Raw genomic sequence first — 137,486 nt, 5'->3', positions numbered from 1 at the left:
AATAAATTTTCAAAGGAGCTTGATTCGTTTCAGAAAGGATATTTCCGAGCAGCACTGGTTTCAATATTGGAATGGGTTGGCCAAGGGAGTGGCCTGTGGGGGCGGTCTTCTCCTCGGGAGATCCTGTAAATTAATGGGCATAGTTTCGTTTAACCACAGGGGTGAGGGACCTTTCTGATCCCTGGTGACCTTTTTAATCTCTTTTCAAAGATCACACCAAAAAGGAAGAAAGGAGCAAGTGGAATGAACTAAACACCAACAAATCATGGTTTGCTAAAACTGGAACAATTTGAGCAAAAAAGTGAATGACGATGGTCCTGAATTATAACCCCAAAGAATAAAATACATTCACGAGTTCACACTAACATAACTAAATAATCCATTAAATAAATAAATGGGGGAGGAAGGCCAGCCCTTCCGTACAGTGGAATTCCAACTAATAAATGCATGAAGGAAAGAGAGAGGTTGAAAATCAGCCCTAGACAAATATCACCATGATAACTGTTGTAGACAAGACCCACCAATGAATGCTAAAATCAGTGGGTGCAAGTTCGAGAGGGACAGAGTTTACGCAGTTCCAAAGTATTTTCCCCAAGATATTTATTAAGTACAAGGGAAGATAGGAACTTCACAGGAGAGCAAGCAGAACGCAGTAGAGGTGGCAGAAGCCACCTGAACTGAGTGACCGAGGTAACAAGACATCAGTATCCACATCCTGAACCGTGTGAGACAATTACTAAGAAGGACACAACGTTTCTGTGGCATTCTTGCCAAAAATGTACTTCACTCATGAGAAAACATAAGACAAACCCAAAGTGAGGGACATTGGGCAAAACAACTGACCACGAACTCTTCAGGACAGGGGACTAAGGGGAAATTACAGCTGAGTGCAGCGTGGGTCCTGGGTGGAGTCCTGGATGGGATGCCAGAACAGAGAGGGATGTCGACGTAAAGCGGTCTTACGTTTAGTTGAATCGTACTCTACCGGTGGTAATATCCTGACAAACGATGCAATAGTTACATGATTTGTTAACACGGGGGGAAGATGGGTGGTGGGTGTATGGAAACTCTCTGTACTATTTTTGCAACGTTTCTGTAAGTCCGGAATTAACTGAAAAGAAAACTTTTTAAAAAAGATGATGTGGTCCTGACTGTTGTCGTGCCAAGTCCTTGCCTCTGCTGTGAAAAGCTTTGATGTCACGCTCGGGAACCATGGCTGTTACTGTGATGTGTTCTCTTGTGCTGTGTTTGATTCCAGATAGGACAATTAGCCTAAAGTCTATAAGCCCAAGTCATAAATAAAACCCATGACACCGAACATTAATAACATCAATCGTCACCATGATTAATGTCTCCTGAGCACCTCCGAGGTGCCAGGCACTGTGCCCAGTGCTACGTATCCACGCACCATCCCATCTTATCCTCAGAACAAGCCTGTGAAACAGGGATTGCCACTATGGCCATCTTAGAGATGAGAAAACATAGGCTTAGAGGGAATTAAATGACTTGCCGAGGGTCACGCAACTTAGAAAACGGTAGAGCCAGAGTTTGCACTCAGGCTTGTAGGATTCTGAGGTCCATTACTTCTACCTACCATGCTCCACGCTACACTTTAACCCCAGGGGGAGAAAGACAAGAATAAAGGTTAAGAAGAACAGCTCCGGCAGTGTGTTTTTTTGGCCTATGGCTGCCCCCTGGGATTAAACGTACTTTCTTAGGATAGAAGTGAATAATGAAATGACAAGAAAAATGTTGTTTTCACTGAAAACTTCATCAGATCTGAAGAATATTCTTAAAATCTAATGAGAAGACTCATTCCAATCCTGGTGTGTTCTGCAATCTTCCCCCACCATTCCGCCCTCCTATCGAGGGAAGGAAATCATACCTTCTCTTTAACTCCAGAAAATTAATTGTAGTTCTTTTCCAGTTGTATCCAGTTTCTTCTGATCCTGTCACCCTGATTCCTTGCCTGATTCTCAGAGCACAGAGAGAGGAGAGTTTGCAACATTCATGTCACTAATCCCGGCAGGAAGCTTGAGGCTGATGAACGGTTGGCCACCAGGGTAAATGGGGTCTACAAGCCCAGAGCTCTGGTGAGGGATTAGGGCCAGGGGACAGCATGTTAAGATTCATGCTTGAAAACATCAGTAGTTGGGGGTCTTTCATCCTAAACATTTTTAAACACCACTGCAGGAGTTCGCAATGGGCAAGACATATGTTGATGCCTGATCGCTTAGCTGATGGGTGTCTCTCGTCTCTCCCTGCCGATGACTCTTCTCATTCCAGAGAGGGGAGGCAAAGGGGGCCATGACCACAGAGCTCTCTCCGTCCTGGTTTCCCTGAACAAAAAAACCACAGGGCCCCTTCAAACGTGCCGTGCCAGCAACCTCCAGCCGAGGCCCACCAGGAACACACCTGTGGTTTACTAGTCGCAGCTGAAGGGAGGATGCCCACCACGTGTGTCCGTGAGGGGCCGTCAAGGAAGGGTCTATTGTGAGATCAGTGTGTCAGGTGGCTGTGAGGAGGGATCAGGGAGCAGAGCATGGCTCTGGGCTTGCACGCTATCTGGAAGCCGCACCGCAGGGCATGTGGGATCTTAGCTCCCCAGCCAGGGATCGAACCCACGGCCCCTGCGTTGGAAGACGGATTCTTTACCACCGGACCTCCAGGGAAGTCCCTGGAAGCAGGGATATTTTATGATTGGATTTCTTAATGAATCTTGTCTAAAAAGCAGGAGGAATGAAGTGAAGCTAAAACCTGGAATCGGTAAGGAAGCAGCAGTCACCCACGTGAGCCAGCGTGGGGTGCCGGCTTGTTTTGGGGGTTTGGACCACGTTCACGTTTCTGTCTTTGTTCCATCTTTGGTCACTGACTGGGCTTCTTTTTTTCTTGATCCACCACAACCACGTGGCCTTGTCTGGTGCTGACGTGGAACCAGGCCTGGCTTCTGGCAGCACCAAGGCCTGGCTGGCAGGGCCCGACCCATCTCCAGCTGTCAGGGGCCCCTTTTCTTCCCTCAGCCACAGCGGCCATGCACTCAGAGGGCTGAGCTGAGCGGGTGGGAGGTGGTGACTCGTGGGGGAGGGGGATCCCATGTTTCTGCTCAAGGCCTTGGCCACAGGCCTTCTCTTCTCTCTTCCTGTATCCTCCAGCCTTCAGACTAAGCCCAGTGTCATCCTTCTTCACTCTTATTATTGCCTGCTGCTGAGACACGCTGGGACCTGGCACCTGGGACCCTCTGCTGCAGTGCTTGCACCTGGAGAGACGTCTCCTCCAGCAACAAAGAAACTATGAGGGACTAAAAATACCTGCGTGCCTGCAGAGCTGGGGCAAATTATGGACAACATGATACAAAAAGACCAAAAAAACCCAACTGCCACTTCTGAAGGGCCGGGAGCAAAAGCAGGGTACTGGGCATGCCCCCTGCTCTCAACACCAGAAGGGGGAGGGCAAAACACCTAAGCCGTGCGTCCAGCCCGACCCCTGGACACACCCCTACCTTCACCCCATATAAGGAACCAGCTCGCCTCGCCCCTACACCCCCCAGGGGGTGAGCAAGGGAACCTGTTGCTCTCACTCTCTCTGCCGCAGCAGGGGCCCCAGTAAAGCCTTGCCTGAGTTTCTTGTCTGGCCTCTTGTCAATTTCTATTGACTGGGGAAGGCCAAGAACGCGCGCTGATCGGTAACACTGCTACACCCTCCGTTAAAAAAATTTTTTTAGAGTAGATGGACGTCACTGGGCCATTTTCCTCTTGATTCTTCCACAAGATTAAAATGTAAGCTTTTCGGGATCGGAAATGGCAGAGCACTGATGGGAAGTCTGGTGGAGCCTGGTTTTAGTGGCCTCGTATCAACTAGGAGGGAAGGACGGTAACAGGACAGCCTCCTTGGCGTTGCTGACGCCCCTTTTCACTAGCATCCCACCTGCTCCAGGGGTCACCTGCTTTGTTAAGGGTCCTTACGTCATGGCTGATGGCCACACACGTGGTAATCTGGTCCCACCCACCCCAGTTCCCCCTCTAGTAAAACCCTTTTCCTCGACGTACCCCGTTTGCTCCTGTCTCGCGGGCCTCCCTCCTCCAACCCCCTCCTGGCGCTTCAAGACCCAGCTCGCACCCCACACCCTCCATGCAGCTCTCAGCTGCCCCCCTCTCAGCCAGCCTTCTGTGCATTTAATTCAGCCCTTAGTCCTTCCTGTGTTGCTCTCTAACTGGTTCCATTGCGGGAGTTTGTGAACTCCTTAAGGGAGAAAGCTTAGTTTTCTCTATTCCAAGGAACACCATGGTGCTGGACACACCCACTGATTGATCCATGTCAGGCTCCCACCCCGGGGTGGGATACGCATGTGAAAACTGAGGAAGGGGGAGGCGGGGGTGAGCATGCACTTCTCCCCACGCATCATGCAGCTCATGCTATCGCACGTGCAGTGCCTTTCACAGAGCGCCTGCCGACGGAAGGGACAGCTAACCCAGGAGCACGTGATCCTTCCCTGGAAAGTGATTCCCAGCACGGACCGCAGCAAAATCACTGGAGAGCTGTAGAATGTATAGAGAGCTGCGTGTAACTACCTATACACAGCTGTCTAGCTAGCTGGCTACGTATACGTATTGTCCATAACTTATGTATAATGTATAGCCTGGGCCCAGCCTGAGAGCTTCTGAGCCAGTACCTCCAGGCTGGGGTCCAGATCCCTCGTACTTTCTGAGCCCCATGAGGTGCTGTTAACGCACAACCAGGGTTGGAGCTACTGCATCTGAAGAAGTTCCCACGTCGAAACCTGGCTCTCAGACGCTGTCCTAAACACCCACAGAGCTAAGAGTCTAGTATCTGCTGACGTCATTTGCAAAGAGGAAGGTCAGATCACACACCCCACTCCATGTTCCCCTCCCAAATCACACGATCCTTAGCAGTTAGGAGTTTTACCGTCACCCTTAGCCTATGTTCGCAGCCGTGGCTGCCCGCTGTAATCACCGGCGAAGCATGAAAGAGTGACTGCTGCCTGGCTCCCAACCCTGAAGACTGGGAGCTAGAGCCTGAGGTGTAGCTTGGACACTGAGGTTTTTTAAGGCTCCTTGGATGACTCCACTGGGCGTGGAGTTGGAACTAAAGTCAGAAATCTCTGTAGCCTAAATCCTCTGACTGCTGTTCCCTGTTTCTCATTCTGTCCTCAGGGAAGATGTACTACAGCTGGTCTTATATTTCAAACTCTTTTTGAAACCCACTCTCAGCTTTTTCCTCTCCAAGATAAATAATCACAAACCCTCTCATCTTTCCTAAGAGGCCTTCTTTCTTACCCCACCCACTGTTCCCTTCTCTCTTCTCTGGACGCTCTCCAGGCGCTAAACATCCCCGTCAGGCTGCAGCATCCAGGACGTCCTCCTGACTCCCCCAAGCCGTGTCCTGCTGACGCGCTGGGCTGTGTTCGCTCCAGCAGTGGCTCTGAGTTGCTGACTCAGTTCTTGGTTTCCAGCGATGACGATTTCAGCAATTGAGGAACCCTCTGTACACACCAGCGGACTACCAGGCAGACGCCTGAAGAAGTGACTATTGGAACAGGGCAGTGAGCTCTGCAAGGCGACCAATGTGGGGGGAAAGGCAGAAATAAAGGGCATAAATGGAAAATGAGGCAAGAGCACATTTCGGTGTGATGAAAACAGTGGATATCCTAGAGGCAGAAGCCACCATTCAGTCCTGGGTCTGACGACCTTGGGCCATCCACTCCACCCCTCAGGCCCCCCGTTTTTCACATTTGGGATAAGAGAGTGAGACTGGGTCATCTCTTGGTTTCCCTTCAGCTCTGAATCTTCCACAGCTGAGCTCAGGCTGTGATAGAAAAGAGACGGTCTGCTCATTCCGCGTCTCCCTGACCTGCCCAAAGTCTGTCTCCCAGTAACTCCAGTCATTCCAACAGTTATCACTGTCCCAGTTCTGAGGAGCAGGGAGTAAAGTCCAGACCTAGCACCACTAGAATGAGCTTCTGTAAGGCAGTACACTGCGCCCTCCCGGACACAGAAAAGTCTCAGAGCACTCAGGCCATTCAGCAGGTACTTGAAACATTTGAATGAACTGAAGATATTTTTCTCAGTCTCCAAGAATTAGCGCTGTAGATAATGACTACAGTAATTAGTGTTCACCTCTTCATCAACAGCTATACCCACCGAAACGCAGCACCATAGAAAGCCATCCATATTGCAGTGATGGCCACTGCTGGGCACTTCAACATACTTTTTCCTTAGTCTTTATTGACAACCCAGGAGGACTGGCGTCATCCCTGATTTATAGGTAAGAAACCGAACTTCCGAAAGGAGAACCAAATTGCCCAAGGTTCCAAACCTACTAAGATACACAGTTAGGATTTGAGCTCAGGTCTCGCGCAGACCCTCCTGCTTCACCCAGCAGAGGCAGATATGCCGTTAACGAAAGTTAGTAAAGTTAATAAAGCTTGAGCTCCACGGCCCCTCCCTTGCATAGGGTGCCTTCCAATCCCGTGGCTAATTTTGAATTCTTAATTATGCACCATTTTGCATAAGGAGGGCCTCCACAGTTGACTAAACTTCAGGTCCTAGAAAACCTAGATCTAGCCCTGCACGCAGCTTCCTGAGTTCACAAAAACACCATCTTGTGTAGTAATTTCAGGCTGAGGGCATTTTTAACACATGAATTCAAGAAGAATCGTGCTGGCTTTCTGCTCTGTGAGTGATGCTGGTACTTTAACGAAGCAACAGAGTGAGAATTCCCCTTGTACCATTTGAACGTGGGTCATTCACTACTCATTCTTTTCCCACCCTTCCTTGGTACCCATGGGATGCTTCCCCCATGACAGCTGTGGGTTTCCTTCCTGTCTCCCTGGGGCAGGCCTGCTGGAAGGAGTTTCACCCCATGGGCTCTCCACTCTGGTTTTCACAGCCCCCTTATTCTGCCCCAGTGCCGGGCTAAGGACTCGGCTCCGCCCCTCCTGCCGCCTTGTTCTCACAGTCTGCTCTTTGGCAGAGCCTGTGGCTGATGGGGACTGAGCCTCAGCTGCTTTTAGTAACCATCAAGGCACTGCCTCAGTCACTTGGAAAGGAATGACTTGAGAAAAGAGGAGAAAAGAGAAAGCATTCTATACCTCAATTTCTGTTACATGGGCCCAGAATTTTTCACATTTCATTCCACCTTCTTCTCTAACCCCATCAAAATGTTCTCGTTTTTGGCTGCGTTGGGTCTTCGTTGCTGCGCACAGGCTTTCTCTAGTTGGCGAGCGGGGGCCACTCTTCGCTGTGGTGCATGGACTTCTCATTGTGGTGGCTTCACTTGTTGCAGAGCATGGGCTCTAGGCGAGTGGGCTTCAGTAGTTGCAGCATGTGGGCTCAGCAGTTGTGGCTCGCGAGCTCTAGAGCACAGGCTCAGTAGTTGTGGTGCACGGGCTTAGTTGCTCCGCGGCATGTGGGATCTTCCCGGACCAGGGCTCGAACCCGTGTCCCCTGCATTGGCAGGTGGATTCTTAACCACTGTGCCACCAGGGAAGTCCCCCCCCCATCAAAATATTTTAACACTACTTTTTATCTAGGGTTCCCTTCATCTAGACCTTAGTTATCAGATCCCTCTTCTTTAGATTAAAACAAATTTTCCCTCTTTCCTCCCCTCTCTGCAAACCAGAGAGTGCAGATACAACTTTGGAAAAATACAGCTTAGAAAAGAAATACCTTGGAAACTGGGGATTTTGTGTGAACTCAGAACACCACCTGCTTCTCCCCCCACCCGTCCACTCACTGTCTCCATAGCCTCGATACCCCTGCACAATGGCAGCCATCTCATAAATCAGAAAAATCTTAGGAAGAGAGAACTTAGCTATTCACACATCATATTTCCCAGACACATTTTTCACACAAAGATTAGCCATCTTTGAGGAATAATTTAGATACTGGGTTGGCCACCAAGTTCATTTGGGTTTTTCCATACCATCTTATGGAAAACCCAAACAAACTTTTTGGCTAACCCAATCCTATCCTACTGGCAGCAGAAGCATGGAAAAACTGATACGAGGATGCCTGGAAATCTTAAGACTATATAATACTAAGATATGATTTAGTACATCTATCTAGATCTAGATAGACAGGTAGATAGACAGTTACATATCCATAGAACCTAGAACAGTAGGGGACTTCCCTGGTGGTCCAGTGGTTAAGAATCTGCCTTCCTGGGGCTTCCCTGGTGGCGCAGTGGCTGGGAGTCCGCCTGCTGATGCGGGGGACGCAGGTTCGTGCCCCGGTCCGGGAGGATCCCGTATGCCGCGGAGCGGCTGGGCCCGTGGGCCATGGCCGCTGGGCCTGCGCGTCCGGAGCCTGTGCTCCGCAGTGGGAGGGGCCACAACAGTGAGGGGCCTGCGTGCCACAAAAAAAAAAAAAAAAAAGAATCTGCCTTCCAATGCAGGGGACGCAGGGTTCGGTCCCTGGTCAGGGAACTAGATCCCGCATGCCACAACTAAGGTCCTGCATGCCGCAACTAAAAGATCCTGCACGCCTCAGTGAAGATCTCACACGTGTCAACGAAGATCCCACGTGCCGCAACTAAGACCCGGCACAGCCAAATACATAAATAAATGTTAAATTTAAAAAAAAGAAGAAATGCAAAGCAAACACACACAGCTAGCCCTGACACACTCTCTGTTGAGGGGAAAAGTTGCCATAGTCAAGTGAATGTGCAGGAATTGCCTGTCAGTAGCAGAGATGACAGTCTTATCACCTTGGAAAGGAATTATTACTTATTAGTTTACAAACCTGGGATGAGATACTTTCAAACTCTGAATTCTGCTTCCAGTCTCCTCTCTCGCCTTATCCTTTCTCACCACATACCAAGAAATCAATTTACTAAGCGGCCTTACCCATCCCTAGGAACTAAAAAATAGGAACTCTCAGGATGAACGGGAAAGATAAGAAGAGTCATTTCCGTGATGAGGGAATCCTCCCATTTCCGTATCTGTGAATGGAGCTCGGGAATGGAAAATAGAACCATTTTTGCTGACAGCCTCCAAAACCATGAGGCTACAGAAGAAAAAAGAAAAACGTACAGAGAGGAAACACATTTGCAAAGTCTCTTAATTACACATACTGTGAGTCTTATGAATTAAAAAATTCAAGGAAATCTGATTCCTTCATTCAGAATTGTGACTTAAAGATTAAAAGAACACTTTGCATAGACATTAAAAGGGATATGAACAATTTGGAGTGTGTTCAGAAGAGAACTACCAGTAAGATCAGGGAACTCAGAACACTAGAAATAGACTTGATGAGATCTGGAGGTTTCTGTTTCTCTAAGAAGAGAAAATGTTTGTTCTAGTGAATGCCAAAGAGCAGTTATAATTATCCCAAATTGCGGCGGTCGTATAAACGTTCAGCCCAAGTGAAAAAAGTTACTGCTTTTCTTCTCATGAACGAGAGAAACAAAGCCATCGTACTTTTCCTTTTCAATCTAACGTGAACAGAGTGAGCTTCGTTGCGCTTCCTTTCTCGGGCACTGCAGTGTGAATCTGACGCAGCGTCTGGCTCACAGGGACTGTGTGAGGTAGGCAGACAGATCCTGGGGACCCCTGCCTCCTGGGGTTCACGGCTTCTGGGACCTCCTCCCCTGAAGTGTGGGCAGGGCCTGTGACTTCGAACCAGGAGAATGTGGCACAGGTGACAGGACGTATGTGATCGCGTGTATGTGACCGTGTTATACACGATTGTGACGTCTATTTTGCTGGTCACCCCCCGCCTTGCTGGCATTGAGGAAACAAGTGGTCCTGTTGGGGAAGCGCATGAGCCCAGGAGCTGAGGATGCAGCCCACGGGACACGGAGGCCAGGCCCTCAGTCCGACAGCCTACAAGGAGCTAAATGTGATAACCACCACGTGGGCTTGGAAGCGATCCCTCCACAGCCAACATCCAACAGCACCTTGACAACAGCCCGGGAGACCCCGAAGCAGAGGTCAGAGCCCAGCCCTGACTCCCGACCCACAGAAACTGTGCGGTAATAATTGTGCTGTTTTATGCTGAGACGTTTGTGGTAATATCGTTACACAGCAACAGAGAGCCAACGCAGTGGGTACGTTGAGTGTAAACACACACACACACAGAGCAGGTAGAAGTTTAGGGATGACCACATTTACACACGCGGAGACATGCTAGGTAGATGCTCAAATACTTTGAAGAGGGGCTTCCCTGGTGGTGCAGTGGTTGAGAGTCCGCCTGCCGATGCAGGGGACACGGGTTTGAGCCCCGGTACATGAGCCATGGCCACTGAGCCTGCGCGTCCGGAGCCTGTGCTCCGCAACGGGAGAGGCCACAACGGTGAGAGGCCCGCCTACCGCAAAAACAAAAAAAACAGAAAAAAACAAAAAACTTTGAAGAGTGAATGCAGACGCTGTAGACACCTGAGAAACGTAGCCAAGAGAGGAATAATCTAAAGAAACGTGTCATTCTTCACATCGATTAATTCAAGATGGAACAAAAATTTAGTGTAGACAATAAAACTATAAAAAGTACTAAACAAAATCGTGGAGGTATTTTTATTATCTTGTAGAAGAGAAAGTCATTCTAAGCATGTCAGGAAAATTAGGAATTATAAAATTAAAGAGATTAAGTTTACAGCATGAGATTTAATAACGTCTATAAAGAAAAAATATAAATAAGGTTAAAAGACTAATAAGGTGGTCAAAATTTTGCAACACAAGACAAGGAAATAATGTCCTCAATATACATAACTCTTAAAAATCATTAAGATTCCATTGAATGCAAAACTATACAGCCATTAAAAACAATACAAATCTATATTTATTGTCATATACAAATGTTGACATTAAGTAAAGGAAGCAAGTTACAAAGCGGTACATTCATGTAAAGGTGTACATATCTGTAGATACGCATACCTAAATATACAAAGGGAGCTGTCTGAAAGTAACTTTGCTTAAATCTTAATGTGGTCATTTTTGGGTGGAGGATGACTTTTCATTTACTTCTTTTTTTTTAATATTTCTGAAACAAATGTTCATGTACTGTTTATTTAAAAAACAAGAAATATATTTCCCCCCCAATTTTTAGAAATATTAGTGTATTTACAAAGAAAAAAATCTATATTTGGCAGAGAAGTTAGTCAGACAGCAAAACATCTGATAAAGAAACACCAATGTGAAGGATTCTTAAAGGAAAGTAACTTTATGCATGGGATCGACACAGATACTTCGCAATCATCTTTGGAGACATCATCATCTCAGGGAGAATGCTCTAAGAGAACTTCCGTCGCTGTTAATTCATGAACCAAAGGGGAAAAAGCAGACTAGAGATGTTTTTAAATAGCCTGGGGAGAGCATGGGAGGCAATTTTGAATTTGATACTACAAGGTATAAAGGGAAAATAATAGAATGGCCCATCAACTCCCATTATCAAGTTAATGATCTTATACTAGTAATGGTTACGTGTGCCGGCTAAGAGGGAGACAAAAATGTGAAAATGTGTGAAATACCCTCCTTACACACAGTTCTGAAAAAACCACTGATTCCTTATCATGCATTTAGTGCTGCGATTCTCAACCCTGGCTGCATTTTTAAAATCACCTGGAAGCTTTTTTAAAAATCCTAATGCTTGGGTCTAGAAAAGGTAAATCTATAGAAACGTAAGTAGATTCGTGGCTGCCTGGGGTTGGGGAGTGGAAACAGGGAGTGATATGAATGGGCATGAAGTTTCTTTTTGGGGTGAGGGAGACATTGTAAAGTTAGACTGGAGTGACGGTTGCACAATTCTGTAAATTTACTGAAAATCCCTGACTTGTACATAAGACAGTTTCATGGTACTATACCTCAATAAAGCTGGTCCAAAACATACTCTTGCTTGGGCTCTCCTCTGAGGTACTGTGATTCAATTGGTCTGGGGCGAGAGTGGCAGGAATGGTTTTTAAAAGTTCTCCAGACGATTCAAGTGTGCCACCACGGCTGAGAACCACCAATGCAGTGATATGAAACCACTTTACAAAATGACTTGCAGGACACCACGGCCAGGTTCTCTGAGATGGAGCATATACAGAGCTTTGGACCACCCTTGGTTTCCACTGTCCATCCCCAACTCTACAACGGAACCTTGTCATGGTCATCGCGAATGCCACCGTGTTGGGCTGACTATACAGACATATGGCTCCACTTTTAGAACTGTAGTTTGAAAGCTAAAAGGATGCTCTGAATATATATGCTTAAGGTGGGTATGAAGTACGTTGGCGTTTGTTGATAAATCCAATGAGTTTGAATTTGAAGGCACTCAGTCACAGCACATGAGAAAGAATATTAAACGGGAAGATTGAGGATGAAGGTCGGGAAGTAGAAATAATGGCTATCCTTAAACACTGAAAGGCTACCAAACAAGGGCAGTTGAACTAGTTTTCAGATTCTCTAAAGAATCAGGATTGCCGTGGAAGGCCACAGGAGGATGGATTTCAGTTCTCTGCAAGGAAGATCTTTACAATAATCTTGTTCTAGGCATTGTGCTAATCCTGGAGATACAAATGCAGTGACTGCGTGGTTCTCCAATGCCAGCAGGCACTGCAGTCACCTGGAGGGCTTGTTCAAACGCAGGTTGTCGGCCCCGCCCCTGGAGTTTCTGACTCCGAAGGTCTGGGGTAAGGTCCAAGAATCTGCATTTCTAACAAACTCCCAGGTGATGCTGATGCTACGGATCCGGGGACCACACCTGGAGAAGCTGTAAATCTAAATGTTATCAGAGCTCCATGAAAGGCCATCTAAACCAGATCGGGAGGAGAGGAGTGATGTAAAAAGACTTCTCAGCAGAGGTTTGGGGTGTGCTGAACTTTGAAGAAAGAGAAAGTACGAAGGCACAGAGTAATGTACAGGGTGAGCGAGAGTGAAGGTACAGCGAGGAACACAGGCACAAACCAGCAGCCTCTCAAGTTATTTACTGGATGTTTATTCTACACAGGGTATTGTTCTAGGTGCTGGGTATGGAGATAAAGGGAACAAAGCCCCTGCTCTCACGGAATTTATAAACAATCATGTCGCATGCTGCAAAGTCCCATGAAGGAGCAGAACAAGCTGTTGTGAGAGAACAGGGGCCTCTGAAGAGGTGGCATTTAAGCCCACACCTCAAAAATGAGACAGAAGCCTGGCGTGTTTAGGAAATGAAAATCCATGTGTCGGAAGTACAGCGGCTGAGAGTGTGTGGAAGCAGATGCATGTAGAAAGATAAACACGAGCAGATTCCGTAGAAAAACGCACTGAACATATCAGCTCTTTAGACGGTTTATTCTGTAGAAATTTGGAAGATCAACTGGAGATCGACCAGACTAAAGACTAGCCCGAAAAAACAGGCGAGAGTGGTGAGAACTTGAAGTGATGCATCACAACAGGAACGGAAGAGACGGAGATGAAGATGGGAGTGAACCTAAAGGACTTAGTGACCACCTCGTTGCTCACGGGAAGCGAGCGGTCAGCAAGGACTTAGGATGGCTTGCAGAATTCTGGCTTGGGCACCTAGCTGTGCTTTCGGTTAGGGTATAGAGAGGAACTGGTTTGGGGGTGAGAAGGTGGTAAGTTCAGGTTTTGACACAAAGAGTTTGGAGTGATTAAAACAAATACAAGTGGAAATGTTTACCAGTTGATTAAAGAGCAGAGCAAGCCAGCCTGGGCAGGTGACTTTGGTTTGGGAAACAGCTGACTTAAAGTGTTAGCTGGCGGGGGCGGGGAACGAGGGCACCCGAGAAGGAGATAGAGGATGAGCCTCTGATGACACTGTTCGAAGGGTAAACAGAAAAGAAGACTAACGAGCAGCTGCAGAGCAGAAAAATTAGGAAAATGTAGTGGCCAAGAAGCCAATGGAGGTCTCTCACCAAGGGAGTGGACAAGTGTCAGATGTCATATACGAAGTGGAGTGCCCACTAGACTTGGCAACATGTGGTCAGTTATGGCCTCCGTGAGAGCAGCCTCAGTGGAATGTGGAGAGGAGGGTCCAGGTTACCGTAGATTGAGGGATCTTAAAGTGAGGTGTGGGGACAAACGGGGCTTGGCTACAAAGGAAGGACCAAGAGAGCAGGAGAGGGAGCCAAGGTCAGGAGCACGTCAGAGGGAGAGACCTGAGCTCATGCGCTGAGGGAGGGGGCGAGGTCTCTGAGGAGGTGACGTGGGATGGGACTCACGGCTCGCCCGTTTGCCTACGGTCTGTGTTGGCCGGAGGACAGACACCTGTTCTGACACAGATGTGGCTACCGAGCCCCGCTGCTGGCTTCAGTTTCCTCCGTGTTACAGGGGAGGCCTCTGCTGAGGGAAGAGAGGTGGTGGGATGGGGACTGGACAAGAGACCAAGGTCTGAAGTGTCTTTAAGAATGGAAGGGTTAGGGAGTCCGCCTGCCGATGCAGGGGACACGGGTTCGTGTCCCGGTCCGGGAAGATCCCACATGCCGCGGAGCGGCTAGGCCCGTGAGCCATGGCCGCTGAGCCTGCGCGTCCGGAGCCTGTGCTCTGCAGCGGGAGAGGCCACAGCAGTGAGAGGCCCGCGTACCGCAAAAAAAAAAAAAAAAAAAAAAAAGAATGGAAGGGGTTGCTGGACCTTCAGGGCTGCTGCCCTGCTCTGAGAGCCGGCCTCCTTGAGTCAGTTTGTAGAGCTACCCATCAAGGGCGTGTACTCGGCAGTATTTAGCAGCGACGACATCGGATGGCGGAACCGACCGGGGACGAGCTCCTGCAGGGCCAGAGTGACGGAGAAACAACCGACCACAAAGCTTAGTGCCAAGTAGAAAGGATGGCAGGGTTCAGTCAGGAGACTAAAGCCACCAGGGCCCGGGTGGCCTACTGATCTCAGCAGAAAGCGGCCCAGAATGAGGAGGGAAGGGGCCGATGCTTTGGCGGGCAGGGGGCGGGGGGGTGGGGGGGGGGCGGGCGCGCGAATTTCTCACTAAGACCAGGTAGCTACCAACTCAGGAGGAGGGAGGGGCACGGTTAGGTCTGTCGGAAAGTGTCTGATACACTCGTCTTACTGAATAGCACAGCAAGATACTGGTCTTGGGGCACACGTCAAAGTGCCTGATGAACTCCGCAAACTTCAGACCCAAGTGGAGACCACGGGTGTGCTCTAATATGAACGTTAGTGACCGAGACTTACATTTTCTAACAACAGAATATTCAGTAGAGCCTGCGCGTTCCCTCCTCAGGAGTACGGAATGGGAATTTGGACATGTCCCAAACCTCTCTACTATCCTCCCTTCTCAATTCCATCAAAGTTTTTGTAAGAAACATCCTTAGAAACGTCTGCCTTATCCTCCTTCAAGGAGAAGGGCTATAACTTAAATGTCTTTGTATCCACAAGAACTAACCCACACATGGTAGGAAACAGATTCCAAAAAGGGAAGTAAGCAACAGAACGTCATACAAAGAGCTAATACCCACATCAGTGCATTCCTAAATCCAACATTCTTTCTTATGTAACCCTGAAGTCCTCACTTGGGCTTTTGAAGTTTTTGTTTGTTTTGAGGGGGTGTTGTTTTTGAACTACATTAGATTCTGAGCTCACCGCTACGTCCCTGGCAACTCATCAGAGTTCCTTACTACAAGGTTCACCAGCTGGAACCACCAAACCATCTTTAAGGCTGTCTGTGGCATCTTTATTTTGCATTAACAAAGATACATCCTGGTTCCACAGACGAGCTTAGAGAAAATCCTTGCCTAGTAAAGAAATTTCATGGGACTTTGTCACATGGAAACATTAAATCATCTTTCTGCCTACTAAAAGCAGGGCAGAAACACACTTTAAAGAGCAAATAGGTGAGAAGAGTCAAGAAATTCCAAATTGTATCGTCACAGCACACAGTCCTCGAGTGTGTTCTTCCGTATTGTTCGCTCGTCGTGTTATCTGAGACTTCCCAATGCAAGGCTGAGCTTCCATGAAGAGATTCTGGATCTTCAACGTACTGGTATCAACCACAATGCCAAGGCCCCAAGAAATACGTGGTCTAAGCTGGGTGGATTCCACACAACTTTTAAAAAGAAAAGAATTGGGCTTCCCTGGTGGCGCAGTGGTTGAGAGTCCGCCTGCCGATGCAGGGGACACGGGTTCGTGCCCCGGTCCGGGAAGATCCCACATGCCGCAGAGCGGCTGGGCCCGTGAGCCATGGCCGCTGAGCCCGCGTGTCCGGAGCGGCGGGAGAGGCCACAGCGGTGAGAGGCCCGCGTACCACACACACACACAAAAAATTTGTCAATCTTACGAAATTTCATGGTTTTTTTGTTGTTGTTGGCAAGAAAATTCCTTTCCAAGTTCAGATACCAGTTTTTTCTTCCTCCTTCTTCCCACTAATTCTCCTCCCTAACACATATATACACAATCAAACACTTCATGTTTGAGGCCAATTTCACTGCAGGCAGAACCTTAACATTTTCAGCAATGATCTGTCCCTCGCCTGCATGACCTGATAACCTCGGCAATGAGCAAAAAGGGCCATTTACTTCTCTGAAGTGTAAGGTGCAGTTTGAGCTAGTTTTAAGTACTAGGAGGCCAAAGGAAAAAGGAAGTATTTCTTCATCTTTCCTGCTTTTATCACTGGTTCGCTACAAAGGGATAAACAGCTTAAGAAATCAACGGTGGGGAAAATGTCTGTTGGCCATCGCTGGACTCTTGCTGAAAACAGAGAGACATGAAATCTGCAGGAATCACTTCTACTTCACGCTTTCTGCAAACACTATTCTCAGCAATGTAACAGGCTAATCACACCACTGGTGAAGTTATTTGAGGCCAGTTCTTTGTTTTATAGAGAGCAAATGCACATTAGAAACTGTTCTGCAACAGGTTAAAAGTGACTCTCAGATCAATTACCAAAATCTACCTTTACTTGGTTACCACTTAGAGTTGCCACCAATATGAATGACAGGGTAGGGGGGACCTGAGCACACACACAATTTTTAAAAATTTTTTAGATGTAATGCAAATAACTATACCTAACGTTCTTTCAGAAAACAAAAGAAATGCAAAACATGCTCAGAAAACAAGAAATCAAGTTATACTTTTCATAAGGCACCACCAAAATCCCTGGTAAATTAGAGTCCATATTATATTTAAGTGTCTCACTAACAGGTAACTAAACATGTAAGAGAATAATCAATAGGTCTTGAGGCTTACAAAAGACATTCCTGTTTAGACATCTTGGAGTATTGCAAAAGTAAGAATAAGCAGGACACATCTTTAAAAACCCGTCACATCCTTTCCCAGTGCACATCATTCGTTGCATAGTGGTGACTGGATACGATCCAGACCAAGAGAAGACTAGAATTCCAAAATATACTAATATCCATTCTTTCCTTCTCATGCTATAAATACTAAATGCCACGGCACATCCACATCCAAAGTAATGATATGCCTTAATTAAAAGCAAACAAAAAAGTGGGATTTCAAAAGGTAAAAGGCAAACCAATTGCCGGCTTTTAAAAATTTATACTTAAGGACGTACTGCAAAAGCAACTTTTTACACACACATGAAGCTAGTTCATATGTATACCTTTACTGAACCTGGTTACGTGTGGGTCTTTGCTTAATTTTCCCACAATTTTCAAATTCCCCTTCAAATTGCCACTTTCTCCTTAAAAAGTGGATAATCCCTCCCTCTGAAAGAAGGGCTTTCTCAGTTTTCCGTTTCACCCTCCTACTTTAAGCACTGGCTGATATTCACACAAATGTACTGTAGAATTAAAATATTGCCAAGTAGGGAGTTTCTCTTATACCCACTGAATTGCATCAGAATCTAAAAATTAAGAGAAACAAACAAACTGACATTTCTTGGACGTGTGTCAAAGACAAAAGTAGAGAAGTGAAGCACAGGTGAAATCGTTCTCATCTCACAGGTCAGCCCTCGCTGGGGTTTTGATTATTCAAGTACATCGCGGGCGACCCAGGTTTCACATCTGCCGTTTCAATTATCTGAAGCGTAACTTGCAGTAGCTGTTGTTCCGTGATGCCCACGTGTGAGTCAGGAAGAGCTGGGAGGCAGCAGCTCGGGAAGGAGCCTGGCCCTGCGTCTCCACACATCTCTGCAGGGTCACTACAGGCAGCGAGGCCAACCCCGGCTGGAGGGACCACAAGAGAGCTGTCGTTGCACTTGCGCGGTTCCGAGGACCTACTCTTGACCTACCAGTTTTCATCTTCCTTCCTATAACCTTTGCCAAAATGGTTTATAATGAACGTGGTGAGAAATATCTTTGAAAGAATTAACGAATAAGTTAAAGAACGAGTGGTGCAGAATTGCGACTCTGAGGAGATAGGAAGGGTAAAGAAACATTTTAAATCAAGTTTTAATATGAAATGTTACAACACCGCAGAATGGAGTTACTTTGTAAAATAAGTACTTTCCTCTAAGTGAAAAAACATCGTCATTTCTTTAACAGATGAATCTTAGTTCACTAATTACAAAATTACACATTTCTATATATTTTTCTTTTCTCTTTCTTCTTTTAAACTGTCTCTCATCTGTTCTCAACCTTTGGTCTAAATGGTCAAAAGTCAGACCAAATCCTCTGTGACTTTCAAATAAATACAGAAAATCCCACAGTATCAATTAAATGATATATTTGAGTTTCAAAATGTCAGAAGATAAACAGGGAGCTATTCATGGTTGGAGAAGATAAACAGGGAGCTATTCATGGTTGGAGACTGCCTTGCGTTTTTCTCTCAGTCAAATATGCAGGCAAATACCTATTATGAACATAAATTATTCCCTAAACAGCCCTCTATCCATCCACCACACTCCAAGCAGCAGAGCACCTTAGCTGTCTTTCTCAGCACCTCATGCCCCTCCACTGATAGCTGAGGAATGAAGGAAAAACAAGATATTTTAAAATGTATTCCGGGCAGCCATCACTTAAGACTGCATTCAATTTTTAACCCACAAGCACTTGAAGACTTTTACAGAGAAGACCAAACGGCAAAAAACATTGTGCTTTCTTCTATAATATCAACCAGATGAAATTCTTAACTAAGTAGTAATATCTTTATGTATTGAGAGACTGGCAAAATGATAACTTATGAAACTGGTTACTTAGTTACCTTGTACTTTCCATTGAAATCTTAAATCATACACACACTTGAGATGAGATTTTAAGACCCATGCACACCAACACTTATGAACCTCTTAACAGGCCAAGACACTCAAAACGTTATATGATATTAAGGAAGAAATGACTAAAAAATAGGTAGTAGAACCGTAGAGAAAGCATTTCCAGAAACTAGATTTTATAGGAAAGGTTTTGCTTTTTTTAGTAAGATGCCTTTTGAGTTAAATCTCATACCCACGCAAACTGTGACTGGACAGTACATTTCACTTCTAGTTACTAGAAGACATTTCTTTAAAAGAGATCGGGGCACAAAGGGAAGACAAGACTAAAAGCTGCTCTCTGGGCCCACCCTGCTCCCCCCTTTTAAAAGGAAAACTGATGAATTTAAGTCAAGCCACAGATCTTTAAACCAAAATAAAGGGACACAGGATAGTGAAGACAAAACACCATTTTTAGTTTGTTTGGTGGGTTTTTGGGTTTTTTTGTCCTAAAAAAAAAAAAATTAGTCCCCTTCTAATAAGAGTTTCCATACAGCTTACCTAACACCTTCACAAGGACACAGAACACACAGGAGGGAGGAGAACACAGCACCGTAGTTCCAAACTTTCACGTACAAAACAGAACTACCATCACAGATACAGTATGACCAGGTTTCCCCACAGAAAGGGACACAAGTCCCAACACACAAACGAAATATAATTACCTATTTGAACAAAACCAAGATGGAAGATCTGGTCGGGCTAGGATGGAGAAGGAAGTGCTAACTCCTTGTACTACAAGGAAGGAATGGGATTCCTTTATTAAAAAGCAAGACGAGAAAGCAAGCCCCCAAATGGATTTTTGATGCTGAAACTCTGTCATAAGCTGCTGGTAACAGTGTGTGTGTGTGTGTGTGTGTGTGTGTGTGTGTGTGTATATATATATATATATATATTCATATATGTATATTAAAAAAGGAAAAATAATCTATTTATAGAACAGTCAGTAGTCAGAGACATTTAGAAAAAAGTAAAAACAAGTCCTTTTTTCTTTTTTTAAAAAATGGATTTACTAAAACAACTTTGTCACCCAGAGGTACTCTAAGCCCACGTCCTCTGATGAAGCCACGTGCTGTGCGACAGCATCTGCCGCGGGCCACGGTCAGAAACGGCCAGTACTGGAAACCACAGCCAGTGGGGGCCGGGCTGCAAGGCAAGAGTTGTTATTTGCTGGTCTTGCTCGGGGCCATGCCTGAAGCCTGGTGGCACCTGGTGCACTTGTGAATGAAGGGTTCCCCGAAAAGCAGGCACCGCTGCGGCTCAGTAAAACGTTCTGACTTGTCTTCTTTGCTACCGCAGAAGCCTGGATCCACGTACCTGCTCTTCTTTAAAATGCAGACCCAAGGCAGCAAGACTTCTCAAAGCCAAAAAAAGGCTCCTTGCCTTGAAATAAAATCTCTTCTTCCCAGAATCCAATCTAGTCAGACTTCTGAACTAGATGCCATCCTCCTCCTTAGGAAGATGAGGTGATCTGCCTCTCAGCTGGGGTTTTCTTCTTGGTACAGACAAGCACATGGAGCTGAGGTCTACGGGCTGTGCCACTCACCACCCATGGCCTCTAACAGGACTATCTTCAGCCCTGGCCCTCTCCTAGCTGGATGTGTAGGGCGTCAAATGCCAGGGCAGGTGGAAGGAAACTGCTACTCTACTCCTCCCCCACTGGCCTAACTAAGGAGATCCAAGGGATCAGCACCTCTGGGTGGCGCTGGCTGCAAACCTCTAACTAGTACCAACTGGCCAGAAGCCGCAGCCTACATGCCCTGCCAGCACACCAACGCATTAATGCCAACCAGCCACCCTAGCGCTCAAATGTCTGGCCTTAATGTGACAAGCAATCTCAGAGGAGACATGAACTGAAACACTGGCTGCTGGACCAAAGCAGACACCCTCGGCACAGATGTGCTGACAGAGAACGCAGATCCCACGTCCATGCAAAGAGGAAGTCGGCTGGGAGGACTTGCTCAGAAGGCCATTCGTCTTTGGAAGCAACATTCTGAGTGGATGTAAACCACTCTACTGACTACGGTCTCTGTGTGGTCCGTTTTCCCCCATGTCCCAAGCTAACCCAGCACCTGCTAACTGGTCTCTTTAAGGTCCTCCACTGGTAGCTTGTAGCTCATTATGAAAGAAGGAGGTGCTGCTGGACCTGGGCTATCTGGCCCCTGCTTCTTTGCACAGTTTGTACAGATGTAATCTTCATTTTCAGCCATTTCTGGAGATACACCCACACAAACTTGGTGAAACCACTCATCACAGCCACCATCACACTGCACCCAGTCTACCTGTTGGAGACAAGATCAGGGAATGTTTAGGTTACATACACATTAAGCCTGGAATACAAGCAAACCAAAGAGCTTTCTTGGCTTAAATGATAGCAAATAATTGGGATGCCCAGAGATAGACAATGACTTCTTACGGGGTTATTTTTTAAAGAAAGAAGCTGGGAAGTTAATACCCCCAAATTATTTTTTCCATAATATGTCCACAAAATTAGGCCTCTTAGGTACTCCATTACCTCATAAATACCTGGGGCTCCTAGTGAGGCAGAAACATGTTTGAGAAAATCTGACAAAAAAGGAACTTCTAATAGAGCAGCCAAGTAGTTTTAGCTAATATTAACAATTTCTAGGCTCTAAGACAATGCAAGTATCAATCAAGAAGAGTACAACAATGTGAAGGCAATCCTGTGTATTAGCTTTATTTCAAAGAGATAAGCCAAAGTACTAAGAGCATTAAATACCTTTTTAGAAAAGCAGTCACATAGGCCACTTTTTAAACTAATATTTTTTATTCTTCTCTTCTTCCGTTACAAATACAACTCCCTATAAAAAGTTAGCAAATATCAGAGGTCAAATCTTACAAATTAGCCAATTAAAACAGTCAAAGACACAGGTCAACAGATCACTCTGAGGTTTCAAATTAAAGTCTGGGTAACTGACAGGTCGGTGGCAGCTCGGACCCTCCAGAGAACACTGTGATTACAGGAGGCTAGAAAAGGACTTGTTGTTTGCTGACTTTAAGCCTGGGGCACACAGTTAACAGTGAGGTGAGCTGGGGCTTTCCTATTTGGCAGCTGACTGGGGTCGTTTTTACAGCTACGCCACTGCGGATTAGGACCTTTAAGATCAAAGAGCTGCTTGCCCTTCTCTCCCCAGTGCAGAAGTTGATAACTTCACTAGCAAGGAAGTCACTTACAACAATGAGCTTTGCCAGAAAACAGGGCAAAGTATGGAGTATGAAGGGATCAATTAAGTTCTTCAGTACAGCTTATGGGAAAGAACAGAGGAAGGAGGTTTGGGCTGTAGGGAAATGAGTCTCAGGAAAAGTGAGGAGTTTTCAAAATCTGTCCGTATACTATAAAACTTATCAAAAGTGTGATACTCCTGGTTAGTAGTTTCCAGGTTTTTAGTAAAGGGTGGGAGAAATCATCTGTCAAAATAATCTTTTTGCTTTCACCGTTCCTCGAGTTCTTTTGTAAAATTTGAGGCAAGTCATTTAATCTCCCTAAGGCCCCATTTCTCCATCTGTAAAATGGAGATCAAATCTTGCTCACAGGATATTTAGAGGATCAGGCAAAATAATGTCTGGCAAGACACCTGGTCCCCAGCCTGGGACACTGAAGGCACTTCTTAAGATCACAGTCTCCTGGCTCTACTCACTGTCCTACCTTCCACAAAACATTCTGCACCTTCAAGTAACTGCCTGCGGCACTACTTGCGTCAGAATCACCTGTTGCGTCTGTTAAACGTGTAGCTGAAACCCAGCCCAAACCCACAGACTCAGAATATCTTGGGGGACAAACCAGAATCCTGCACTGTGACCAGCTCCCAGGTAATTCTTAAATATTCTAAATTTGACCATCGCTGGCACTACGTGGTCCTGCTTTCTGTAAGTTCGGAGTGACTTAATTACTTCCTGACATAAGTTGTGGTTTTGTTCTGCAATTGTTTGTGTGATATTTAGCTTCTGAAGTCTGTGCAGTGAAGAAAACAACTGATCTAAATGTCCCTGCTGTGGCAAACTGTCCTGGAGACAGAAAAGGGAGACAATGACTCAAAAATACAGATGCTACCAGCAGGTGAAGATTTATAAAGTGCTAATCTGACAGGGGGTGAGCTCAGCCCAACTGTCCGGCTATTTGGAGCTGATCAGCGGAACTGGGAGAGCTGTGCTTCTCTGGGCCACCCAGGCTGGAGGTGCCAACCTGGTTATGACAACCCTGAGTCAACAGGTAACTACTCCTGCCTCCAGTTATCTAACCCAGTCCAGCCCCCACCGGGTAAGAGGTTACCAATTCACCACTATTTGCTGCCGAGAAAAGCGGCCCCATGTCTTTTAGAATCTAATTGTGCACTACACGCCCTGGCTTCCGGTCTCCCAAAATCATATCTATTGCTGTCTTTCAAATAAGGAAGACAACATTTCCTTTTGTGATTTTGGCTAGAGGTCCATTCCTAAGCCCAGCTCTCCCACCATCCCAAAAAAGTATATAACTTTTCTTGAGATACTATCCCAGCCTACCTGTTACACAACAATTTACCCTAATAATCTAGCAGGGAAAAAATAGCCCTCTTGGACTTCCCTGGTGGTGCAGTGGTTAAGAATCCGCCTGCCAATGCAGGGGACACGGGTTCAAGCCCTGGTCCGGGAAGATCCCACGTGCCGCGGAGCAAATAAGCCCGTGCGCCACAACTACTGAGCCTGCGCTCTGGAGCCCGCGAGCTGCAACTACTGAAGCCCATGCGCCGCAACTACTGAAGCCCGTGCGCCTAGAGCCCGTGCTCCATAACATGAGAAGCCACCGCAATGAGAAGCCCACACACCGCAACGAAGAGTAGCCCCCGCTCGCCACAACTAGAGAAAGCCCACACGCAGCAATGAAGATCCAACGCAGCCAAAACTGAATAAATAAATTAAAAAAATTATTTTTAAAAAACAGCCCTCTTTACGAATATCTTCCTATCATGTTCATCTACTTACAATCAAAATCCAGTTCTACTTTTGTCTGGAATGTCAACTGAACCTGCAGACTATGCAGTAGCCTGAACACTCAAGAACAAAGAATTTGGCTAACCGCACAGGAAGTTCTAATAGTCATTTCCCCTTTCAGTATTTCTGGGAGATATACTTATCAAATCAAAAAACGTAATTCCTGAAAAGCTTCACAGCAATGAGCTGTTCAGATATTAACTGTAAGACATTTAACTATAGTAAAAATAGCTTACTGGGTTTGGATTGGGGGAAATGTGTGCTTCAATGAGAAATACAATGTTAGTTTGACATTTCATGTTTTGCTATATGGTTTCATATTTACACGTAAGAAAAAACATTTGGCACATTACATTTTTTGTTCATTTCTTAGCGCATATTACTGCACTGGGAAAAAAGAAAGCCTCGTGATTTAGTGACAGTCTTAGCTTAGTTACCCACCTGAGCTCTTTTTATTTTGGCATTCAATCTCTTTTGCACCGAAGTTTCTTGCAAAAGCCAGATTTCAAAATTAAAACAATTTAATCAAGTATGACATATGTTCACAATCCCTGTGTATGTTTTTTTGGTGATCTTAACAGTAAGTAACCAACCCTCCCAGTCTGCCTAAGATTAACAGGTTTCCCAAAACACAGGAATTGCGGTGCTAAAACCAGGAAAGTCGCAGGCAAGTTGGGACAGTTGGTTACCCTATCATAACATCACCAGTTTGTGTGTGTCTCTCATTCAGGTAATCCAACCTTTGATTACCTATGCCAAAAGGAGATATGAATGATAAAGCCACTGATAACGCAAACACTTTTGCTGAGACAACTCTCCACAAAAATCTTTTAAAATCAGAGCGGCTGGGACTTCCCTGGTGGTGCAGTGGTTAAGAATATCCACCTTCCAATGCAAGGGACACGGGTTCAAGTCCTGGTCCGGGAAGATCCCACATGCCGCGGAGCAACTAAGCCCTTGTACCACAACTACTGAGCCTGCGCTCTACAGTCCGTGAGCTACAACTACTAAGCCCGTGCGCCACAACTACTGAAGCCTGCATACCTAGAGCCCATGAGCCACAACTACTGAGCCCACGCGCCACAACTACTGAAGCCCGCGCGCCTAGAGCCCACGAGCCACAACTACTGAGCCCACGCACCACAACTACTGAAGCCTGCATGCCTGGAGCCCATGCGCCACAACTACTGAAGCTCGTGCACCTAGAGCCCACTCTCTGCAACGAGAAGCCACCGAAATGAGAAGCCCATGCACCGCAACGAAGAGCAGCCCCCGCTCGCCACAACTAGAGAAAGCCCGTGCGCAGCAACGAACACCCAATGCAGCCAAAAATAAATAAATAAAATTTATTTATTTTTTAAAAAATCAGAGTGGCTAACAAATAGTAAAAGTGAAGACAGAAGTTTATAAACAGTTTCTCTTTATTTATCGTGCCAAACTTCTTAGGGAGGTAGTAATGGGTAAGGAAAAAGCCCATAGTAAGGAGGTTAAAAAAAAAGTAAAGAGAAAAAAAATCTATTTTCATAAGTAAGATTAAATATTTATTTTAATGCAGAAAAAATGTTACTTAAATATTAGCTTGAAAGAATTTGCTCCTTCAAATTAACTCGTTTTACTCTTAGTACCAATAAGATTGAATGAAAGTGGAAAAATTCATGGAGAAAAGGATTCTGAACCTTAAAACTAATTTTTTGAAAACAGTTCTTCATTGTTATTTTTAAAATTAATTTCAACTTGAATTTGATGATGGAAGAGATAGTTTGGGGTTTTTTTAAACCTTTTACATTTTCTGATAATATTTTTCTTTTTTCTTTCTAAAGCATCTTGAAATTGAAGCTAGGTACATTTAAGTAATCCTTCAAAGTTTTCTCAATCTGCACATTTTTAGGTAAAAATAATAGTAATTACTAGCTAGAATACATTTACCTAAATATAAATGAACCCAAGAAGTTGTGTGGGTTTTTTGCTACATGATATTTAAAGAACACAGACTTCCTTAAAAAACATTCTTTTCTTGTCATCCTTTTGCTCTGAAGATGCGTACCATGCATTAATTTGTTTTCCTTAGAGAAACACTATACTTCAAATTGAGAAAGTTGTAAAATTCTTTACCAAGTTTCTAAGGAAACACACCTTCCATTTAGTAAAACTGGTGTCAGAAACAGACTTGGAGAACCATAAAAATTGCAAAACAGAAATGATGGGCAAAATGCTTATAATCTGAAATAATTTGTTTAAAATTAAACACATTATAGAAATACATCATTCATATAAGTGTCTTTCATGTAGCTATTGACAGGTTAAGGCATACCTGCTCACCTGTGTATGTGTTCTGACAATTTTTGTACTAATCTTAACAAATTAATGTGTACAAATCTTTGTACGTTTTAAACAATAGACATTTTCTCTAAATGTTCAGCTAAATCTACTTTTGCTCCATCAAAATGTAGATGATAGCTTTCCAGATTTTTTTTTTCTTGGCCACGCCATGTGGCATGCAGGATCTTAGTTCCCCAACCAGGGATTGAACCCAGGGCCCCTGCAGTGGAAGCGCTGTGGAGTCCTAACCACTGGACTTCCAGGGGATTCCCCTTTCTAGATTTTTTTTTTTAAATACCTATAATGTTAGAAGTAAATCCCAGGGTTCATCTAAAAATAATGATCACATCTTAACACCTAAGTTGCATTTTTGGTTAACTAGTGCTTTCACATACAGATGATCTCACCTTACTCCTTGACCACGCTGAGAGGAAGCAGGACATGTGTTAACAATTTTATGGCAGCTGAGAAAAAAACTGCCTGTAGCGTTTATATGCTACAGGAAAAGAACAGGGATAGTAGATGAACTGAACTGTATTTTAAATGCTGAACAGAGGAGAGGCGAGAGGTTATTAAGTGAAAAGGAGAAAAAAAGAGAAAGGTTCATGATGGATATAAACACTGTAGGAAGGATGACAGGAAAGCTTGAAAAAGAAACATATCCTGTTGCCAGTCCTCCAACTGCCATACAATTAGTTAAAGGAGGAAGAAAAGGGAGAAGGTCCTGCCAACACTAAGCTGCTAATACTTCAGACCCAAGGAGAAACTGCTAACCTGTCATCAGCCTCTTTAATAAACAGATTCAGATGAGAATAAATTCAAATGAAAGATAAAAATAATACACGCACATATAATGCATCTACCAAAATGCTTTAAAATATTTATAATATAGAAAAATACTTACGAAACTAATAAAGCAGATACAAAAGTGGACAGTATGACACGATATAAAACAAACTATACAGGAAAATAATTGCAAGGGAACACACTAAAATATTTACAGCTGTGGTCCTCAGAAAGCTGGACTATGGGATATAAATTTTACTATATATTCATTTTCCAAAAGTGAGTAGAAAACCTTTAATAAGTATAATTTAAATACGAGTCATTTAGTTTTGCACTGTGTTTTTGTACTTGCATCTCAGTTACCGGAGGGGTGGGGATATTAGCGGAGAGGACCTGGTCTGGGAGCCAGGGTTCTACTTTCGGTTTTGCCACTAATGAGCTCTGTGACTTTGGTCACATCATTTACCTTCACTCAGTCCTGGCTTCATCATTTGTGAAATGAAGAGGCTGGACAAGGTGACCTCTTCAAGCTCTAACAAGTATTTAACTGAGAAGGAAAGTAAGGGAATAGTGATGCAGCTGTGTTTATTCTGTTGATATATTCAAATTGAGGAGCTATTAAAATTCTAAACATCAAGTGGTGTATGGAGATAATAAAATTAAAACCATGAATTTACTAATAATCTTGATGGGAACACTATAATAGATACCTTCAGCCATTTAATGAACTAGGATTTTTCATGAAGTCCATCCGTCTTTCTCAGAAGTTTATAACATCAATTATTACCTTAAGAAAGACTATCATATCCTTGCTAATATTTAGAATTCAGGGCTGACATTTCAAAAATAATACCTTTAAAGGTCTTTATTTTTTGCAAGAGATGTGAAAACAATCATATTCTATTTAGGAGAGTACACATAGGGCTGGGTGTGGATAAGACACAGACCAAAAGGGAAGATTTAACCTCCTAGTTTTAGGTCTTCAGAACTGATCTCAATGCAATTTGCCACAGCTCTTAGGATACCGGCCCAGGACTTTTCGGGCCACTGTGGCTAACTGACAAGATGTCTAGGCCCCCGAGGCACCCTGCAGGGAAGGGACACAACTGCTCTGAGCCCTGCTGTGCCCACGCACGAGACACACCGCTCCTGGTACCACACAGCTTCTCTCTGCTCGGTCAGGACGATCACCACATATACGATTTCTAAAACACAACATTTCTTCTACTAAAAGCCTCATAACTGAAAATGTTTCTAGAAACTGAATTAAACATGTGACGTCACAAGGCCAAACAGACCATCATTACCTCAAACCCAGGTGTGCCCGGCCGCTGCTCCACGTCCCCGCGCATACTTGGCGGGTACAGCTAGACTCACCTTGTCCTTGCAGGGCCTCTGGCAGTTCTGCGCGGCACACACAGCGTTCTCGTCGTCAGACTCCTCTGCTCCTGACCAGTCATATTTGGAGGGGATGTCCAGCACCTTCTTCTCTCTCTTCTTCTCTGAGCTCTCCTTCACAAGTTCAACTTTGGCTGCAGCAGCCTTCTCCTTCTTTTTCTTCCTCTCTTCTTCTTTTGCTAGTTTCTTGGCCAGTTTGTTCAGCTCTTTTGATTTTTCCGCACTTAATTTTAATTTCTTCTTTTTAGGTTTATCCATTTTCTTTAGCTCCTTGGACTTCTGTTTTCCTTCGCCAAAAAGCTGTTCTTTTTCTAGCTTCCGTTTCCGTTTCTTCTCTGAAGAGTCCTTTCCTTTTATTTTTAATGGTTTCTCTTCCATGCTGTCATCCTTCATAAGTATAAAATTAGAAACAATTTTAAAGCAAGACATTTAAAAACTGTTTTATCCTCTTACATGAGGTATCAGGAATAGGCAATTTCATAGAGACAGGAAATAGAATATGAGTTACTGGGGCTGGGGGGGAGGGAAATGGGATTATTTAATGGTACAGAGTTTCTGTTAGGAATAATTTTAAAGTTCTGGAAATGGATAGTGGTAATAGTTGTATAATATTATAAATGTAATTAAAACAACTGAATTGTATACTTAAAAACAGTTGAAATGATAAATTTTATGTTGTGTACATTATACCACAATAAATATTCTGAAGATATTTTAAGAAGGCAAATATAATATTCAAAGAAGATAACAGTAGAAAATAATGACAAGCCCTAAATAAAATATCTGACTTATTTTTAGCTTATCAGAGGGAAAAAAAAGGCAAAAAAAAGTGTCTGCATATATTAGTATAGTCTGTAGCACCTCTACGTAACTGAGATGAAAACATACACAGAAAGCTAAATGTATACTAACTAATTATGTAATAACTCTTTGGGTCTCCATTTACCAGTACTAAAGTTCTTTATTAACTCAATAAATCCTTGGTGGTTACGAAGTTATCAAAACTGTCAGCAAAACACAAAATTTTATCCATGATCTCATTACAAAGGGTATGTAGTGACTTTCACAAGAAAACAGTTGCTGTCACGAAGCAAAAACACTTGCCTTTTTTTCCCTCAACTGTCTAATATTGTTGCTATTTATGTGCCAAGGTAGTAAACATTAAAGATCTTAATAGTAAAAGTGTGTCCAGTAACAGAAAGAACAAGGGGTAAGGTAGAAAAAGAAATACTGAAAAACATAAGCTTGATAATTACTTAAGAAATAACACTTGAGAATTTATTTTCCCACAGATGTGATACTGGAATATCTTTGACAGGAACCTCAGAATCTGTAGATTCGTAAAGAACACTGGGTTACAACTGTCTTAAGTCTATCACATCTTGAATAAGATATTTAACTTCTCAACACTTTGTGTTTCCTTATATGTGAAATAAAGATCAGATGAGATAACAGATGTGAAGAAAATGCTCTGCGACTGGAAAGTACTATCTAAGTCAGGCACCCTCAATCTGACTTCCAAACCAAAGACAAACCACAGTGCCCCAGGCGTATCCGTGTCAACTGCTGCTGACAGTGTACCTTCCGCCTCATGGAAACAGTCATGGAAAAGAATAATGAAAAGGATACTGGAGTCTAATGCCAGAGAGAGAACCCAGGTCTCTGTTTTTACTCCACGTGTGACCTCAGGCATGTTTCTACGTCTCTGACCCTTACTTTCTTCACAGGCAGAATGAGCTAAATACTCGCCATGTCTATCCTTTCTCCCTCCCCCTCAGGACTATGGTGAGGACGAATGAGATCATGGATAGAACAACACGTATAAACTGTATAAATAAGAAACTGTGTGATTTATAATTGTACACAAGTGTGTAAATTGTATAAATGTATGTGGACTCCCCCTCCCACCCAATCCACTTCTATTTAACCATTCCCTTGCTTCCTGTTTTCAACCACTATATTGCCCCCTGCCTAACTTTTGGGCCTTTCACCAGTGTGAGTCTGGGCTAAGGAAGTTGTTCTCAACTTGTGAATTACAGTACCACCCTTTCTTTTCGGCAGAAATGGCCTTTTTAAAAACTGAATATTACATAAAATCTCAATAAAGAAAACCACAAAGCAGAACTACTTTGGCGTAATGAGAAAGTAGGACAATCAGAGTCCTACCCACCCAGCCACCCCTTGTGGCAATCTGTGGTACCTCCAAGGAACCTGGACGTTCTAAGTGGTTTTAAAACCACTGTAAGTAAGCTTCAGATCCATACCTCCATGATGTGCAGGAATCTGTCTTCAGAGGGTGGGTGTGTGGCCTGCAAAATCCGCCATATGTGTTGAGTCTCATCCAGAGACACCTCCAGGAGATCTCCAATCATCATAAGTTCTTCCAGCTGGGCTTTAGCTCCAGGCGATAACTCTAGCACCGGAGGCTCCAAACTACGGGGCACCAGAGGGCTCTTCCGAGGTTGTTTCCTTGTGGTGCTAGAACCTTGCCCCCAAAATATAAGACAAAATAATGAAAACGATTGAAAAAATGTAATGTTTTGAAAGTAAATATTTAGAAGAATGGTCCCTCCTCCTCCAACATTTAATTTAGAAGTTTGGGTTCACTGCATCAGTATGAAAGTGAAAATAAAATTTTTAAAAATACAGAACAGAAAGACCTAGAATTCTAATGACCACTCTAAAAAACTGGTTTAGAGTAAAAAAAAAAAAACAACAGGTTCCTTATTGATTCTTTACCTTGTGACTGGAGGGGAAGGGGAATGGGAGAGAATCTCCTACCCCGCGCTCTCTCCATTTCAGAGAATACCAAACAACTAAGCATATAACTGCCCCATATGAATGCTATACGCTGCTCCATAAAATCCTGAATTTCACTGCGAAGAGAGAAATACTCTCCCTTTTCCAGAGGTGTGACCTAAAGCAGTCGGACTCACTTTCACTAGGGACAAAGAAAGTGAACATAACAGAGAAATTACTTACCAAGGGATGAAAAACTAACAAAGCTTTCCAAAACCAGAATGAATATTCTTAAAAAGCAGCAAGTTCCTCAACAACCGGTAACAAACAAATAGAGGATAAATAACTACCTATCGGGGATTTGATCAAAATAAAATGGGACTAGAATGGGACCAAAGGGCCTCTAAAGTCCTTCTAATTGGGATTCAATAATGCTATGGAAATGTTCAGGTTATGACCTAATGACAGAAAAATGCTAACAGAGACTGGCTTTTCCAAAGTTGCATTTTTTCAGGTTCTATCGCATTTCACTGCCAGGGTTTGTACTGAAAGAGAGATTCAGTATGGTTTCAGGCTTCTCTTCTCCATGCCGCTACCAAGGGCCGTAATACCTTGAGAACAGCTCTTAGAAGCAGACGAATAAGCATGCTCAGCACAGAAGGAGGGTGCCGTCCACATGTGCGTGACCACCTCCTCGGACTTGATGGGAATCTCTTCATCACAAAATAGGCTGGGCTCCAGACTGCTGGAGGATTTCACACTGGCTGTGTCCTGTAGAAGAAACGAAGCAGGTATGGAGAATTGGAAACAACTTATCCCGTGACAAGAATCTAAATACAGGCTTTCAGGTTAAAGTTTCTAATATAACACAGTATATATATTAAAAAAACAAATAAATAAAAGATCTTAAAATTAAATATATGGTATTTAGTAAGACAGAAAATGTCCATTGGGGAAAAAAACAGAAATCACCAGAGTTTCAAGCCAAAAGGGAAAGAGTAAAGCTCAAAAGTATCCTCAGGGCTTCCCTGGTGGCACAGTGGTTGGGAGTCCGCCTGCCGATGCAGGGGACATGGGTTTGTGCCCCGGTCTGGGAAGATCCCACATGCCGCGGAGCGGCTGGGCCCGTGAGCCATGGCCGCTGGGCCTGCGAGTCCGGAGCCTGTGCTCCTCAGCGGGAGAGGCCACAGCAGTGAGAGGCCCGCAAAAAAAAAAAAAAAAAAGTAATCCTCAGAGATAATAAACCTACAAGAAAATTACGATTACGTAATCAACTTTCTACAGTCTAAAACTCATAAAAACTCCTGTAGTCACAAGTTAAGGAACTTTGACCCTTTAAGAAAAATAAAATGGACTTAGGAGGGGAATAAAGGTTTAGATGTGACAACTTAAGGACACAAATTATTTAATCCTCTCTAAAGGTTTTCGAACCTAGATGCTTACCAACTGCTCTTAATATAATAAACAGCCTGACAGTATTCGAGCTATACAACTGTGACAAGTCTAATTAGGGCTCAGACGATCCTCCCCTGTAGTTAGGGGAGAATAACCCACAAGTACAGCTTCAACGGTCACAGTGCAATCAGGGAGACAGAAATCACAAAAAGTTCAACAAGGAGAATTTAATAAAGTGAACTCGTTAAATGTACATTAAAGTCTTGAAAAGGCAAAACAGAAACACCAAAGTAACACTAAGACAACTGCAAGAAAAGAGTTGCCATCCCTAAGGGTTGAGGTAACAGAGAAAAGAAGTGGGGTTATGAGAACCAAGAAGCTCAGAGAAGGGGCCTGCAGAGTTGGGACCCAGACCTCTGAGGAGGAAGTGCTGGTTCTGCTATCCCTAACAGAATACAATGTGGCTGGCTTCTGGAGTGTGAAAAAAACATCAACTAGAAATTGGAACCAGTTGCCACTGCCAGGGTAAAAAAACAAAAACAAAAATCAAACAAAAGCCCCCCCAAAACGAAAAACAATTGTAGTTCAATGATGACAGGAATGGAGAATAAAACAGGGGAAGGATCAACTCCCTTCTCCCTGCACAGGCCTTTTAATTTTCTCTAATGCCCTGTGCTGGCGGGGGGAGGGGGAGGGCAGCAGGCAAAGGATAAATGTGTAGAGCAGGGGTTGGCAAACCACAGTCTGCGGGCCAACCCCAGCTGGCTGCCTATTTTTTCGTTTGGAGCGTGAGCTAAGAATAGTTTTTACATTTTTAAAGAGTTGTTATTTAAAAAAAAAAAAAGAGGAAGGAGGAAAAGGTGTAACAGAGACCAAATATGGCTTGCAAAACCCCAAATATTTACTTTACATAATATACCTAGAGAATATCACTACATATAATGTATGCTAATATATACATATATTACTTTACAGAAAAAGTTTACCAAGCCCTGGTGTAGAGTCCCAGACCTAGCATCACCAAGCAGAGTATAAATGAGTAGCTTAGGAGACGAGAGACAACAGCTCAATGACTAATGCAACACCTGATTTTCTTTGTAGGGTGCATGAGAGGAAGGTCTATTGTTATCATGAGCCTATCCTTAATTAAACAAGATACTTAAAAGGTTTCATAAGAAGATTCTGGAAGACAGTGTCACTCACTGAAAATTCAGGAACAGCACAGTTCGTGTAAGTCTTATTTCCTATTGAAGAATTTAAGTCTTAAAAGGCAACAGATAGGAGAGTACTTTAGTACTCGCCTACTGCAGTCCCCAGATGTGTCATCTCACTGACTGCAATTTTTTTTTCTAACCTTGACTCTACTCATTTCATTGTAACTCATGCAGGAAACTTTCTGTTAAGCTTCCAAACTAGGAAGGAAAGTGATCAGAAAATAATGATTGAGGATTTCCCTGGTGGTGCAGTGGTTAAGAATCCGTCTGCCAATGCAGGGGACACAGGTTTGAGCCCTGGTCCAGGAAGATCCCGCATGCCATGGAGCAACTAAGCCCGTGCGCCACAAGTACTCAGCCTGCACTCTAGAGCCCGCACCACAACTACTGAAGCCCGTGCACCTAGAGCCCGTGCTCCGCAACGAAGAGAAGCCACCACAATGAGAAGCCCATGCATTGCAACGAAGAGTAGCCCCCGCTCGCTGCAACTAGATAAAGTCCGCGTGCAGCAACGAAGACCCAAGGCAGCCATAAATAAATAGATAGATAGATACATAGAAAATAATGATGGAAAGTAAAGACAGGTAAAGATAAATTTAAAAAAAAATTACTTCCCCAGGGTGAAGTATGAAATATGAAGAAGTACTCACTGACTTTGGTAAGTTAAAGAGGCATTGTTAGCCCCAGAGCAATCACTGAAAAAAATAAAAAATAAAAAGGGGTATAGGTAAGAAGCCAATAAAGGAAATAAAATGAAACCTTAAAAAAATTGTCAATTAACCCAAAAGAAGGCAGGAAAAAGCAACAGAGGAACAAAAACAGAAAAAAATGAAAAATAAAGATGGTCAACTTAAATCCAACCATGTCAACAATTACATTAAATGTAAATGAACACTCCCAATTAAATGACAGAGATTGTAATACTGCCTAAAAACCAAGATTTAACTGTATATTCTACAAACGCATATATATGCAGAATGACACACCAAAAAGAACCCTACCACATGTGCTGTCTACAAAAGACACATTTTAAATATAAAGACACAGATAGGCTGAAGGTAAAACAACTGATAACAGCAAGCTTAAACAAATTACTCTTCTTAAGAAGGAAAATTACGGTTCAGTTGCACTAATGGCAAATATGCAAGAAAGGAGGAATGGCTTCTCAGTGAGAAATGTGTTTCACACACAGATCTGTCACTCCACCTTATCTGATATTAGCAGGACTAAAGTCTCAGACAAAATCTACTCTACAGTAAGTCCCCTACATACGAATGAGCTCTGTTCCGAGAGCACCTTCCTAAGTCCAACAAAGTTAGCCTAGGTACCCAACTAACACAATCGGCTATACAGTACTGTACTGTAATAGGTTTATAATACTTTTCACACAGATACATAAAAAACAAACACACACACACACAAAAACATTTTTAATCTTACAGTACCTTTTTAAAATACAGTACCTTGAGAAGTACAGTAGTACCAGCTTCTACACTTGCTTCTGGACATGCTGGGCTTGAAATAAAGACACTGTACTACTTTACTCTATACAGTACTATAGAGTAAAGTACACAAAAGCACAACCACTTGTAGATCCCACATGCCGCGGAGCAACTAAGCCCATGCGCGGACTTAGCTGTCACACACGTGACAATGTACGCCAGACACGTGAACAAACTTAGGTGACTGGATACGCAAATGCACGTTCACATCTTTCAAAGTAATATTTCCACCAAAGCTCAAGCCACCCAAGTGTTAACAAGCATAGAGAAGAAAAAAAAATGAAAGAATCCAACTGCTTAACTTGCCTTTCTGTAAATTAAGAAATTACCAGGATAAAAAAAAGAACTTCCTGGGAGATAATACCTACTACTATTTTATACCCTCCTTTCTGGTGTGTAATTGTACACGTATGCATTTGAAAAATATAAACTGTAATATGGACAGACAGTTCCAGTAAAGGTAAACACTATGCCTTAAAAGGAAATAATCATATGAATATCTGAAAGGTTATCCCAGACACAATCACAAGACATCTGTGACAGATTTTGTTTCATATAGATTTTCCTAACTAACGAGTTTTTTGAATTGCTTGCTCTGATTATTTTAGTGATCACAGGGTATCACATGCAAAATGAAGTCATCAAACAATGCAAAGCACACACTGTCTGTTTTAAACATTTCAATGCTACGATAACTAGGATCAATGACTGATTTTATTTTTCTTTATAATTACCTACTCTTCTTCCTAAACCGGCAGGGGCTCTTCATCCTAGCAAAGACACTAAATTTGAACTATTTTAAGGATGATTTCATGGTCACAAGCAGGGGAGATCATATAAAGGGAAAAATCACCAAGCCAACTGCAAATAAACTGGCAAATAAGATTTTCATTACACGATCGGTGCTTGCGCTACAGGAAAATCCTCAAGAGTGTAATTTTTTTAGTGCGAAGATACCGCCGTCAAGGTAGATTTGACCTTGAATTACCATGTCTTGCCACCATTCTTCCACTGTCCTAAGCTGTCAAATACACTGCTAACATTATAAAATCCACAATCTCATCTTTCTACCCTGCAAACACCGTCTCCTCAGACTGTAAGCTAAGACCCCCGTATATATTTTGCAAACAGAGGACTACTCCACACAACCGCATCCACCACTGCTCTGACCCCAGCCCTGAGACCATGTAATACCTGGCATGTTTTGCTTTCACAGGTTACCAGTCTTTGCCTCCAAGCGAAATCCATCCTGGTCAGCAATTCTAGAGTGCTGGTTGATACCTAATGTGCTAGGAAGATAACCGAAGTACCGAGGGCCTCTAAGCCACGGCAAACAGGCAATTCTAGTACTGGCGAACTTATACGTGGCGTGGGCAGCATTCCCCTTCAGCTGCTCCTGGTCATTCTACCAACTTTATAAATAAAGATGGTCATTAACCACAAGGGTAACAAGGTGCTTAGGAACCTTATCATTATACTTTTAATTAATTTATTTTATTTTCGGCTGCGCTGGGTCTTCGTTGCTGTGCACGGGCTTTCTCTAGTTGCTGCGAGCGGGGGCTACCCTTTCTTGCCGTGCGCAGGCTTCTCATTGCAGTGGCTTCTCTCTGTTGCAGAGCACGGGCCCTGGAGCGCACAGGCTTCAGTAATTGTGGCACGTGGGCTCAGTAGCTGTGGCTCACAGGCTCTAGAGCACAGGCTCAGTAGTTCCGGCACACGGGCTTAGTTGCTCTGCAGCATGTGGGATCTTCCCAGACCAGGGCTCAAACCCGTGTCCCCTGCATTGGCAGGTGGATTCTTAACCACTGCGCCACCAGGGAAGTCACTTAGAACCTTTTTTTTTTTTTTTTTTGTGGTACGCGGGCCTCTCACTGTTGTGGTGTCTCCCGTTGCGGAGCATGGGCTCCGGACGCGCAGGCTCAGCGGCCATGGCTCACAGGCCCAGCCGCTCCGCGGCATGTGGGATCTTCCCAGACCGGGGCACGAACCCGTGTCCCCTGCATCGGCAGGCAGACTCTCAACCACTGCGCCACCAGGGAAGCCCTAGAACCTTATTTTAAATGCTAATTCAAGTTTCAACTTTTCTCGTCTTTAATTCATGTAATTTTAAAAAATTCCCTCATTAAAACATCCCCTTGATCCATTTTTATCTTGATAAAAACATTTTCCAGTGGGTAATTTACAAGCATCTATGATAGATGGTTTAACTTTATATCCTGGGAGTTCTAATGCCGATGGTATTCATGCTCTAAGAATGAGCTTATCTAATATGCTGAAAAGACAAAGGAAAAGACACTGAACAGACTGGGAAGAGAAGGCACCCTAGTTTTTTCATACATCAGAGTACGAACTCCCCGGTTACTGGCATAGATGCTAAACATTAGCTCAACAAAGAATAATACAAAACAGATCAAGAGATTAACTGTAAGCTGGCAGAGTGTCTGCCTAGATCATGATGTTATTACTAGACAAAAGGCAAAGGTCTTGGGCATGACACAAAACAACAATAAAAGGCCAAAAGGATCCAACACAAAACCTTGCCAAAACCTTCCCTTCATCCCAGTGTGGTGTCATTATGAAAACAATCATATTGGGGCAAATATTTTGTTCTAACTGTGACTGTAACTCCACAAATTCGAACCATGGGCCCAAGTATAACCCATCCCTGAATATGACCTGCTGTCTAGCACCATTCAGATAGGAGATCAGAGAAAAAGACTCAAAGCAAAGCTAGAATGGGATTCTTAAAACTACAGAGACTTTAACAACCCAAAGGAAAAAACAATGAAATCAGCCACGAAAGTTTTCAATAACTTAAATGTATAATTTTTCTAGTCCCTCTAAGCCTCAGGGTGAGGAAAATAAATACAGATTTTAAAAAATTCCATCCTTTAAAAAAAAAATTAAGTTTCATCAATCTATATATTTTTTGGAGCACTGAAAAAATGCTATCACCATCACCTAGGATAGAGAGATGACTAGCTTTCTCTTCCACTTTCAGGCTTCAAACACCAGTGTTCAACAGTTTTTTTGAACAAACTCAGTGATCAGGTATGTGCCCACACGGCCTGCCCTGTACTTACCTTCGTGTCACAGCCATATGTCTCCCGAATGTCTTCATCAGAATCCGTCTCTTCATCATCATAGTCCACCGTTTGCCGAGGGGAAGAAGATACACTGCTCACCACCCGGTTAAAAGCAGACTGCTGGAAACTAGGCAAGTGTCCCTAAACAACAAGCAATCCCAAGATGAGCAGAGAGACACACTACAAAAACATGCGTAATTCATGTATGCTTAAGACCACCAAAACCTAACAAACCTGCAAACTGGCTAACAGAATTCAACAGTTAGTACAGATCAAATTATTTGATTGTAACGCTAAGGTCCACCTGAATGATATTTCCAGGTAATACTTCACTGAAACGACCTTACGTATATACCCAAAGAAAATCCTATGGGCGTACGTGCAAAGAGGAAATTATGCGTAATATAGTTGCTAGCAACTTACTGTTATTTTCCTAATCTACTGGTAAGACAGATTTGATTTACTACTTACACACTGACAAATATTATCCCCATGAAACAGGAAAAAAAAGAAAATTCTAAACTTGCCTGTAAGTCTGGATTGGCAGCGGCTTTCTGGAGCTCTGCGCTGATGATCTTTTCAGTTTTCTCCCGAGCTGCCTGCTCCACCATCCGCTGGCTCAACACAGAGAGCTTGGCCAGGGCAGAGGACAGCTCATCGGTGGCCAGGGCTTGCCGGGCCCTGTCCTGCCAACTCATTGCACGTTCTGTCAAACACTGAAGGGCCTCTCCTTCAGGCAGCCGTACAGGCAACTTCTGAAGGGATACCAGGAGGGACAGAATGGTCTCTAGCCTAGGTCTTCGAGACCGCATACAGAGAGGGCAAAGGAACTTTACTTCTTTAGCCTGCCAGCTAGACCCTTTCTTCTGGGAACTTGACTTAGGAAGAGGAACACAGCTGTTATGAAACCAGTCTTTGCAGAGCTCACACTGGAGCATAAACCCACTCGCTGTCTTGCGGCAAATGCAAAATTTTACTTCTTCTATGCGGTCTACCACTGACATCTTGGCTAGGTTGGCTGCTCTGAGGGAATGCATGGCTTCAATCTCTTTTTGCTCCCGTTCTTTGAAAACTGCCACCTGTGTACAAAAAACATTTAAGTGAAGGGAGTCACTGCAAAATACCCCAAAAGTACCAAATCTTCAAGGCTAAGGGATCACCTCCATGTTGTAGCCTCACGGTGACAGAGCACTGTCTTTTTTTTTGGCCACACCGCACAGCATGTGGGATCTTAGTTCCCTGACCAGGGATCGAACCCGCCCCCCTGCACTGGATACACAGAGTCTTAACCACTGGACTGCCAGGGAAGTCCAAAGCACTGTCCTTTTAAAAAAAAAAAAAAATCAGTAATTTCTTAAAATTTGGGGCAGCATGACAGTTTCTGTGCAAACATTCCTCATCTGCAACATTCACAAGTACTCACAATTCGCATCAGTAGAGTACTTTTTAATTCTTCTATAGGGTGCAGTAGAAAGATGGTATGCCTTGAAATCAAGCAGCCTTGGTATGAGGCCTGGCTCTTGCACTTAACAGACTCCTGATCCGGGTTACAAGTTTTCTGAATCTCAGTCTTCCGAAAAATGAGAACACTACTAACCTCTTTTTGCTGTTTTAAGGATTAAATAAGATAACGTATGGCAGTGCCTAACTTGGTGCCTGGCACAAGATAAACATTCAATCAATACTGACTCCTCACCCCCTTGTAATTCATGTAATTCATCAAACTGGGGGAAAGTTTGATACAAACCAATTTTTATTTCTTTCTAGGACTTTCCAACTTATGTAGAAGAAGAAGAACAAAGCCCGATGACTAATTATAACAAGGTTTTATGTAACTCATTTCAAAGAAGTATATAAAAACAAAATTTAATTATTATGAATATTGTCAGGGCATTTTCTTTTTAAACTCCGGTAGCTTTGAAGCAGTTCTGAAATAACTTACAGTGCTATTTTTCTGGCGAGACTAACTTATTGGGCAGGTTCTCTAACAAGAAATTATTTCCACCGGCCTCAAAACAGGATCATTTAGGCAGAAAGAGCCATATGAACTCACTTAGTATATGCGATTCACTACTACTACATATTGCCCAAACTCATTTTATTTTCTACTTCCCCAGTCTCCTTGTAATTGTAACATATTCCTCCTACTCTCCAATAAAACCCATAATTTTAATTAGCTACAAACATCTTATTGCACACTCACTATACTACTGAATGCTGCTAAAAGAGGTAGACACTGCAAATTGCAGCTGCTGTCAGTCAGCTGGTAGAAGTCCTTTGAAAAGCACAACAGCACTAAGCACCAAATGCTCTGAAATTCTAGCCCAGTAAATCCCATTCCTAAGAGTCAAGTGCAGGAAAATGATGTGAAGAAAGGACAAGGCTATACAAAGCAGTTCACTTTGCTATTATCCATAACAGCGAACTCCTAGTAACAACAAAAATGGTCAATATTAGAAAAGTGTTCAGCAAGTTATGGATAATTTGATGGAATATTAGATGACTACTAAAATAACAATAAAGAAGAGAGATGGAAAAGACAATGTTAGGGAGAGAGAAGAGTAAACTTTTTATATTCTTTGATTCCAAATATTAAAAAAGATGTGAAATATGTATAACCATAAAGCCAAAGATAAAGTACACAAAAACAAAAATAGTTAAGAACATAAAAAACAGTGATTCTGCTAATACCTTCACAGAATTCTGTATTCACCAAGCAAATTCAAGATGCACTACATAATTTCTTACCACTGTGGCTGTATCTCTGGTTTCCTCCAATCCCTCCTCCAGATCACTCAGAGGTTCAAGGTCCAGATCCTTTTCTTTTTCTTTTTCTATTAGTTCTTTTACTTTTTTCCTTCTATTTTTTCCACTCCCATAAATACCAATGTCAGTTCGGGGACTAAGCACCTACAAAAATAAAACCAAATATGGAGCTCTGGTTTAAAAAAAAAAAATCTCAAAACTGAAAATAAAATGAACCATTTACTGACCACTCACACGTCTTAGACACGTTCTTATGAACCTCATATGCATTATCTAATTCAAAACTGCCAACAAGCCTCTGATGTAGGTGGTATTATCGGCACTGTACAAACGAGGGAAACCAGAAAGGCAACAACTTGCCCACAGACACAGGGTTAGCACTAGGAAGCCAGTCCTCAAACATGAAAATATCGTACTCCAAAGTCTATGCTCTTAACTACTATGTTCAACTGTTCAATAGGAAAAGGGTAATGAGTATTGAAATTTGTGCTTCTCACTATTCACAATAGCCAAGACATGGAAGCAACCTAAGTGTCCATCAACAGGAATGGGTGAAGAAGATGTGGTACATATATACAATGGAATATTACTCAGCCATAAAAAAGAATGAAATAATGCCATTTGCTGCAACACAGATGGACCTAGAGATTATCATACTAAGTGAAGAAAAACAGAGAAAGACAAATATTATGATATCACTTCTATGTGGAATCTAAAAAACATGATACAAATGAACTTATTTACAAGACAGACACAGAGTCACAAACATAGAAAACAAACCTATGGTTACCAAAGGGAAAAGATGGGGGGAAGGATAAATTAGGAGCTTGGGATTAACAGATACATACTACCTATATATAAAATAGATAAACAACAAGGTCCTACTGTACAGCACAGGGAACTATATTCAGCATCTTGTAATAACCTATAATGGAAAAGAATCTGAAAAAGAATATATACTTGTGGGACTTCCCTGGTGGCACACTGGTTAAGAATCTGCCTGCCAATGCAGGGGACACAGGTTTGATTCCTGGTCCGGGAAGATCCCACATGCTGCAGAGCAGCTAAGCTCATGCACCACAACTACTGAGTCTGCGCTCTAGCCACAACTACTGAGCCTGTGAGCCACAACTACTGAAGCCTGCGTGCCTAGAGCCTGTGCTCCGCAACAAGAGAAGCCACCACAATGAGAAGCCAGGGCACCACAGTGAAGAGTAGCCCCCGCTCGCCACAACTAGAGAAAAGCCCACGCACAGCAACGAAGACCCAATGCAGCCATCAATCAATCAATCAATCAATCAATTTAGAATATGTATGTATAACTGAATCACTTTGCTATACACCAGAAACTAACACAACACTGTTAATCAACTATACTTCAATTAAAAAAGATTTTTTTTAAATTTGTGCCTCTGAGAAATAAGATCTTTCAGTGACAGAGTCCATTATAACAGCAGAGATAAGATCAGGCTGACTTCTTTTTCTAGACATAGTATTAGATGAACTGGAAACAAGTCTGCCCAAGGCTCCAGATTACTGGTCAACATCTGATATTACCCAAAACGGAATCACCTGTGTAACCATGACCTGATAAACTGAAAACAACCCTCACCTCAGGTATTACATCAGCAACTTCTGATGAGGGTGCTGAAGTGCACACACATAAAGTAAACCGCCCCTCACCTGGAGCAACGTGTGGCTGGAATTCTTCTTAAGAAAGGTCCTCCCAGTCCGTTCTCTCCAGGCCCGTGCTGCCGCCACTTGTGACTCCACCTGGGGCAACGCATCAAGACGCACAGGGAGAGGGCGGCCTTTGGCAGATAAGCTTTCCAGCTGCTCCAAGTAAGCATAATTGCTGCCACTCTGGAGAACAAAGGGCATCCTTACACAATTTGCAATCTCTTAGAAAGTCTGGCAATATATTGTTGGTAGACCTCACAAAGACTTTAGCGTTAACTTTTTCATTAAATATTATTCTTTGAACCTAACTGTATCAATATCTCTTGAATTAACAGAGCCTTCCAACGTCCTTTAAAAAAAGTTTGCGTAAATTCACACTGTCAAAGATTTTTGTTTTATTAATAACAAGGGACCCAGTGAGATGTAAAAACTAGTTCAAAGGACAATCTAAAAACAAACGTATATAAATGCAATTAGGAATGAGGAAAGGAATTTGCTAGTAGATGGAAACAGGTATTTAATATCATACCCATCAATGGAATCATCTTTTCTACAGTGTGGAAAATCATTTGTTCCTTACAAATTTAATTACTTTTCTACAGACTAATTCATTCACATTACTATCATTTTTAAAGAACTGAGAGAGTTGTAAAATAGCTTGGTCAAAGAAAGTCTAAGGCATACACTCCTAGAATCAAATCATCCTGGATGGTTCGCTAAACGACATCCACCGTTCTACAGACAGGACATAAGTAATCTCTTCTGCCTGTTTCAAAGTCTTTCACAATTTTTCCAACTACTACAGAGCAGTATTTTAGTTCTGGTAACCACCTCCATTTTACATCCTACAAACACAAACAAGAATGGATATTTTCCTTCTAAGTCACAATGTTTCAATATTTCCACATAATGAAGTAATTATTGTTTTTCGAATTTATATGGCTTTAAATTTACTAAATAACTGAATCATTACAGGAAGTGAGAGTTAACGAGTAATCCATTCCAGGGACTCGGCAAGAATATCAGAAGTAGTAGGTTGGCAGCCTGTAGACAATAATTCAGCGCGACACCTCAGAGTGCATCAATCCCCCAGCAGACAGAACACATAACCTTTCCTATAAGAAACTGTGTATATCCCCATAACATTCATCACTACTCAGAAGCTATGAAGGAAAGGCATAGTGTTTCGTGCTAAACTGACATTCCAATAGTTACTTCCCACGTATTACCTGACATATTTGCCTATATATCCATTTTAGAAGTTACAATGAAACAGAAAGACAAGAAACTTAAGTCCAATTTTTAAAAAGAATGAGAAGGTTCTAGCCATAAGAGATATTATAATGGTATCATTAAATCACTATGGTACTAGGATAAGAATAGACAAAGAAGAGAATAATTGAAAGAGAAAAGAAAGCTCAGATACAGACAGGCTCAAGAAATATATTTACTACTACTCCCTTTCGTGCCCAACTACAGCCATCTGACTATAGAATACCTTCTGGCTAAGCCCAGACATAGACAGCCTCTCCCAGGCGACGTACCCTAAAGGGCAGCAGAAGCTGTCCACTCTCTTAGAGCTGACAAGCCAGTCCTCCCACTGAAGGGAAGCGTTTGGTGAGGAACAGTCCTCTATAATCACACAGGAAAACCATGACAGCTACCTCTACCTGCAGGCTCGGTCCTTCAATCAGAAGCAGCCAACTAAGGATTCTCAGTCATCTGCGAACAACCAACTGCCTGAAATAGGTCGAAGATGAAACAAACAGAGGAGCTGTCCTGATGAAAATAGATAATTTTAGAAAACAGAACAGAAAGAGTAGCAGTTAAGCAGGTCTCAGAAAAAGTCGACTGAAAAGAAAGTAACAGAGAAGTCATTAGAACTTGACACTTCGAATACTCTTTCTAAGGGCACCAGCTTAGGGGGAGAGGTGGCTTCCTTTTTCTTTCAGTGTAGTTCTACGATAAACAGTATTTACATACTCAATACGGTAAATGCTGCTTAACGGTTTTGTAATTCAGAAGAAAAATTATGTATTCAAGCACACTTTCATCTCTATCTAACGCTTAGCTCATTGTCTTGAACTACAGATGTATATGTCTCGCCAACTAGAATACGCAATGTTGAGGTCCAGGCTTCTATCTTTACACCCTTCCCTTACGTTTCTGCTCCCAAACAACCAGAAGAGTACCAAGAGTATTGTGGGGTTCAGTAAATGTTGATTTCAGTTTCTTTTTCTGCCACTTATTTTAAAAGTAGTTGGGGGACAGCAGGGCGGAGTGGGGGGAATAAATTAGGAGTTTGGAATTAACATATACACACTACTATATATAAAATAAGTAAACAACAAGGACCTACTCTATAGCACAGACAACTATACTCAATATCTTGTACTAACCTAAAATGGAAAAGAATCTGAGAAAGAATACAAATATATGTATAACTGAATCACTTTGCTGTACACTTGACACTAGCACAACGCTGTAAATTAACTATACTACAATTAAAGAAAAAAGTAATTGGTGTACATGGCAAAAAAGTCAAAGAACACAGCAGGAAATACACTCCTACTGCTAAGCACTAACTAAATGGCTAATTCTGTCATCTTTCATAGCAGGGAGTCAACAGAAACAAGTAAAGTTTAAACAGGTAATATATATTTTGAAATAAAAATCAGATGGAAAAACAAGTGAATTTTAAGTACATAATTATTTTAGTCCAGTTATTCTATTCTAAAGAATTAAAGGCTTAAAGGATTCATCTATGAGACAGCATTACCTGAATGGTAGGACAATTCAAAAGGCTCTTTACCTGAATAGCTTCCACTTTAGTTGTCCATTCTCGAGCCTTTTGTAAGGCTTCTTTCAGGGACAACACATTGGGTAGAAAGGCTGGAATATTCTTAGCTTCATTCACGATGCTTTCTAAACTTGCCACACTGTGCCGTGGTCTTAAAAAACACAAAAATAGGGTGGATGCATGAGGAAAAGTCAAAATACTACTACCAACACTTAAATAACATTTTAGAATGTGTAATGAACTTTCATACACATGACTTCACTTAATTCTTACCATAATCCTATAAGGGAGGCAAAACAGGTATTACCTCTATTTCTATTTTACAGACAAGAAAAGTTTAAGTCAAAGTAGACCAATTATTTTCCCCGAAGTCATTTAAAGTAGTAAATGGCACACATGAAACACTGACTCAGAATGAATCTCAGATCCCATGCTCTTTTTTTCACTACACTAAATTACTTCTACTTTAGTTCTTCACAATATCTGAAATTGTCAGAGATGCATATTAAACAGCTATGTAGAAAGCAGTAGTCTAGAAATCCATTAACGTTGACCAAGTATATTTAATTCAGCTACTTTCATTAACACCTTGTTACACAAAGATGAATAAAACATAGACCTTATCCTCAACTCATCAAGAATGATACTTGTACTGGAACTAGGAACAAATTACTATAGGTTCACTACCACCGGAAGCAGTAATTCTGCCTGGGGGAGTTGAGAAGGGTTTTGAATTAGGCCTTAAAGAAGAAGTACAATTTGGTCAAGTGAAGGGTTAAAGGAAAAACAACAGGAATATAATGAACAAAGACATAGAGAAAAATTTAAAAATAAGTTAAAAATAAGTTTAAGATGGGGAATGGTGAGAATGGGAGGTGGGGCAGGAGTAAAAGCAAGAAGCAGGGGAACTTGGCAGGAAAGAAAGACGCAGATTGAGAGGTCTTGAGAGACATGAATTTTCCTATGCGAGCAACAGGAAGCTACTGAGCGTGGGAACAGTTTGACCATCCATGAATCCTGCTATGTGCTGGGCATTGTGCTAGGTCCTAGAGATGATGAATGCACAGACTGACAGAGTCCTTGCCTCAGAAACTCTTTCATCTGGGGGGAGGTGATTATTAATAAAAAGTTACAATACGCTGTAAGTGCAATCCTAAAGGAAAGTAAAGATGCTATCAGAATATACAGTACGGGAACTTAACTGACTTGGCAGTGAAGGAAGAATTCCCAGAAGTGACCTCTAAGTTCGCTTACCCTTTCTGAATAGGAACTAGTCAGGAAACCTGGGACCAGACACTGGGTAGGGGTGGTGGAGGTGCGCCATAGGGGGTGGGCAGAGGGCAAGAGTGTTCCACAGGGGAATAAAATAAACATGTGCAAAGGTTCAGAGACAAGACAGAACACGGCAGGTCTGAAGAACCGGGCGGAGGAATCACTATGTTTAGAACACAGAATGCAAGAGGGAGGATGGCAAGGAGTGAGGGTAGATATTTAAGCAAAGGGCTAGATTACAGATGGCCTTATAAGTCAGGTTAAGGAAATGTGAACTTCATCCCAAGGGGAATGGGAAACAGTGAAGGGCTTTAAGCAAGGGAGTCAAACAGTCACAGCTGTATTTTAGGAAAATACTAGTTTCAGTGCGGACAATGGCTTACTGAGGGGTGAGGTCATAGACAGGACCTGGTGCTGTGATCCAAGCCATCCGTAACAACAGTCCAGAGAAAAAGAATGAAAGTGAAAAACACTGAGGAAATATCATCAGCATGACTTGGTAGCTAACTAAGTCTGACGGCAAAGAAACAGAAGGGTGGGGTCAAAGTTAATTTCCAAAGTTCTGGCTTGTTCAAATGAGTGAAAGAGGGTATAAGTCAAAGAAAACAGGAACAAAGGGAAAGAGCATGGGAAGGAGTTAACAAGGGTAATTTTGAATATGGGGAATTTGAGGTACCGATGGGACATCCTATGGAATTATCTAACAGGCAGACGGTATCTATAAAAAAAAATCTATGTTACAGATGAGAATTTGACATTAATCAGTATAAAGGTGGTAAATGGAGACAAGAAATTAAGATGAAATTTCCAAGGAGGTGTAAAGAGCGAGAAGTGGTCTAGGCCAGAATCTTGAGGAAAGTCATTCTGAAAGAGGCACAGAGAGATGGTCAAAGACAAAGGAGGCAGATAGCCAGAAACGAATGGTGACAGTGAACCAATGCTAAGAGATGAAGAATACGAAGTATGCGTTTCAGAAAGACAACTCAACAGGAGCTAGAAAAGGGAGGATTCACCTTCCCACTATCCCCACCAACCCCATCAGTCCTCTCTTTACCAACTTTATTCCCTTCACGACACTATCTGAAATTCACACACTCATTCACTTATTCACCTGTCTCTCCCCACTATGTCGGCTCTATTTTAGAGCAGGGACCTTGTGTCTTTTCCCTATGGCCTCCACTTAGAAACAGCACCTGGCGTGTAGTAGGTACTCCATAAATACTCACTGAATTGCAAAGATCGAGGGAAAATGTAACAGTTATGTAACTAGGTCAGTGACAGTGGAGTTGAAGAAGAGAGATTCAAAAGGCATTCTGGAGGCAAAAATCACTAAAACTGGTTAAATGTAGGAAAATGGGAAAAAGAAAATTTTCAAGTATTACTAGCAATAAAATCTCACTCAGCAGACTACTATCAGTTGTATCAGGTGTACCAAATCATGGTCTGCACTCCAAAGTTATTTAACTTTTCCCATTTAATATGCTCCCACCTCCTAGAACCACCATGAATCTGAAGACATAGAGTGATCTGAATGCTTCAGATAGGAAAAGCTATAAACTTTATTATATATTCTCAGTGGCATCTGGCATCCAGCACGTGTGGAGCCTTCTCCTGGCTGAACAGAACCGTGTTGATCAAATCATCTGAGGGAAAGCCTATCAAATGCATGCAAACTACGTGACTGGCGAAGCAGTTAAGTACATGGAGACGCTGGAGTGAAGCGGAAAAGGCTTACGCTTGTGCTCTTATTTGACAGCTACGTGATCTCTGTAAGCGTCCCGGCTTCCTCATCCTCACAAAGGAAATTACGCACACACTAATCTTAAGTGCTGAAAAAACACTTTCATAAAGAGCATTACCGTCAAACTGATGGGCGCTGTACTTCAATCCCACCAGTCCAACGGGTGCCGATGCTAACCCCTCACGCTCTCCTGCCTGATTGCCGTATCTCCCTCTACTTTCCTGCATGAATCCCCCACTCATGTGAAGACCACTTCACTTTTGTCACCTAAGCACATCCTACACATTCCTTAAGCTTAGCTTAGGATATTTCTCTTACCTCCCCTTCCACTTCAATCCCACTCATTCTTCAAGGCTCTATGTAAGTTCTTACCTTTCTCTCAAGCGTCTCTTCTGACCACCTAGGCTAGTAATGACCTCTCCTCCTCTGAATCCCTCTAGGATTTTTCTGGACCTCTCAGTTAACAACATACTGCAACACAGCTTTATATTTCTTAGCTCCTAACTAGAGTATCAGTAATGGAAGGGCTCTTATTAAAACAAGTACTCTGCACACAGTGTGCACACAATACTTGAAACTGTCTGTATACAGCCCGATCTGGTAACTTAGTCACCAGTCAGGGAAGGCACAAAACATTTAATTAAGACCCTCATGTTCCTCCTCCCTTTCCACTCTCTAATCTAGTTATTAAAGACGTGACAGTCCCCAACGTATGTGTTCACCTTGCCTGCAGGCAGACCTTGGCCTTTTCCTCCCATCGCTCAGAGACCGTGAGGAGCTCCTGAAGCTCAGCCATCGCTTTCTCCACCGCATGGTGGGGCGCCAACCCCACCCCAGAGTCTATCAATTTCTTCATGACATCCAAAGTGACCTGTTGTGGATCTGACAGGGTCAGTCGTACTTCGTCCAACCATCGAGCCTGCTGTAGCTCTTGCTTGAGTCGGGCTAATTCAGGTAGCTCCACGTAGAGACCAGAGCCCATATCTATCAACATCTGCAGTTTGGAAGAATCTGGGGTTTCATCCATCATGGCCTCCTGAGCACGTTCATGAAACTCTTCCACATCATCCAGTAGATTCTGAAAAGATCAAAAGAAAAAAAATAAAAAACAAACTTAAAAGACACAAAATGAGTATGGAATACATACAGTTCAGGCAAACTACCAAATTCTAGACTATCTAATAATCTCAGCATCATAGCACCAAACAGATATGATAAAGGCAAAAATATGTTTCTCTGTAATTACATACTCCTACTTTTAAATATGATTAATTCACTCAGAAAATATTTAATGACTGCTGACTTAGTTACAGGCACTATTCTAGGCATACAGCATTAAACAAAAATACAAAGCCTTTGTCTTCAAGGAACACATATTTTAATGTAAGTGGCCAGACAGTGAAGACATGAATAAAATGTTTCGGTTAGTTTTAAGTGCTATGAAAATCAAATGGGGCAATACAATACGATACAATACGATACAATACAAAGTGATCAGAGGGAATGGGGGGGAGGGGCATATTACTTTGCAATGATGGTCACAAAAGACAGATGAGCCAAAACTAAAATGAGGAGGTAGAGGAGGAAACCGCATGGAGACCTGGAAGAGAGTAGTTCAGGCAGGGCAAATAATCACTGCAAAAGCTTTTAAAGAGGAATGAGCTTGTGTCTTGCTCCTAAGTGGCTGATGGGGAGCAAAGTGGAAGCAGGAGAAAGCAGTTAAGGAATAAGCAGAGGTCAGATTACATAATGCCTTGTAGATTAATTGCAATGAGTTTGCATTTCATTTGAATGGCTTTGGGGAACCAAAGGAGGATTTTAACCACATGGTAGTGGTATGATTTTATTCCTATTTTATTACATAATCACTCTGGCTACTGAATAAAAAATAAACTTTCGGGGACAAGAACAGAAGAACAGAGACCAGTTAAGAAGTTGTTGCAGTAACCTAAGTGGCAGATTCCAGTGGTTCAGAGCCTAACTGAAGCACTGGAGGTGATGACTAGTTCACTCTGGGAGACGTTTTAGAAATAATACAATAGGAACACCTGTTTAGAGATGGAATGTGGTGCATAAGGGAAACAAAGGAATCAAGAATTTTGATTCATTAGAAGGCTTTTGAGATGTCTTTTAGTCTGCCAAAGGCAAATGCAGAGTATGCAACTGGATGTACGAGTCTGCAGAAAAGAAGAAAGGCAGAGCTGGGAATCAGCTGGACATAGGTGATATTTAACGTCGCCAAAGAAGATATTAAAGAAAGGGCCAAGACTCCCAATATACTCCAGATTTAGAAGCCAAGCCAAGGAGAAATCAAAAAGCTTCCCTAAAGAGAAGGAACTGGGAATTGTGAGTCTAAGAAAACCAGGGAGTACGGTGTCAGATGCTTAGAAAAGAAAGTCTCTCAGGAAGGAAAGCATGGTCAACCAGCAAAACGCTCTTATGACATGGGCTTAAGACAACACAACTGATACTGGATTTCATGGTTGATAATCTTGGTAAAAAACATTTTAGATACACAGCCATCGCCAAATCACAAGAACACACCACAAACTATCAGAAGATTACTAACTATGCAGATTCATGTATTTGGTACTTTTGAGATTTTACATATTCATTAAACCATGAGGGCCCTGGTAATTTCAGAGTTCTGCATTTTTAAAAGTTCATGAACTAGTAATCACTGATACATTCAGATTCCTTTAACTAATTTTTTACATTTCAATTACATCTAAATTAAACGGAGGGTCTGGCTTAAAATTAATATAGAAAAAAATATTCTAAACTAGGCTTAGTTCCAGAATTCTAAAGGGGGAATCAAAGACTAAGAATGAAGCCAAGAGTTCTTATTGCCTACTAAAAATCCTTAAATAGCAGCACTTATTTGAGAAAAGAAACAAACAGAACAAAAAAACGAATCTCGACACACTATTCTCTTTACCCAAAACAGGAGCCCATACTACAAAGGATATTACCCAGAAAAGAATGTGATACTCCACCTTTACTTGTCGAGCTTGGCTGATGACACATGGAAGACTAAAAAGCTGTTGGACAAAGGCCTTCAACTCTTCCACTGTCAGTTTGGTCCGAGTCCTCCCACTATCTGGGCTCTGCCTGATGTGAAATAATATTGAGACGTAAGTAAGAAAAATTCACAGTCATTCCCATATCAAAGGGGTTTCTAGTCTCTTTAGAATTCTAACCCAAGAAATCCCAGAATACTAGTGTTTGAGGGATTTCACTGCAATGGTGATCACTTCCAAATTAAGTGTTTAGCTCTTCGGGTAATGACTCAAAGATTCAACTCTCCAAGTTACAGTTCCTCCAATCTCACAAGTATTAAACATTTCAAACATTTAATAAATTCCTCACAGTAAAATGTTAAGTTCACTGATAAAACTAAATCTTCTACCTCAAGAAACTTAAGATATAGAACAAAGACCTTTAAAACCTGGCTTAGGAGACTATAAACCCTCAGAAACTGATTCAAAACTATGTCAGTATGTGCATTTTTCTAAGAAAAGGGTCTTTAAGCTTTCACCAGATCCTCCAAGGGGGTCAGTGACCCAATGACAGGTGAAGAGTCACTGATCAATGTTGCTAAGAAAAGTTCTCTGATAAAACAGAATATAAAAAAACATATAAAGTAATTAGAGACCCAATGTGAACTGCTATAGAAAAAGGCATTCAGATACAAGAAACGTGTTGGAATTACTAAGAAACAATACCACAGCGAATTAAACACACGTGAATTACATGAAATTAAGGGCACATACTTCCAGCTCTGTAACAACAGCCTCCCCGGCACCCAGGTTACTCTTTGCTGCCACCTGCCTTCAGCCTGCAGTATCGTTTATTTACAAATGCTTAGTGCACACCTACGCAGTGCCAGGCATTCTTCAAAGCACAGCAGTAAGAAAAAGGATGAAAATCCCCAACATTCTATTCTAGCATACCTTCTAGTGGGGCTGGGAAAGGAAGAAGGAGATAAGATAATAGATAAGTAAATTCGTCTATCAGGAGGTGACAGGGACAGAAGAAAAACAAAGCAGGAAAGAATAAAAGGCTGCAATTTTACAGGGGTTATCAGAGAAGGCCTCTCCAAGAATGCAACGTCTGTAAAAGACATGAAAGAAGTGAGGGAATAAGCCACCTGGGTATCAGGGGAAGAAAACTCCAAGCAGAGCCAAGAGCAAGCATGAAGGCCCTAAGCAGGAAGACACTGGTGTGTATGAAGAACAGAGGGAGAGGGTTCAGGGTGGAGCAAGAAAGAAGGGAGACCAGGAGACATGGTTAGGGCATTACTGGGGGAGGGAAAACACGGCCTCAAAAGACAGGGCAGGGCCTCACAGGCCAGTTAAGACTTTGCCTTTATTCTGGTCAAAACAAAACAAAACAGAAAACCACTGGAGAACTCAGCTCTTCTTAGTCTTACCTGTGCTTCTGCTTTTTGCTCAGAAGCAGCTGAGCCACAGAAGCACAGGTCTCAGCTTCTTTTACAGCATCCCTGAGTTTTCGAAAGAGATCATTTTCTGGATATTTCCTATCCTCAGCATCTTCCAGCATTACTCGTAATTCAATCAAATCTGTAAAAATAAATTAAAAGCCATATACTATGACCACAGAAAATAAAAAACCATTCACCAAGCAATTAGCAGAAACACACCACAGCTGTGAAAATCTCACCAATACATAATACTTTTGCTTATGACCAGGTGCTCATTTCTAATCCTTATAGACAATTTCTCTTTCTCAATAAGCCTTTAATGTTAGTCCACTGGTAACAATGGGGTTCCCAAAAATATATGATACATCTACTGCAAGTTAGCTATTTGTCCCATTTTACATCCACTTTTTCACTTAAAAGAAGATTCTCAAACAGGAAATTAATTCTGTAGTGAACCAACCCATTAGTCTCAAATCTCATATGAAGCCTAGGATTTTTCCTTCCTGGAGGAAAACAAAACAACGCCTCTTGCAAAGTGACAACCATTTCAGTGTGTGCTTAGAAAGGAAGAAACGTAACCTTTCTTGTGGTTGAAGTTGGCAGCTAATGCTTCTGTAACACGACTGACCCAAGTGTCATACGACTGTGCCCTGACTTTCACACCATACAGCAGAGAAGGGAGGTCCTCTAATGGGTAGCGATATCTAAAAAAAAAAAAACACCACACAAGAAAATAAAAACTTCCAAAAACCAACAACTTGAAAATAAATTAAAATTGACATACAATCAGCTTAAGGAAAGTAAAATGGCCAGGGGAACGGGGTTTTGGTAGATACATAAAGAGAAAATCTAAGCCCACAGAGTTTTAATTCAGGGAGAGACAAGGAACATGTGAAATCAACTTGATAAAACAACTAACTTTAGGTGCCAAGTTTCGGGCCAAATTTAATGGGCTGGTCCTCAAGCAAGGAGGCAAACAGACAAGAGGTTACCAGTCCAAACACAGGGAAGGGCTTTACAAAGGACAGGACTGACATTAATTTTAAAAGACGGTAACAGAAGTTTTACAAGAAACTTCTGGATACCTAAGACATTTTTTCTGCATGGGGCAGGGGCACAGATCAGTTGGATGGTAGAGACACACAAGCCGCTCAGGATTACAGGAACACGTGAGAGCAGAGAGAAAACAGGTGGTTCTGCATGCTGAACACTGTCGCTCATCATCAGGAACAAGTTCAAACACTTCTTCTTCCGACATCAGGACGCCCTGAAATACAATTGATGTCACTACATCAAGTCTTTCCAGTCTTTCGAGCATCAGAGAACTTCAGTTGTTAAATTTTTTTCTACTCTGACAATATAAACATGGGAGGTACAATGGCACATCATCAAAATACTTTCTAAAAACACCACCAATTTTTTTTTTATGAGCAAGACTAAACCTTGGTGTCTAAGAATGCACATGTGACTGAGGAAACATCTTTAAATGCAAGAAATGATTACTACAAATGTTAAAAGTCATTTTTTGAGGGAAGGAAAGGAATCTATAATTGGGAGGTACTTTGAAGATGGCTGACAGATTTTTTTTGCACAGTAAGCCAATATTTTTGTATTTACTAGTATTATTTTCTAATATATTTTGCCCTAAAGGCCTTTTTGTATATACAATTTTTAAAGGTTACACTCTATTTATAGTTATTACAAAATATTGGCTAGCTGATAAAAGTTCTATTTCCTGACCATACTGTGATGACAACAAAGTTTACTACATAATAATTCACGAAGTTCTTGTTTGTCTTATGTGGTTTTGTTTCCTATATAAAATAAGAAAAAGATCAATCGAAAATAAAAATTACTGTCCCCAGGGACAATATACCCTTGAACCAGAAATATTAGTAATCTATAATCTAAAAATAACACTGATCAAACATATGCAAGGATAAAGAAATGTAAAATTAAACTATGCAAATCTAAATATAATCTACTTCAAAAAGGCATCGAAAAGAAAGCTAATCTTTTTTAACAAATTTTATTCTATTTTTTTTTTTTTTTTTTTTTGGCCGCCCTACTGCAGCTTGCAGGATCTTAGTTCCCCGACCAGGGATTGAACTCTGGGCCCTCAGCAGTGAGAGTGCGAAGTCCTATCACTGGACCACCAGGGAATTCCCAAGAAAGTTAATCTTTTATATACAGAATGGATAAACAACAAGATCCTACTGTATAGAACAAAGAACTATATTCAATATCCTGTGATAAACCATAATGTAAAAAAGTATATATGTAAAACTGAATCACTCTGCCATATAGCAGAAATTAACAACATTGTAAATCAACTATATGTCAATAAAAAAATATCAAAGTTGAAAAAAAAAGCTTATCAAATTCAGCATGCCACTTAAAGTAAAGGCACTTGAAGTGCATTTTACAAAGACTTCCATTTAATAGACAAGGGGGTTCCGTTTACAGTTTCTACTTACTTGAGCAAGGTACTTACACACCAGTAAATAAAGAAGTAAATCTGGCGGAAGGTAAATGCTGTGTATTATATCCCTTCCAACTTAGAGCTTAACAAATACCAGCATATTAACAGATCAGAGACGTTTTACAGTAAAGAATTCCAGTCATTGTGCTTCCCTGGTGGCGCAGTGGTTGAGAGTCCGCCTGCCGATGCAGGGGACACGGGTTCGTGCCCCGGTCCGGGAAGATCCCACATGCCGCAGAGCGGCTGGGCCCGTGAGCCATGGCCGCTATGCCTGCGCGTCCGGAGCCTGTGCTCCGCAACGGGAGAGGCCACAACGGTGAGAGGCCCGCGTAACGCAAAAAAAAAAAAAGAAGAATTCCATTCATTTTTATCTTGGTTCTTTGAAAAATTCAATAAAATTGATAAGCCTCTAGCCAGGCTAACTAATAAAAGAGAACATCACAGATGCCATGGACGTTAAAAGGATAATAAAGGAATACTAAGAACAGCTCTATGCCCACCAATTCCTTGAAAGACACAAGCTGTCAAAACCTACACAAGAAGAAATAGACAACCTGAATAGGTCTGTATCTAGAAAGAAATTCAAACAATAATTAATAACCTCCAAAAACAGAAAGCACTGGACCCAGACAGGTTCACTGGTGAATTCTACCAAAGATTTATGGAAGAAATTATACCAATTCTCTATAATCTCTTTCAGAGGATGGAAGAAGAGGGAATATTTCTTAACTCATTCTCTGAGGCCAAGCATTACCTTAATACCAAAACCAGACAAAAACATCACAAGTAAAGAAAAATACAGGCCAATATCTCTCGTGAACACAGATGCAAAAATGCTCAATAAAATGTACGCAAATTGAATCCAACACTGTATATACACCACAATCAAGTGGGATTCACCCCAGGTATGCAACACTGGTTCAACGTTCAAAAATCAATTAAAGTAATCCTACTGATAGGCTTCAGAAGGAAAATCACTTGATCACATCAATAAATGCAGAAAAAACATTTAACAAAACCCAACTCCTACAGCTGGTAAAAACTCTCAATAAACTAGAAATAGAGTGGAACTTCTTCAACCTGATAAAGAGTATCTATTAAAAAAACCTATAGGGCTTCCCTGGTGGCACAGTGGTTGAGAGTCCGCCTGCCGATGCAGCGGACACGGGTTCGTGCCCCGGTCCGGGAGGATCCCACATGCCGCGGAGCGGCTGGGCCTGTGAGCCATGGCCACTGAGCCTGCGCGTCTGGAGCCTGTGCTCCGCAATGGGAGAGGCCGCAACAGTGAGAGGCCCGCGTAGCACAAAAAACAAAACAAAACAAAAAAACCTATAGTTAACACTATATTTAATGAGAAACTTCCCCACTAACATCAGGTACAAGGCAAGGACGTCCTCTCCCATCACTCCTTTTTAACATCGTTCTGGAAGTCTTAGCTAAGCAATAAGACAAGGAAAGGAAATAAAAGGTATACAGATTGGGAAGAAAGAAACAAAACCATCTTTGTTCACAGATGACAAAATCATCTATGTAGAAAGTCTGAAAGTATCAACAAAAACACTCTTAAAATAAACAATTACAGCTAGGTTACAGGATAAAGGTTAATATACAAAAGTCAATTTCTGGGCTTCCCTGGTGGCGCAGTGGTTGAGAGTCCGCCTACCAATGCAGGGGACGTGGGTTCGTGCCCCGGTCCGGGAGGATCCCACATGCCGCGGAGCGGCTGGGCCTGTGAGCCATGGCCACTGAGCCTGCGCGTCTGGAGCCTGTGCTCCGCAATGGGAGAGGCCACAAAAGAGAGAGGCCCGCGTACCGCAAAAAAAAAAAAAAAAAAAAAAGTCAATTTCTTTCCTATATACCAGCAATGAACAAGTGGAATGTGAAATTAAAAACATAATGCCATTTACATTAGCACCCCTAAAAATGAAATACAGTTGACCCTTGGACAACACAGGTTTGAACTCTGTGGATCCACTTACATTCGGATTTTTTTCAATAGTAAATACTACAGTGCTGTACAGTCTGTGGTTGGCTAAATCTACAGATGCAGAGCCATGTGTGCAAAAGAACAGCGCATACGGAGGGCTGACCATAAATTTCTTTTAAGTAATTTTATTTTATTTATTTATCTTTTGTCTGCATTGGGTCTTCATTGCTGTGCGTGGGATTTCTCTCTAGTTGTGGCAAGTGGGGGCCACTCTTTGTTGCAGTGCGTGGGCTTCTCATTGCGGTGGCTTCTCTTGTTGTGGAGCATAGGCTCTAGGCACGCAGGCTTCAGTAGCTGCAGCACGTGGGCTCAGTAGTTGCAACACGCAGGCCCTAGAGTGCACAGGCTTCAGTAGTTGTGGCTCACGGTCTCAGTAGTTGTGGCTCGCAGGCTCTTGGGTGTGCGGGCTTCGGTAGTTGTGGCATGCGGGCTCAGTAGTTGTGCCTTGCAGGCTCTAGGGTGAGCGGGCTTCAGTAGTTGTGGTGCAAAGGCTTAGTTGCTCTGTGGCATGTGGGATCTTCCCGGACGAGGGCTCAAACCCATGTCCCCGCATTGGCAGGCAGATTCTTAACCACTGCGCCACCAGGGAAGGCCCTGACTATAAATTCTATGTGGATTTTCAATTCAGTGGAGGGTTGCCACCCCTAACCCCCACATTGTTCAAGGTTTAACTGTACTAAGGTATTGAACAAAATATGTACAAGGAAGAAAACTACAAAACTAATGAATGAAATCAAAGAACTAAGTAAATGGAGAGATATTCCACGTTCACAGATAGAGAAACTCAATACTGTCAAGATGTCACTTATTCCCAACTTAAATCTGTAGATTCAGTGCAATCCCAATCAAAATTCCAGCAAGTTATTTTATGGATATTGACAAACTAATTCTAAAATTTATATAGAAAGGCAAAAGACCCATAATATCCAACTCAACACTGAAGAAGAACAAAGCTGGAGGACTGACACTACTCAACTTCAAGACTTACTATAAAAACTACAGTAGTAACCAAGACAATGTGGTGGTATTAACGAAAAAATAGACAAATAGATCAATGGAACAGAATAGAGAGCCCACAAACAGCTGAAAGATTACGTCCACACAATAACCTGCACACACGTTTACAGCAGCTTTATTCATATTACCAAAACGTGGAGGCAATGGATGTCCTTCAGTAGGTGAATGGTTAAATAAACCACCCAGACAACGAATTATTATTCAGTGCCAAAAAGAAATGAGGTATTGAGCCATGAAAAGACACAGAAGAACCTTAAACACATATCACTAAGTGAAAGAAGGCATTCAGAAAAGGCGACATACTGTATGATTTCAACTATATGACAATCTGGAAAAGGCAAAACTATAGATAGTGAAAAGATCAGTGTTTGCCAGGGGTTTGGGGGGCAGAGAAGATAAACAGGGAAGTGAAAATACTCTGTATGATACCTTAATGATGGATACATGTCATTATATATTCATCCAAAGCCATAAAATACACAACACTAAGAGTGAACCATAATATAAACTATAGATTTGGGGTGATTATGATGCGTCAGTGTAGGTTCATCAATTATAAAAAACGTCCCTCTCTGGTGGGGGATACAGGTAACACAGGAGGCTGTGCAAGGGTGAGGCAGGGGATAAATGGGAACTCTCTGGACCTTCTCTCACTTTGTTGTAAACTTAAAACACTCTAAAAAAAAAAGTCTTGTTAAAACAAATAATAAAATACAAAAGGTTAATAAAAAAACATGATCAGGGCTTTCCTGGTGGCACAGTGGTTAAGAATCTGCCTGCCAGTGCAGGGGACACAGGTTCGAGTCCTGGCCCAGGAGGATCCCACATGCCGCAGAGCAACTAGGCCTGTGCGCCACAGCTACAGAGCCTGACCTCTAGAGCCCGCGAACACAACTACCAAGCCCGCGTGCCACAACTATTGAGCCTGCGCTCTAGAGCCCGCAAGCCACAACTACTGAGCCCACGTGACACAACTACTGAAGCTTGCACGCCTGGAGCCCGTGCTCCACAACAAGAGAGGCCATGACAGTGAGAAGCCCTCGCACTGCAACGAAGAGTGGCCCCTGCTCACCGCAACTAGAGAAAGCCTGCGCACAGCACCGAAGACCCAACACAGACAAAAATAAATAAATAATTTATTTAAAACAAATAAATAAATGAACATAATCAAAACAAAGCTTTAAGAATACAGGTATAAAGTGAGAATAGTAACTATCAGGCATATGTTAACATATCCCCAAAATGTAAAAAAAAAAGTTTTAAGAAGATGCATTTGCATCTTACTCTTGTTTCTTTCACAGGTAATTCAAGTAAATAGAAAAAGAAAGCTAACCATTTAGCAAGTATTCTTATTTCTAAGTCAACTTAAATTCTTAAAAATAACCAGCATTTAAATATTTTGTAATAATAGTATTTATATCATTTCTAAAATGTATAGTTTTATATTTTCTTTTATAGATTTTTCCCCCCATTTGTGCCAATGAGCAGAGTAGTTAAATTGGATCAGCTTTACTTTTCAGATCCAAATTGCTAGTCCACTGTATTCTTCCTTAGCTTAAAACTATTTTCACTGTCTTAAGACTCTTCAGGTCTAGGGCTTCCCTGGTGGTGCAGTGGTTAAGAATCTGCCTGCCAATGCAGGGGACACGGGTTCGAGCCCTGGTCCAGGAAGATCCCACATGCCATGGAGCAACTAAGCCTGTGCTCCACAATTACTGAGCCTGCGCTCTAGAGCCCGCGAGCCACAACTACTGAGCCTACGCACCTAGAGCCCGTGCTCTGCAACAAGAGAAGCCACCGCAATGAGAAGCCCATGCACCACAAGGAAGAGTAGCCACCACTCGCTGCAACTAGAGAAAGCCCGTGCACAGCAACGAAGACCCAACGCAGCCAAAAATAAATAAATTTATTTTAAAAAGAAAGAAAGAAAGAAAGTGGACTCTACGAGAGCAGGAGGAAGCATGGTACAAACCCAGTGAGGCTACCTATGTAGGGAGGGTTAGGGAAAATGGGCCTAGATGTGGCTGAAGACACAGATTTTCTCATTTACTACCCATTTCAATATGATCAATGTTTAGTTTATTCTAAGCATTCAAAATCCCAACACTGGGTTATTCGGTCCTTCTTATAGTCATTAAAAACTTAGAATGCAGGGAAACACAGATTGATTAACTCTGACAGTCTGCAATCACCAGAAACATAATTTTTATTCAATTACAAAGCTGAGAGAGAAAAAAAAATTTGAATTTTCTTGCTTAAAGAAGTAATACTATATGTAGGAGATTTTAAAAAATACATACATACCTAAGAAATTCTACCTGATAGGACTGCATTTTTAAAACTCTGGAGATGAAGACATCAAGATTCCTAAAACTTTTTCAACTTAAAGAAACCAAAACGGCAAGTACAGAAGTGGGAAATCTTCTCCAAACCAGTAATTTTTGCGTTCAACTTCTAAAGGGATCAAAGATGAAAATGGATTCTTTCCACTGGTTTAAATTTTGGTATATCCCGTGAGCAGTATCAACTACAGGAAACGTACTCAGCAAACTCACCATCTGCATAACAGACTCCCTTAACCGTGTCTCCTCTTCAGTCAGGAGAGTCAACTCCTTGCACACCATGGCGGCAAGCCCCACGTCCAAGCATTCCGGATCTGCTGCCATCTTGAAAATTAGTTCCTCGTGCGAGAAGACACAATGGCGCCTCAGCCGACGGTAATGACTGACACACTGACGGCCAATGGGCAACTGAAAACAAGATTCTCAAATTAAATTACTTGCTTATAACACATTCCAGAATAGAACCACTACTTGCCCCCCAGATCCTCTCTTTTATTATAAAGAACAGAGAATAACAACGTCCATTTGAACATAAGAGGTAACTGTAAGTATTAAACCCTTACCGCCCAGCAAGAATTTCAAAGGCCTTCCCACAGGAAATTCCCATAATGTGAGATGTTGAGCTTCTGGCCTAAGCTGATTTTCTACTCATTATGTACCTCAAGAAGTATGAGTTCCTTGATATATAAATGAGGCAGCAAACTCTTTTAGACCAGTCTAGTATGAGACCACTCTTATAGGAAAAAGAAAAAAATTTTTCAGGCTATCAAGGGATAACTGGACATATTCAGCATTGATGTTTCCACAGAACAAACAACAGATGCTACTATCAATACAAGGTAGGGAGGGAGGGAGGGGAAGAAAGCACTACTTAAGCAGTTCACATGGACTAACTTTATTTTTTATAAGGACCAAAGCAAAAGACAATTTAGATTTTAGCATCTAGAGATTATTTTTAAAACTACCAGTCTGGCCTAAAGAGAATTCAAAGTGAAACCATGAGATTATATACTTTAATTTTCCTAAGTGAAATAAATCACTAAATGATCACTGTTCATGAATCAACAGCTACACTTTTTAAGAGAACTTCTGAGAATCTATCAAGCTTTAAAACAAATTGATACTAGCTATGCTACACAAACTCTCTCTCTCCAGCTTCTTTCCTTCCCTCAAGTGGAAAAACCCGGGTGTCTGAAGTTTTGGTTTGTATTTGAAAACCATAATATAAAACAGAAAAAATTAGAAAGTGGACCTTTAAGAACACCTTTTAGAGCTCGCCTCCATTCTGAGAAAGGCAGAAGGGAATCACAGGAATCAGAGTTCCAGAGTACAAGACTATCTCTGAATCAAGCATTATTTCCGGACTCTTCCAAAGAAACAATCTTTCCCAAGAAAATATATATACTGAGCTTATGATTGGCGACTATCTTGTCTAATAACAATATACAATTCTTTCATTTCTTAATTCTCAGAAATTTACTCTTTAAACATTTCTCAAATACTTAAAACAAGAGCAAGAAGAAAAACAAAACTGTAGGATTTGCAGTTTTTAATTATTATTGATACAATATACAAGGAAGCCACATAAAATACAACTGATTGTCCATTGTGGCTTATAAAAATCAGTACCATCACTTCATTCCAGATACAAAGCTGCTTTTACTTTTCATTTATATCACCCTTCTCTCACAAATATCACCTCACTTGTTTGAGGTTAAGTGAACCTTAGCATCTTTACACAGTAGGTAAAAAAAAATTAGGACCAGTGAAACTGAAAGTGCTGTCCCGGGACTTCCCTGGTGACGAAGTGGTTAAGAATCCACCTGCCAAGGCAGGGGACACGGGTTCAAGCCCTCGCCCGGGAAGATCCCACATGCCGTGGAGCAACTAAGCCCATGCACCACAACTACTGAGCCTGTGCTCTAGAGCCCACAAGCCATGACTACTGAGCCTGTGCACCTAGAGCCCGTGCTCCGCAACAAGAAGCCTGCGCACCACAACCAAGAGTAGCCCCCGCTCGCCACAACTAGAGAAAGCCTGCGTGCGGCAACGAAGACCCAACAGAGCCAAAAAAATCCACAAAAAACAAAAAAACAAGAAGTGCTGCCCGGGCTTCCCTGGTGGCACAGTGGTTGAGAGTCCGCCTGCTGATGCAGGGGACACGGGCTCGTGCCCCGGTCCGGGAAGATCCCACGTGCCGCGGAGCGGCTGGGCCCGTGAGCCATGGCCGCTGAGCCTGCGCGTCCGGAGCCTGTGCTCCGCAACGGGAGAGGCCACAACAGTGAGAGGCCCACGTACAGCAAAAAAAAAAAAAAAAAAAAAAAAAAAGTGCTGCCCAAGGGACTTTCCTGGTGGTCAAGTGGTTAGGACTCCATGCTTCCACGGCAGGGGCTGCGGGTTCGATTCCTGGTTGGGGCACTAAGAGCCCACATGCCACGTGGCACAGCCAAAAAAAAAAAAAGTGCTGTCCAAGATCAAACATCAATAATAGTGATCACATTAAAGGCAGAAATCATCTCTAACTCATCTCTGAATCACCTCCATTTCCCACCCTACACCTACCTAGCCAAGGAACACCTAAATCATAAATACATAATACATGTTAGCTGAGGTTTTAAAATAGAGTTCAAGTCCAAGGCAAAGTCCTAACCTCAGTCTTGCTCCTGTTGCTTTCTAACAAGAAGTTTAGAATTACTAGGTCATGTAAGATTGTTCATTATACAATTTCATTCATTAGCCAAGGAAACAATATTGTTAATCATGAAATTTAACAAATTAAGGTGCCCACAGAAAATATAAGATCCAATATTACTAAAAAATATCCCCCCAAATGTCAGGAGAGGTGACAAAAAACAGCTTCACTGAAAGAAAAATAGAGTCAAAGAGTGTATGCTAGGGCTTCCCTGGTAGCGCAGTGGTTGAGAGTCCGCCTGCTCATGCAGGGGACACGGGTTCGTGCCCCGGTCCGGGAGGATCCCAGATGCCGCGGAGCGGCTGGGCCCGTGAGCCATGGCCGCTGAGCCTGTGCGTCTGGAGCCTGTGCTCCGCGACAGGAGAAGCCACAACAGTGACAGGCCTGCGTACCACAAAAAAAAAAAAAAAAAGAGTGTATGATAGGTTTGCAGTCTTTTCCCCACCGACATGACATAAAAATAACTGATTACTTTTTGATATCTACCTCATTTAAAAGCAAAATAGCAATCAATGGCAATACCATTTACACAAAAGTGCAGCCCACAGAGATCTCAATATTATAGCTGCCCTTTAAAATAAATTTTTTTAAAAGAATATAGAAAACATAAAATAGCAGGAAGAATAAAATCACCTAATTATCAGAAGGAAAAAAATAAAGGAATATTTTAACATAAATATCAGAACTGGATATTTTAAGATAAAAATCAGAGCTAGATATTTGTAAACGTGGTACAATTAATTCTTGAAAAGATGTGGTCACCCTTCTAAAATCCAAAAGCGCTCAGAGAAAACAAAGACTAGAGGAATTACATTCTCAGAAAAAGATTCAGAAAACATCAACTGCCCATTTAAAATTCAAATAAAATGAGAAAGTAGCAAATGAGAAGTAACGAACTATAAAATCTTCCAAATAAAAACTACCTGGAACTCTGTAAATGGCAAGAGACATTCCAGTTTCCACTGAAATATCCGTGGGCCCTCCCCTCCCCAGCTAAGCAAGCACAGCAATTAAGATGCATTTTCCGGTGCTGTTAGTAGACACAACAGCTACTTGCTATCGAACAGACCCAGTCAGCAGTACAGAAGTTCACAGCCTCAGCGAAGTTGTAGCCTTGATTAAATCCAGAGTGATAGGCCCGAGGAAACGTCACAACAAACTCGCCAGCACACTGATTCGTCCTATACACCTAAATGCAAATTGGGAACAGGGTACAAAAACAAAACAGAAGAAAAACAACAAAAAAGGGAAACATTTTATGTCAATTTCAGAAGCATTTTTCAAACTTTAAAACAATAAAGCATTAACCTACACAGACCAGAAAACAGTATCAGGCTTGAAGAAGCAGTCAGTTTCACCTTCTTAAAATAGTCACTGTAAATTATAGTAATTCATGACAAGAGTTTACAGCCTAAAGAAATTTTCAAGGAGAAAATGCTGCTCTCATGAGCTACTAGTTTCCCAACCTAATAAAATTTTTACAGTTAAGAGAATTTTTCTTTTATTCCTTTCATTCCTGTGTTGTAAACAGTGGGAAAGGATGTAATTTCATCCTACTTTTGGATAGTTTTTTCTGGAAACTAATTGATTAGCTCATATGTCATATGGAGAGACCCCCCAAATCAGTTTTCCTGAATCTCTTTGTTTTATGACAATACTATGTCTTCTGAAAAGTCCCAGATTCTGCATAAATTTACTCTTTAAAGACAAAGTAACATTACTACTATCACTCGATCTACTTTCTTAATAAGGTTATGATGACTACTTGACTACATGTAGCAAACATTAAATTTATACTTTATCAGGTATTCGTAGCTTAAATTTAATAATCATTTTCAAACCTAAAAGTTTAAAAGCAGAAACGGTATTCATTGTATATTTTTACTTCATTATCTCATGTGCAAAAGAGGCTATGAAATCTTTATACGAAATATGGGAATATGATCTCCACAAGGATAAGCATTAGTTATTAGAACAACCACTTAAAATACTTATACTTTGGTTAAATGGGGATAATAAAGAATATGAGATTTTTATTAAAAGCAGGATATACTGAAAACATGGCTATTCTGATAGGTTGCTATACATAAGGTAAATGTGATTCATACTTTACAACACCCCATTCTTAATCAAATAAATGTTGTTCCCTTCAGAGTATAAATTCTAATTTGGCTTGAAGATGATGTGATCTTTTATTTCCCATTACAAAACAAGCATATACTGTGACTCTAATCAAAAGCGTACATAACTTTAAATTTAAAATACTGAAGGGAGATGCAAAAAGACTCACAGGCACACCATGCTCCATTAGCACATTGGGGTTCATGATGGTGACTAACTGATGTAGGAGATCAGGCTGGGATTCAAATAACTCAGGGGCCAGCTCCCTCATCACCTCCTCCAGTTGTTCTGCAGCATGAGATGGCACACCATACCATGTCTTTGGCTCCCCCCTAGCAAAAGAAATAACTGTTTATCTAGGTAGAGCATGGTGCCAATGAGGCCAGGGTCTCTGATTCAAATCCACTAAATTATAATTAACTTTGTCTTGCTCCATGGCCATAGATTATATGCCCTGAATCCTAGCAACCATCTCAAAAATCTGTGCTATTATTCATAATGGGGGTAAGGCAAGAGTATATGGATAGGTAGGTACGTACTTATCACTACAGAAAAGTAATTCAAAGTACATAAACTCTTTAAGGTAGATCACTAAACAGCATCTTCAAATAGGAAAGATGCTATATGAAAAGCAAGCATTGTTCCAAAGGATACTGACATACTGCCTGATTCACAGGTCCACTGGACATTCCAATTATCCCCACAATGATCAAAGTAAAAGTCACTGCCCTTTAGAGTACTTTTACGTAACTTCATTGAGTTCAATTTTACTATCCAAGGAAATAAGCCAAGGCGAGAAATTGTTGAAACCCTGAATATAGTTCTGTCTATGAATCTTAAGACCAAACACTTGGCATCATTAATACACTAGACTTTAGTGGACTAGAGTTTTATTTATAATACTAAGTTGAACTTTAAGGAACTGGATTTAATTAGTCATGCTATCTACAGAATAGCTGAATTTCTTAACCCTCATACAATTAACCGTGCTGTCTCTACAGAAACTTACTGAGATGACTGAAAATGTTCTGCATCGATGCTGGGTAATACAGGAGCCACTAGTCACAAGTGACGATAAAGCACTTAAAATGCGGTTAGTGCAACTGAGGAAGTAAACTTTAATTTTACTTAATCTTAACTAATTTAAATAGCCACATGTGGCTAGAAGCTATCATATTACACAGCACAGCGATGAAGCAGAGAAAGAAAATCATTAGCTTTCCAATGCATAGTGTGATCTGAGCAGTATCTTTCAAATGGAGAGGAATACATCATTTGGTTAAGATGAGAATACTGGACAAGGAACTGGGTAAGTAAATAAAAGCTGTGGGTGTGAAACAAAAAAAACAGCGAAAAAATTTAATGAATACACATGTAACATAGGCATTTTTAGAGAAAATGTTATTAAAAAGGAAAAACAAAAATTTCAATTTGAAATTTTTCAAATTTCAACCTTAAATACTGAAGGTTAGTCAGACCTTAATTATATAAACTTTAAAAAATATCCTGCCTTGCATTTCAAAAGTTATACCAGAGAAATTTTCATGTGCGCTAAATGTAGCATAGTTGGGTCTGAAACTCGAGGCTCTGCTGCATGCACATACTTGAAGAGGGAAAGTGTCTGACGTGTTGTACCCTGAGACCTCTACACAGCACATTATCCAACTTTGGGGTACAAAATACTTTCAAGTAAGCTCTCCCTAACACACCATCTAACACTGTTACACCTTTAGAAAGGTCACTAAGTATGTGTGCTGTTAACAAAGACTGTACATACCAGTGCAAGTAGTTGATGGAATAGCTCCAGTGATCTTCGATGTGCCAGCAAAAGGAAGAGAAGCACATTCCCACATAAAGCCATGGCACCTTCATGCCAGAGATGTCCACATTGATATGTGCAAGAACAGACTGCTCCAGAACAGGCATGTTATTCAAGTTCCAACCAGAAAGCGCATATTCCTACAAAAGGAAAAAAATGTAAATAAGAGATCAGAAATGACAAGTGCCCAACAGAAACCTCAAGGGAGTCTTCAAAAACAAAAGTAAAAATTTTATAATAATTACAATAATCTAGTCCATAGAATCTATGCTCTTTGCTCTCTACATGTAACTCATATTCCTAAATATTTAATCCTATCTCCTAAGTGTTATTTATATTTCCCTTTAATTATTTTAGATATCTCTGGTTTACTCTGAAGCATATAAGGCTTTTTATTACTCCCCACCTGCCCCCATAGCTTACCAGTAAAATACTCTAAGACTCATTTTAATAGGTCGCTATTATATTTCGACTTTATCCCCGGTAACATAACTTCCCAAAATGTTTACCACTATATTTACAGAATGGTGCCAGATACTGTGAAGACAAAACATAATAAGATACAGAATCCGGAATCTGTGGCAACACTGAAGACCAAGATGGTGCAGAAAGCACCCCCAACTCCCACAAACACATCTATTTACAACATCAAAAAAAATTTTGCTTCATAGATGAACTCAAGAGAAAAAAGAATTCGCAGTTTCCAAAAACAAAGAAAGCACAGCCAGAATGAACACGGAAAGCTGTTGTCTGAGTTTTCATAGAGGTTTCTAACTGGACATAAGCTCCAGACATGGGTTTCAAACAGCCACCTCTGAAGCGGTATGCGGTACAGACTCAAAGTGCTATTATCCTTGTGCAGAGCAGTCCTCAAAGTGGGGTCTAAGGAACCCAAGCCTATTTCAGGGGACCTGCAAAGTCAAACTACATTCATAATAATTCTAAGATGTTATTTGCCTTTTTCACTCTCATTCTTGCAGAAATGTAGTGTGAGTTTTCCAGAGGATATGTGATGTGATATTGCAACAGACTGAATGCAAAAACAGGTAAGAGAATCCGCCTTCTATTAGAAGGCTGATAACTGTTGAACCTGGATGCCAGGTAGGGAGGGAGGGAAGTGCATTACTATGTTTAGTTTTATACATTTGAAAGTTTCGATAATACAGAGTTAAAAATAAAACCCTCAAATTAAGAGGCTAAATAGCCAGTGACAAAGCTGAAGGGAGAATCTGTGAACCAGAAGACTGATTTGAGGATATCATCCATAATGCGGCACAGAGATAAGGAAATTATAAAAGTGTAGCTAAGAGTTACAGAGGATAGAAGAAATTCCAACAAAGGCTTAACTAGGAATCCCAATACGGAATAATAAAGAGATATGATTCCTACCCTCAATAGGCTTTCAAAAAAAAAAAAAGCAGTTTTCAAAAATACTACTCAATATATTTTTTAGTTGGCTGAACAAATACTGAAACTAGGTGAAGAGACCAGGCCTACATACAAACAGTTCCAAGATGAGACAATATATATTAAACTCCAAACACAGATAAACTAGTAAATTATATAGTTCTTCAGAGGACAACAAAATAGTCATCATCATGAGTCTGGATCAATAAGAAAACTTGGTGGAAAAGGAAAAACCTGGGTTGATCTTGGAAGACTAGGTAAGATTTGAAGATAAATGACAAGAGACAGAATATACTGGTCTGGCTGGTAAAGAGGCAGAGTGGAATGGTCATACTCAGAAAAGCAGGAAATAAGACCAGAAGAGAAGACTGGATCTTTAATCTTAAATTTCAGACTAAGAAGCTTGGATGATATCCTATATTCAAAAGGGAAATAAAACAGATTCTGAAAAGTGAAACAATATGATAAACATCTTAAATATTTTTATATTTATCTTAAAATTTTTGATTATGGAAAATTTCAAACTTAAATAGACAGAACTGCAAAATGAACTCCCCAAGACCCACCGATCTTAAAATTTTAACCGAAAGCAATGTATAAGAGAGACTACAGAGAGTGGCAGTGTTCAGAAAAGCTACTTTAACAGAGCAAGCCTAAGACAGCTACCCTTCAAAAGGCCCGCTTCGGGGCTTCCCTAGTGGCGCAGTGGTTAAGAATCTGCCTGCCAATGCAGGAGACACAGATTCAAGCCCTGGTTCAGGAAGATCCCACATGCCGTGGAACAACTAAGCCCGTGCACCACAACTACTGAAGCCCGCGCACCTAGAGCCTGTGCTCCCAACAAGCAAAGCCACCACAATGAGAAGCCTGCATGCCACGACGAAGGTAGCCCCCACTTGCTGCAACCAGAGAAAAGCCCACGTGCCGCAACGAAGACCCAACGCAGCCAAAAATAAAAAATAAATAAATTTATTTAAAAAAAAAAAAAGGCCCGCTTCAAGTTCGGCCCCTGGCTGGCATCTGGAAAGCTGCATGGTAAACAGTTCGTGACACTAACACAGGGTGGCTCGCAGTGCTGCACAGTGTGGTTTATGCACGCCCGATCTCCTTCTGGGGGTCTGGAATTTTGCTATGTGTTAGGCAGAAGGTGCCTATGTCACCCGCCGCTTATAAGAACCCTGAGCTCTGGGTCTCTAATGAGCCTTCCTGGTGGGCGATGCTTCACACATGGTGTCATTCTGATGCTGGAGTACCTAAGTGCATCCTGTGTGACTCCAGGGAGAGAGGGCTCTTGAATGCTTCCAACTGGCTACCTCCAGACTTTGACCACACATCTTGTTTTCCCTTTGCTGATTTTACTTTACTTTCACTGTAATAAGTCACAGTCATGAGTTCTCAGCGAACCTGAGAAGCTCTGGGGAACCCCCAACACAAGTGCTCATTATGTAAGACCACGGCAATTATCCCAACATGACATGACTGGACGGAGACAAGGACGGTGGTAGTGGGATTGAAAACAGGCCAATCCCACAGAAAATAATGAAAAATAAATTAACAGGATTTATTCAGTGATTTACGACACAGAGAGGATAAGATGAAAAAAATGTTTCCAAGGTTTCAAGTTCTATGCCTATTTTTATTCCTCAGAGGCCCTGTTTACAGAGCACTTGTATTTATAAGACAAATGTATTAACTTCAGAAGTACTTTTCCACTAAACTGTGATACCAGAGAAGCATGCTGTCAGATGCCAAGAAGCTAACTCTTACAGAAGTTCAACATACATGCACAGTTCCTGGGGAAAAGACGGCAGGTATCTACTTTTCTAAGAGTAACTTCCAGAGAAGAGTAACAAACTGACAGAAAATATAAGTATAAAAAATACAGAGATTTTATATACACTGTCTAATTAGTCCTTAAAATCCTTTTGTATAAATGGGTTCTCTCACTCCATCTTACAACATAAAAACAGAATCCTGAGTAAAACGTTATTGCTTATGAAATAAATAGCAAATCGATGACCCAGACTAGAAAAAAGAGCTGTATCCCTGTCTCTTCATGCTATGCTGATGTCTTTAAAGCCCAAATTTCTCCACATTTTTTTTTTTTTTTTTTTTCCTGTACACGGACCTCTCACTGTTGTGGCCTCTCCCACTGCGGAGCACAGGCTCCGGACGCGCAGGCTCAGGGGCCATGGCTCACGGGCACAGCCTCTCCGCGGCATGTGGGATCCTCCCGGACCGGAGCATGAACCCGCGTCCCCTGCATCGGCAGGCAGACTCTAAACCACTGCACCACCAGGGAAGCCCTCCACGTTCTTATATGAAGGTGAATGGAGCAAAAGCAAAAACAGATGAATATTCATACAGAATTCAAACATTTAGAAGGATTAATATCTATATTGTTTACTTAGGGTTGACATTTAACCACATTTAAAATAATCTTTAAAAACTCTGTGACCAGGCTTCCCTGGTGGTGCAGTGGTTGAGAGTCCGCCTGCCGATGCAGGGGACATGGGTTTGTGTCCCGGTCCGGGAAGATCCCACATGCCGCGGAGCGGCTGGGCCAGTGAGCCATGGCCGCCGAGCCTGCGCGTCCAGAGCCTGTGCTCCGCAATGGGAGAGGCCACAACAGTAAGAGGCCCGAGTACCGCAAAAATATATATATAAAAAATAAAAAAAATTAAAAAATAAAAACTCTGTGACCTTATCTCTTAAGATTAGAAGATATAAATATCTGTTCAAGAGCAACTTAAAAATTCAAAACCAAAACGAAATTCAGAAAAAGTTAAAAGCTGTAAAACAAAGCCTCTTCCCAATAAGTAGGTAATTGCCTACCATTTGCCAATGGAAGGGTATGAAGAAACTAAGGTTGACGCATTTCTTTATACTTCTACAAAGCAGGTTTTAATTCAGTGACATTGAACATCTACACATTTCAACACTGAACTGTTCCTATAAAATATATCTGTATAGGGTTTCCCTGGTGGCACAGTGGTTAAGAATCCGCCTGCCAGTGCAGGGGACACGGATTTGAGCCCTGGTCCAGGAAGATCCCACAGGCCACAGGGCAACTAAGCCCACGTGCCACAACTACTGAGCCTGTGTCCTAGAGCCCTCAAGCTGCACTACTGAGCCCAAGTGCTGCAACTACTGAAGCCCACGCGCCTAGAGCCCATACTCTGCAACAACAGAAGGCACCGCAATGAGAAGCCGGCGCACTGCAACAAAGAGTAGCCCCCGGCAACCAGAAAAGCCCACGCGGAGCAACAAAGACCCAACGCAGCTAACTAGCTAGCTAGTTAGCTAGCTAGCTAGCTAAATAGGCAGACAGACAGAGGGACAAATAAATAAATATATAAGTCAACCTTCAGGCTAGATTTTTAAAAAAGCAAGATTCAATCATATGCTGCCTATAAGAGACACACACCAGATTCCAAAATACAAACAGCTTCAAAGTAAAAGAATGGAAAAGATATGCCATGTCAATGGTAGCCCTAAGAGACCTAGAGTGGCCATATTTTTAATTGTATATCCTTCTCCACTATGTAACTTTTTTTTTTGACCATGTGTTAACTCTTTTAATAGGAGATAAAACTCTCAATTACTGCCAATTACAAAGGTAAAGAAAAGGTGACAAGGACCAAAGTAAAGAGAAAAAGAAATAAATGATCATCTTAATTCAGGTTTACACACAGAGGTCATCTCCTAGGTGATAGTACTTCATTATCTGTTACAGTTTAAATGCATATTTGAAAACCTACCTGCCCAGGTGTTAAAGGAAAATTAATTGTGGACCTACCAGTAAAATGTAATTTTTTAAAAAAATCTTGTCACTTGCTAGATTTCCAAACAGAAAGAGCTAGGCAAAATCTTAACTAAAGTTAAAGTTTTAAACCAATTTAACTGGTTTTAAAATGCAAAGTTAAGGGCTTCCCTGGTGGCACAGTGGTTTAGAGTCCACCTCCCCACCTGCAAGGGACGCAGGTTCGTGCCCCGGTCCGGGGGGATCCCACATGCCGCGGAGTGGCTGGATCCATGAGCCATGGCCGCTGAGCCTGCGCGTCCGGAGCCTGTGCTCCATGACGGGAGAAGCCACAACAAGTGAGAGGCCCACGTACGGCCAAAAAAAAATTGATAAAATGCAAAGTTAAATAATATTTAATGGTACTTTGAATTTATTGTTTTCAAAACTGAAGATTATTTTTATTGTCCAAATTCTACATATTTAATATTTTAAATGAACGTGGTCCCTTAAATTAAAGAAAGGCAGTTTTCTACTATGTAAAGGCTGAATCAGCTTCAGGGTAAGAAATCTGGATACTACTATGTGCTCTGCACCTCTTCTTCTGGCAGCATCTTTCTCCGACCATCCTTTACAGGAAATCCACTTCCAAAGTCTTTTGAGGAGATGTCAGCTCCATACTCTACGATAACATCTTCTTCAATGCTGCTCACCAGCCGCCAGAATTCCTTCTCCACCAGTTCTGTGGGAACCATCTACACAGGGAAAACAAAGATTACAGATTACCAACTCTCTATAACCATAACCCATATGACATAATACACAGGTCAAGTGAACAAAAAGCCCATGAAAAAACAGGAAACCTTCTCAATTCCCAGAGCTGAAAAGACTGCAATCCTAGCTTTTCTGACTGACGATGGGAAAAAGCTAAAGACAACTTAGATGTTCAGAAAAACATAATGAATTTGAACTGCCTTCTTCTGCAAGCTGCTTTCCAACTAAGAGGGATAAAGATGACCCAGGACATAAGGAAGGAAAAGGAAATACAAAAATCAAGGCTGAATTTTAACAGCTTTGGCAAATTATTTCGAAAGGGATTTTTTTAAAGTCCAAGATCCCCCAGGGAAAGAAGCAAACCTCATACTACAAATAACTAAACCAAAGCAGCAACTGCCGCATCCTCCGTGCCTGTCTGTAAAGGACAGCGCTCCCAGAGCACTAAAGAACAAGTGGAAGGTCGAAGTCAGTTTCTCTACAGTGCACACTGCCACGGCAGAGGGTAAAAGAAACAAAAACAGATCCCAGGCCCCTAATCTTCAGATCTGGTGTTCTATCATCTTCTTTATGCTGTCCCTGCTTTCTACAAAATAATGAAAGTTTTTAAAAAGCAACGCAAAAGCTTTGGAATCAGATAAATTTTTATACTTTCCTAAAGTGACCTAAACGATAGATACTCACATGAACTGGCATATTGAAATAGTCAGACTTAAAATTATCTGCCATCTCTCCAAAGCTCTGAAGTGTATACTCTCGTACAGCTTGTTCAAATCCAAAGGCTTCTCTAGGTTTATTACATTCCTGGGAAGAAAAAAAATCTAAGATTAACTTACTGAAACTGAACTGAAGTACGCATTAAGGCCCTCAGGTACTACCTTCTTTGATCATTTCCCTAGGGAAAGCAAATCCAGTCAACTCTAGACCACAAAACAAGTATTAATGTGGAATCAGGAAATAATGTTCTTAAACTTCAACTGCATTTTCACATCTTCCAGTAGGAAGGTGGCAATGAAACAGCTTTGGGCTTTGGAGTTGTCATTAAGCTTTGGCAGCAAGACAAACACCTGGAGGACTACCAACCTGGAATCAAGCCCAGGGATGTCTATTATCCTCAGTGGAAAAATAAATGTTCATGGAGGGAGGAAAGGTAAAGGACAAAGGGATATTCACCGGGTTGCTAGGATAATTAGCTAGAAAAATGATTTTTTTTCATACTACCAACCACCATGACCAATTTCTTAACACAAATACTGACTTCGAGTAGGACTGAATCATCCAACCTTGAGAATAATAAATTAAAAAATAATTCAAGGGACTTCCCTGGTAGCAGAAGTGGTTAAGAATCCGCCTGCCAATACAGGGGACATGGGTTCGATCCCTGGTCCGGGAAGATCCCACATGCCACATGGCAACTAAGCCTGTGCGCCACAACTATTGAGCCTGCACTCTAGAGCCCACGAGCCACAACTGCTGAGCCCGCGAGCCACAACTACTGAAGCCCGTGCGCCTAGAGCCCGTGCTCCACAACAAGAGAAGCCACCGCAATGAGAAGGCTGCACACCACAATGAAGAGTAGCCCCCGCTCGCCGCAACTAGAGAAAAGCCCACACACAGCAACAAAGACCCAACACAGCCATAAATAAATAAATAATTCAAAGGCCATAAATATCCATCTTTGACTACATCTAGATATACCATCTCTTTCCCTTCAACGTCCTATCACATTTTGTTAAAATAAGTAAACAGACCAGACATTTCATGATAATGACATCATTATAATCTTTCAATAACAATTTAGTACAATCAAGTCAAAATTTAAACAAGTTAATAGATACCACCAATTTATTTGGTAGCATGAAAACTGGATGCATGAATCCTAAGTTCTAGAGCTTCATGTCTGATTTTTACTTTTTAAAAAAAAGAAAAAACAAATAACCTACAGACTTTCTTCATTTTTATTGTTTTCCAAGAATATGAATATTCTGAGCAAAGTCTGCAGCAATAAACAGAATTATCTAACCAACAGTCAGAAAAAGACCCTTTAAAAAACAAACTGCCACAGTAGAACTGTTACATTTCCAGTCACTATCACTCTTCAAAAATCCTGGCGATTTCAAACACTGAAGAACAAAGAGAGAGGAGAAGAAGCTTCACGGAATGTGTTCACTGTACACGTGTATGTGTGTGTTACTGTTCTTAATTCAGAAAGGTTAGGTTAGGCTTATACCTCAGCGACACATTTAGGACACCTCCAGTCTCCTTTGGGCACATCAGGTAGTGGGGGAATTAAACAAAATGTATGATAGCTGTCATCACATCCATCACACAACAGCAATTTATCTTCATTATTTCCCCGACCACAAAACATACAAACGTAAAGATCAACCTGTTAAAAAAACAAAATAAAATAAAAGTTTATTTTCTGTAATAAGCAATATTAAATTTTTACCACGAACACCTTAATTGAAACAAACAAAATAATGTACACTAAAAAGTAAACATAACTTAAATCCTTAATATTTATTTTAAATAACTGTATTTAAATACTTTGTATAAAACTTCCTAAATTTCCTCAGAGCTTCTACAAGCAAATTAATAAAAGCATATCAAGGTATGAGAATAAAGGAAGACTACAAATCTAGGGTACTTGAAAGTCAATTTATATAAATAAAATATACCACATCACCCTTTCTATACACAAATACTCTTTATTGGTAGAGGGCTGAATACCGAGCATTAATACAGCTAAGGATTTACAGTTTCACTTCATCCTCTCACTCACTCACTTACAAGGTATAAGACTCAGGGAACAGTCTGTGTATATGGGACAAAGCAAAGTTAGTATTATATAAACCAAAGCGGCAAGTTCAGTTGCACCATCAAGTCTTACAACTAAATAAACTAACTAGATAACATACTAAGATATAGCAAGGTAAAAAGTGCAAAACTAAAATAAAAACAAATCCTTTCCCTCCTGACACATCTCAGAACACTTACAAAGTTAACAGAGAGAGTTCCTTTCCGTTGTCTCATTTGCATGTTAAATGCGTCTGACCTGTTGGTAACTTTTCGTCTTCGGGAGACCTCATCTTGAAATAAAAATAGTTATATAATAATAATAGTAAAAACTAATGTTGAGAGCTTACCATGGACCAGACACTATTTTAGATTATTTAAATTAGTTAAAATCTCACAACACTATGAGGTAGATAAACTATTATCCCCCCCCACTGAAGATAAAGAATCTGAAGCACAGAGAAGCTAGATAACTTGACCAAAATCACACAGCCAGTCAGCGGCAGACTTGGGACTCTAGTCCAGGCAATCAAGCTCCAGAGAGCGTAACTACTAATTCTACACTTGCCCATATGTAGTACTTATCAGGGACTAATCTGGGACTAGCTTTGAGATCACTGCCAGCTAATACAATTACAAACAGAAAAAAGATAAAGTCCTTAATCTTTTAAAAGAGCAATAGTAAACATTATAATGTATCTAGAAGTCCTATCACACTGAATGCTTTGCGAGTGATGGAAGAATATTACCTGATTATCCAGAGTTCAACCCACAATCTGAATAAAGACTTAGTCATATCATAAAATGCACAGTAATCAATATGACTTGTGATTATAGCAATTCATTAAATTCTTACACAGTAAAAACATATCCAACACAATCTTTGTTAAACTGAGCTTTAAAACTAACATGCACATAGAACTGTGAAACTTGATCTCCGCATTAGCAATTTTACTCACAAGTTTCTAACATGCTAAGCTGAGAGTACTAGGCATTCTTTAAACAGGTTACTTAAATGAAGTATCATAATATGCAAAGGCAATTAAAGAAAAATATCAAAATTATGGTTAGAATCTAAATCATTAGCTCTCCCCAGTATATTTTGATACTAAAGGTCAGAGAAATCCTCTATTTCTCTTTAAATTTAAAAATAATAAGCTTTAGATCACCAGGTGAGAACCATTAATTTTGCAATTCTCTTATAAACTAGCCTTTAGAAACTACAATTTCTGTGTCATGTGTTAGACATGGAGGAGGAACTTTCTCTCTTCCAAAATATTACAAAAATTCAACACAATATGGCTCCTCACACCTTAAGATTATCTGCCACTAAAAAGGTGATCTGTCTAGGAACTATGCTGCCTAAGAAAATCCCAAGGCAGACTACGATCAAGTATCATATGAATCTTGTTAAAACCATATTGTTGTACCTTATTTCTTTTCGTGACCAAATAACAGATTTACCTTCTTTATCTTTTACTCCCATTGCCAAGCCCACAACCTTAGGCCCAGCCCCAAAAATCCGAAGTTTCTTCAGTTCCGTGTTTCTATTCACTTCTCCAGATTCTGACTAAAAAAAAATAAACTCACATTAGTCTAATTATTGTGATTCATAAATTTATTTTCTTACCCAAGAAAAGTCTCAAGATCCAATTCAAAATGAAGGAAAATTTTAATTTTTCTAAACCCACTTGCTTCCTCATTGCTGAAGTCACCAAAGCGCTCTGCAACACCCAGATTCCTTTCCACAAAAGAAAATCTACCTTTCATAAAAGCATAGTTGTCAATTAGGTTCTGTCCAGAGACAGACACTACTGGTAATTACTGGTGTAACAGTGGTAATAACTCGATAGAAATGCCCACTTCTAACTTGCTAATGGACACCCATCTTTGATTAGGGCAATTATGGCCATCCTAGGAGATGAATAATGACTGTCCTAAGTCAATCATGCCAATGCCATTTCTCTTTGCTGGCGATCACCTAGCTAAGGGTGGGAATACTATCGTGTTCTAGCCAGTGAGACATAAGGAAGGTCTACTGCAAACCTCTGGGAAAGATTTTCATCTTCTAATAAAAGAGAAAGCATCTCAAAGAGTAAGCCCTTTTGACCCAATTTCCTTTCCCACTGCTACAAGACTCAGTCTGATGGAAGCACAGCGCTGGACGCTACAGCAGCCACAATGCAATTAAGAGGAGATATATGTATCACCCATACACTGAAGAAGGCCAGGCAGGAAGATGGAAAGAGCTTGGCCCTTGATGACAATGTGAAGTTGCTATACGAATCCTAGAACTACTTATCTCTGAAAATCTCATGTGGAAAATGTGTCCGCATGTGAAAACTGTGTTGTCAATGTTTAAGCTACTGTCATTTGGCATTCTAGTACTTGAGGATTAAAGCATCATGACAGACACCAGTGTTACACCTTGAATTTAGATAATCTCTGAATGCAGGGTAATAACCAAAATTTACTTAAAATATACTTAGTCGATAAGAATAAAAATAAACCAGGATAAAATAGACTACTTTATAAGTCTATGGCGACCTAACAGCAGACAGACACAGGCAGCCTGGACTACTAAAAGAGCATATAAGAACCAAACCAACCAAAATGGCATTTCAAAATGTATCTTTAAACTTTGGTAGGCTGACTTGGTTATATTAACCTATAGTCAGTCCAATGAAAAACATTAACATTACACATTCTCTTTTTTTTTTTTTTTTGCAGTACACGGGCGTCTCACTGCTGTGGCCTCTCCTGCTGCGGAGCACAGGCTCCGGACACGCATGCTCAGCGGCCATGGCTCACGGGCCCAGCTGCTCCACGGCATGTGGGACCCCCCCAGACCGGGGCACGAACCCACGTCCCCTGCATCGGCAGGCGGACTCCCAACCACTGCGCCACCAGGGAAGCCCCTAACACTATACATTCTTTACCACTGTTAAAGCAAAGTACATAGTAATAAAAGCTAACATAGTGAGTATATAGTATATGCCATATCAAAGTATTCTAGTCAATTAATCCTTACAACCACCTTTTCAGACAGACAATAAAGTCCCCAAAAGTGGAAATAATATGACAACATTCTCTGATCTTACTGGCATAAAGCTAGAAATAACATCAAAAATCAAAAGGCCCAGGCTTCCCTGGTGGTGCAGTGGTTGAGAGTCCGCCTGCCGATGCAGGGGACACGGGTTCGTGCCCCGGTCCGGGAGGATCCCACATGCCGCGGAGCGGCTGGGCCTGTGAGCCATGGCCGCTGAGCCTGCGCGTCCGGAGCCTGTGCTCCACAACGGGAGAGGCCACAACAGTGAGAGGCCCGCATACCGCAAAAAAAAACAACAAAAAAACAAAATCAAAAGGCCCTTCCACCTGGAATTTTTTCTCTGTATATACATATATCACATATATCATATATCAGAATCTCTGGAACAAAGGAAAGAAATAATCACAGGAAATTCTATAGTCTTAAACACAGCAATCAAAGCAAAAGAACAGGAATAAATGAATTAAGTTCCCAACTCAAAATGCTAAGAAAACAATTACAACATAAACCAAAAGAACTTTGTGATGCTAGATTAGGACTAGAATTATCAGTATGAGCTGAAAATATAAAGTCACAATTTTTAAAAATTGATTTCCCAGCCCTGGCCACCAGAAGGGGCTACAAGCAATGGTATCCCAGTAGGAACAAGCACACCTTGTGCTCAAATCTTGGCTTCTAAATACCATTTCCCACTAAAGTGAACCAGGATTCCTTGGAGAAATGGCTGATTCCAGGTCTAAGTCACGGCAAGAAGACAATGGGATTCTTTGTGCTAGAAAGTAAGTGCTCAAAAACTGATGGAGAGGGCTTCCCTGGTGGTGCAGTGGTTAAGAATCCGCCTGCCAATGCAGGGGACACGGGTTTGAGCCCTGGTCTGGGAAGATCCCACATGCCGTGGAGCAACTAAGCCCGTGAGCCGCAACTACTGAGCCTGCGTGTCTAGAGTGTGTGCTCCGCAACGGGAGAGGCCACGGCAGTGAGAAGCCCGCACACTGCAATGAAGAGTGGCCCCAGCTCGCCGCAACTAGAGAAAGCCTGCGCACAGCAACGAAGACCCAACACAGCCAAAAATAAATAAATTAGTTAATTAATTAAAAAACAAAAAAAAACTGACGGAGACTTGTCAAAGAACATATGAACCTCTTGAAGGGGCTCCCGCAGGCCAAATTTGGAACAATTCAAGTATCAAAAAGGAATAAAAAGTAGTAATAGGTTATAAGACATTTATCAAAAAAGTCATGCTCTATAGTGAGACTATAAAAGGAGGAGGGACACTCAAGGTTGGTTCCATAGGTATATACATTCATCAAAATTCATCAAGCTGTACACTTAAGATATACACATTTTACTGTATGAAAAATACTCAAGCGTGGGAGTAGAGTTTTTTTAAAGAAAAATGCTAACTAATAAACATAGAAGAAATGACAGAACCAGAAAATCACCTGGTTTGCAACCACCAACATAATTAACTGAGGCAAGGATTATCAATGAATGTTAAAACTATTGGGTAAAACAAGTTAATGGAATAATGGAAATATTGTTATTGAAAAATAATGGAAAGTTAATGGAAAACAAGTTATTCCCACAGTCTTATAGTTTACTCTGATTACTTTTATTACAAGGAGAATAGTACATTATAATGAAGAAGTGCTGGCTCAAACTTAGTGTCACCAAAAATGGGACATACTGGCATTCTAATGTATAAGTGTTAAGGGTTTGGTCATTCTTGATATAAACAAACTGCAATCTCAGCTTTCAAGGAACTCATTCTAGTGAGGTCACAGAAAAAACCAATTAAAGCAGAGTATATCAAGCGATGTGATAGAGATGGGAAAGGAAAGTAGGATAACTTTCTTAACTTCCATTTCTTGTTTGGGAAACTATTCGATGGCTGTGCTTGTCACTATCACCAAGCTAGAAAATATTTTTTAAGAAAACAGATTTAGAAAAGGTGATAATGTTCGCGACATACTGAGTTTAGCTGTGTGTGGCCACCAAGGCATACATATACACACATGCACTCAAGACCCCTGGTGAACAGGGAAGAAGCACGGATGTCATGACTTATTTAGGAGTCCTGAGAGATAGGTAGTAACAAATCACAGGGTGGAAGAGACAGCTGGGTAGAGTGAAGATAAGGAAGACTGAGAGCACTACATGAAGGGCAGAGAGAAGAGATAACAAAGATTACTGAGGAGTGGTCAGAGAGGACGAGGGAAACGAGAAGAGAGGTGTCACAGAAGCCAAAGAAAAAGCAAATTTCAAGAAATGCAAACATGATCAGAGATGAAGTAGGTTAAGAAATGAAAAAGGGGTCTCAGCATCTGACAATTATTAACTCTGTGGTAACTTGAATAGTGTAGTTTCAAGGAAATTATTTAGCTCAAAGTCCGATTACAGGGTTTAAAAACTAAACAGATACTGAGGAAACTGAGAAAATATAGATGATTTTCCAGGGAACTTCTTCATGAAAAGAGGCAAGGAGTAAGGAACTATCTAGGAAGAGGGCTTCTGTTTTTAAAGCCGGGAAGGATGGGAGTAGAAGGATTACCCTTGGAGAAAAAGGCACACTCTGCCCACAGAGATAGGTAGAGATTAAGAATGAACACCAGATAGTTTCATGTATGGGGCAAGAGGTTGAAGTTCTACCAGAAAGCCTTTACTGTCTTTCTGAAATAGAAGACTAGGAATGAGGCAGACTGGCAACATTAATTAAGGACAAACTGCAAGGTGAAGAAATTCTTAATTGCAAATCCTCAAATGGTTCCAATATCAATCCAATATCAATCAATCTGACTACAGCAACAATTACTGCAATGGGTAAAAGTATTCTGTGTAGTCCCTATTGTTACATAATGAATGGCAATCATTATATAATCTGATGAAAGGCAATCAGAAATAAGCAGGACTTTTTTTTCATGGTTTCAGAAGGAACATCAAGGGATTTCACAAGCTGGCAACTGATTAAATGGGCCCAGCTGGGGCAACTCTTCAAAGTTGAGTCACCATGTCAAAGAGACTAGTCTTCAAGTATTTCAGGTCTTAAGACAGAATCTTCACTATATACCCAAAGACGATCAGAACTTCTGAGATCAACCATGGTAATAAAAATCACTTAACAACCAAACCAGAGTTTACTAATTTAAAATAGAGCTATTGGGACTTCCCTGGTGGCGCAGTGGTTAAGAATCCACCTGCCAATTCAGGGGACACGGGTTCGAGCCCTAGTCCGGGAAGATTCCATATGCCACAGAGCAGCTAAGCCAGTGTGCCACCGCTACTGAGCCTGCACTCTAGAGCCCGCGAGCCACAACTACTGAAACCCGCACACCCCAGAGCCCACACGCCGCAACTACTGAAGCCCGCATGCTCCAGGGCCTGCGTGCTGCAACTACTGAGCCCAAGTGCTGCAACTACTGAAGCCCACACACCTAGAGCCCGTGCTCTGCAACCACAGAAGCCACCACAACGAGAAGCCCGTGTACCACAACGAAGAGTAGCCCCTGCTCGCCGCAATTAGAGAAAGCCCGCGCACAGCAATGAAGACCCGATGCAGTCAAAAAAAATAAATAAATTTTAAAATTAAAAAAATAAAATAGAGCTATCATTTTCCAAAAATTTCCATTAAATTCACATGCCCCATTCAAGACACCTACCTTTCTGCTATCAGAGTACCTAAGAAGCTAAATTATTAATCAGGAGGTTATTTAGCGAGCATAAACTCAGAACAAGGAAAGTAGACATGGCATGAAAGAGACATATCCCCTGAGCTACAGAAAAGCAAGATGAAGTATCATTAGCCTGCCTCTACAGTGACAGGACTCCTCACAACCCCAGATCCAGTATCTCTTGTTAATAGTGAACCCACTTTCCATGTGAACCACTTCCATCCTTAAATGTGTTTAGGACCCAGAAAAGCTGCTGTCCCAGTTCACCCATATGTTAATTTAAATGGGCCACATCTCAAGAGTCCTAAGGGCACCTCACTCTCCCCAGCCTACAGATTGTCTTTATCAAAAACCTTTAGAAACACAACTTCGAGGACCACAAAGAAATGGGAATAGGAAAAAGGTGGAGGGGAAGAGGGGCAGACAAAAAGAAATTAGGGCATTTTTCTTCCGATGTATTCATTAGGCTTTAAAATTATTCCAGGTCACAAGAACACTGTAGAAATTACACTGGAATGGTTCGGAGACTAAGAAACTTACCCACTGGTTTTTAAAGGAATGATGAGTAAAGATAAAACCACTCTTTCCTATTCTTCTCACTTATACTAACCACGAAAATAAAATATACTAGAATTCATCAGCATGTCTATGAAATTGGCCCTACAGTATCCAGAGTCACTCTCTGAACCACCACCCCTGTCATAGCTGTTCAAAATTAACGAAGAACTCTCTAAATCAAATCAGACTGAAGTTTACAATCCCTTCCTCATTCATCTCAAAGGTATATGGAAACGTGTCTCCGAGTTTTAAAGAACGACAGCACGTGAATGACCTCCCAGAGCCAAGTAAGTGTTCTGCACAGTCAACACTCTAGAAACGCCTGTCAAAAGCGGCCCATGGAAACTGATACCTGAGACTTGACACGCCTTGTTCTCTTCGGCAGAATGTTCACTCTTGTGCCCGGCTCTGGGGGAGTTTGGACATCAGTGCCAAGAACCTCAGGCTCCACTTTTTCCTTAAGATCTAAATTAGGCATTTGTACACCCTAAAGAATTGAGAGCACAGGAAGAGGGCAGATTCACTTGTAAGAAATCAGATTTGAGAATAAGGAGAAAAATAATAAATTTCTAAAAAATCCCTAAAACTACATGAAACCAGATGACAACTCTCCCACCAAACTTATCTATAGATTCAAGACAATCCCTATCAAAATCCTAGCAGGCTTCTGTTGTAGAAATTGAGAAGTGGATCCCAAAATTTATGTGGAAATGCAAACTGTTTGGAAATTTTGAAAAAAGAACCAAGCTGGAGGACTTACACTACCAGATATCTAAACTTACTATAAAGCTATGGTACTCAAGACAGCATAGTATTGGTGTTAGGGTAAAACATACAGATCAAACAAAGAACAAAACAGACTAGAAATAAACCCACATATTTATAGTCAACTGATTCTCAACAAAGGTGCCAAGGTAAATCACCTTGGTAAGGTAAATGGGAGAAGGGTAGTCTTTTAACAAATGGTGCTGGAACAATTGGATATTCCTATACCCCCTCTCCGCTGCCCCCAAAATGAACTTATACCTTTAACTCAGACTATACACAAAAAAACGACTCAAAATGGGTCACAGACCTAAACATAAAAGCTAAAACTATTAAAAAAAAACACTTGGCCTTAGGTGAAGAAAAGATTTTCTTAGATATGATAACAGAAGCACAATCCATAAAAAGGGAGAAAATCAATAGATTACTCTTCAAACAGACACCATTATAAATGAAAAGACAAACCACAAACTAAAGAAAATATTTATAAAATCATACATCTGATAAAGGACTTATATCCAGACTATTTAGCAAAATCTTAAAACAAGTATAAAATGACTGACAACCCAATAAAAAAAAAGATTTGAGCAGACAGTTCATCAAGGAAGATATACAAATGGCTAATATACACATGAAAAGATACACAACACCATTAGTCATTAGGGAAATAAAATTAAAACCACAATGAGATACCACTACACACCCACTAGAATGGCTGTAAGCAAAAAAACTGACAATACCAAGTGTTGGCAAAGATGTGCAGAAACTGGAAGCCTCTACATTACTGGCGGGAATGTAAAGTGGTTCAGCCACTTTGGAATACAGTTTGGCAGTTTCTTAAAAAGTTAAACGTAAACTTACCGTATAACCCAGCAATTCCACTCCTAGGTATCTACCCAAGAGAAATGAAAACGTATGTCCACACAAAGACTAGTACATGAATATTCATAGCATTATTCATAACAGCCATAAACTGGAAACAATCCAAATGTCCATAAGTGATAAATGAATAAACAAATGTGGTATATCCATACAATAGAGTATTATTCAGCCATAAAGAGGAATGAAGTACGAATACTAAAACATAGATGAACCTTAAAAACATTAGGCTAAGTGAAAAAAGCCATACACAAAATCATACTGTATGATTCCATGTACATGAAATTTCTAGAAAAGGCAAAACTATAGAGCCAGAAAGCAGATCAGGAGTTGTCCAGGTTTGAGGGTAGAAGAACCAGCTATAAACAAACACAAAGGAATTCTGAGAGCTGATGGAAGTGTTCTAAAACTGGATGGTGATGATAGTTGCATAAATGTATAATTTACTAAAGCTTATTGACTGTGTACCTATAATAGGTGAATTCTGTAGTATGTAAATTATACCTCAATAAAGCTGTTCAAAAAAAAAATACATGAAACCAAGTGGAGGAATTTTTTTAAAAGCGTAAGTCTTGCATAAGCTTACACATTTTAATAAGAAAACTTTCTTCATTCCCATTAGCCTTTATCTTGTAAACCACCAAAAATAGCTGTGATTTTTAAACTACACCTTGCTCCCCCCAAATTTCAGTACCTGGTGAAATCATAGCCAATTGCTATCTTGTTATAGTAAACAATCTAAAGTTTATATATGGCAGAGTGGATTTATCCACTCCTAAAAAAAGTGATGCATCTCACCATAAGGCTGACACCAGACTGGAAAAGCTCATATGGGTAGAGAATTCTTTCATAATGTGACTTCAAAAGAGACCCAGTTCCTTTTCCTGGCAGATATCCCAAGCGGCTACCCACTTTAGACCATTTCTTCTCTTTGGTGACCATTTCAAAACCACCTTTGCTGGCAACAATCTGAAAAGAAAGTAAAAATTATTTAGGGAAAGAGGTAGATTCATGTATTCTGACTCTACATCTTGTCTGCTAAATGGAAAAATTATTCTGGGCCTAGATTTTATATTTCCTTTCAAGAAATATGTGACAAAATTGAAACTCATCAACATTTAAAGTATGGAAAAGAGACAATAACTTCTGGAAGTTTTAAACTCTATTACTGGTCACTGTGCGTACCTTCAATGAACCAAGCATTCAAAAATATTTAATGAATTTATGCTTTGCACACTATGCACCTTGAGAAAATTAAATACATATATGTACTCTATATCCACATGGAATTCAAAATATAAATAAAAATTAAAAACAGACCAAGTATAGACATGTGAATGTTATTATATAATATAAAGTGAATGTAAATCCCGATACTAGAAAATATAGCAACTAACTTACAGGATTTAACAAAAATGTCAAACAAACAGTGGATTCAGAGGATATTTTGAAAAAGAGGCTGTAATTTTTCAAAAAGAGAAAGGCTTTACACAGAATATTATAAAGAAATGATGGGGAAAAATAAATTCCGGAGATGTACTAGAACATAGCACAGAATGTATTAAGGTAGGAAGTAATGGGATAAATTGGCCAATTTTTGCTGAATGCTCACGTCAAACCAGCCACAGTATAGAGCAGACATGTACCCAGGCCCCCATCTTCCAGAAACTGATATGTACATCTCTCACATTCTAAAATATAGGCAGTTTTCAGTTTCACTGATGACAGAATAAAGAGTGTGATTAAGTTATTTGAATTCAAAACAATTTTCCTCTTTGAGTGTACACTACTGTATTCTACTATATCAAAAAGTTAAGAGAAAAATTAAACAGAATTACCATATGACCCAGCAATTCCACCTCTAGGGAGATAGCCAAAAGAACTGACAGCAGGGATTCAAACAGTACTTGCATACCAGTGTTCACAGGAGCATTATTCACAATAGCCAAAAGGTAGAAACAACCCAAATATCCATCAAGAGATGAACGGATAAAAAAAAATGTGGTAAAGGCATACGTGGAATATTATTCAGCCTTAAAAATGGATGAAAAAAAAAAAAATGGATGAAACTCTGATGCATGTGACAACATGGATGAACCCTGAAAACATTATGCTAAGTGAAATAACACAAACACAAAAAGATGAATATTGTATGATCCCATTTAAATGAGATAACCTAGCATAAGTGAATTCATAGAAAGTATGATAATGGTTTTACCAGGTGGTACAGGGAGGGGTAAGTTCTGGAAATGGACAGTAGTGATGGTTGTACAACACTTTGAAAATATCTAAGGCCATAAGATTGTACACTGAAAAGCAGTAAACAGTTATGTACGTTTCACCACAACTTTTTTTTAAAGGCTAAGAGCATGGACTCCAGAGCCAGATTACCAGAGTTCAAATCCCAGCTCTGCTAACTCAGTAGTTGTATGACCTTGGGTAAGTTACATAATTTGCATCTCAGACTCCTCACCATTATTAAAAGAGTAATAATAACAGTTATCTATTCCTTATTATGAGGCTGCTGTGAAGACAAATTAAAACATGAAAAGCACCAGAACAGGGACTTCCCTGGTGGTGCAGTGGTTAAGACTCCATGCTCCCAATGCAGGGGGCCCGGGTTCGATTCCTGGTCGGGGAACTAGATCCCACATGCATGCCACAACTAAGAGTTCGCATGCCACGACAAAGATTCCACGTGCAGCAACGAAGATCCCGTGTGCGGCAACTAAGACACAGCGCAGCCAAAATGAATGAATGAATGGATGGCACCGGGACACAGTAAACACTGTATCAATGTTGGCTGTATTATAAATGTCTGTGTGGGGGGGAAGTTGGGGGTTGGGGGGAGAATATACATGCTATAAATAAGTAAAGGATACATTTTCTACTATTGTGCTTAGGATTTTATTATAGCAAAGATGAAACTATAGCCAAAGGAAAATTCTCCTCTAGTGAAGTATCTGAAAGCTTGATAGAAACACAGAAGTTCATGTGCACAGGAGTGGAACCCATCTTCAATTCTTTAGCTTTTCTTATTACATCCTCAAAGAAGCTCCCTCTGTTAATGAGAGCCAACCAGGGAAAAATCATGTAGAGAAAAAAATTTATTTTTCAGGGCTTCCCTGGTGGCGCAGTGGTTGGGAGTCCGCCTGCCGATACAGGGGATGCGGGTTCGTGCCCCGGTCCGGGAAGATCCCACATGCCGTGGAGCGGCTGGGCCCGTGAGCCATGGCCACTGAGTCTGCGCGTCCGGAGCCTGTGCTCCGCAACGAGAGGCCACAACAGTGAGAGGCCCGCGTACCACAAAAAAAATATATATATATTTTTCAAATTTTGTAGTGTAGAGAAAGACACATTAAGGGTGGTTTGGATAGAGGGCTGTCTGGAAGCAAATGGATGAGTGAGAATGCCTTTCATTCATAGCTTCCCAGGGTTTCTACTCTGTCAGCTACAGTTCTAGGTGCTGGAGATACAGCTATGAATAAAATAAAGATCTTTGCCCTGTTGGAGCTTACAGCCTAGTGGAAGACTAAACATAACATGTCAATTTTGAAGTGACAAACGCTGTGAAAAAAATTTTAAAGAGTAATTTAAAAGCCTCCCAAGTAGGAGAATGAGGGTAAATTGAAGCGTCAAAGAGTCACAAAAGGCCTCATTATGAAGGTGAAACTTGAGCAAAGACTTGAAGGAGGTGAAGCAGTTACCCAAGCAGATATACAGGGCAGGGAACAGCCAGAGTAAAGGCCCCATGAGGAGCCTGCCTAGCATGTTGAGGAGCAATAAGGAAACCACTGTGGCTGAAGCAACTGGGGAGGAGCAGTAAAAGTCTAAGAGAGGAAACAGGAGCCCTCTCAGTAATCTGCATTTCCCAACACAATTACATAATAATCTGCTTCTGTCAGTAATGATATAGCTGCACGGATCCAGTCATGCTTCCCACCCAGCTCTGACCATTTCTGGCACACAGCTGTGACAATGACAGCACCATAATCGGGGATGGCCAAGGGTAAGACAAAACTAACAAAGAAATCAAAGCCATGACTTTGGCTTCATGTTTAGATACTCTATAACAATCTAACCGGGCCTAATACTATAAAAACACACAAAACCTTAATACTTGCTTTTCTTCAGCTGAGAGAGTCAAGGATTACCATGCATAATTTCAAAATATAAACCATTTATTCCAAACATTTGCCATGCACTATATCACACCACTGTCATTAGAAAAACATCACATGACCCATGCCCTATAAAGAAATACACGGCATGCACTTAAACTGAACACAATGAAGACAGCCCCTTAATTAAAACTTAACAAGAGTAATGCCACTCAAGGCCAAAATTTCAGTCCAATGAAAAACTAAGTCCAGTTAGCAAGAGACAATTTTAACAGACAAAAAACAGCAGCAGTCTTCTACTTAAAAGCTCCACTAAAAAGGAAGGGACAAAAAGGCATACTCCCAAGAGGACAAAAAGACCAAGAGAAAAGCAGATGTAGGAATGATCATCTAGCAAGCAAAAACAAAAAAACAGACGAAAAAGCCCCAAGCACTTGCAACAGAAGAAAGCTAACAAGAAGCTTTCGCAACATAGAACCTGGAAAGGCTTAAGAAATGGAAGCAGCAGTACCTTTAAAATTAAATTTAAAAAGAACAGTGTTGACTGAAAACCTGTATAAAAGCAATCAGACCTCCCCCGGTTAGCACGCCAGGCAACCATCCCTCTCCAACAACAGTAGAAGCCTGGAGATTTATTTACTCTCAGGAGAGTTTGAAAAGAAGGGACTCTTAACCTAAGAAAGAAACAGGTAAGTAAAGTAAAGGATCGGTCTAACAGTCTCACATCCAACCAATAAGAGTTCAAAAAGAAAGAAAAAGTAAGTGGAACAAACCGTCAAAGAGTTAACACAAGAAAAGTTACAAGAACTCAAAGAGGTGAGTTCAGATTAAAAAGGTCATCAAGTGCAATCAACATATTCAATGAAAATTAACACATACCACCGCATATCCACTGTGAAATCTCAAAACACTGGGAATAAAGATTAGACCCTGTGTCTTCAAGAAAAAGTCACAAGAATTAATATAGCATCATTCTTCTCAACAGCAACACTGGAAGCTAGAAGACTATGAAGTAAAGCTTTCAAAATACAATTCTGAAGTAAAATGATTTGCAGTCTAGACTCTAAACCCACCAAACTACCAATAAAGTTTAAGAGCAGAACACTTTCAGACAAGCAAAAAGTTTACATTCCATTTTTCTTCTTGCTCATCAAACTAGCAGAAGAAATGTTTTACTAAAATAGAAATAAACCAAGTAATAGGAAGACTTAAAACAAGGAGAAAGACAAAGGGAATTCCCAGAATGATAATAGTGAAAGAAGTTCTAAGCTGAGAGCTGACCTTAAAAAAAAAAAAAAAAACTAGTCTGGACTGGAGCGGGAAAGAGAACTCCAGAGGAAGGGATCCAAGAAGGAAAGGAAACTGGCAGATTTTCTGATGGGTGAGAGCACACTGAGAGATTTATACTTCTGGAAAATCTGAAAATAAAATTTTAATAGTCACAAGGAAAACTTACAAAATGAAGAAAGGCAACGGGACTCTTAAGTCCAAGGAAAATAAAAACTGGTAACATAATTATAGCACACTATTAACATGAGACATAATCATACCACACCATTAGGCACAGGTACAAATAAATTTGTATTTATACAGTCACAGCAATAATTTCTGATTAATAAAAAATTGACCTAACTACACTATAAGGGAATAGGGTACCTGAAGTACATAAGAATTTAATTTTTATACCCATTGCCAATCTCTAATAGTAGGCAATCAGTACGTATATGATATTTAACACTTAAAAATGAAGAAATAGCATAATGAGCATGTTTTTTTGAAATATGGAGATCAAAATCAAACAGCTAAAAGAAATGAAAGTGATTAGCTCTAAGGAGTAGTAAAGAGAGTGGAGAGATGAAGAAGGGAGATTGCTGGGTTTTATTTTAAGCTTTATTTTTTTTTTAATGTATTACTTTGACAAAAATTTCTTTTAAAAATGGCTAAAATAATTGTTCCTTGCTGCACTGATTATAAACAGTAATTGTTAATGCAGAATTCCACTAAATTACAGACATTCCAAGTAACACTTTTTACTATCAAAAATAATAACCAGGGAGAAAGACAAAGTGACTTAATCAAAACAGGAAACAATCACATTGATAATTTAATGACTCAGGAGATTGAAAATCTGCTTCCCACTAAAAAGTAGTGGAAATCAAAGTGTGTCAAAATCACGTCTAAGGGCTTCCCTGGTGGCGCAGTGGTTGAGAGTCTGCCTGGCGATGCAGGGAACACGGGTTCGTGCCCCGGTACAGGAAGATTCCACATGCTGTGCAGCGGCTGGGCCCATGAGCCGTGGCAGCTAAGCCTGCGCATCCGGAGCCTGTGCTCCGCAGCGGGAGAGGCCACAGCAGTGAGCGGCCCGCGTACCGCAAAAAAAGAATCCACCTGCCAATGCAGGGGACACGGGTTGGAGCCCTGGTCTGGGAAGATCCCACATGCCGCGTAGCAACTAAGCCCGCGAGCCACAACTACTGAAGCCTGCGCGCCTAGAGCCCGTGCTCCACAAGAGAAGCCACCGCAATGAGGAGCCCACGCACAACAATGAAGAGTAGCCCCCGCTTGCAGCAATTAGAGAAAAGCCCGCGCGCAGCAATGAAGACCCAATGCAGCCAAAAAAAAGAAAAGCTAGTAGTTAAGTTTTCACTGAACAGAAATGTCAAAAAAGAGAATTCTCAAAACAAATTTTTTATCCTAATGGTTTCCTACAAGACAAAAACCTATCCCTCAAATTCACTATAATTTGCCCGTTGGTATCATAGTTTTTTTGTTTGTTTGTTTGTTTCGGTACGCGGGCCTCTCACCGCCGTGACCTCTTCCCATTGCGGAGCACAGGCTCCGGACGCACAGGCTCAGCGGCCATGGCTCACAGGCCCAGCCGCTCCGCGGCATGTGGGATCCTCCCGGACCGGGGCACGAACCCGTGTCCCCTGCATCGCCAGGCAGACTCTCAACCACTGCGCCACCAGGGAAGCCCCAGTATCATAGTTTTTTTATACAACTGCATGAGATGATTTTCACAGTCCCTAATTACTGATATCATTACCTTACTGATAAAATAAGCCTAGCACTGCTATTTTAGCGTAAGACTATACTTTCCAAAATGCTTAGTACTACATAAAACAAAAATTCTAGAGAATTCTGACCTGACATTAATTTTTAAATGTATCATAAAAAATAATTTAAATATAATTATTCTAGCGTTTTTATTCCTTGAAAGTGGAAGCTTCCTAAAGTGAGAATAAATTTTCACTTCAAAACAGCCTATCAATCATAGCATATGAAAGGCCACAAAAATAAGTTGTTTTGGGACATCCCTGGTAGCACAGTGGTTAAGAATCTGCCTGCCAATGCAAGGTACACGGGTTCGAGCCCTGGTCCAGGAAGATCCCATATGCCACGGAGCAACTAAGCCTGTGTGCCACAACTACTGAGCCTACGCTCTAGAGCCCGTGCACCACAACTACTGAGCCTGCGCACCACAACTACTGAAGCCTGTGCTCTAGAGCCCACAAGCCACAACTACTGAGCCCACCAGGTACAACTACTGAAGCCCACGCGCCTAGAGCCCATGCTCCGCAACAAGAGAAGCCACCGCAATGAGAAGCCCATGCATCGCAACGAAGAGTAGCCCCCGCTCGCCGCAACTAGAGAAAGCCCACGCGCAGCAACAAAGACCCAACGCAGCCATAAATAAATAAATACGTACATAAAAAAATACATAAAAAATAAATTGTTCTGCAAAATTCCTCAGATAATCAAGCTATCTTCATTCACAAGTCAGAGCAGTCATAGATTTTTCTTATTGTATTAACAAAATATGTTGTCAAGGTCATCGTTACAAACCCTGTTGCAGGTCAGTTAGTTTTTTTCACATTAGGGAACGTAACATTACAAAGTTAATATTCATCCTACTGGATAATGCTGCCCTCAGTTAACCACTAACACTGCTTACAGGTATTAATACAACTGGTATGTACCACACATGAGAATGCTGAGTGACATTAATCTCTTTAATATACCAAATTTTCAATTAAGAAGCAGAAAAAAAGCTGACAAGCTCAATATAGGACATTGTTCATTTCATACAAAATAATATTAGGATGCCTCTGTCATTTCTGTTGCATACTGTGTAAACAGAACCTACTAATCTGAGTAGCTATTAAATATTAATCTCATAACAAACTATAAAATAGATTTTAAAAATAACTTGGAAATCTATCATTTCCATTTACTCATGCTTGCATTTCATTGTCAAACAAATCCTACATAGGAAGCGATGTTTTCCATCAAGTATATCTGAAATTCCTAATTTCATAAATTCACTAGCCCCTGTTCAATTTCTTAACAAAGTACAAGCCTCACCTTGCTTAAAGCATAGAGATCCAGAATTTTTCTCTCCACCACAGGGATCTTGAGGGTAGACCCCTGAAGCTCCCAAAATTTTGCTAGTTGATCCAAGAAGTCCAATCTCACTCTGGTCATTGCCTGAGATTATTAAAATACAGAAATGAGAGATAGGAATTAAGTTTTGGTGAAAGTAAATGAGTTTTACTTAACAAAGGTACTCATTTCTTTAAAGAAATTCAGACTTCTCATTACTGCTTAGTCCAACCTTATAAGTCAATAAAAAAGAAGCAAAATACTTCTATTAAACTTTACTAAGACAAAAAAGTTACTCTAATATATGTGAAAAGTTCTCATATTATCAACCAAAGCAATTTTTTGTAAAAGTTAACTTTAAGCTAATCAGAAAATTTAGTAAATCGAATTATTTTTTCTAAGCATTCTAAACCTGTCATTTCATCTAGAGATAATATGCATACTTCAAGTACACCAACTCTCCACCTCACTGATATTAAGATCCTCCATCAAGTATCTTATAAGAGACTAAAGGAAAAAAAAAAGGTATTAAAATCTCAAAAAATAAATGTTTTAGGAGCAGCAAGGAAAAAAAACAAACTCAGCATGACACATTAAGCCCTAACTGTCTAAGATTTCTCTTTTGTACTCTGGAAGTTTTTTACCACATTGAAGAATCTTCTGAAAATCTCAAAAACAGGAAGAACAACTATCTAAACAGATTTCAACTTAGAAATTTAAGAGACATTCAAAATGTTTAAAGGGAGATCTTAATAAATCATATTAAGAGTCCTAGAAAAGTTCTGTTAGAGCAAAAAACCAAACAAACATACAAAAAACACCTTGGAAAACTAGGTTTTTTTAATAGAAGAATTTTTAAAACTGTTTTCCAAAAACTACAAGATATAGAATCCTCCGACATTAACAAAAGAAAAATTTATTAGAATAATTAGCACTGAAGAAAGTAGAATTTAAGAATTCCAGTTCTCTAAAGCTAAATACTGGATATTTCCACCATGAAAAACATGGCTAGAGATAGTGTCCCAAAATCCCAGTTAAGCAGAAGAAACTGTAATTACTATAAACAATTTTTTTTAATCGGAAACTTCCTTCCATTCAGTCCCAATTAACATTAATTTTGAGCCCTGGTACATGAGCTTCTTAAAGTTCTCTACCTGGAGTCCTGATATAAAGAATAGATCAGGAGACAGAAACGGTGATGTAACAACACTCACCTCAAGTTCATTCAGACGCTGGACTCTGGGAGTAAAACGGAAGCTTTTTACTTCACATGCAAATGGAGGCTGCCAATCCTAAATAGAAAAAATTTCTTCACCATATTGGTTAATAAGCAAGGAATGCACTATTCATTCCCTTAATTTAAGGGGTGAGTTGCCACAAATCATGTTGACAACAGATCAACTTACAAGTCTTCTTTAGTTAGAGACTAAAAGAATAATATTTTTTAGATAAAATAATTTATTATTACTTATCTCTAACATTCTAATACTAAGCTTATTTTATCAATTTTCTCCTCAAATCTCACAGTCCCATTATTTATATCTGACAATTACGCTTTCCCCAATTACTCAAGTGGAATGCAATAAACTCATCTCAATACAGCATCTAGTAAACATCCAAGTTTATCAAAATAAAAAGAAAATAGAATTTGAAAGAAACAAAAAAAGGTAAAATTAAAGACCAAAAGGTAATGTTTTAAAAGTACTTATGTAATTGGACAATGTGTTTTTTCATTCATGTGGAATGTGACACAGCACTTTAAAGTCTATGTTATATAAATGTTTTGTTCAAAGCCCAGCTTCTGGGCACCCAAATTTTTTTTTCAATATTAAAATTTTTTAAAAAATAGCAAACCCACAGAACAAGGACAATTTCCAGATTGGAGATGTGGTATAACTGAAATGAGACAGCACATTTCAAGTAGAGTTCCAGAGACCATAGTTTGATTTAGCCTAAATAGTTATCTATTTAAAAATGTGAAAAGTAGTAAAAAAGTTTTTATCTTACCTTGGAAACTAAAGAAATCCACCAACATTGAAATTAAATTCTGCTTGTAGACAACATTTACTTTCAATAATAATATTGTGACACAAAGAAGGTATATTATTTCAACCTTTTGTAAGTAACAAAAAGCTATACATATATATATATTTTTAAACTAAAAGGAATCTTGTATAGAATTTCTAATTCATTAAAGCAACAGAATAAATGAAAATATGGTTTAGGAAAAGCCTCAGTGCTTAAGGTCTTGTCAATATCAGGTAATCTTGATAGAAAAAGAATTAAGTGAAAATAAATTTTTCATAAAAGAGTTAAGTGAACTTTGGGAAGGATGCCAATACACATACCACCACTCATCATAGCAATTATTTGTTAATCCTTTGCTTGCAACTGATAGTCTATAATCGCAATCAAATTCAATGAGCATAAGGGAAGTAGCTTGCCTAAGTTTTAGAAACAAATAGACTGATCTAGATTCAAAATCTACTTTGCCATTGCCCAAGATCACACATCTGATAAGTTATTTAACTTATCCAGACTTGTCTCATCTGTAAAATGACCTTATTTACTTACTGAGGCTTCAAAGAATATTAAATGAAAACATCTGTAAATGCTACACTAACTGCTCCTCCTCCCCCCTCCATCTAAGCTCTTTTTATTCACTGTGGTAGTTTGCACACTTCTGTGCTAGTTTGCGGTGAGAGAAGCTTTTTAAAATGCAACAAGGTGTAAAAAGACTGGATTTTATTTTATTACTAGTAGACAAAACATAAAGCAAGATATCCCTTTAAGGAGCACTAAGACATGGTTCACAAACTTTAATGTTCATTAAGAATCAGGAGAGTACTTGCTAGAAAAGCAGTTTCTAGAACTTCCATATCCCGAAACTGATTCCAGTCTGGGAATGAGGCCTAGGGATCTGCATTTTCACAAGCATCCGGTCGACCCTAGTGCAGGTGGACCAGGAACATCATTTGGAAAGCACTGGACCTAACGGGTAGAGAAAAAACCTTTGACCTTGAGCAAACCCTCAACCTCTTGGGGCACTAATCCCCGCAAAACAAAGAGTAGTATCAGCTTTCCTCACCGTAAAGACAGGATCCTAACTAACCTAGAGGCAAACCCAGTTACATGCAGTAACTGCGATTCTTATGTTTTTAAGATTTCAACGTTTTCTTCCACCTCCATTATTGACAAATTTTTTCTAAACCTCTAAATGTTTAAAATAATTGCTTTTTCCTTCTCCTTCCCCGGGAAGACTTTTTTTCACTGCCGCAGTAATCAGTCTGGGGTGCTTGTTTGGGGATACCACCTAAAGGGACGACTAGAGCTCAGATTACCATTTAAGAAACCTTAGCCCTGAGATAAGGTCTGCAGATACTTAATAAATGAAGCGTCAGCAGGGCTAGGAGGAAGCAAGAGCCGACGGAACGGCAGTTTTTCCTATCGCACTGTAACGAGGATTATACGCGAGGGTAGGGTAGGGCTGTCACGTCACGATACTTCAGTCACCTTACGGCCAAAGAAAGGCCGAAAGCCTTTGTTACCCTTGCCCACAACCCAAGAGGGGAAGAAAAGTATCAGTTCCCAAGCTCTTGGCGGATAGGCCCCGGGACACGACTCTCGCGTCCAGACGTGCCTACCGAAGACCCCAAAGAAACCAAAGCGGAAACACGGAGAAACTTAAAGTCCAGGTGTCGAGACGCCAGTGCGAGCGAACGCGAAAGGGCAGCGGACCGGGAAGTCGAGCTAAGCCGATCAGACTCCAGTACCTTGGGCGGTCGGATTTTGCAGATGCCGGTTTTCTCCGCCAGGGGCCGGATGCGGCCGATGAAGCTGAGCGGGTCTGTGAACTCCTCCCAGCTGGGCTCAAAGACCGGGCACTCCGGAGGCGGCACGAACTCCGCCGCGTAGCCCCCCGGCCCCACGGCCGCCATGGTGGCACCGGGGGCCCACGGGGAGAAACGCTGGCTGGGGCCCGGCGATTGCGCTCACGTCCCCTGACAGGGGCCGAAGCTCATCTTCTCGGGCGAGACCCGCTCAACACACGAACCCCAAAACCGCTTCCTCCTGCGTTTGTTATTGTTTCCTTCGGGGCTTTTCCTCTCGGATCGGGGCTCACCGGAAGTCGGCGTGCGACCAAATCCCTCCGCCAACAGAAACAGGATCCCTCCGCAGCGACGTGTCGCCCCGCTACGCGACCTTCCTTCCCCCTCCCTCTCCCGGCAACGCAGGTCGCTCCTTGGCTCCTCGTGCGCCGAAGTTCCGCGCTGCCGACGACTCCCAGCTGCACAGCCCGGCGGCCCAGCCGCCCCTCCTACTGGGCTGTGGGGGAAGCGGCCGGACCGAGCGGGGCGCTCTTCCGGCGCGGAGGATGCGTAATGCGCCGGGGGCAGAGGTTCTACTTCCGGCGAGCGGAGCCCGATCCCTCTTTGTGTACAAATGGACCGGAACACAAGCGACCGGACCTCGCAGGGCTGCCTGTTTCAACCTCCGTGTCTGGCTGTTTCCAGATAACTACCTTTTCCGGCATCGCCCTTTTTTTAGTCCTTTCACCTTTGGTGTCCCTTTCGAATAATCTCGTTCGGCCACTTTAATCCGCCCCATCTCCATAGCAACAAGTTCGGGTCCAGCCTACCCTCTCGAATCTCCCCGTGGGCCGGCCTCCGCCACCATCCGGGAATTGATTTCGTCCTCCGAGAAGCAACGGCTGTTGACCTTGTTTTTCCAACCATTGGAGCCTTTCTCAGTTTTCTGTAACAGCTACGGCAGCTGTTCTGGCCCTGCTTGTCGAACATCTTTGTGCCGGCGGACATAGACGCTTCCTCCAAGTTGCTGAGAATGACGCAGAAAGTACTAAAGAAGAAACCGTGAAACGGTAGTTCTTGTATTATCTATTGGAAGGAAGACTTACTTCCCAGGGCTTGATCTCATGTTCCCTGTTCAATTTAAGCTTCCCCCAGGACCTAAATTGCCAGCTATGGCTAATGACTACCGAATCTGTACTTGCAGCTTGGACTCCTCCCCTGAGTTACAAGTCAGTACATCTAGCTACCTACTGGACAACTACACTTTGGTAAACTCAATGTGTCTTGAACTCATAGTTCCCTACTGTTTTTTCAGTGTTTCCAGTTTCCACGGATGACTTCATTCATCTATTCAGTTGCCTGATCCAGAAATCCAGAAATAATCCTTAACTCTTGCGCTCTCACTACCCACATACAACCCTGTGTCAAGTCTGGAGATTCTATCACCTAAAAACCTTAAATCCACCCATGTCTCCATCCAAATTATCACGATCCTAATTTAAATTCTCTCTGCCCTGGACTGTGATAACAGCTCAGTTCTTGCCCCCTGTCACATCTCTTTCCTCTCATTTATCAGGTTGCTTGGTCTAAACTCCAGAATTCACCTCGTCACTTTTCATCTCCAAACTCAACTCCAGGGACTTCCCTGGCGGTCCAGTGGTTAAGACTCCGTGCTCGCAATGCAGGGGACATGGGTTTGATCCCTGGTCGGGGAACTAAGATCCCTGCAAGCCACATGGCAGGGCCAAAAACAAACCAAAAACCAAAACAAAAAAAACCAAACTCGACAACTCCAAACTCCTTTATTGTTTGCTGTCTTACTTATGCTTCCTCTCTTATGCTTCTCCATGCAGTACACAGAAACTTTTGTGGTGACTTCAATGCACCATGCTTTCTCACCTCTGAGCCTTCACAGATAATGTTTCCCGACCCCCACAGTTTCCTATATCCCTTTTCTGGCTAAATTCCTACTCATTCTTTATCAGATGAAGTTTGAAGGCAGTTTGCAGGAGAATTCCATCTTGCTTGAGGAGGCTGGCTTTTCATTCTAGTCAAGCCTTCAACTGATTGGATGAGGCCCACCCACATTATGGAGGGCAATCTGCTATACTTAAAAGTTCATTGATTAGATGTTAATCTCATCCAAAAAAACACCCTCTGAGTTAACACATCACACCATTAACATAAATATATTTGATGAGTAATAACAATATTTTCCAAAAGAAATTTAGTGAAAAGGGTGGCATTGGTTTACAGTTTTTGAAATTTAAAAAAAAAAATTTAGCTTAGTGGCATCCAGCTAGATTCTCATATCTATTTCTGCCCTCAATCTGTTGTGATATGTTGTTTGGGTTAAAATATATGAAGAAAATCCAACACCACACAGATGTGAATGGAAAAGGGACAAGTATTTTTTTAAATTTTAGCCTTTTCAAATCATTGTAATTTCTTTGAGGCTAGCAATGTGGAATCTAAAATTTTATCAATGAACTTTTTGTACTCTGTTGTATTAAAATGGTAGTCAACATTTGTCCTTGAATGGACTTTTTACCCAGTCATTTTGTAACATCATGCATTGATCATTTCAAAAATGTTGGTTCACTGAGTTATACAGATCTTCCAAATGTTGATGCAGATCATATATTATTTTTTAAATCACAAAAATATTACCATTGATCTTATCAAAAAATTAGGAAGCTGTCAAACTCATACTGACAGAAACAAGTTTTCCAAAATTACAATTTTTACTTGAAAAGCTCAAATATTCATTATCAACAAATACCATCCATTGTTTCCACTGAAGAGATGGGCTCACATTGTTCATCTTCAAGAAAATGTCTGTCAGAAACCTAGATCTGAATAACTATAGTTTGTCTATTAGGCCTTCTGGTGTTCCATGGAAAAAATGGCTCGTTTAGCTTGTGTTTTCCCTTGAGCAGACACTCCCACTTGGTGCAGAAGTACACCATGTGTACTTCCCATTTCATCACAGACTATTAAAAAAGACGTATTAAAGAGTCAAGGTTTATTAAAATGAATATTTTTACTGCTTCATCTGGTATTCTTAAGTAAAACTGGCTTTTTTTAAACCATGAGTGCATGTGATGAAGACCACTTCTACAGTGTGTTGGTGCCACTGTGATGTGTGTGTGCTACAGGACCAGCAATTTCACCCACCATTGCCTTTGCACCATTGGGGCAAATATCATTGGTGAAAAAGGAAAATAGCATCTTAGTATTAGTATGAAAATACTTTTGACTGCAAGACCTTCAGAAAGTATCTCAGGGACCAAAGGGGTCTGGGGATAAATAGGAGTCTGTAGACCACACTTTGAGAACTGCTGGTTTATCCTATAATTTGAATTAACATAATAAAGGAGAAAGGACTGGAAAAGACCTGCTTTAAAAAGAGGAAAGAGGGACTTCCCTGGTGGCACAGTGGTTGAGAGTCCGCCTGCCGATGCAGGGGACACGGGTTCGTGCCCCAGTCCTGGAAGATCCCACATGTCGTGGAGCAGCTAAGCCCATGCGCCACAACTACTGAGCCTGCGCTCTAGAGCCCACAAGCTACAACTATGGAAGCCCGCATGCCTAGAGCCTGTGCTCTGCAACAGGAGAAGCCACCACAATGAGAAGCCCACACACCGCAAGGAAGACTCAACGCAGCCAATAAATAAATAAATAACTTTTTTAAAAATAGAGGAAAGAAAAGTAAATAACCTATTAGAGCAACAGTCTCAACAACAGATCTTTGATTCTTAAATATTTAAACATTTAAGTTTTTACACTGTATATGTCACTAGGTTCTTCTAAAATACAATAAAATGGGTTCTCTGACATACTTTAACATTACAAGGAATCAAGTATAATTAACAAACCCTTAAATTCATTTAGGCCAAAATAATGACAGTTCATTTTGTATCTGGTGGTCTGTGATTGAATTCAATTATGTTCAATTCAATCAACATTTCTCTTAACATTTGGTTCCCACCCAATGCTATGTTTGATCACTTACTCCAGTGCTTCTTAATGTGTGTCAGAATGGAGTCTGGGGAAGGCATGTATATGGACCTAGCAAAATCAGACTTAGTATTTAGAAAAGAGACAAAAATTGTTATTTGTACTACAGAGTAGAGAAAGTAAAAGATAACAGAGTCAATTAATAGGAATACATATACTATATACTTAAGACACATTTTTAAGTGGGGTTTGGGAAGACAGACTCCAAGTACTTCATAGGGGACAAATTGGAATAGGAGGGAGAAATTCAATTTTTATGAACTATACAGGTTGAAAAGCTATGGCTTAAAATATCCCTTCTTCCTTTATCATGATGTTTTTTGTTTGTTTGTTTTTATTTGGCTGCTCTGGGTCCTCGCTGCCGCACACGGGATCTTCGTTGTCCCATGCGAGATCTTCATTGTGGCATGCGGGATCTTTAGCTGCAGCATGCAGGATCTAGTTCCCTGACCAGGGATCGAACCCGGACCCCCTGCATTGGGAGCGCGGAGTCTTAACCCCTGGACCGCCAGGGAAGTCCCTATCATGATGTTTATAAGGAAATAAGTTGACCCTCGAACAACACAGGGATTAAGGGCACCAACCCTCCATGCAATCAAAAATCCACTATGATTTCCAGTCCACTGTGTCCATGGTGCCTCAGTATCTGCAGTTTCTCCTTATCCACAATTCCACATCCATGGATTTAACCAATCTGAGGTTATGGAGTTCTGTAGTATCTACTATTGAAAAAAAATCCATGTATAAATGGACCCATGCAGTTCAAACCTGTGCTTTTCAAGGATCAACTGTAATCATCACTTGAAATATTGCCTTAAAAAAATCTTCAGATCACGTTCCTACCAGAGCCATTAAATATGATGTAGGCCTGACACTTACAAGCGATCTCCAAATTCTTATGAACTGCTGCTGTGCAATACTGAATTAATCCCTTCCTTTATAACTTCCTTTTCTGTATCTTAATGTTTAAATGAAAGATCACTATGTTAAAAACTCTGGGGACTTCCCTGGCAGTTGAGCGCTTAAGACTCTGCACTTCCACTGCAGGGGGCATGGGTTCGATCCCTGGTTGGGAAACTAAGATCCCACACGCCATGTGGCATGGCCAAAACAACAACAATGACAACTCTGATATAAATGTATTTTCTTAACCAAAGCTCCTCTATATTTGTCTTCTCTTTCTTCTCCTGGAATACTATGCTGTACTAACTGAACTTATTACTGGCTTCAACATTGCCTTAAAATTCCACAATTTTTGAAAAAAATTTAAACCTTGACATATTCTTCATATGTAATTGATAGTTTTATTTTATCTCTTCTTCAAGACAATCAATGAAAATATTTGTACCTTAACTGAAGTCGACAGAACTACTTGCAAATTATCACTTTTTATTGTCCTCCCTTAATTAAGGCATCAACAACTACTTTCAAATCATTCATATTTAAACACTCATATTTAATCTATGGCTACCTTTCCTCAGTGTCCACAGCTTATGCTTTACCCAAGATATAAGTATTAGTTACTTCACTATGATTTAATTTGTATGACCTTGAATGGATTCCTAATCACCTATGCTTTTCCACTGAGCAAATAAAGGACTGCTGTAAGGCGAGGAACATCATTATCGATGAATTTAGCGTGGTGCCAGGCAATCTTCTATGTGCTGGATATGTGGGCAATGAGCAACAACAAGGAGACAAAGTATGTCTCCTCACAGAACTTAGATTCTAGTGGTGAGGAGAGACAAAATCATGAGCACTCGCAAATATATACTATTCTAGGCAGTGATGAGGTCTTTTAAAAAGTAGAGAAGGGAGGGTGTGGAGGGTGTTAAGCGGGGGATAGGGCGGTCAGAGAAGGACTCAAGATTGATGACATCCGAATAGAAGCTGTGCTATAAAATATATAATGGGGCTTCCCTGGTGGCGCAGTGGTTGAGAGTCCGCCTGCCGATGCAGCGGACGCGGGTTCGTGCCCCAGTCCGGGAAGATCCCACATGCCACGGAGCGGCTGGGCCCGCCATGGCCAGTGAGCCTGCGCGTCCGGAGCCTGTGCTCCGCAACGGGAGAGGCCACAACAGTGAGAGGCCCGCGTACCGCAAAAACAAAACAACAAAACAAACAAAAAATATATATATAATGACAACTTGCTACATGAATATCAAAGGGGAGGAATAACATCCAATTAAGGAGATGGTATTTGCATTGGCCTTGGTAGAAATTTATGAAGATTCATGGAAAGGGTCAATCCAGATAGAAGAGTGTGAGCCAAAGCTGGAAAGCACATGCTACATTCAAGAAATAACTAGTTAATTATTATAATGGAGAAAGTGTGGTCAGACTGTGGCAGTGTTTGAGTGCCCTATTATTATCTGGATTTCATTCTCTACTCTGTGGGGAGTCACCAGAAGTTATGAGCAGGAGTATTGAGACAGGCTGGGACCTGGGACCTGGGACCCTTTACTGCAGTGCTTGCAGCTGAACAAACATCTTCTCCTCTAGCAACAGAGCACAAAGAAACTATAAGGAACTAAAAATAACTGCATGCATCTGTGGTTGGGCAAATTATGAACAATAAGATACAAAAAGGCCAAAACCCACCTGCCACGATCCCTGCACACAGCACCACCAGGGGGGTGGGCAGACGCCCTAAGCCACCCCTCGGGCCGATCCACCTATCCATCCATACCCTCACCCCAGTTAAGGGACCATCTCACCACCCCCGCTTCGGGGAGCCAGCAAAGACACCTGTTTACTTGTTTTCACTCCTTCCTGCTGAAGCATGAGCTCCAATAGAGCCTTGCCTGAATTTCTCTTCTGGCCTCATCAATTTATAATGATTAAAGAGTCCAAGAACCCAGGTCGGTAACAGTATGACCTATCCAGAAGTGTGCTTTAAAAAAAAAAAAAAAGCAGCTTTTAAGGAATGGATTGGAGAAGGAAAAAAAGAACCTGAGGCAAAAACACCAGTTAGAAACCTATTGAAGTAATCCAAGTTAATGGTAATGAGACACACAATGGAAATAAATAGTAAGATACAAATTTGAGAACTAGTAGGAAGGTAAGATCACCATGATTTGTTTTTTTAAAAAATGCAGGTGCCAAAAGAGAGACAAAAGTACTGAGCCAAGGTGTCTGGGAAAATCTTGATATAACTAACAGAAAATCACAAAAGGGGAAAAAAAGCAGATTTAGAAGATGGCAAGTTCCTTTTAGACTTCCTTAGGTCTCAGACCAGTGAAGAGTCCCAGCTTTTCCATACCAGTAGTGTTACCAACCAGGGTCCTTGGATTTTTCAATCAATAGAAATTGATAAGAGGCCAGATGAGGAATTCAGGCAAGTCTTTATTGGGACTCATTCTGCAGCAGGGAGGGAGTGAAAACAAGTAACAGGTGCCCTTGCTCAACCCCGGGCCGGAAGGGTGGCTTAGGGGGTCTGCCCACCCCTCCCCAGTAGTGCTGTGTGCAGGGATCGTGGCAGGTGGGTTTTGGCCTTGTTGTATCTTCCTGTTCCTGTTTTGCCCCAACTGTGCAGGCATGCAGTTATTTTTAGTCTCTCATAGTTTCTTTGTATTCTGTTGCTGGAGGAGACGTTTGTCCAGGTGCAAGCATTGCAGTAAAGGGTCCCACATCCCAGCCTGTCTCAGTAGCTGCAGCTCTGATATTAAAGTGCCTTTCCCCCTACACCCAACTCTTCTGCAGAGATGAGATCACAATTAGCTTTTGAACTAACATATATGATTAAAGACAATTTCTCACACCTCTCAGGAAAAGGAGGGTGTGTCTGCTACCTGATAAAAACAACATTTATATACATACTCCTCTGACTGTAGAAACTGATCCACAGGTCCTGTCTTGGCTCTACACCATCAGGTCATTGAAGAAGAAACTATCTTCTTAAGACTCTTCACCTCCTTGAGATAAACTCGTATATTCCAATTCATAATAATCCTGTGATTATGCACAGCATTTCTGCATCATCTTTCATGAAAACAAAGTAGTTGAGAAAGCCTAAACTGGGAGCCCTAAAGTGCGCCAGAACTAGGGCGTCGGACCCCAAACATCAACACCACCAGTACCGGGAGGAGCTGGGTTGCTCGCGTGCCACCTCCTCCATCCAGAGAGCTGTGTGCAGAAGGAAAACTACACTTCCCGGCGACCTCTGCGGGGCAAGGAGCGCGAGGGAGGGCGGGAAGGGGCGGGCCTCTGTGTGAACAGCTTTTCTATTGGTGCGCAATCCAGAGGGCTGTGTAAACCAGTGGGCGATTGGACGGGGTCTTGCACGTTCCGTGGCGCCGCGACGCCCGGTGGTTTGACTTGTTTTTCGGTTGGGCTCTCGGCGTCTGCGGCTCTGGGCGACGTGAGTGGAGTTCCGGGTTCCGGAACGGGGGTCAGGGAAGGGGTCTGGGGAGGAAAAGGCGGGTTGCAGGGAAGAAGCTGCGGGAGTAGTGCGAAGGGGAGGGGTGTGAGTCTGAGAGGGCGCGTCGGGAGGCCGGAGGGAACCGTTAGCATCTGCCGGAGGACTGGTTGGGCGGGGGAGGGCGCTGGAGGATGGGAGGCTGTGGTCACCGGGGGTCAACACGGGGAGAAATGGAGAAAAGAGTACGGAATGTGGGCCCCTGGAATTCCCTCACTCCCCGCCGGTCTCAGCCTCACTTTCCTCACTTGTAAAGTTGAGGGGTAATAAAAATACTAAACAGAGTTGTGGAGTAAAGAAAATAATAAATGTTCAAGTGCTAAGCAGATGTTAATTGTAAATAGATAAGCTATAAATATATATACCTAAACAGGGGTGTCACAGGGATGGATAGAAGCTGGATGAAACTCAGTAGTTTGTCTATAAACAAGGGTATCGTTCTTTCGGGAGATAGAACCATGTTCCCACCTACAGGGAACGCACCCCGTCGTGGGAGAGGTGATAGCCACAAAGAACTCTACTGTGTTCAGTTTTAGACAATTACAAATGGGATTCTTTTGCAGTTAGTTCATTTTTGGATGGAGAGACGCAGAGAAGAGATGGAGGAGGTAGTATTTGAGTTTTCGTGCGGAGATGGGATTTCATTAAGTGAAATTATGAGAGTGGAGGGAAGTATTGGCCCGCTGGAGGGAGGCTCATGAACAAAGGCACGGAGGCAAGGTTATCTGGAAACCAAGGGCACGTTAGGGGAGTGGAGGGAAGTAAGGTAGGAGAGGTAGGTTTGGTCCTTAAATTTAAAAAGACATGACGTTTAGGCAGAGTTTGATTTAGTGCATTAGACTCTCAGGAGCCATGGATGAATGTTACGACTTATTAGAAGATGGTCCAGGAGAGGGGCGGGTGGTAAAAGAGTTAAGCCATTGTAGTAGGGTGGGGAAGAAGATGTGGAGATCCTGAGTTAACATGGCCATTGTCCGAATATACAGGAGTTTCATACGGTTGGATGAAAGGGTCAAGAGAAGGAGTATTGAAGTGATGAATTTAAATTTTCAAGTCCAACATAGAGTATGGATACCAAGGGGGAAAGCAGGGGTGGGATGAATTGGGAGATTGGGATTGACATATATGCACTATTGATATTATGTAAAAAGATATCTAATGAGCACGTACTGTAGAGCACAGGGAACTCTACTCAGTGCTCTGTGGTGACCTAAATGGGAAGGAAATCCAAAAAAGAGGGGATATATGTATACGTAGAGCTGATTCACTTTGCTGTACAGTAGAAACTAACACAATATTGTAAAGCAACTATAATAAAAATTTAAAAAATAAAATTTCAAGTCCAGGTGGTTTGGAAGATGCTGAATTATTAACTAAAATATGAAAAAAGGAATATGTTTGGATGACAAAGATGCTGTATTTAGTTTGGGAAGTGTTAGCTTTGAGGTGCTAAAAAATATGTGACTTGAATGATTTTTTTTTTTTTAATATTAAGGAGTTTCATAGGTCAATTTTGACCAAATCTTTGGGTTCATGACCCAGGAGTGAGCTGCTTCAGTCTGGGATTTTTTTTTTTTTTTAAGTTAAACATTTCAAGCTCCAGTGGGACATATAGGTGAAAATGTCTGTTACATAATTGGAAATTCAAGTCAGGAGATGAAAAGAGATGTCATTTATTCATTAAACAAGTACTTGTTAGTTACTCTTTGCCAGGTAGTGTTTTAGATGATACAGGTAATCATAAAAGCAGTGGGAATAATGATGTTCCTGAAGAAATGGATAGAGGAAGTAGTAAAGAAAGTTGAAGACAGAGCCTTTTTTTTTTTTTTTTTTTTTAATTTATTTGGCTCTGCCGGGTCTTAGTTGCGACATGCGGGATCTAGTTCCCTGACGAGAGATGGAACCAGGCCCCCTGCATTGGGAGTGTGGAGTCTTAACCACTGGACCACCAGGGAAGTCCCTGAAGACAGAACCTTTTGAACCAAGGGAGTAAAATTTTCAGTGAAAACAGCAGTCACCTGCATTTATTGAGTGCTTAAATGTGTTGGACACGTGCTCAGCCCTTTTGTTCATTTAATCCTTACACCAACCTATGACATAATGCTATTATTATCCCCATTTTCTAATAAGTAACTGAAGTTTAGAGAGGTTAAGTAAAAACTTGCCTGAGGTCACACAACTAATAGGGGACAGAACCTTGACTCAAATCCAAGTCTGTCTGATTTCAGAGCTCTCAACGACAAAGCAATATTTTAAAAGGGAGGTTAACACTGTCAGGCACACAAATGCAGGAGTGACTTGTTGAGGAGGATGGGAAACAATAGACACAGCGCACCAAATAAAGATAATATCAATGGCTTTGTATTTATCTTAAATTTAGCATGATGGGTCCTCTACCTTAATATCCACTTAATTTCTCTTGGTTATTAGAAACTTTTCTGCATCTCCCTCTCCTATAATTTCAGCAAAAGGATTGTAAATTTGTTTTGCATGTAAATTTGTTGCAGTAAACCTTCATACTAAGGCTATTCTTTTGTCTGCTTGTCCATCGAAATACTAAATGCCATTCTGATTTTATTTGAAAATAATAATAAGGAAGAATGCCTCCATAGAATTTCAGGATTTGGAACTACTTTAAAGAATACTACATTCTAAAACATCACATTCTGGGGTGTCCCCTGGTGGTCCAGTGGCTAAGACTCCACCTTCCAATGCAGGGGGCACGGGTTCGTTCCCTGGTCGGGGAGCTAAGATCCCACGTGCCCAGCAGTGTGGCAAAAAAAATAAACGAAAACTAAAACATCACATTCTGGTGCTGCCAGAGCACAGCTGGCGCTGGTGGGGGGCCTGTCGGCACGCCCTGTGCTTTTCTTCTGTTCCTGACCCCTCATTTTGAGTTTTTGTGTATTTGACAGGTGGGAAAGGACAGCATGAACTTTACCCCGACGCAATCTCCTGTCTGCAGAAGGTAAGACATTTGCTTATTTTTGAGCTGTTGAAATAAAGAATCCAGACTTCTTAGTACACATTGGCTTAGGAACTAGAAGAGTTTTGGATTTGGACTATATTAGACCTCATTTCTCTAATTATGTGGAATTTAGATTAAAAACTAGGACATAGTAGATGTTAACACAAGAATACAGGCATTTTATGTGGGCCTCATACGGTGCCAGTGGACCCTTGGATTATAGAGGAAACAACCAATAGACAAACACAGGGGACTTTGGACTCTGCCTCTGTGTCAACCTGCATGATGCCTCATCTTCATCCTCATTGCCACACTCTCGTTTGCAGAATCTCAGAAATACCTCTTAGTTTATCTATTAACCTATATCCCAGAGTTATAAGGCAACACCTTTTCAAAACATGAAACTAAGTACAGTAATATTTCTGTTGTGAGCTTTTGATGATTGAGAAAATATTTGTTCTTCATGCTAGCTGAAAGTGGATTTTAATGTCTTTCCTGTACGTGCTCACTTATTAAAAGTGCTGCCCATAACCTTCATTAACTACAACTCGGGGCTTCTGGTATAAAATTTCTCTACTCTGTGGTCTATTTTGTTGTTGTATAATAAATTGCAGGCAGTTAGCCAAAGTGGATTAATTCTCACATGAGGATTTCTCCACTTACGTATCATTTGTTTTCTAACTTTCATTGTTTTCAGCTTAAGTCTCTTGTTTGCTAAAAGCAAACAAACAAAAAATCCCTCTGGTCCAGCCTTTGATTAGCCTTTGATCTTGGCTGGTCTTGGTCCATGTAATTCAAGTCTTTGATGCTAGAGACTAGGGTCTGATTGGTCGTGTGGTTACTGACTAGCCTGTATTTTCTAATCCTGAATCTTTATCATGCCCTTCCTTAAAAGTTTTCCCACTTATATATCTACTCCTAAAAATAAACTGTTTCATTATGCATGTTCTAATCTTAAATGGCAATATCGTCTGTATATGCATCTACATACATTTTTGCATTTAATGTTTAGATAGTTCATTCATATTCATACATGTATCTAATTCATAGTTTCTATAACTTTGAGAATATTCCACCGTATGAATATACCATAGTTTATCCACTATCCTATCAAACAGACATTGGAAGCTTTACTGTTTTTGTTATCACAAAGAATGTTATTAGGAACATTTTTGTATGTGTTACCTCATATGTCTGTGCAGATAAAAGAAATTGCAATTTTACTAGATTGTGCCAATTTACTGTCTGTAGTTTCACCAAATTACACTCCATCAACAGCACATAAGTTCCTATTGCTGTATGTCTTATAGTATCAAATTTTTGACTGTCACTATCTGGTCTTACCTAGTTGATATTCCTTTTTTTTTTTTTAATGATTTTTTTTACTCTCTAACTTGTATTTTGAATCCAGCCTTAAACCTTTAATACCTGGAAAGCAGTTCATAAGATTATTCACAAACCTGTAACATCAGACTTTCAAGGTTTGTGAGCACCTTCATTATAAGCACTTTAAGGACATAAACCTGATTTTTTTTTTTTTTTTTTTTTTTTTTTTGGCCTCTTGCTGTTGTGGCCTCTCCCGTTGTGGAGCACAGGCTCCGGACGCGCAGGCTCAGCGGCCATGGCTCACGGGCCCAGCCGCTCCGCGGCATGTGGGATCTTCCCGAACCGGGGCACGAACCCGTGTCCCCTGCATCGGCAGGCGGACTCTCAACCACTGCGCCACCAGGGAAGCCCATAAACCTGATTTTTAATTTAAGAAATTGTAACATCTCATAAATGTCCAGACAGTTTATGAACGTGTCCTTCCTAATCTCACACAGGCTGACGGCTCTCCCCAAGCAGGAGGCTGCCGGTGGCTTCAGTGGCCCCACCAGGTGGAAGGGGGTGTCTTTCTCCGATTCCGTGCAGTCAACTCCCTTGCCTTCAGTGGAAGATCGTCTGGCCGTCCTCTGCCCTTCTCAGGAGCTTCTAGAATATTACCAGAAGATGATGTCTGAGTGTGAGGCAGAAAACGAGGGCCTGTTGAAGAAGCTGGAGCTGTACAGAGAGGCCTGCGAAGGGCAGGTGAGGAGGAGCCGGTGCCCCCTCGTGCACTCTGCGTGAGCCCCTTGCTGAGAAGGCCTTCGAGTGCCAGCTGGTGTCACAGTACACTTGTCAACATCCTCTTTCTTTTTTTTAATTAATTAATTTATTTATTTTTGGTTGCGTTGGGTCTTCTTTGCAGTGCGTGGGCTTCTTATCGCGGTGGCTTCTCTTGTTGCGGAGCACAGGCTCTAGGCTCGCGGGCTTCGGTAGTTCTGGCTCGTGGGCTCAATAGTTGTGGCTCGCGGGCTCTAGAGCGCAGGCTTAGTAGTTGTGGCGCACAGGCTTAGTTGCTCTGCGGCATGTGGGATCTTCCCGGACCAGGGCTCAAACCCATGTCCCCTGCATTGGCAGGCAGATTCTTAACCACTGCGCCACCAGCAAAGTCCTCAACATCCTCTTTTGATCCCCTCCACCCCAGCTGAGCTGCCCACCATCTGGGTGCCCCGTTGGATCACGATGCCCTAAAGTGCTCCATCTCTAAAGTCTTCACTCTTTGTCTCAGCCTCTTGTGCACCTCTGGTTCTCTCTCCCTCACACCTGACTTCGCTTCGGTGTTGCCTCCACAGCTCCTGGCTTCTCAGTGTGCTCAGGGCAGCAGGGCAGCTTCTGGCCACCATGTCCCGCTTCTAACCCGAAGCCCATGGGCTTCTCTCCAGTAGTCTAGTCGCTGTGCTGCCTGCACGCGGCCCTGCTCATCTGCGCCCCTTGCCCGGCAGAAGCCCTCCCTGTGGCTTAACCCCATCCTCGACCACCTGTGTCCTGGAGCAGGGCTTCTCAGCCTTGGCCTTACTGACGTGAGGGCTGATGATTCTTTGTTGTGAGGACCGTCCTGTGTATGCAAGATGTGTAGCAGCATCCCAGGCCTCTACTCGCTGGATACCGGTAGCCCACCCCACCCCCAAGTTGTGACAGTCCAACATGCCCCCAGATGTTGCCAGATTTCTCCTGGGGGCATAGGCAAAACCACCCCAGTTGAGAACCACTGTCCTAGAAAGGTCACAGGTCATTACAGGATAAATTCATGGTAAACAAATCATCTGTATCCTCAGTCACCACGCAGCAGTTTTCTTACCCATCAGTGGTCGGCTCCCCGTCCCTGCACGCCTGTGCCCTGCCTTCACTGCTCCCCTCCTGCCCGCATGCTCCCTGTCTCCTCAGGCAGCCTTGCTTCCCAGTTCACAGAGGGAACACCAGCTTCCTGCCCATCCACACACAGTCACCTGCGTCCGTATCCATCTCCTCCTCCTTACTGATCCAGGGACCACAGTGAGCTGAATGATCCAGCACTTTCTCTGCTACCCAACCCCCTTTCTTTCCTAAGAAACCCTGCTTTGCTACCTCGCCTCTTTGTGTTTTTTTTTTTTGTTTTTTTGTTTTTTAATTTAATTTTTGGCCATGCTGCACGGCTTTCAGGATCTCAGTTCCCCGACCAGGGATTGAACCCGGGCCATGGCGGTGAAAGCCCCAAATCTTAACTATTAGGCCATCAGGGAACTCCCCTTTGTGTTCTGTTTTTAACCTCTTGCCTGACGTTGGCTTTTCCTCCTCAGTATATGGACAGATTCAAGTCTTTCCCAACAAAAGAGAAAGGCACCCCTCTAGCTGCACCCCCACCTACTCTCAGCGGGGAGGCGCCTTCTTTCCCAGCCACCCTTCCGGAATAGTTTGACTTCCTCACCCACTCGGCGACTCCTTGACTGTGGTTGGGTCCTGTCCTCGCTGCTCCACCTGTGGACTCCAGGACCTGCTGCCAAAATTACCTCATCTCTCTGTGCCCTTTGCAGTGTTTGTCACTGTCGACGTCTCCTTTCCCAAAACTCTGCTCCCGTCTTGATTCCGGTGTCATTTTTCTTTCCCAGTGTCTGTCGCCCTCTCTGACCGGTTCTCAGTGTCCGTTGACAGCTCTCCTTCCTTAGTCTTCCCAAGTTCTTCCCGACTCCACCGTAAATGATCTCATTTTATCCATGCATTGTAGTTCTGCCTATGGGACTGTGACATCCAGGTAACTAGTGCTGACTCGTTCTCCTCCTGAGCTCCAGGGTGGTGTGTCTGTATCTGAACGAACCTCCTTTTCCTCTCCCTGCCCATGTGTGCGCATAGACCACTGCCATTTCCCTCCATTCACCCCTGTCTCTTAACTTTTCTTTATTCTGTGCCTTCGTGACTGGCGTCATTGCCTGCAGTTCTGCCCAGCCCTCCATTCAGTCATTCGCTAAGACCCACTGATTCTGCGTCCTGAATGTCGCTCAGTCCCTTCCGGCCACCTCATCACTGCTGCTGCCGCACTATTCAAACTCCAGTTTCATCTCACCTGAGCATCTTCCACGGTCCCAGCCTCCAGCGCCACACCACCCCGGCCGCCTCTCACTTTCCACTCCAGCGATGCTGAGGTCCTCGTGGTCGGCCAAGCATTTCCGGCTCTTTGCTGGTTTGTGCTGGTTTACCACGCTCTTTCCCGAGAGCACTGCCCTCTGCTTGTCTCTAACGGCCTTCCTTTCAGGCTTCAGCTTTCTGGTGGTGGACTCTGACTTCCCCCAACAGGCTCCAGAGATTCTTCTCCTGCCGTACCTTCCCCCTCTACCATTTTACCGTGCGTGCTTCTCCATTAAATAATTCTTGCATTTTAATTGTTGGCATGTCTGTCTCCCCACACAATTCCTCAGCTCTGTAGGCAAGAATCATACCTTTTCATCTTTGTTTTCCGGAATTTCATAACAATGCTTCTTACATAGAAAGCATTAAAAGTGTGACTAGAACAGGTGGATCACGTGGCGTCCTGGGTTCTCTCGTCTGTAAAAGGAACCGTGAGAGCTCTGATGTTGAATGCAAACGTCACGCTCACTTTGTAGTTTTCAACTTGTCTGTACACAGCCTGTTGTTGTCATTTGGATCCTGTATTGATGAAACCATCTGCTTTGTAATATTTCTACGTGAACTGACTCTGCCGCATCCAACGAGAGATACTCCTATGAAGCCCAGTGTGTTTTCAACTAACTTTTTCCCCAGCATAAACTTGAATGGGATTTGCAGCAAAGGGAGGAAGAGATTGCTGAGCTGCAGAAAGCTCTAAGCGACGTGCAGGTCTGCCTCTTCCAGGAGCGGGAGCATGTCTTACGCCTCTACTCAGAAAACGACCGACTGAGAATCAGGTACCAAGTGAGAGAAGGGAAATGTTGGGGGTATATTTCTAAATCAAGCTCAACAAGATACATTTCTCTGTGGTCCTTCTCTTAGGTTGCATTCCCAGGGGACAGGCTCTGAGATGGAGATTTGCCGGCACGATGGTTAGCAGGGAGGCTCTTAGGAAGAACAGCTATGAGCAGATTTGGGTTGAGGGGGAATTTGAACTGTGGTAGAGTCCACCGAGGTAACAGAGGCCTTAGCCAACCCCACAGCGGGTGGTCAGTCATTGCATGCAGGCTGCCACCAGGGAGATAAGCTCGGGAGAGGCAGCCCCCTTCAGTCAAGGGCAGCTCCCGGGTTATGGGCATCTTGGTCCTGAGGGCAGCATCTGAGCAGTGTCCCATGGCATCCACTACAGTGCACTTTTTTTTTTATTGTGGTAAAATATACTTAACCTAAAATGTACCATTTTTATCATTTTTAAGTGTAGAGTTCAATATCAGTAAGTACATTCACGTCATCGTGCAGCCATACCACCATCCACCTCCAGAACTTTTTCATCATCCCAAACACTAAACCCTAACTCCCCATTTCCCCTCCCCCAGCCGCTAGTAACCACTCTTCTATTTTCTGTCTCTATGTATTTGACTATTCTAGGCCTCATATAAGTGGAATCATACGGTATTTGTCCTTTTGTGTCTGGCTTATTTCACTTAGCATAATTTTTTCAAGGTTCATCCACATTGTACAACATATGTGTCAGAATTTCATTCCTTTTTAAGGCCAAATGATATTCCATTGTATGTATACACCACATTTTGTTTATCCATTCATGTGTTGATGGACATTTGAGTTGTTTGAACCTTCTAGCTGTTGTGAATAACCCTGCTCTGGACATGGGTGTACAAATACCCGTTCAAGTTCCTGCTTTCAGTTCTTTTGTGTATCTATCCAGAAGTGGAATTGTTGGATCAAATGCTAATTCTGTGTTTAATTATTTGTTTTGAAGAACCAGCATACTGTTTTCCACAGTGGCTGCACCATTTTACATTCCCACCAGCAGTGCACAAGGGTTCCAATTTCTTCTAAAGCACGCCAGCACTTGTTTTCCATTTTTTAAAAATATTTATTTATTTATTTATTTATTTTTGGCTGTGTTGGGTCTTCGTTGCTGCACACAGGCTTTCTCTAGTTGCGGTGAGCGGGGGTTACTCTTTGCTGCGGTGCGCAGGCTTCTCATTGCAGTGGCTTCTCTTGTTGCGGAGCACAGGCTCTAGGCGCGCGAACTTCAGTGGTTGTGGCTCGCAGGCTCTAGAGCGCAGGCTCAATAGTTGTGGCGCACAGACTTAGTTGCTCCATGGCATGTGGGAATCTTCCCGGACTAGGGCTTGAACCCATGTCCCCTGCATCGGCAGGCGGATTCTTAACCACTGCGCCACTAGGGAAGTCCCTGTTTTCCATTTTTTAATAATAAGCCATCCTTATGGATGTCAAGTAGTATCTCGTTATTTTGATTTGCATTGCCCTAATGATTACTGATGATGAGCATTTTTTCCATTGCTTATTGGTCATTTGTATATTTTCTTTAGAGAAATGTCTATTTCAGTCCTTTGCCCATTTTCGAATCGAGTTGCTGTTTGCTGTTATTTAGTCTTAGGAGTTCTCTATATATTCTGGATATTAATCCCTTATCAGATAAGTGATTTGCAAGTGTTCTCTCCCATTCTGACAGTTGCCATTTTACGCTTTTAATAGTGTTCTTTGATGCAGTAAAGTTTTTAATTTTCATAAGGTCCAATTTGTATATTTTTCCTTTTATTGCTTCTGCTTTTGGTGTCAAATCCAAGAAATCATTGCCAAATCCAATATCACTATGGTTTTTTTCTAAGAGTTTTATAGTTTTCTTTTTTTTAATTTATTTATTTAATTTATTTATTTATTTTTGGCTGTGTTGGGTCTTCATTGCTGCACGCGGGCTTCTCACTGTGGTGGCTTCTCTTGTTGCGGAGCACAGGCTCCAGGCGCGTGGGCTTCAGTAGTTGTGGCACATGGGCTCAGTAGTTGTGTCTCACTGGCTCTAGAGCGCAGGCTCAGTAGTTGTGGCACATGGGCTTAGCTGCTCTGCGGTGTGTGGGATCTTCCCGGACCAGGACTCGAACCCGTGTCCCCTGCAATAGCAGGCGGATTCTTAACCACTGCGCCACCAGGGAAGCCCAGAGTTTTATAGTTTTCGATCTTACATTTAGATTTTTGATCCATTTTGAGTTAATTTTTGTATGTGTATTAGGTAAGGGTCCAACTTCATTCTTTTGCACGTGGATACCTAGTTTTCCCAGGACCGTTTGTTGAAAAGACTTTTTCCCCATTGAAAGTTGAAAATCATTTGACCATCTATGCAGGACTTATTTATGGTCTCTCTATTGTATTTTGTTGGTCTATTTGTCCGTCATTATGCCAGTACCACACTGTTTTGTGTGTGTATATGTGTGTGTGTTGTTTTGTTTTGGCCACGTTGCATGGCATGCACGATCTTAGTTCCCTGACCAGGGATCGAACCCGTGCCCCCTGCAGTGGAAGTGCGGAGTAGTAACTGCTGGATTGCCAGGGAATTCCCTTTGTTGTTGTTTGGAGTACCACACTGTTTTGATTACTGTAGTTTTGTACTAAAGTTTTGAAATCAAGCAGTGTGAGCCCTCCAACTTTGTTCTTTTTCAAGATTATTTTGACTATTTGGAGTCCCCTGAGGTTCCATATGAATTTTAGGGTAGATTTTTCTATTTCTGTAAAAAATTTCGGGATTTTTATAGGAATTGCACTGAATCTATAGATTGCTCTGAGTCATATTGACATCTTAATGTTACATCTTCCAATCCATGGACACAGAATGTCTTCCCACTTGTTTATTCTTTCATTTCTTTCAGCAGTGTTTTCGGTGTGTAAGTCTTTCCCTTCCTTGGTTAATTCCTGCATGTTTTATTCTTTTTGATGCTATTGTATATCAAATTCTTTTCTTAATTTCCTTTTCGGATTGTTGACAGTGTATAGAAATGCATATTGAATTTGTGTTATGCTCCTTTGCTGAATTCACTTACTAGTTCCAAGAGTTTTTTGCGGAACCCTTAGGGTTTTCTATGTATAAAATCGTGTCATCTGTGAACAAAGGTAATTTTATTTCTTGCTTTCCTATTTGGGTGTCTTTTCTTTCTTTTTCTTCTCTACTTGCTCTGGCTAGGACTTCCAATACTTTGTTAAATAGAAGTTGTAAAATGGGCATCCTTGTCTCGTTCTTGGTCTTAGAAGAGAATTTTCAGTCTTTCACCGTTGAGTATGATGTTAGCTGTGGGTTTTTCATATGTGGCTTTTATTGTGCAGAGGTTGTTTCCTTCCGTCCCTAATTTGTTGAATGTTTTTGTCACAAAAGGGTGTTGAATGTTGTCAGATGCGTTTTCTGTATCAGATGATGATCGTATGTTTTCTTCCTTCACTCTGTTAATGTGCTGTATTACTTTGATCGATTTTCATATGTTGAACCATGCTTGCTTGCATTCCAGGAATGAATTCCACTTAACATATGGTGTATAATCCTTTTAATATGCTGCTGAATACCAGTTTGCTAATATTTTGTTGAGGATTTTTATATCAATGTTCATAAGGGATATTGGTCTGTAGTAGTTCTGTAATGTTTGTCTGGCTTTGGCATCAGGGCACTGCTGGCTTCATAGGAAGTGCTAGGAAGTGTCGCCTTTTCTTCAATTTTTGGAAAAGTTTGAGAATGATTGGTGTTAGTCCTTCTTTAAATGTTTAGTTGAATTCACCACTGAAGCCGTCAGGTCGAGGGTTTTTCTTTGTTGGGAGGTTTTTGATTTACTGATTTAATCTCCTTAATAGTTTCAGCCTTGACCTCATGCCTAGCTTCCCTGGACCGTACTGAAAGCTCACCTTCCACGTCACCTGATTTATGGGTCAGAGTAATGTTCCAAAGTGTGGAAAAGTTGTCTGCAGAAGCTGAGGAGTTCTTCCTGCATTATGCTTCCTTCTTGGTGGTGGTCGGTGTGAGGTGCAGGGATTTGTCCCTGCCAGTATCCTGGCAAGCCTACATCAGACTCCTAAAACTTCACTGACGTGCCTCGTAGGGTTTACCTCTGACCCTTTAGAGCTCATGTAAGGTTCTAACACACTCGCCACTTCTTGTCTATCCAGTCTGATTTAATAGGACATCTCAGTAGTGAACTGATATGATGTGTGGAATGGCCAGATCCAGGTCCTTTTGGACAAATTTGATAGAGAGCAGAAGAGTTAACGAGGTCCTAGGGAAGCCTGTAAAAGTATACTGTTGTTCCCCTCACACGAATGAGAACTGCTCCGGTCCTGTTACGAATGGGAAGGAATACATTTGCTTAATCAGTAGCCACATGCTGTGTACCTAAAACCAAGTTAATTTGCTCTAGCAAAAATACTGCTACATCTGGCAGCCACCGGAATTGGACCTACTTGGTCGTAGCCCACTGTTACTGTGTGGTTGCATGAGTCGTGCTTGTGAAGGGATGGGGTTTGGTGGGGCCTCCACCCCGCACCCTTTAGGCCGTGACTTGCCACCGTGGCTGGGGCGGGCTGGGGCGGGCTGGGGCGGGCCGCGGGGGGCCGGGGCGGGCCGGGGGGGGCCGGGGGGGGCTGGGGCGGCGTCAGGGGCTGCCGCGTGCTTTAGCACAGAGACCAAGACAGCAGCTTGGGGGCTTTGCCAGCCACCAGTTATGTCCATTCCAGTTATACGTTTGGAGATGGGGGAAATGACCACTGACTGGGTCTGGATCCAGTGGACCCACTTTGAGCTTGAGCTGGACCTGGACCAAAATTCCACTTATTGCATGGTTCCCAAATGCCCTAGATAATGCTCACGTCACCAGGTGTCAGCTGAGACTCTGCATCCCGCGATCCTTGACATGTCCGGGTATTTCCTTTCCCACAGTGTACGATTACTTGAGTAAATGGCTTAAGCCCTTGGAGGTAATGAGGGAATCATCACGATGTACACTTGCTGTGGTATCACCAGGTCTTACTTCCTGGGAGATACAGCTTCTCCTTTAGGTAACAGTCTCTGGGTCTTAAAACTAGCAGAGGTATGGAAAATGGGTCAGAGCTTGTGAGTTTGTATAGAATACACAGCCCCCAGCGCCGCCCCATTTTTTTTTTCTCTCTTGGCTGTGCTGCGCAGCATGTGGGATCTTAGTTCCCCAACCAGGGATGGAACCCATGCCCCCTGCAGTGGAAGTGCGGTGTCCTAACCACTGGACGGCCAGGGAAGTCCCCCCCGCCATCTTTAATTTTATTTAATTGTTTAAGCTATACCCTGTTGATCACTCATCTGTCTTGCTCCTAAGAACACTGTGTTCTGTAACACATCGTATCACAGGCTCTGAAATGTCATTTTAAAATTTGCTTCCTTGGTCCATTTCTGGTATCAACTGTCTTTGGTTGGGTTCCCTGGAAAACAAACTCTGCAATGGAGATTTGCTTGCAGGAGGTGTGTTGGGGAGTGCTCTCAGGAATAAACCACCTGTGAGGGAGTAAGGGAAGTCTGAGTGGGCAGAAGGTGAACTGCGATTCAGTTACAGCAGGTCTCAGTCACTGCTATGGGACTGACATATATACACTAATATGTATAAAATAGATAACTAATAAGAACCTGCTGTATAAAAAAATAAAATTCAAAAAAATTTAGAGGTAAGGTCTAGATAAATCCTATTTAATTTAGTTAATTTTTTGGAGCCTGTTGCAGATGCTGACTCCTCTCTGTTGACCTTTTCTTTTTTTAATTTATTTTTGGCTGCATTGGGTCTTCGTTGCTGCGTGTGGGCTTTTCTCTAGTTGCGGCGAGCGGGGGCTACTCTTCATTGCGGTGCGCGGGCTTCTCATTGCGGTGGCTTCTCTTGTTGCAGAGAACGGGCTCTAGGCTCGCAAGCTCAGTAGTTGTGACTTGCAAGCTCTAGAGCGCAGGCTCAGTAGTTGTGGCGCACGGGCTCTGGGCTCGTGGGCTCAGTAGTTGTGGCTTGCAGGCTCTAGAGCGCAGGCTCAGTAGTTGTGGTGCACAGGCTTAGTTGCTCTGCGGCATGTGGGATCTTCCCGGACCAGGGCTTGAACCCGTGTCCCCTGCACTGGCAGGCGATTCTTAATCACTGCGCCACCAGGGAAGCCCTGACTTTTTTTTAATTGATGTATAGTTCATTGACAATGTTTCAGGTGTACAGAAAAGTGGTTCATTTATACATATGTATATCTATATGTATGTATGTATGTACACATATACATCTATTTTTCAGATTCTTATATAAGTTATTAAAGAATACTGAGTAGAGTTCCCTGTGCTATACAGTAGGTCCTTGTTGGATATCTATTTTATATATAGTGGTGTGTATCTGTTAATCCCAAACTCCTAATTTATCCCTCCACTGCTTCCCCTTCGGTATCTGTAAGTCTGTTTTCTATGTCTATGAGTCTATTTCTGTTTTGTAAACCGTAAGTTTGTTTTCTATGTCTATAAGTCTATTTCTGTTTTGTAAATAAGTTCATTTGTATAATTTTTTTAGATTCCACATATAAGTGATATCGTATGATATTTGTCTTTCTCTGTCTGACTCACTTCACTTAGTATGATAATCTCTAGGTCCATCCATGTTGCTGCAAATGGCATTATTTCATTATTTTTATGGCTGAGTAATATTCCATTGTGTATATGTGTGTGTGTGTGTGTGTGTGTGTGTGTATGTACCACATCTTTATCCATTCCTCTGTTGATGGACACTTAGGTTGCTTCCACGTCTTGGCTATTATATTCAATAAACAGTGCTGCTGTGAACACTGGGGTGCATGTATCTTTTCAAATTAGATAGTTTTCATCTTTTCTAGATATATGCCCAGGAGTGGGATTGCTGGATCATATGGTAATTCTATTTTTAGTTTTTTAAGGAACCTCCATACTGATTTCCATAGTGGCTGCACCAATTTACATTCCCACCAACAGTGTAGGAGGGTTAATCCTATTTAATTTTAACTTGAGGTTATCATTGCTTTAAAAATAAATGAGGGACTTCCCTGACAGTCCAGTGGTTAAGACTCCACGCTTCCATTGCAGGGAGCATGGGTTTGATCTCTGGTCGGAGAACTAAAGATCCTGCATGCCAAGTGGCATCACCAAAAAAAAAAAAAGAAAAAAAAGTCAGAAGGGAGAGCCTTTAAGCAAAAATTTACTTACTCTGGACACTGTTTGCTTATTCTCTATGAGAATTGCAGGGAGCTAGAAGACAAGAAGAAGATTCAGAATCTCTTGGCTCTTGTGGGAACAGACACTGGAGAAGTGACCTATTTTTATAAGGAGCCTCCCAACAAGGTAAGTAGTCCTTTGTATAGCAGGGTGGGCATGGCTTTTACAAAATACAAGCTGGGGTCCATAATCAGAATAATTTTGGTACTTGTTAAAGAAGCTAGAAGGAGAATTAGCTGTGGTAGGCTCACGTTTACCGAAGTTTTCAAAGCATTTTCTCTAATTACAAAGAGCTTTGTGAGTTTTTTTCAAAAACCTTGGAAGTAACATTGTTTACCCCGTTTCACCGTTTGGAAACCTAAAGCTCAGAGGAGATGTTTTGGATGAGATTAGAGAGAACAGCAGGAGCAGACTTAGTGTGGGAACAAGTTTCAGTACTAGTTTCTTTTTAAATCTTTGTTTATACTGATGACAAAATTCATGCATGGTCTTTGTTAAAATAACACACATATTTCAGGAATCTAATATAAAAGTGGCAGTCTCCCATAATTCTGTACCCCAGAGATAAAGCTCTTTTTCCATTCATATAGAAATATTTGTGTATTTGAGATTTTCCTTTTTTCACTTCTGTAAGCAGTTCTTCAATGAGCAGTTTTTATACATAGCTATATATGCATACTTCTGTGTTTCTGTTACTTTCCTAAAGGACCTTGTCAAAGACTGCTTTTTTTTTTTTTTGGCCGATATTACCAAATAACCCTGAAGTTTTATTTTTTCATTTATATCACCAACACTGGTTTTATCCAATTTATATTCAGAACACTGGGTTTTATCCAATTTGTTACTTTGTCCACTTTGGTCTCTCATATGCATGACATCCTCATATGATTGTATCGATTTTGACCAATTTAATTTACGAATAATGTTTAATCTGCAGAACTAAAGCTAAAAAGTGAAATATTGCATTTATAAGAAGGCTATTTCTGTACCTTTTTTTTTCTCTTTTTTTTTGATTCTTCAGGTCAGCATTTTCCAAAAGACTATCCAAGCTGTAGAAGTAAGTGAACAGAATGAATCTTCAGCTTTCAGAGCAGGTACCAACCACATTATTAGAAATTCTTATTGATGCAGAATTAAAAAGCACAGTACAAATAATTAGAAACTTTTTCATACCATGTAGTGATAATGAATGTTCGTAATGATGCCTCTGGAGTCTAAGGTCTTACTGAGCTGCCTTTTTTTTAAACCTTTCCATGACGTTTTAATGAAGTAGAATAAAAAATATATAATTAACATGCTTATGGTGGTAAGTCATAAAACAGATTTGGACAACTTCTGGAATCACAGACTATTAATTAGCCTCTCTAAGCCTCAGTCTCCTTATCCTTCTCTCTCTTTTTTTAATGGAAATCCCAATTTTATTTCTTTTTCTTTTTTTTTAGTTGAGATATAATTGACATATAACATTAGTTTCTAGTGTACAATATAGTAATTTGATATTTGTATATATTACAAAATGTTCACCACAGCAAGTCTAGCTAACATGCATCACTACGCATGTGGTTACAAGTTGTTTTTTTGTGTGTGATGGGAGGTTTTAAGATCTACTCTCTTACAAAGAAAATGAAAACTTTAATTTGAAAATGTATGTGCATCCCAATGTTCACAGCAGTATTGTTTATAATGGCCAAGATATGGAAGCAACCCAAGTGTTCATCAATAGATGAATGGATAAAGAAGATGTGGTGTGTATATATACACACAGTGGAATACTACTCAGCCATAAAAAGGAATGAAGTCTTGGCCATTTTCAGCAACATGGATGGATCTAGAGGGCATTATGCTAAGTGAAATAAGTCAGACAGAGAAAGACAATATCATATGTTATTACTTACATGTGGAAGCTAAAAAATAAAGCAAACTAGAGAATAACAAAACAGAAACTGACTCACAGATACAGAGAACAAACTAGTGGTTACCAGTTGGGAGAGGGAAGGGAGGAGAGGTGAAATAGGGGTAGGGGATTAACAGGTACCAACCACTATGTATAAAATAAATAAGCTACAAGGCTATATTGTACAGCACAGGGAATATAGCCAATACTTCATAATAACTATAAATGGAGTATAATCTGTAAAAAATTTGAATCATTGTGTTTTACACCTGAAACTAATGTTGTAAATTAACTATACCTCAATTTAAAAAAAGAAAAAAATAAATAAGCTTCTTTTTTTTTAATGTTTATTTATTTATTTTGGCTGTGCCGGATCTTAGTTGCGGCATGCAGGATCTTCGCTGTGGCATGTTTACTTGCGGTATGCAGGACCTTTAGTTGTGGCATGCAGGCTTCTTAGTTGTGGCATGCACTTGTGATCTAGTTCTCTGACCAGGGATTGAACCCGGTCCCCCTGCATTGGGAGCACGGAGTCTTACCCACTGGACTACCAGGGAAGTCCCTAAATAAGCTTCTTGAATTATCTAAAGAATTAAATTATGTTTAGTGCAATTTTAGTGTTGCTTATTTTTAAAATCATCTTGTCCATTGAAAATTGGGTTATACATTATAACTAAAACGTTTGGACTTAGTATTTTTATTCATTACCCTTTCTAATTAAATAAGATTTTACAAAGAAAATAGACAACTCCAAAGAAAATTGAGTAGTGTATTCTTCAGAAAGATGAATATTACTATCCAGATGATATCCTAGCAGAGTTCCCTTAAGAGATTCCTCTTTGAACAATTTACCACTATAGTTATTGTACATTGTCTTTTTTCTTCCTTTCCTTCCCTTACAGATAAAGGAAACCAAACTCCTCTGCAAAGGTAATGCTGATGCTTGAATAGCAGAAAGAAAAGCTAAGTAAAGGTCTCCCCTCACTTTTATGTTCTATTTTAGATTCTAAAGGCAGCAGGAGAAAACCAGCAGTGAGACGGAAGGAGGAGAGTGCCCAGCTGCACCAGAGGGACGTGGAGACCCTCATCCTGCAGGTACAGACCACAACCATTTCTGTCCACCAGCCTGGCTCGGGCATCATATATGCCTAGTGCCTCCTTGCCCACATGGTCCATCCAGACGCCATGTGATTGGAAGGCTGAGGTTCTTAATTTCCCAGGGTTCTGTGTTACAACCGTTACCCTGTATTCCACCATTCTAGCAGTGCTTTTCTGAACCTGCAGTTCGTTCAGCTCGTAGGCCGAGCCCTCCCAACAAAGCCATCACAGTCAGAACTCCCTCTGGAGCTGGCGCCGAGACACACAGAGCTGCAGTTGTCTGTCCCGATACACTGACCTTCAGGGATGAGTCCATTTGTCTGGTGCGTGTGTTCTAAAGTCTAGGAAAGTAGCAAGTCATCCTCTAACCACCTGGTCTCTCTATGTCACTTGCAACCATGATTTTTCATCTAGTTGCACTCAAGTTCCTGTCCTCATCAGGGGGCGTATTGATTTAAATGACTGTTTCTACCTTTGGCCAGTAGCTCCATTTGGGGTTGTGACGGCCAGCCTCAGAGAAGGAAATTACATTACACACATTCTGCTCTACTTGTTAAATTTAACAATGAAGAAACGAGTCATTCTCTCTCTGTGCAACTAGGAAGTCTTAAAAGGGAGACGGTCCTAAAAGTCCAGAAAGGGAGGTGGTGAGAAGATGAGAGTCCCAGGTAGGGGAGACTGGCTTTTCCAGCTTTCCTGGTGTGATGTAGGTGTTTTGCTCGGTGTGGACGGAGTCTGTTCTTGTGTCGCCTAAGCCCACTTGTAAGATAGTGAAGAGGAGTCCAGCTGAGATTTTTCTCCTGTTTGTTGTGTTGCTGTGCTTTTGTTCGTGGGGTTTTTGTTTTTAAACTTTTCTGGAGAAAGGCTCACTTAGAGGTGAGAAGTGAGTGGGGGAGGGCAGGAGTGGACACCTCGCCCCTTTGGCCCGTCCAGGTGGAAGCGCTGCAGGCCCAGCTGGAGGAGCGGAGCAGGCTCTCGCAGGAGCAGGTGGCGGGGCTCGTGGAGGAGAGGCGGATCCGCATGGAGGAAGTGCAGGCTCATCAGCAGAGGGATCGGGAGAGAGTCGCAGAGCTCACCAGAAAGTGAGTGTTCAAGAGGGCCGCACCAGTGGGTTTAAGGTGTTTGCCGCTGGTTTAGAAGGTGGCAGTCCTGTCCGTTGGCAGCACGGGGTCCCGGCGCTGAGGATGTGTCTTATCAGACGCCCGCCTCTCTCCAGGCTCCTGGGTGCGCTGATGCTTCTCCTGAAGGGCTGGGGGGATTCCACACACTCCCTTCAACCCATTTGCGGGTTTTAGCTTGATCTTATTGTCAAGAAATGTCCTTTTCTCCACTGATGTGTTACCTGACTCAGTATAACATACCTGCACAAGAAAATGGAAACTATCTGAACCTGCTGTTTTGCCCCAGACCTGCCTGCCTGTCCCCCTGCTTTCTGCAGTCTGCTTTCGTCCCCCCATTTTACTAAGTGTGCCCTCTCTGACGTCATCACTGATTTCTTAATTTCTGTGACCAGTTACCTCTGCACAGTCCCAGCTGTAATGAGTGTCTTTCTATGTGTCTGGCCCCTCTGATCACCCCCTCTTTGAAATTAGTCTCCCTTGGTTCCTGCAGCTCCTGTCTTTCCCTCCTGTCTAACCCTCCTCAGCCTTCTGTCCACTTCCAGTGGCCAGAGCTGGGCTATAAAGGCATCTTCAGATGAATATGTTTGAACACCTCAAATTTACTGTGATTGAAACTCAACTTTCTCTTTCCCAACGAGCACCCCTCCCCCACCTCAAACCTGCTACTTCACTCTTTTCCCATGTCTTTTTTTGGTGTGTAATTTATTTTATTTTATTTATTTTATTTTTGGCTGCGTTAGGTCTTCATTGCTGCACACGGGCTTTCTCTAGTTGTGGCGAGTGGGGGCTACTCTTCGTTGCAGTGCGCGGGCTTCTCATTGCAGTGGCTTCTCTCGTTGCGGCGCACGGGCTCTAGGCGCACGGGCTTCAGTAGTTGTGGCACATGGGCTCAGTAGTTGTGGCACACGGGCTTAGTTGCTCCGCGGCATGTGGGATCTTCCCAGACCAGGGGTGGGACCCATGTCCCTTGCATTGGCAGGTGGATTCTTAACCACTGCACCACCAGGGAAGCCCCCCATTTAGTTTAATGCTGTCACATCCACCTAGTTTACCAAGCTGGGAACCTCAGGATGATCTTCGACTCCTGGCTCTCCTGTTCCCTAATTCCAGACCCTGTCAGGTATGAGCCTGAGAAACCTGTGTCCAGTCCATTCTCTGCCCTGTTTGTCTTACCACCTTGGCCCAGGCTGTGTTCTTGTTTAAATTGTTGCAGTAACTGACTGTGCTTCCTGGCACTGGTCCCCTTGTGCTCTGCAGGCTTCCTCACTGCGTGTATCTTCTGATGGAGTCCTGCTGCCTCAGCCCTTAGGAGCCTTATCCCTCAGTCTCTGCTCCTCTGTGGCTGTAGTTCACCTCATTCTTCAGTCAGACCAGTAACACCGTTGTTCACAGAGCACTTGCGGTGTAGGAGGCCCCTCACTATGCAGTGTCACCCCTTCTCTGACACCTTTCCCAAGCAGAGGTACACGTCTCCTCCCCCATTTCCTGGATGACCAGCATGACTGCGTGGTGGGCCTTTTCACCTTCTGTTATAACTGTGTCTTTGTTCCCAGGGTCTGGCTGTAGCCTCTGCCCTGCCCCGTGTGCACAACAAATAATGCTGGAAGACTTGCTGATTCAGCTTACCTTCTCCTTTCTGCATTAAACTTCCTACATTTTAAAATAGTTTTTCACGTTGCATTCTTCGTCCTGTTGTGTTTTTTATTTGTCTTCTCAGACTTTCTTTAGTGTCTCTTCCTCCATTTTAAAGTGTGGTCACTAGAATTGGAGGTGATACTCAAGTCGAGCTCTCTGATCAGTGCAGGTAGAAGATGCCTCCCAGCCCTCGGCAGGCTCTGCTTCCTTTAACATAGTGTCATGTTTGCATTTGACTGGTACTTCTCCGTTTTTATTGTTGGTATTTTGTGCTTAAGCATAGCAGCTCCACTCTTTGTTGGGTTTTAATTGTTTTTAAGGGAACAATATTTTTAAATTGTCATGGTAAATTGTAACTTTATATCTGTCTTCCAGATTATTAATAACCATCCTAGTTTAGCGCCATCTGCGTATCTGAGCACACAATCAGCTCCTTCCATTAGCTCATCATCCTGAGTATTGAATGGCATGAAATCCAAGGCTATTAATGGCTGCCCTTTAGGTGTCACTTTCAAACCATTTGTACGCTAACAAGATCATGCTTTCCCAGTTTGTAACTGAGACCATAACATAAGATAGAATAAAATAACTTGTTGAAAGTAAGAGCAGTCCTTGTGATAACTGAATCAATTTCTCCCTCTTTATACACGTGTGCACGTACCTAAATAAGGATATATATGTGTATTTTCTGTATATAATATATATATTCCTCTGGTGACAGTTACCTTTCTGGCATTATGTTATCATTTTCCCCTTATCTCTGTACTGTGTTACTCATGAAAAGAACTACATGGATCTGACATTTGTTCAGTGGAAAACTGCAGTGGTTGCCTCACGGTATTTAATACCTTTTGCAAGCAGTTTGATCATTTGATACAGTATTTTTCTAGCTGTTGATATTAAACTAATGAGTTCTAACTCTTAGGGATATTCTTTTTTGAACATGGAAACGTCATTTGCCTTTTCCTAAATCTCAGTCAGCAGGAATCTATATTTAGTACCTGTGTGTTTCCAGTAGTTGGTACTGTCCTTGATGATCTAGTGGTATCGGGGCAAAAATAAATGATAAGTAAGGTTAAGCGAGTGTCAAATTACAGCGCAGGGACGTAGATTTAAAGCGATGGGGAATTTCAGAGAATGAAGAGACTGCGTGGGCTGAAGTTGCTGAGGTGGCGCCATAGAGGAAGTTGATCTCGAAAAAAGGCCAGGATTTGATGTTGGGCAGCTTACACGTGGAGCATAGCACAGAAAAAAGCAAAGCTGTTTTGACATTTTAGAACTCGTGCTAACCTTCATTCAGAACACCATGGTTTAGTTCTTTATTGTAAAGTCTGATGCCTGGGAAAAGTCCGTACTTAGGCTGTGTGTAAATATTTCTATAGTCCTTCTAATCATATAACCTGAAATCAGCCCTCGGGAGAATATCTGTAATGACCAGTGTGTGAACCAGTGTAGATGCTTATACTTTGTCCAATAACATATATAAGATTGCCAGTGAACAGATGAAGCGTGTTTTTAAAACTGCTAATAATATTTTACAGAATTTACATATTGTACCATCTTTAAGGACCTGTGTCTTCGCTTTGTTTGGAATAACTGTGTCACATGTGCTATAGAAGCATCTTCATGTCCGCATTTGTACATTCTTTCCTAGTCTCCATCACGCCAAGGAACTGCTCTACGAGAGCACCAAAGACTTCTTGCAACTCAAATTTGAAAACCAAAATAAGGAGAAGTCCTGGATGCTTGAAAAGGATCATTTGATGTCAAAGATTAAGCAATACAGGGTGCAGTGTAAGAAGAAAGAAGATAAAAGTGGAAAAGTTTGGCCAGTTCATGAGAGTCATTACAACCAAAATGAATACATTAAGGTAGTTTCCTCTATCTTTTACAGAATTTTTTTTTTTCTGGAATTGTTGAAAGAACTCAGAGAATTTCAAAGAACCTAATAATTGTCAAATAAGATCCATTTAGTCCGGGAAGCTGTTGTAGCGGCAACCTCAAGAAGTAGGTTTCAAAGAGTAGCTCATCATTATAGTGTTTGCAGATTCAGAAAATTAAAGTATGGCTCGATCGATAAATTCATTCAACAATTACTTGTCGCAGTCCTACGCTGAGCTAGGCTCTGGGGCAGTAAACAAGCTGTTACATTCTAATGGGTGAGAAACAACAGCAACATTAACAAGTAACCAAGAAAACGATGGGTTATAAAAAAGTGGCACTGGGAGCTCCCTGGTGGCCAGTGGTTAGGATTCTGGGCTCTCACTGCCATGGGCCCGGTTCTGTCCCTGGTTGGGGAACTGAGATCACACAAGCCACGTAGCGCGGCCAAAAAAACACCCCAAAAAATTTAAATTAAAAAAAAAATTAAGAAGTGGTACTAAGGAATAAAACGGTTGTATGAAGATTATATATTGTTGTTGGAGGTGTACTTTCGTAGAGAAGCACAGGGACACCGTCTTAAGTCTGGTGTTTTTGCTGAGACCTGAAAAACGGGACTGAGCTTGCCACACAGACCTCGGGGAAGAGCATGAGGCAGAGCGAAGAGCCGGTGTGAGGGAGGAGGTCGTCGTGGGCCTGGAGGAATGAGCTCGGAGGTTGGGGGGGCGGCCCTCACGTGGGGCCTTCCCGGTCCTGCTGAGAAGACGCAGCGCTCAGCTTTTCTATGTCTTTGAAGGATTGTGTGTAAGGAAGTGACTTCTGATTTGGGTTTTTTCAAGATCATTCTGGCTGCTCAATGGAACATGCGTATTTTAAGTGTTGTTGATGTTTTTTCCTTTTTAAAGAAGAACTTCAGAAATATGTCCCAAAACGTATGTTGTAATGTCTTACTTGGTACAGTTCTGAACTCCATTATCTGACTCTTCCCAGAGCCAAAAATATTTGTTTTATTTTAAAGAATTTCTACTGTGTACACTTTAGGGAAAAAGATAAGAGATTCCTCTAGAAATAGGTTTTCAAACATTCTCCAGAGTTCCTTGCTGGAGTCTTGTTGCTTAACTCATTCTGTACTTCTAGAAATCCTTTCTTTCCTTTCTTTACCTAAGTGCTATATGAGTAGTCTGAATTCCAGAACAGAGTATTAATTTCTTTTTCCTTTTGACCTACAGTCCCTGAAGGAAAAGATAGTACAAGAGAAAAAGCTGTCCAGCATGTACCAAGAGCAGTGCATTTCCCTAGAAGAAGAACTTGCCCAAATTCGTGAGGAGGAGGGAGTGAGGAGAGAGATCTTTAAGGTGTGAAGTTCTCTGCACTCGCGACGGGGTGGGCAGTGCAGCTGGCGCGGGGATGCTCCCTCAGCTCCACAAATGCCCTCCTGTGTCCCTGTGTTTAGGATCGCACCAACAAGATGGGGAGGCGTCTACAGGTCATGACGAAACGCTACGAGGCCTTGGAGAAACGACGTGTCTTGGAAGTAGAAGGCTTTAAGACAGATATTAAGGCTCTCAAGCAAAAACTGAAAGACTTGGAGCAGATGCTCTATAAGGTAATTGATCCTGAATTACCAAGAGGGAGAAAAGAGGTGCAGGTGAGCTGACGGGCACGAGGGCCCCTCAGAGGAAAGCTGGGCCGCATCCCCACCCTTTCACTCTCACAAAAATCAGTTTAAACAGTGCATGCCGGAGGGAGGACAGAATAGACTGAAGTAATTGAATGACGGCATCATCATGCTCCACCTAAGCTAAACTCAACAGAAATGTTCATCCCGCCCAATTCAAGAAGTAGATTAAAAGAACTGTGTCTACGGGGAATTCCCTGGCGGTCCAGTGATTTGTACTCGGCGCTTTCACTGCCAGGGCCGGGGTTCAGTACCTGGTCAGGGAACTAAGATCCACGAGCTGCGCGGCGCGGCCAAAAGGAAACAAAGCACTGTGTCTGTTTTACAAATGGGGAAAGTGAGTAGCTGAGTTAAAAAGCAATTTTTCCTGTCAGACCTGGCTTTGTGTAGAATCCGAGTTGCCCTCAGTGCCTCCTTGGAGAGGTTTAACCGTCATCCACACACCCTGAATGATCACTGTGCCACAAGCAGCTTAATGACAGAAGAGAAGAGATGCTTTCTTTCATTGTTTGGCAAATTTACTAATAATGTTTATGTCGGTCTCTTCCTTTTACTCATTGTTAATTGCTGATTGACCTCTATCTCAAGGCTCCTTTACTATTGTGTGGGAAAGCAAAGCGTCTCATGCCCTTTGTGCCTTAATTCTACTCCATATTTTCCTTCTTTTAGCTAGTCACTAAACTAAGGCTTGAAGCTATCCTATGTACTAAAAGACTCATAGAAAGGAGCCAACAGAGCCTGGTCTTTATGACTGGTTTCTCTCTGGCATCTGCCGTAATCATTTCTTCTTCTTCTTTTCAAATCTCTAGGCAACACTTAACACCCGGGCAAACCAGGATCTTGCCATCCTGTGTGAGGTTCGTGACAGCAACAGACGGGCACATAAAATACAAGGAGAACTGAAGAACCTCAAGTCCAAAGTATTCAGCCTGGAGAACGAACTTAGACTCTGTTGATGTTTACTTTTTAGGACTGGCACACGTCTGGAGTAGGTCTGCTTCCTGAAATGTGAGGAAAAGGTCACCTTCTCCCAGAAACCGTAGGCACAGAGTTGTCTAGGGTAGTGGTATCCATTATTATAAAGGCAAGGTAAAGATGAGCTTTTTTTGCATCCTAAGCTTTATGATTTTTTGCTGTCCTGTTAACCTTTTCTGTGATTTTTTTGGGGGGGTGGGGCTGGGGGTGTGATTTGGTCTGGATTATAATCTGAATTATTTACAGACTTTCCCACATTATTTCTCCCATTTATAATGACAGGGTTGTTTTTGTTTTTTTTAAGAAGACAATGACAAAAAAGAAAGCATTTTTGCTGTGAGCTTGGCTGAGTGTTAGTGGGAGGAACGCCCACCCCAGGAGATAAAGACTCTGGTCTCAGTTTGCCTTTCTCCTGGGCAGAGGGCAAAGGCTGCAAATCACAGCCTATCAAACGCGAATCGGCCGCAGTTCTGTCAGCCCTGAGCTGTAGGGCCTGAGTTCCTTTCTGGACACCCCATCTCAGGAAGTTTCACCAGAGGGCACCAGAGGCCCTACTCTTAAGCAAAATGTTTGTCTAGGAAAGGAAAGGTGCCACTTTGGTAAGCATGAGTGAAACTTCAATGATCCTTGTATGAAAATTTCAGTGTTTTACCAGTACTATGGGTTTTTTTTTTCTTTTTTTTCGTTACGCGGGCCTCTCACTGTTGTGGCCTCTCCCGTTGCGGAGCACAGGCTCCGGACGCGCAGGCTCAGCGGCCATGGCTCATGGGCCCAGCTGCTCCGCGGCATGTGGGATCTTCCCGGACCGGGGCACGAACCCGTGTGCCCTGCATCGGCAGGCGGACTCTCAACCACTGCGCCACCAGGGAAGCCCCAGTACTATGGTTTTTAAAAAATAATGTATATATTTTAATTTAACTATTTTTCAATAAAATATATATTTGAAGATATTCTATTTGAGTTTTCTATAATCGCTTGTTAAAACCACTTTTATACTTTATTGATGACTCAGTTTACTTACCTAGTCCATGGTTTCTACAGTGCTCTACAAGTATTAAGGTTCTCCTAAATGCATCCCTTGAAATCGTCTCGTTTTGGAGGTAGCAAAGATAGTATAAGATGATGACACTAAAACCGTATCCATCTTTTCCATCTCTGTCCTTCTTCTAGGCAAATAGCTGTGCACTTGGGGCAGAGTCGTTGTGAATGTACCTGGACAGCCTCTGGGAATTCAGCTGGTCTTGGCTTAGTATAGCATCATTCTGTTACCCACGACAGAGGAAAGAACTCAGCGTTTCATATTTGTGTTAAGGAAAAGTGGTGATTAAACTGTCAGTAGGAGATACTGCTTTTTTTTTTTCCCCAAAGCCTATGATAGCAGATCAAGCGCCTTTCACTGATAAACAGACGGATTCCCAGAGGGACCAGTCCTGGGCTTCAGAGGGATGTACGTCAGTGGGCGGTGCTTCCTTTTGTCCTAATAACACTTGAGGCCTTAGCTATCCATCACTGTTGCTGTTTGATGCTGGGCAAAACAAAAAGGCTTATCAAATCACAGGATTTCAGAATAAGAAGGAATCTTAGAGATTTTATTTCATATGCGACTTAGGCCTCCCCCCACTGGGTTCAGCAGTGAGTCAATAACGTTTCTAGCACCCTGGCCTCAATTCCAGCGACGTCCGTCGGTCTTCATATTAGCCACACACTAGTGTAGCCGCTCTCTAAACCTCATTGTCAGTTAAAGCTACTCCGTCACCAAGAGGCAGTAAAGAGTAGTGGGAAGAGCACAGGCTTTGGAGACTCACAGATGTAGGTTCCGTCATGCCTCTCACTAGAATTCCAGGCTCCAGTCTCTACCTAAACAATGGAGATCAAGCTACCTGCTTAAGCAGCGTGATTGTGAGGATTAAGAAAGAGAAAATCTAGTAGCGGGAGTATGTAAAGAATTCTTACAACTCAGCGATAGAAAACAACACAGAAAGTGGCCCAGGGATCCAAATAGGCGTTTCTCCAAGAAAATATACAAGTGGACAACAAGCCCGTGAAAAGATGCTCAACATTAGTTACTAAAGAAGTGGAATCAACAATGAGATGCCACTTCACACCAACCAGGATGGCTAGAATAAACAAGACAGTACTGCCAGCAAGGGTGTGGAGAGACTGGAAGCCTCACGTATTGCTGGTGGGATTGTAAAATGGTGCTGCCACTTTGGAATGCAGTCTAGCAGTTACCATAAGTTAAACACGCACCAGACGGGAAGGGATGAGGAGGGATAAATTAGGAGTTTGGGATTAACATATACACACTACTATATATAAAATAGATAACCGGGACGTCCCTGGTGGTGCAGTGGTTAAAAATCCGCCTGCCAATGCAGGGGACACAGGTTCGAGCCCTGGTCCGGGAAGATCCCACATGCCGCGGAGCAACTAAGCCCTTGCGCCACAACTACTGAGTGCGCTCTAGAGCCCACGAGCCACAACTACTCACGAGCCTGTGTGCTACAACTACTGAAGCCCGCGCGCCTAGAGCCCGTGCTCCACAACAAGAGAAGCCACCGCAATGAGAAGCCCGCACACCGCAACGAAGAGTAGCCCCCGCTCGCCGCAACTAGATAAAGCCCGCGTGCAGCAACAAAGACCCAACGCAGCCAGATATAATAAATAAATAAATTAAAAAAAATAAAATAGGTAACCAACAAGGACCTGTAGAGCACAGGGAGCTATACTCAATATCTTGTGATAACCTATAAGGGAAAAGAATCTGAAAAAAATATATACATGTTCTTACATATATATGTATGTATAACTGAATCACTGTGCTGTACACCCTGAAACTAACACAACATTGTAAATCAACTATACTTCAATAAAAAATAAGTTAAACACAGAGTTACCATGTGATCCTTCACTTTGACTCCTTAGGTGTGCACCCAAGATAAATGAAAATACAGATCCACAAAAACTGCACAAAGATGTTCAAAGCAGCATTATTCATAGTAGCTAAACAACAGCAAAAAAATGGAAACAACCCAAACGTCCATCCACTGGTGAACAGGTAAACAAAATGTCATTCATCCCGACAATTGAATATCGTTCAGCCCTGGAAAGGAGTGAAGTCCTGACCCGTGCTGTAGCGTGGGTGAGCCTGGAAAACGTGATGCTCCATGAAAGAAGCCACACACGAAAGGCCACATGTTTAATGATCCATATAAGTGAAACATCACAACAGGCAAATCCATAGAAAACGAAAGTAGTTCGTTCCCAAGGAGAGGGAGGAATGAGTAGTGACTGCTAATGGGTTCAAAGTTTCTTTCAGGTGATGGCTTGCAAATCTGTGGATATATTAAAAGCCACCAAATTGCATACTTTAAAAGGGTGAATTTTGGACTTCTCTGGAGGTCCAGTGGTTAGTATTCTACGCTTCCACTGCAGGAGGGCACAGGTTCAATCCCTGATTGGGGAACTAAGATTCCGCATGCTGCGTGGTGCAGCTGAAAAAAAAAAAGGTGAATTTTATGTGGGTGGTTTATCAGTTTTTTTAAGTCTATGAAATGGCTTAGTTGTGTGCCTCGCATACAGTGGGCACTCAATTACAGTTAACTGTTTTCTATATTTTGGCTTCAACTGACTTCCTATCTATTTCCCAACATTGTCATTCAGATTCCAAGATGTATTTAATACCATTCATTCCTTCATTCAGCGTTTTATTTTTATGTGCTTTGTACATCCTAGAAATTGTGCTGGATCTTAAGTTTACAGAGAACACAAAAACAGTGTTCTTGCTCCAAAGGTTGGTGGGAAGATGAGCGCTGTGGGTGCAGAGGACAGAAAGCAGAAAAGGTGGCTTAAATGAGGTAATGTTTGAGCTGAACTTAGAGGTGATTTTGGAGTCAGAGGACTGGGCATTTCAGGTGGAAAAAGAACATGTGCAGGGCTTCCCTGGTGGCACAGTGGTTGGGAGTCCGCCTGCCGATGCGGGGGACGCGGGTTCGTGCCCCGGTCTGGGAGGATCCCGCGTGCCGCGGAGCGGCTGGGCCCATGAGCCATGGCAGCTAAGCCTGCAGGCCCGGAGCCTGTGCTCCGCAACGGGAGAGGCCACAGCGGTGAGAGGCCCGCGTACCGCAAAAAAAAAGAACATGTGCAAAGGCAGGGAGAACGGAAAGTTTGGGGAAGTGTAGGATACAGGAGACAGTCCTAGAACATGGGGCATAAGAAATGGTATGAAATTTCACTTAACAGAATAATGTAAATCTGTTACGTATTTCAAGACCTTTGCAATAATTGAAAACGTTTGGTTTTGCTTAAAAATGGAAAAAAAGACCCAATAACCAAAATCAGAAGCATCCTGGCAGTCTAGTGATTAAGCATCCGCCCTTCCACTGCACGGGGCGTGGGTTCCATCCCTGGTTGGGGAACTAAGTTCATGCATGCTGCGTGGTAGGGCCAAACAAAATTTTTGTTTTTAAAGATAATAAATAAAAATAAATTTAAAAAGAAGCATAGTGTTATCAATTCATGCATGAAGAAAGAATCTGAAATGCAAACTCACTTTCTTAAAAATTAGGGGTGAGAGTAAGCATGATGCAATAATAAATCTATGAAATGTTTATTTCTTGGGAAATCTTTGTACTGTGGATCAGGGTAAGGCACAGTCACTAAATACCAGGGCTTATCGCAGTATCTGCAGGAACCAAGCAAAGGATGGTCTCTTTTTTTTTTAATATTTATTATTTATTTATTTGGTTGTGCCGGGTCTTAATTGCAGCCGCCGTCTCCTTAGTTGTAGCACATGGGCTCCTTAGATTCGGCAGGCAGGCTCCTTAGTTGTGGCTCCAGAGCTCCTTAGTTGAGGCATGCATGTGGGATCTAATTCCCGGACCAGGGATTGAACCCGGACCCCCAGCACCGGGAGTGTGGAGTCTTATGCACTGCGCCACCAGGAGAGTCCCAAGGATGGTCTTTAGATCTTAAGAAAAGAGCCATCTGCTCTTTTTCTTTTGTCATCTGCTTTGCTTTTTAAATTTTCTCTTTTTAGGAGTTGCTTAGGAATAAATCACTTTTTATCCATGAAATTTATGTGATTTTTCACAACATAAAATCGCCTCTGGCCATGTTATTTTTGGTCCAGTCTTATGATTCCTACTGCGTCTCCACCCACACCACACTAGGTTGGCTACCAAGATTCCCTGTAATATTTGCAACATAGCAGACTATGCTGTCACCACTCACGGTACATGAGAACAGAAGAAAGGAGATGGCTACAGCCCTGATCCAGAAGAGAAATTCACGGCCTGAGCTAGAGGGAGACATCAGGAATAGAGAGGAGGGGACAAATCTGAGGAACACTCAGGAGTAGAAAGGACATCATTTTTTTTTTTTTTTTTTCTTGCGGTACGCGGGCCTCTCACTGTTGTGGCCTCTCCCGTTGCGGAGCACAGGCTCCGGACGCGCAGGCTCAGCGGCCATGGCTCACGGGCCCAGCCGCTCCGCGCCATGTGGGATCTTCCCAGACCGGGGCACGAACCCGTGTCCCCTGCATCGGCAGGCGGACTCTCAACCACTGCGCCACCAGGGAAGCCCAGGACATCATTTCTTTGTGATGGATGTGAGTGTTAGGAAAGAGTTAAGGGTAGTTCTCTAACTCCAGAGTTTCTGGCTTGGGGAACCATGTGTACAGTGACACCATTAACTGA

The 137,486-nt window shown here is 41.9% G+C and overlaps 2 protein-coding genes across 5 annotated transcripts; one reads left to right on the top strand and one right to left on the bottom strand.

Annotated features, from left to right (window-relative positions):
* Nucleotides 1-16,204: 16,204 nt before the first annotated feature.
* On the bottom strand, nucleotides 16,205-98,252 carry KDM5A (lysine demethylase 5A). Of its 3 annotated transcripts, XM_027093351.1 has the most exons (29): nucleotides 97,599-98,197; nucleotides 95,040-95,117; nucleotides 93,808-93,930; nucleotides 86,120-86,290; nucleotides 84,030-84,164; nucleotides 77,867-77,972; nucleotides 76,604-76,695; nucleotides 75,834-75,992; nucleotides 74,288-74,407; nucleotides 73,426-73,584; nucleotides 67,639-67,820; nucleotides 66,031-66,193; nucleotides 64,810-64,929; nucleotides 61,262-61,456; nucleotides 54,306-54,487; nucleotides 53,800-53,924; nucleotides 53,209-53,359; nucleotides 51,773-51,887; nucleotides 49,499-49,854; nucleotides 45,776-45,914; nucleotides 42,967-43,146; nucleotides 41,266-41,427; nucleotides 39,941-40,123; nucleotides 39,045-39,596; nucleotides 38,515-38,658; nucleotides 31,932-32,091; nucleotides 30,846-31,066; nucleotides 28,561-28,968; nucleotides 20,074-21,371 (listed from the first exon to the last, which is right to left on the bottom strand). In XM_027093351.1, exons 1-29 carry the CDS (start codon nucleotides 97,761-97,763, stop codon nucleotides 21,165-21,167), a joined length of 5,253 nt encoding a protein of 1,750 aa, XP_026949152.1. In that variant the 5' UTR covers nucleotides 97,764-98,197; the 3' UTR covers nucleotides 20,074-21,164. The 3 variants fall into 3 exon arrangements, with proteins under 3 accessions (XP_026949154.1, XP_026949152.1, XP_026949153.1); XM_027093352.1 differs by lacking the exon at nucleotides 39,941-40,123 and having other exon boundaries at nucleotides 97,599-98,191; XM_027093353.1 differs by lacking the exons at nucleotides 20,074-21,371; nucleotides 28,561-28,968; nucleotides 30,846-31,066 and adding an exon at nucleotides 16,205-18,803 and having other exon boundaries at nucleotides 97,599-98,252.
* Nucleotides 98,253-105,967: 7,715 nt separating this feature from the next.
* Nucleotides 105,968-132,242, top strand: CCDC77 (coiled-coil domain containing 77). 2 transcript variants are annotated; one of them, XM_027093456.1, is made up of 13 exons: nucleotides 105,968-106,014; nucleotides 108,987-109,039; nucleotides 110,863-111,106; nucleotides 114,134-114,276; nucleotides 121,538-121,634; nucleotides 122,530-122,565; nucleotides 124,305-124,332; nucleotides 124,406-124,497; nucleotides 125,434-125,582; nucleotides 128,911-129,127; nucleotides 130,367-130,492; nucleotides 130,591-130,743; nucleotides 131,625-132,242. In XM_027093456.1, exons 2-13 carry the CDS (start codon nucleotides 109,002-109,004, stop codon nucleotides 131,769-131,771), a joined length of 1,470 nt encoding a protein of 489 aa, XP_026949257.1. In that variant the 5' UTR covers nucleotides 105,968-106,014; nucleotides 108,987-109,001; the 3' UTR covers nucleotides 131,772-132,242. The 2 variants fall into 2 exon arrangements, with proteins under 2 accessions (XP_026949257.1, XP_026949256.1); XM_027093455.1 differs by lacking the exon at nucleotides 124,305-124,332 and having other exon boundaries at nucleotides 105,970-106,014; nucleotides 122,530-122,602.
* The last annotated feature ends 5,244 nt before the right edge of the window (nucleotides 132,243-137,486 follow it).

Source organism: Aethalodelphis obliquidens, unplaced genomic scaffold, assembly GCF_003676395.1.
Source record: "Aethalodelphis obliquidens isolate GAN/ISIS:26980383/991018 unplaced genomic scaffold, ASM367639v1 scaffold83, whole genome shotgun sequence".
NCBI classification, from domain to species: Eukaryota; Metazoa; Chordata; class Mammalia; order Artiodactyla; family Delphinidae; genus Aethalodelphis; species Aethalodelphis obliquidens.
This window is presented reverse-complemented; position numbering and strand designations above follow the sequence as displayed.

What these genes read in the sequence shown, in the direction of transcription:
- CCDC77 (XM_027093455.1), top strand. Translation starts at nt 109,002, where the DNA reads ATGAACTTTACCCCGACGCAATCTCCTGTCTGCAGAAG. An exon ending in AACGACCGACTGAGAATCAG is followed by an intron (nt 114,277 to 121,537) that starts GTACCAAGTGAG and finishes TGAGAATTGCAG; the next exon opens with GGAGCTAGAAGACAAGAAGA. An exon ending in GTCGCAGAGCTCACCAGAAA is followed by an intron (nt 125,583 to 128,910) that starts GTGAGTGTTCAA and finishes ATTCTTTCCTAG; the next exon opens with TCTCCATCACGCCAAGGAAC.
- KDM5A (XM_027093351.1), bottom strand. Translation starts at nt 97,763, where the DNA reads ATGGCGGCCGTGGGGCCGGGGGGCTACGCGGCGGAGTTCGTGCCGCCT. An exon ending in ATGCAGAAAAAATGTCTTAG is followed by an intron (nt 53,925 to 54,305) that starts GTATCCAGAAGT and finishes TTTTTTTTTTAG; the next exon opens with ATATCGCTACCCATTAGAGG. An exon ending in CCAGCCACACGTTGCTCCAG is followed by an intron (nt 41,428 to 42,966) that starts GTGAGGGGCGGT and finishes TTATTTTTGTAG; the next exon opens with GTGCTTAGTCCCCGAACTGA.